Source organism: Salmo salar, chromosome 06 (assembly GCF_965601325.2).
Source record: "Salmo salar chromosome 06, fSalSal1, whole genome shotgun sequence".
Classification (NCBI taxonomy): domain Eukaryota; kingdom Metazoa; phylum Chordata; class Actinopteri; order Salmoniformes; family Salmonidae; genus Salmo; species Salmo salar.
The window spans coordinates 88,213,676-88,357,854 of record NC_138296.1 but is presented as its reverse complement, the minus strand read 5'-3'; the positions used below and the strand labels follow the sequence as shown (position 1 = coordinate 88,357,854).

The window sequence follows — 144,179 nt, the reverse complement described above, 5'->3', positions numbered from 1 at the left end:
ATCTAGCCTGGGCTAAAGCAAGGAAATCATGTTCTGATGCTGATTGGCTTATTTTTAGGCAGTTACGAAACAAGTGTTCTTTTCTTCTCAGGGAGACCAAATCTGAATATTTTATGTCTGTTACCACTGATAACCTGAGTGACCCTAGAAAGTTTTGGAAGGCTATTAAGTCTATGTCTAGTAACAGTAATGTTAATGTTAATGAATTACCATCATGTGTATTGAAGGACTTTGTTGCTGTATATGACAAAACTGAAATGCTGAATTGTTTCAATGACCACTTTGTATCATCTGGTAGGCTGTTTGATTCAATCTCCTCTGTTATTTATTGTTGTGCCTCGTCTCTCACAAAGCTTTCCAGAACTTGCAAACTGCTTTTTATACTGTTCAACACACCTTGTGTCAATTGAAGCTTATCCTCAATACTGACTAAACTAAACTAATGGTGTTTTCTAAAGCAAGAAATAGATCTCTGAACCTTTCACCAATTACTACCTGTCAGGGAAATGAGATTGAGACTGTAACCTCACATAAATATATTGGGATTTTAATTGATGACGGCCTCTCTTTTAAATTGCATATTCAACAACTTACAAAAAATTGAAGCTGAAGTTGGGATTTTATTTTAAGAATAAGGCCTGTTTTTCTTGTGAAGCCAGGAGGGTAGTATCAGCTACATTTATGCCGTTACTAGACTATGGGGATATTTTATATATGAATGCTTCCGCTCAGTGTTTGAGATCAAATGACACCCTTTACCATGGCGCTTTGAGATTTATTTTAAACTGCAAGACCCTTACGCACCACTGCACTTTGTATACCAGGGTTGGCTGGCCTTCTCTAGTCACTCGTAGGCTCAGTAACTGGTATACTTTTATTTACAAAGCCATTTTGGGTTTACTACCGTTTTATTTGGGCATTTTTATTGTTCAGAAATGTGGTGGGTACTCTCTTCGTTTGCAGGACTTTATCCTGATAACTGTTCCAAATGTCCGAACTGAATTTGGTAAAAGGGCTTTTATATGTACTCTGCGCCATTACCTTGGAATGCCTTACAAAATACTTTTAAACTGGAAGAACTTGTCCCGATTGGTGTTTTTAAATCACTGATGAAGGATTTTGAGACTGATTCCCTGACCTGTCAAAGTTTTTAATTTGCTGTTTTATGATTTTGTATACTCTTGTGAATTCTATGGTTTTTACTAGATTACTTGTAGTTTTTCATGTTGTCCGTCTGTAATTGTGTAATGACTTGGTGCTGCCTATCTCGGCCAGGACGCTCTTGAAAAAGAGATTTCAAATCTCAATGAGCCCTTCCTGGTTAAATAAAGGTTAAATGAAATTAAATAATAAGACCTACTTGGCCAATATCTCTGGCAGCCTTCCCAGTTCCATGACGGCAAAAGCTAGTTGATTGGCTGTTGTCTCTTGCCCTTTCAAGAGGAAGACAAAACAGTAAAGGCTGTTAAGGTAACTCCAGCTGCTGAATCTTGAATTGTGTAGGAAATTGTTTTTATGGAGACCCACCCGCAACGAATAACGTTACAAAGTTGTCCAGCATAAGCTCCTCATCTTCATTTTCTGTGTTTTCCTCTGAAATTATGAATTTAAACAAGTTTACAGCATTGAGACAATACTGCTACTGAACCTCATCAATAACATGACTGTTTTAGCTAACAACGTCACATGCAGAGCCACAAAGTAAAAAGTCTCCAATGTTTGCCTGGTCCCAGATCTGTTTGTGCTGTCTTGTCTTGCCATCTCTTGCCAACATTGGTAGGAGTTGGTAAGACAGCACAAACAGATCTGGGACCAGGCTACTACAACGTGCCTTTGCCAGCCGTCTTGAGGATCTGTGTCAGGATATCTTTAGGAACATCCTCGCCATTTTGGATGGCCATTTTCCTCTCGTTGATCCACCGTCTGCCTGTCGAACGCAGGAGCTGAACAGACTCCTTCACCTCGTTGATGAACTTCTTGTTCTTTGGGTAGAGCTAATATGACATTCAACAAAATGTAATTATTAGATTAGGGAAATAGGAAATTCAACCATATTTATAGGCCATCTAGGGACTGATGCTATACATTTTATGAAGCATTGTGGTGAAGTACATCTGTCTGTTGTTGATTCAGTGTGCCAATGTTTTGACTGTATGTGTGCTTATAAAATAAAGGTGCCATCCAGGGCCGGCTCTACGGTGTGGCAAAGCCGGACATTGACCCCACTGATAGAATTTGTGCCCCCCCCCCCCCACCCCACAGTTTCCCCATAAACATATGGGCCTGCCAGTAGCTCAGACCAGGGAAAAGAGGCTATATGCCGTGTGTGCGATCATGATCTGAGGAGGGGGAGGGAAGGAGGATGCAATGAAGTCATATTTAGTAGTTAAAATCCTTGAATGCATTCTGATTGGGCACCTAGCCATTGAATGTCATAATGTACCGCCTTCATGACCTTGTTTATGAACCTTATGGTCCCAGGGCGGGTTATTTATGACCAGCATGTCAAGAGGGATGCCAAGCTCACCGAGCAGCCTACAGCAGGCCTGACTATGAGGTTTTGGACCAGGAGGTTGAGGACCCTAGCATCAAATCTAATACCCACCAAGTCTACAAAACTTAGAGCACTCTGTTCGTAACAGATTGTAGTTTTGAGAACAGAAAACGGTATTGAGATCAAATGTTTCATCAATGACAAAATATGTAGACCGTGGAAACGCCAAGCGGATGAAATATCTGTCTCATTGTTCTATCTGTGGTGAAGGTCTTTGGCTTTTTCGGCTCTGGTTATCAGGACGTATCAGGACGTATCAGGACGTATCAGGATTGGGAAAAGGCGGTGCTTCACTTCACACGGATCAGAAGGGGGAGGCTTTTGCTGAGAATTTCCTTTTGTCAGGGTGGAGAATTCACACACCGGAACTCTCAATTTATAACGCATTTAATAACGCAGCTGACCAAATTACACAAGATTTTTGTTCTGGGTTAACCAAGATTATGTCACTATTTACCTGGAAGGTGGAGTCTCTGACATAGTGGACCATTCCCTTCAGACACATCTCTATGGCTTTGGGGAACAGAGTGTCACTCTCCTTCAACAGATCGAGATCCACTCCAAACGCCACCTACAGGTAGAAACACAGATTAACAACATTGATGTTGATGATACATTTATTATGAGTGCCTTTCATGTTTCAGATAATAATACCTGACCAGCAGCAACTCTGAGTCATAGTTATGCATTATAATGGCTAGCTCACTGGCTTGGCTGCCTAATAGCTAGATTACACTGTAGCTGGCATAATAACTGTGTAAGTCAGTTGTCATAACCTGAAAATGTGTCACTATGACTGGTTCTGCTGTTTGTCATGAAGACAGCTTTATGTGAAATATTAAACTGGTAGGGGTAGTGTGTGAATCTGGGGGTAACAGGAATGACCATTCGTTACCTTGGTGATGATATCCAGGGTCACAAGGTTGAACATTTGGTGCATGTTGGCGGCTGTGTTGGTGTCAGCCATGTCTGCCAGTTTATCCATCAGACGCTCTGCCCGCTCGTTGAACGCCCCCATCTGACCACGCAGGTACCTGGCAATACACAGCACGATGGAAGGATGGATGGATAGGTGGGTGGATTGGTTGACTGACTGACAGACAGACAGACTGATCCATTGAGCAATTGATTATTACATCATGTGAAATAGATAAGTGTCTTACAGACTGCTGAAGGCAGGGTCCATGATCCTTCGCTGTTTGTACCACGCATCATGATTATGAGCCGTAATCAGACCACTTCCCAGAAACCTGCGGAAAAGCAGGACAACAAAGTATTTACTGTACCTTGACAATGAATCCACTTGCCACTGACCAAGGGGTCCAGTTGTAATGTCTAGGTGGCTTAATGTAAGTCAGACAGCATTAAGATTGAATGTATTGGAAAATATTGTACCGACCGAAACGTCAACACAATAAAAAAACGCAAATGTAGCGGTAGGAAGTCAGTGGCTGTAATCGTTATATGTTGATATAGCATAAATGACACAACATATTCAGGAATCACCTCTGTCCAAATAGGTTGAAAAGACCCTTGTAGACCAGTGAGTCTTTGGGGTACTTTGGTGACATCAGCACTTCCTGTGGCGAGAAAGAAAAATGTCTGTTTAGTTTGTGGAGGAAATGGAATGGGCACTTTATTTTAGGGTAGAGTACAGACAGAAAATGACTGGGTATTTTCTTTGTAAAATAGTACAAAGAAATGGACTGATGCTTAACTCCATCCATTAAACGTGTGAAATATTGTGTGAAATATTCAGGCGCAGGTTTACCTTGGTGGTATCAGGGCAGGTGACAAACAGCATCACAATGTGCATACCGTTAATACGGTACACCGGTCCATATGTCTCCGACCTGTCAAAGATACAATAGAATACACTAAATAGAATGTAAAATGTACCAAGACAACTTGGTGTGTGTGTGTGTGTGTGTGTGTGTGTGTGTGTGTGTGTGTGTGTGTGTGTGTGTGCTTGGCCACTGCTCCATGGCATTCAGCTCACCATTCCAGGAATTTGTCGTGGATAACTCGACCATTGCTAATTTCCCTCAGGATTGCGGAATGTCCGAATATAAAACTGTGGGATAACAAGAGACGTTTATTCCATAACTGACAAATAAGGACGTTATGTTGAGAGATCCCTTTAACCAAGTTCACTCAGTGAAAACGCAAAAGACAGGTGAAAAAGCGACCCCTGGCGGTTATTAAGGCTAACTGTTCTCTAGTTTGTCTGATTCTTATGGAACTCAATATACATAGTTGAAAATAACTTCCAGCTACAGTATTTAAAATAAATGTTCAGGTTACATAATAATGACTTACCTGTCCCTTGGTGGTCCCGGTATGTGATCATATTTCAAATGAATATATTTTATGTACAGACAAAAACAGAGAAATACGATCAAAATCAAACCAAGTAGGCACATAAGAACATAACCAATCCAACCTGTAATCAAATGAAAAAGTGCCATATTGCAGTAGACTAGCTAGCTGGCGGTGACCCTACAAGCAGGGTATGAGGTCTGCTTTTTGGACTGAATTTGGTCAGGGTCAGAATATGCCGCGTTCACGTTATAGTCGAAACTCGGAAATGTATAACTAGGTAAATGGTTGTTGTTATACATGTGCCGCGTTCACGAATCAGCAACATTGACATTTCCGAGTGTCCTAGTTCCGAGTTGTGAACGCGCACTAGTAGTCTACTTGTCTGTTGTTATGGTTTACTGTGTTCGTGACCAACTTCCGGGGTTCATTGTATAACGACAAAAGCTAGATTCTTCATTAGTAAAGATTACCTATGTGCTTGAAAAATGACGCATTTGGCTCTATAGCTCAGTGGCAGAGCACTGGTCTTGTAAACCAGGGGTCGCGAGTTCGATCCTCGCTGGAGCCTAGATATAATATATATTTTCTGCCACACGGGTACACTGAGAACGTGTAGAAGAGAGCCTAGAATATGATATCGTGTTGATAATTATCTGATATATTTTGCACACATTTGAACCCTATGGGTGAAATTTTAGGCACGTGTTGACTGCAAGTGTAAGAATGCTGCTTAGATTTACCGTATATAACGACTCCCACATCACTGTAGTCGGCTGCTACAGACCGCACTCTCTTTCTGATGTCCTGCACAAGCTAAATGACTCTGAATTCATTATTGTAGGAGATTTTAACTGGGACGTGCTTACATCTGTATCGGACTCTTTTAAAGAACTGTGTGATTCTCTGAATTTCGCGCAATGAATTAATCCACCAACAAGACCAAATCCCAGAGCACCTAATAAATCAACGCTATTGGACATTCTTCTAAGGAATAATTTATCCCATCGACTTGGATATTCTGAAATGATGTCAGTGTTCACTGTGCGATTACTTGTGTTAGAAATGTAAAAATGATCAAAGCCCGTTATATTTTTTTTAATACAGTTTAGACAGTTTGATGAGCAAACGTTCTTACATGATCTGTACCATAATATTGACAGAGTAAGTCTGATTCCCTACGTTGACACTGCCTGGGACTATTTTTATGTGAAATTTTTGTCCATTTGTGATAAGCATGCCCCTGTGAAGAAATGTAGAATCAGTGGAAGGGACAATCCCTGGTTTTCAGATAACTTGGCAGAATTAATTACAAAGAGAAATATCTCTGGGCTCAAGCTATAGATACAAATGCTCCTGTTGACTGGGCCTCCTTCAGAGTGCTAAGAAACAAATGTACAAGATTGATCAGGAAGTCCAAATCAGATTACTATTTAAATGCAGTCACAGAGAAACTAAACAACCCTACCAAGTTCTGGAAGCTAATCACATCAGTGTCAGGTTCTAGTGTATCCTCTGGCCTTCCTGACCATTTAATGAATGATTCTAATGAAGTGAAGGATAAAGCCCATATTGTAGGGTTTTTAACAAACTGCTGGTTCAGTTTTTAATAATGGTGGGGCCCAGGCCTCTAATGTAAGCTCTGTTACAGTCAACTAGGATATAGGCCCGCATGTGAACCATTTTAACTTTAGCCTACTTCTTATGCTTATATCTATAAAGCACTAAAGGCTATAGATACTAAAAAGTCTGCAGGTCCAGACAACCTGGGCCCCTACCTCTTAAAGATAGCAGCTGGCTCACATTTTCAACTTGAGTCTCTTGACCAATTCCATACCCAGCTATTGGAAATCAGCTTATGTCCCCCACTGCTAAAGGGTGGAGATCCCTCAGACGCTAATAACTATCGTCCTACATCCAAACTCTCTATCCTGGCCAGTCTATGAATCCCTAGTGAGGTCACAGTTAAAAAAAACTTCTTAATTGAAAAGAACATACTGAGTGGGGTTCAGTCTGGCTTTAGATCGGGGCACAACACCACAACTGCAGCTATGGCAGTGGCAAATTACATCATAAATGCACTTGATAAAAAGCAACATTGTGCTGCTCTGTTTGTTGATTTATCAAAGGCCTTTCATTCAGTTGACCATGAATTGTTGCTAGCTAGACTCAGTAACATTGGTATCAGTGAAAGTTCCTAAACCAATTTAGTGCCCCATCTTTCTGACAGAACACAATGTGTATATACTGACAATCACAAGTCTAGCTTTCTAGAAATTAATAGAGGTGTGCCCCAGGGTTCCATTTTAACTCCTGTGTTGTTCTCAATTTGTTTGCATGATTTGGGAAATAGGATGCAGCCAAGTTACATATATATGCAGATGATACAGTCATGTATTAATGTACTTCTTCTCTGGTTCAGGCTGTTGAAGAGCTCCAGACTGCTTTTCAGTCACTGCAGGCCCCACTTTATGGTCTCAACCTGGTCTTGAATCTACAGAAAACTAAATGTATGACCTTTACCAGGTCTCACACTCAGCCAGAGAAGGTTAGCATTGTCACATCTTGTGGCTTATCTATTGAAAAAGTGTCATCCTACAAATACCTAGGTATACGGTTGGATGACAAGTTGTCCTTTAAAGTTCATATGGATAATCTTGTGAGGAAGCTTAAATGTAAATCCGTTTTTATTTCTGTAATAAGGCTTGCTTCCCGCTTATGGATAGAAAGAAGCTTGTTCAGGCCACTTTTCTCTCTGTAATTGATTATGGTGACTTGTTGTATTCTATACTATCTATTGTATCTTAGCCTATGCCGCTCTGTCATTGTTCATCCATATATTTATATGTATATATTCTTATTCCATTCCTCTTGTTAGATTTGTGTGTATTAGGTATTTGTTGTGGAATTGTTAGCTATTACTTGTTAGATATTGCTGCAATGTTGGAACTAGAAGCACAAGCATTTAGCTACACTTGCAATAACATCTGCTAACCATGTGTATGTGACCAATACAATTTGATGTGATGCATGCAGCCTCCTCTGCCTTACAGAGACTGGACTCTGCTTATAATGCATCCTTGTGCTTTATTACAAATGCCAAGTCACTCACGCACCATTGCACATTGTACCAAATGGTTGTTTGGACGTAACTTTATATGCGCAAAAAGCTACATTTGTATGGTGTTCATCTACAAAGCCCTTTTGGGTAAACTCCCTCTTTACCTCTGTAGTCTGCTCTCCTTCACCACCAGCAGATCCCAATCCTGGTCTGCTAGGTGGCTGCTACTTAAAGTCCCCAGGACATTCACAGTATTAGACAAGACTGTCTTCTCTTCTTGTGCACCAGAGGCATGGAATAGTCTACAATCCATGCTTCATCTAGATATGTTAGTGCCACTGAATGAATTGAAAACATTGATGGGAGACTCTGTTACAGAGGAGTGTAAATGCTTTTTTTTTAGGCTGGATGATGTTGTATTGTATGTTTTAATTCTGTAATGTATTGATTGTTGCTGCCTTCTTGGCCAGGTCTCTCTTGAAAAAGAGACTGGGTCTCAATGGGATTTTCCTGGTTAAATAAAGGTTCAATAAAAATAAATCAAATTATGCTTCCATTGTTTAAACCAAGTGTGAAATGTCTTCTCTGTTCAGCTTTGATGTTACTGCACTGCATCTCAGTGTTAGAGGCGTCACTACAGACCCTGGTTCGATCCCGGGCTGTATTACAACCGGCCTTGATCGGGTGTCCCATAGTGCGGCTCACAATTGGCACGGCGTCGCCCGGGTTAGGGGAGGGTTTGGCCGGGGTAGGCCGTCATTGTAAAATAAGAATTTGTTCTTAACTGACTTGCCTAGTTAAATAAAGGTTAAATAAGTTCAGAAACAATGTATTCATTGTTTGAATTGGGTCAAACATGCAAGTGCACAGGTGTGTATAGCTATCCTCATTGTCATATGTATTCATTCAACTGTTCAGTTGAATAAAAGCTTTATCATGGTGCTACAATAACAAATGAATAGGCCTAATCATGTTTATAACATGTATATAACACAATAATAACAGGTCTGAGAGATGGAAGTGATAGATGTGATCATGTTGGAGTTTTGAGTCTCTTGTAGGCTGAGTTGCAAGGAGCTTTTTTAAAAGCTTTGTTCCAACTTCCAACTTAAACGAGACAGAGTATGGCTCATGTGAATTTACTGGATGCCATATAGCCTAGGCCTAACTGATGTGTCACATACACGGTAAAAACTGCTCATGCATTTCCCTCTAATAGAGGGTTAAGGAGAAGTGAATTATAATGTCCCATGTCTCTGAACTTCTAATCGAGTTACATCTCCATATCCTATCATCCACAGTTAGGCCTGTGTTTGTTTGTGTGTGTGTGTGTGTGTTTGTGTATGTGTGTCTTCTCTTTGCCCATAGATTGAGTTGAGATCTTGTCTGCTCCAATGAAGAGGCAGGAAGTTCCTTCTCTGGCTCAAAATAGGATCATTGTTATGCCAGCCAGGCGTAGAATGGTAGAGCAAACCAAACCCTCTCTTCACTGCCTAAAAAACCCTATCTATCCCTCTCGATTGGAGAGCAGAGCGGGCATACCTCAGAAATACAATTATACTCCTTATATCCAGTGGCTTATGGGTAATTCAAGGGTAATTGTGTGAATCAATGGATATCAAATTAGTTCAGAATAGCAATTCACAGTAGAGAAGGAGGAAGCAGCGACACAGATCAGCATTGTAAATCAATGAACATTTTTGCTGTTTGTGATTCTTCAAGGGAATAAAATGCATCAGATAATGTCTGTCATTGTTCCCAGAAGAAAGGATATCTGCTTCAAAATCAAACCTGTAGCCTACCTACGTCAGGTCATGATTGGACATGTAAATACAATTGTAATCCCTGCTGAGGATAAAATCTATTTTAATATAGTTAATAGATCTGTCAGCAGACAGAACAGCCAGTCCAGGTGAAATAGAAGTACATTGTTTTCAGATCAGTATGAATAAAGGACAGGAGAGGAGGACGCCTCTCTAGACTATTGAGATGCGGCCCGCGGCTCAGAGATGTATTGATGTTTGTCTAACAGAGGACGCCTCTCTAGACTATTGAGATGCAAGTATGTCCAACAGCAGGGGGCAGTCTCTGTTCCGTTTGGAAGTTCCTTCCTTCCTGATGTCATGCTGAGGGCCTTTGCACTGCCTCACTTCCATGGGCTAGTTAGGGCAGTGATTCTCAACTAGGGGTACTAGTACCTAGGACAGGGGTGGGCAGACCTTTTGGCTCAAGAGGCACATTGAGTTTTTGAAACCAATTGAAGGGCCACATACTATATGTGTGACAAAACATGTGAAGCCTTTATTCATTTTCACATTGACATGCAACTACTTGTGTACTTGTAGGTGTACATATGCTTGAAAACAATTCTACCCTTGTACCATCTCTATCCTTGTTTTTTGTGAACAAATTTTTTACAAAATTGATGTAATTTATAACATCAGACACAGTCAAAAGCACACACAGATCCTGCATCTCTACCCTTGTAAAGTTCAATCAAACTTAGAGTCAAAATATGCAAACTTAAAAATATATACACTACCGTTCAAAAGTTTGGGGTCACTTAGAAATGTCCTTGTTTTTTAAATACAAGCAAATTGTTTGTCCATTAAAATAACATCAAATTGATGAGAAATACAGTGTAGACATTGTTAATGTTGTAAATGACTATTGTAGCTGGAAACGGCAGATTTTTTATGGAATATCTACATAGGCGTACAGAGACCCATTATCAGCAACACTCACTCGTGTTCCAATGGCACGTTGTGTTAGCTAATCCAAGTTAATTATTTTAAAAGGCTAATTGATCATTAGAAAACCCTTTTGCAATTATGTAATCACACAGCTGAAAACTGTCGTTCTGATTAAAGAAGCAATAAAACTGGCCTTCTTTAGACTAGATGAGTATCTGGAGAATCAGCATTTGTGGGTTCGATTACAGGCTCAAAATGGCCAGAAACAAATAACTTTCTTCTGAAACTCGTCAGCCTATTCCTGTTCTGAAAAATGAAGGTTATTCCATGTGAGAAATTGCCAAGAAACTGAAGATCTCGTACAACGCTGTGTACTACTCCCTTCACAGAACAGTGCAAACTGGCTCTAACCAGAATAAAAAGAGGAGTGGGAGGCCCTGGTGCACAACTGAGCAAAAAGACAAGCACATTTGTAAGGGGTGCGTACTGGCGGCAGAGAAGTCAGACACAGGAGAGCAAAAACTGTGTTTCCAACTTCACAGTTTAATAATAAAAACCCACCGGAAAACAGAACAATAAATAAATAAACTCTCTAGGAAAAACTCCCTAGAAAGGCCAAAAACCTAGGAAGAAACCTAGAGAGGAACCAGGCTATGAGGGGTGGCCAGTCCTCTTCTGGCTGTGCAGGGTGGATATTATAACAGAACATGGTCAAGATGTTAAAATGTTCATAAATGACCAGCATGGTCAAATAATAATAATCATAGTAGTTGTCGAGGGTGCAACAAGCACGTCCGGTGAACAGGTCAGGGTTCCATAGCCGCAGGCAGAACAGTTGAAACTGGAGCAGCAGCACGGCCAGGTGGACTGGGGACAGCAAGGAGTCATCATACCAGGTAGTCCTGAGGCATGGTCCTAGGGCTCAGGTCCTCCGAGAGAAAGACAGAAAGAGAGAAAGAGAGAATTAGAGAGAGCATATTTAAATTCACACAGGACACCGGATAAGACAAGAGAAATACTCCAGATGTAACAGACTGACCCTAGCCCCCCGACACATAAACTACTGCAGCATAAATACTGGAGGCTGAGACAGGAGGGATCAGAAGACACTGTGGCCCCATCCAATGATACCCCCGGACAGGGCCAAACAGGCAGGATATAACCCCACCTACTTTGCCAAAGCACAGCCCCCACACCACTAGAGGGATGTCTCCAACCACCAACTTACCGTCCTAAGACAAGGCCGAGTATAGCCCACAACGATCTCCGCCATGGCACAACCCAAGGGGGGTCGCCAACCCAGACAGGAAGACCACGTCAGTGACTCAACCCACTCAAGTGACGCACCCCTCCCATGGACGGCATGGAAGAACACCAGTAAGCCTGTGACTCAGCCCCTGTAAAAGGGTTAGAGGCAGAGAATCCCAGTGGAAAGAGGGGAACCGGCAAGGCAGAGACAGCAAGGGCGGTTCGTTGCTCCAGCCTTTCCGTTCACCTTCACACTCCTGGGCCAGACTATACTTAATCATAGGACCTACTGAAGAGATAAGTCTTCAGTAAAGACTTAAAGGTTGAGACTGAGTCTGCGTCTCTCACATTTGTAGGCAGACCATTCCATAAAAATGGAGCTCTATAGGAGAAAGCCCTACCTCCAGCCGTTTGCTTAGAAATTCTAGGGACAATTAGGAGGCCTGCGTCTTGTGACCGTAGCGTACGTGTAGGTATGTACGGCAGGATCAAATCGGAAAGATAGGTAGGAGCAAGCCCATGTAATGCTTTGTAGGTTAGCAGTAAAACCTTGAAATCAGCTCTTGCCTTAACAGGAAGCCAGTGTAGGGAGGCTAGCACTGGAGTAATATGATCAATTTTTTTGGTTCTAGTCAGGATTCTAGCAGCCGTATTTAGCACTAACTGAAGTTTGTTTAGTGCTTTATCCGGGTAGCCGGAAAGTAGAGCATTGCAGTAGTCCAGCCTAGAAGTAACAAAAGCATGGATTAATTTTTCTGCGTCATTTTTGGACAGAAAGTTTCAGATTTTTGCAATGTTACGTAGATGGAAAAAAAGCTGTCCTTGAAACAGTCTTGATATGTTCTTCAAAAGAGAGATCAGGGTCCAGAGTAACGCCGAGGTCCTTCACAGTTTTATTTGAGACGACTGTACAACCATCCAGATTAATTGTCAGATTCAACAGAAGATCTCTTTGTTTCTTGGGACCTAGAACAAGCATCTCTGTTTTGTCCGAGTTTAAAAGTAGAAAGTTTGCAGCCATCCACTTCTTTATGTCTGAAACACAGGCTTCTAGCGAGGGCAATTTTGGGGCTTCACCATGTTTCATTGAAATGTACAGCTGTGTGTCGTCCGCATAGCAGTGAAATTTAACATTATGTTTTCGAATGACATCCCCAAGAGGTAAAATATATAGTGAAAACAATAGTGGTCCTAAAACGGAACCTTGAGGAACACCGAAATTTACAATTGATTTGTCAGAGGACAAACCATTCACAGAGACAAACTGATATCTTTCCGACAGATAAGATCTAAACCAGGCCAGAACTTGTCCATGTAGACCAATTTGGGTTTCCAATCTCTCCAAAAGATTGTGGTGATCGATGGTATCAAAAGCGGCACTATGATCTAGGAGCACGAGGACAGATGCAGAGCCTCGGTCTGACGTCATTAAAAGGTCATTTACCACCTTCACAAGTGCAGTCTCAGTGCTATGATGGGGTCTAAAACCAGACTGAAGCGTTTCGTATACATTGTTAGTCTTCAGGAAGGCAGTGAGTTGCTGTGCAACAGCTTTTTCAAAAAATTTTGAGAGGAATGGAAGATTCGATATAGGCCGATAGTTTTTTATAATTTCTGGATCAAGATTCGGCTTTTTCAAGAGAGGCTTTATTACTGCCACTTTTAGTGAGCTTGGTACACATCCGGTGGATAGAGAGCCGTTTATTATGTTCAACATAGGAGGGCCAAGCACAGGAAGCAGCTCTTTCAGTAGTTTAGTTTGAATAGGGTCCAGTATGCAGCTTGAGGGTTTGGAGGCCATGATTATTTTCATCATTGTGTCAAGAGATATAGTACTAAAACACTTTAGTATCTCCCTTGATCCTAGGTCCTGGCAGAGTAGTGTAGACTCAGGACAATGGAGCTTTGGAGGAATACCCAGATTTAAAGAGGAGTCTGTAATTTGCTTTCTAATGATCATGATCTTTTCCTCAAAGAAGTTCATAAATGTATTACTGCTGAAGTGAAAGCCATCCTCCATTTGCGAAGGCTGCTTTTTAGTTAGCTTTGCGACAGTATCAAAAAGAAATTTCGGATTGTTCTTATTTTCCTCAATTAAGTTGACTGTGCTAGTGGCAGACTCCACTAAGCTGGCAGGCTGGCTAACAGCCTGCTGCCTGGCCTGCACCCTATTTCATTGTGGAGCTAGAGGAGTTAGAGCCCTGTCTATGTTCGTAGATAAGATGAGAGCACCCCTCCAGCTAGGATGGAGTCCGTCACTCCTCAACAGGCCAGACTTGGTCCTGTTTGTGGGTGAGTCCCAGAAAGAGGGCCAATTATCTACAAATTCTATCTTTTGGGAGGGGCAGAAAACAGTTTTCAACCAGCGATTGAGTTGTGAGACTCTGCTGTAGAGCTCATCACTCCCCCTAACTGGGAGGGGGCCAGAGACAATTAATCGATGCCGACACATCTTTCTAGCTGATTTACACGCTGAAGCTATGTTGCGCTTGGTGACCTCTGACTGTTTCATCCTAACATCGTTGGTGCCGACGTGGATAACAATATCTCTATACTCTCTACACTCGCCAGTTTTAGCTTTAGCCAGCAGCGTCTTTAGATTAGCCTTAACGTCGGTAGCCCTGCCCCCTGGTAAACAGTGGATGATCGCTGGATGATTAGTTTTAAGTCTAATACTGCGGGTAATGGAGTCGCCAATGACTAGGGTTTTCAATTTGTCAGAGCTAATGGTGGGAGCCGTCGGCGTCTCAGACCCCACAACGGGAGGAGTAGAGACCAGAGAAGTCTCGGCCTCCGACTCCGACTTGCTTAATGGGGAGAACCGGTTGAAAGTTTTTGTCGGCTGAATAAGCGACACCGGTTGAGCATTCCTACAGCGTTTCCCTCCAGAAGCCATGAGAAAGTTGTTCGGCTGCGGGGACCGTGCGAGGGGGTTTATACTAACGTTACTATCTGTACTTACTGGTGGCACAGACGCTGTTTCATCCTTTCCTACACTGAAATTGCCCTTGCCTAACGATTGCGTCTGAAGCTGGGCTTGCAGCACAGCTATCCTTGCCGTAAGGCGATCGTTCTCCTGTATATTATAAGTACAACGACTGCAATTAGAAGTCATCATGTTAATGTTACTTAGCTTCGGCTGTTTGAAGTCCTGACGAACCATGTCCAGATAAAACCTCCGGGGTGAAAAAGTTGAATGAAAAAAGTTGAGTGAGGGAAAAAGTAAAAATATACGGTAATGAAAAAGTAAAAAAAACGTCAGGTAGCAAAGTAAGACCGGCAACAAAACGCACAGCAGCGTAAACAAGTCTGCAAGTTGTGCACAAGAACTTACAATAATTCCGGACAAGGACATGGGGGGAACAGAGGGTTAAATACACAACATGTAATGAATGGAATTGGAACCAGGTGTGTGGAAGACAAGACAAAACAAATGGAAAATGAAAGGTGGATCGGCGATGGCTAGAAGACCGGTGACGTCAACCGCCGAACGTCGCCCGAACAAGGAGAGGAACGTGACAGTACCCCCCCCCCCCCCCCTTGACACGCGGCTCCAGCAGCGCGTCGACCCGGCCTCGAGGACGACCCGGAGGGCGAGGTGCAGGGCGATCCAGACGAAGATGGTGGAACTGCTGCAGCATTAAAGGGTCCAACACGTCCTCGACCGGAACCCAGCACCTCTCCTCCGGACCGTACCCTTCCCACTCCACGAGATACTGAAGGCCCCTCACCCGACGCCTCGAATACAGGATTGAGCGAACGGAGTACGCCAGGGCCCCCTCGATGTCCAGAGGGGGCAGAGGAACCTCCCGCACCTCAGAGTCCTGGAGCGGGCCAGCCACCACCGGCCTGAGGAGAGACACATGGAACGAGGGTTTAATACAGTAATCGGGGGGAGCTGTAACCTATAACAAACCTCGTTCACTCTCCTCAGGACTTTAAATGGCCCCACAAACCGCGGACCCAGGGCAGGCGGAGGGGCAGGTTTCGGGTCGAGAGCCAGACCCAGTACCCCGGTGTGAACACCGGGGCCTCACTGCGGTGGAGGTCTGCGTTCTCCTTTTGGCGCAGCACGGCCCGCTGAAGGTGAACACGGACAGCTTCCCATGTCTCCTCCGCGCGCCGAAACCAGTTGTCCACCGCAGGAGCCTCGGTCTGACCCTGATGCCAAGGCGCCAGAACTGGCTGGTACCCCAGTACACACTGGAAGGGAGAGAGGTTAGTGGAGGAGTGGCGAAGCGAGTTCTGTGCCTGCTCGGCCCAGGGCACGAACGTCGCCCACTCCCCCGGCCGGTCCTGGCAATAGGTCCGCAGAAACCTGCCCACATCCTGGTTTACTCTCTCCACCTGCCCATTACTCTCGGGGTGAAACCCTGAAGTAAGGCTGATCGAGACCCCCAGAAGTTCCATGAACGCCTTCCAGACCCTAGACATGAATTGGGGACCTCGATCAGACACTACATCCTCAGGCACCCCGTAGTGCCGAAAGACGTGCGTAAACAAGGCCTCCGCAGTCTGTAGGGCCGTAGGGAGACCGGGCAAAGGGAGGAGACGGCAGGACTTAGAAAACCGATCCACAACGACCAGGATCGCGGTGTTACCCTGTGAGGGGGGAGATCAGTTAGAAAATCCACCGACAGGTGTGACCAAGGCCGTTGTGGAACGGGTAAGGAGTGTAGCTTCCCTCTGGGCAGGTGCCTAGGAGCCTTACACTGGGCGCACACCGAGCAGGAGGAAACATAAACCCTCACGTCCTTAGACAAGGTAGGCCACCAGTACCTCCCGCTCAAACAGCGCACCGTCCAACCTATGCCAGGATGACCAGAGGAGGGTGACGTGTGGGCCCAATAGATCAACCGGTCACGAACAGCAGACAGAACGTACAGGCGCCCAGCTGGACACTGGGGGGATTGGGCTCTGTGTGTAACGCCTGCTCGATGTCCGCGTCCAGCTCCCACGCCACCGGTACCACCAGGCAAGAGGCTGGAAGTATGGGAGTGTGATCCATGGACCGCTCCTCTGTGTCATACATCCATGACAGTGCGTCTGCCTTAGCGCTCTGGGAACCTGGTGTTATGATGTTGCCCTCTTTGAGTACAGCAAGCACCATCCCCCTCTCCCTCTCTATACCCCTTTCACCCAGGCTGCTGTGGTCAAAGAGGTCGTAAATTCCTGGAGGAGACTATCTCCTCATGGCCACAGTATAGAGAGATAGTGAGTTTTCATAGAGAGGACAAGGGAATTTCTTACACCTCACAGAACTGGAGAACCGAACAACATTTATGTTCTGGAGAAGGTATAAAAGATCGGTGAAGAATCCAGCTACGAACTGGTCCATTTGGTACAATTTTGTGAAACTCATGAGAGACAATACGGCCACATTACCATAACGCTGTTTATATAATAGCTTCAGTTATGAGGCTTACATCTAATTGTTGTATAAAATGAATGAATAATGATGAAGCTATTTGTGAAATTGTGTAATGTGATTTTGGACTGTTTAATGAAGGAAACTCCAATTCCCTTTGGAGTTTAACTAAATCAGAGGACCGCCCATGAGCACAGTTATGGTCTTCCGTCATGGGACAGGCCCTTTTCTGCTCTTCCGAATAAAACCCCCACCTAGGTTTTCTATCACCAGTCCAGCTTACCTCGATAACGAGAGGGCCAAGGTTTGAGGGAAGACCAGCTTACCTCGATAACGAGAGGGCCAAGGTTTGACCATGCATTTCTCTTGCTCAACTTTTAACCATACCACGTGGTTAAACTCTTAGAAAATCGATACCGACAGAATAAGAACAAGTCTTTGATATTAATTACTAGTCTACAGCTAGGAATTCGGTATCATTGAACGCGAAGACCGACATCCGCCGAAAAAGCTATTCTATAACGACATGAATGAATGTTACTCTGAACTATCCATTCTAACCACGACAGAGAGAGAGAGAGAGAGAGAGACAGACTCTCCAACAGAAACAAACTTTTCAACAGAGATCCCAACGACACACTGAGCGTAAATATATATATTGATTGCAATTGTTCCCGAATGAGTGAGCATTCATGTGCAAAGGCTTAGCATTTCAATTGTTGTAATATTCAACTCTGTAGTGTCTCCTCAGTTTCCCACCCCACTCCCCTTTCGTCTAACAAGCCGCCATGCCGGTTTAGCCCACTAGGGCACATTCTCCTATCATTTCCTTGTAAACATATCTAGTGTTGGTTATGCATTTCTGTGAATTACCTAGTTAGTAAATAAACGATTTTAAGACAATTGATGTATGGATGACTCATAGTGAAGACTGGGTTCGTGCAGATAACCAACAATTTACGACGTTTGGAATGAGACTAACGTGAGGTAAATAATTAATTAATTCGAAGACTAATTGATCAGATATTAAAATATCTGAAAGTTATATTAGGAAAATTATAACTTAGTAATCTGAATATTTTCCTTGGTGCCCCGACTTCCTAGTTAATTACAGTTACATGATTAATCAGTTTGGTGGTGTGCCCGAGTGCTGAGAGAGCACGGCTCCTATCCCAGCCTCGGACGCGTCCACCTCCACTATGAACGCCAAAGAGGGATCCGGATGAGCCAGCACGGGAGCCGAGGTAAACAGAGCCTTCCGGTGACCAAAAGCCCTGTCCGCCTCAGCCGACCACTGCAGCCGCACCGGTCCCCCCTTCAGCAGTGAGGTAATGGGAGCTGCTACCTGACCAAAACCCCGGTTAAACCTCTGGTAGTAGTTAGCAAACCCTAGAAACCTCTGCACTTCCTTTACCGTGGTGGGAGTCGGCCAATTAGACATGGCTGAAATGCGGTCACTCTCCATCTCCACCCCTGAAGTGGAAATGCGGTACCCTAGGAAGGAGACGGACTGTTGGAAGAACAGACATTTCTCAGCCTTGACGTACAGGTCATGCTCCAACAGTAGACCAAGCACCCTGCGCACCAGGGACACATGCTTGGCGCGTGTAGTGGAGTATATCAGAATGTCGTCGATATACACCACTACACCCTGCCCGTGCAGGTCCTGGAAAATCTTGTCAACAAAGGCCTGGAAGACTGAAGGAGCATTCATCAACCCGTACGGCATGACGAGGTACTCATAGCGCCCTGAGGTGGTACTAAATGCCGTCACCCACTCGTCCCCCTCCCGGATACGCACCAGGTTGTAAGCACTCCTGAGATCCAATTTTGTGAAGAAGCGCGCCCCGTGCATTGACTCGATCGCACTGGCGATGAGAGGCAGCGGGTAGCTATACCTCACTGTGATCTGATTGATCCCTCGATAGTCAATACACGGGCACAGACCCCCATCCTTCTTCTTCACAAAAAAGAAACTCGAGGGGGCAGGTGAAGTGGAGGGCCGAATGCATCCCTGCCCCAGGGATTCGGAGACATATGTTTCCATAGCCGCCGTCTCCTGCTGTAACAGAGGATACACGTGACTCCTGGGAAGTGCTGCGTCTACCAGGAGATTTATTGCACAATCCCCCCGTCGATGAGGTGGTAATTTAGTCGCCCTCTTCTTACAGAAGGCGAGAGCCAAATCGGCATATTCTGAGGGGATGCGCATGGTGGAGACCTGGCCCGGACTTTCCACCGTAGTGGCACCGATGGAAACCCCCACACACCTCCCTGAGCACTCTTGTGACCACCCCTTGAGAGCCCTCTGTTGCCACGAAATAGTGTAGTTATGACAGGCCAACCAGGGTAGGCCCAGCACCACGGGAAACGCATGAGAATCAATAAGGAAGAGACTGATTCTCTTCTTGTGACCCTCCTGCGTAACCATGTCAAGTGGAGCGGTGACCTCCCTAATCAGCCCTGACCCTAATGGTCGACTATCTAGGGCATGCACAGGGACGGGCATATCCACAGGAACAAGGGGAATCCCTAAAATATGAGCAAATGAACGGTCAATAAAATTCCCAGCTGTGCCTGTATCTAATAGCGCCTTATGCTGGGAATGCGGGGAAAACTCAGGAAATGAAATAAACACATACATGTGAGCAACAGGGGGCTCTGGGTGAGCCTGGTGCCGACTCACCTGGGTCGGTACCTGCTGCCTCGACTCCCTGAGGAACCCTCCCAGCACCGACCAGCAGTGTGCCCTCTGCGGCCACAGATGGTGCAGGGAATGGCCCCTCCTCCGGTCGCCCTAAGTGCAGCACCTCCCAGCTCCATGGGCGTCGGAGCGGAGGTGATGGGGGATGGAACTGACAGGTTCCAATCCGGACATCCGCGGACAGTCAGCAGGTTGTCCAGCCGGATGGACATGTCCACCAGCTGGTCCAATGTGAGGGTGGTGTCTCCCGACGGGCGTCCTCGCGCAGACTGCACCTGTAGTGATCAATCAGGGCCCTGTCGTTCCATCCCACGCTGGCAGCCAGGGTCCGGAAGTCCAAGGCGAAATCCTGCGCGCTCCTCGTCCCCTGCCTCAGGTGGAACAGACGTTCACCCTCAGGCGGGTGGTCGAACACTGCCCGAAAGCGGCGGGTGAACTCTGCGTAATGGTCCAATGCCGCGTCTCCCTCACTCCATACTGCGTTGGCCCACTCCAGGGCTTTGCCTGAGAGGCAGGAGACGAGGGAGGACACACTCTCACGCCCCGAAGGAGCCAGGTGGACGGTCGCCAGGTAGAGCTCCAGCTGTAGTAGAAACCCTTGGCATCCGGCAGCCGTCCCATCATACTCCCTCGGGAGCGCGAGTCGAATCCCGCTGGGACCAGGTGGAAGAGGGGTGGACAGTGGGACCTGTTGTAGTGGGGCTGGTGGAGGCGCTGGAAAACCTCCTCCTCTCTCCCAACGATCCATCGTCTGCAGCACGCGATCCATGGCTGTGCTCAGACGTTGTAACATGGTCGCGTGCTGCTGAACGTGCTCCTCCACTGCAACTGGGAGTGCGTCTGCTCCTCCTGACTCCATATGGGGTGAGTGATTCTGTAAGGATCTATGTGTAGCTGGTGCAGAGGAGTCAGGCGCAGGACAGCAGAGATGAGTAAATAAAAGTAACTTTACTCAAAGTCATCAAAATATAAGAGAATTACCAAGCCCACAATACAACAAACAATCACTCACAACCAAACATGGGGAACAGAGGGTTAAATAATAAATAGGTAATTAGGTGAGTGAGGACGAAATACAGGACGAAATACCCCCAGGCTTAGCCAGTGCACATTTGAATGGTACAACAAGTCCTGGTGCTCTGCCTCTGTGTCGTTGAGCAGCTGAATGAACTGACGATGGTTGAGCCCCCTTGCCCGTATAAAGTTGACAAGTTTTACAACCACTTTAACAACATTTTCCAGACTTTTACACAGGGCTTCCTGATGTGAAGAAATATCAAATCCTCCGAGTTACAGTTTTCTTCTTTTACTTTATCTTGTAATCTTTTTAGTAGGCCAATGTTTTTACCGGGTAGATTTGGTGATACATCTGTTGTGATGTTTATTAGTATGCGCCAAGGTAGATTCATTTTTTTCCAAGCAGGCAGACACCCTGTCATATAAATCAGAGGCCCTGGTTGTTTCCATCATTGATTCCATCGCTTGAAGTTCCTCTGTTATTTCAAAGTTCTCATTTAATCCTCTGACAAAAATGCTGAGTTGAGCGGTGTCTCTGATGTCAGTACTCTCATCCAGTGCTATAGAAAAACAGATCAAATCCATCTGCTTTTTTCTTCAACTTGGAGATTAGCTCCTCACCTATCACTTCCACACGCCTGGTGATGGTTCTGCGTGATGAGCTAATGTTCTAGAATTGTTTTTTTACTATCAGGACAAAAATATACCAGCACTCTCCACCATACACTCTTTCACAAAGTCCCCTTCAGTAAAAGGCTTGCTATGCTTTGTGATTTTATGTGCCACTGACGTAGCTTGCCTTAGTTACAGAGTCTGGAGTAGGGCACTGTATAATAACCATATTTTGTTGGGCTTTTAAGTTTGTGGTAAGTCGTAACTCAAATATAATAATATTTAATTCACAAATGTCTTGCGGGCTGGATTGAAGTGCCCGGCGGGCCTTACTTTGCCCCCCCCCCTTAAAGATCTAAGGTCAGTTTTGTAATCACACAATTTCAAGCAATGAGTAACCTCATCCCCAGGCTTGATTGAGAGAGAACTGGCTGGTAGATGAGATTAACCAATGAGTTATAACCATTTATCAATGTGTTATAAAGCCTTTATGACCTCCCATAAAGGGGACATTCGTGTCAAATGTAGCAAATTAGAGACAACAGATTTCACCTTTCTGAGAAACTGTTTGTGTTTGTGAAACATCGATGTTTGCCCATACGGGCTACTGGGTAGATAAAATGAAATCCAAAAGAGCTTCACCTTCAACTACTAAACCTCATCCTCCTCTATGACAACTTCATACCTGTACATACTGTTCACAATAACTTCAGTAGTACTCTGCTTTCTTTATTTACAGAGGAAAAAAGGACTGGTTTTGTGGGCTATACTCGGCCTTGTCTCAGGATGGTAAGTTGGTGGTTGAAAATATCCCTCTAGTGGCGTGGGGGCTGTGCTTTGGCAAAGTGAGTGGGGTTATATCCTGCCTGTTTGGCCCTGTCCGGGGGTATCATCGGATGGGGCCATAGTGTCTCCTGACCCCTCCTGTCTCAGCCTCCAGTATTTATGCTGCAGTAGTTTATGTGTCGGGGGGCTAGGGTCAGTCTGTTATATCTAGAGTATTTCTCCTGTCTTATCCGGTCTCCTGTGTGAATTTAAGTATGCTCTCTCTAATTCTCTCTTTCTTTCTTTCACTCTCCCGGAGGAACTGAGCCCTAGGACCATGCCTCAGGACTACCTGGCATGATGACTCCTTGCTGTCCCCAGTCCACCTGGCCGTGCTGCTGCTCCAGTTGAAACTGTTCTGCCTGCAGCTATGGAACTGTGACCTGTTCACCGGACGTGCTACCTGTCCCAGATCTGCTGTTTTCAACTCTCTAGAGACAGCAGGAGCGGTAGAGATACTCTCAATGATCGGCTATGAAAAGCCAACTGACATTTACTCCTGAGGTGCTGACTTGTTTACTCCTGGGATTATTATTATTTGACCATGCTGGTCATTTATGAACATTTGAACATCTTGGCCATGTTCTGTTATAATCTCCACCTGGCACAGCCAGAAGAGGACTGGCCACCCCTCATAGCCTGGTTCCTCTCTAGGTTTCTTCCTAGGTTCTGGCCTTTCTAGGGAGTTTTTCCTAGTCACCGTGCTTCTACACCTGCATTGCTTGCTGTTTGTGGTTTTAGGCTGGGTTTATGTACAGCACTTTGATATATCAGCTGATGTAAGAAGGGCTATATAAATACATTTGATTTGGTTCTGGTCCTTGGCTCAGGGTAAGGTTGTAAGCGCCAGGGGCTAGCAGGCTGTTTGATGTTTTTATTGTTATGGCTGGCTCACTGCCGTCCCAGTAGCATCACTAGGCTAGCTTCTCTTCTTCAGGCAAGGCTGGGGCTGAGACTCATGTTGAAGGATATTCTGTTGTCTTGTCTTGTGGGTTACATTATCCTACCAACAGACAGAGAGAGAGAGAGGGGGGGAGAGATAGGCAGGGGAGAGAGAAGAAGAGAGAGTGATGAGGGAAGAGAGAGAGACAGAGAGAGAGAGACAGAGAGAGAGACACACACAGAGAGAGAGACAGAGACAGACTGACAGAGAGACTGAAACTAAGTCTCCCCCTGGAAAACAGCAATTAAACAAACCAGTCTGAATCCTGTGAAGAATTTGTTTTCTTTTTTTGGGTGGAGTAGGGACTATATTTCTGTCCTGTATTGAGATCACTGTAGCTAAAATAATGTTTTGGAATCACTCCATTGTAGTGAGTTATGCTATATAGGTATTATTTGATTTGATGTCAGTGCTAACCACAACAAGATTCACAACTGATCTAGAACTTACACAATTAAGACATAAGTGCATGTCGAAAGAACCTGTGACACAAAATAAAACGGTAAGGGATGTAAACACAATAAAACTTCCTGTCTTCTTCATGTCTATCTGTTAATCTGTGTGTGACACTATGTTTGTTTGTTAATTGCAAGTAAATCATAGAAAAGTGTTGACACATAAAGAGCACATGGACCACCTCAGAGGCACACAGATGTTTACAGGTCTCCTGGGGTTACGGATCACTCTGAAACAAGGCCTTCTGAGTCACTGTCTCTTCTGTCATACTCAAGATAATCTATGAGATCTAATGGCATCAATGTGATTAATTGATCTTGTGTGTGAATGCATGCCTCTGTGCATGTCTGTGTGTGGCCGGTGTATCGCTCTCATATGTGGACCACAGTGTGAGTTGGGGGTTGGGGACTCTGTGGGCGATATAACAATATCTGGAGTGTAGTGGTGGAGGGCTATGAACGAAGAGTGTGTGTCCGTGTGTGTGCCTGCATATGTGCGCATGTTTGTGTGCTTCCATGCATGCGCGTATTTGTATGTGTGTGTTTGTGTGTGTCCATGCCACAGTGCTGTTTGCCGGTCCTGGTCCACTGCGGTGCACTACATCCTGAGGAAGTCTCCTGTTCCTGTCAGCCTAGCAGAGTAAACTGGACTGTAACCACCTAGAGCTGGGTGGGCCGGGCCGTGGGCCGGGCCAGCTATGAATAAGGCATAGTGTAGCGTACCACTCAGATAGTATTATGTTGTGACTAAAACCTGGGCTCTGGGTAAAAGTAGTGCCATTAATGGAAAGACTCTCAAAAGTCAACCTCTAAAATACACTGAATGGATGAAACATTAGGAACACCTGCTCTTTCCATGACATAGACTGACCAGGTGAATCCAGGTGAAAGCTATGATCCCTTATTGATCTTATTTGTTATATCCACTTCAAATCAGTGTAGATGAAGGTGAGGAGCCAGGATAAAGAAGGATTTTTAAGTCTTGAGACAATTTGGGGTGGCAGGTAGCCTAGTGGTTAGAGCGTTGGACCTGTAACCGAAAGATTGTAGATCGAATCCCCGAGCTGACAAGGTAAAAATCTGTTGTTCTGCCCCTGAACAAGGCAGTTAACCCACTGTTCCTAGGCCGTCACTGTAAATAAGAATTTGTTCTTAACTGACATGCCTAGTTAAAGGTTAAATAAAATAAAAAATGAAGACATGGATTGTGTAATTGTGCCATTCAGAGTGTGAATGGGCAAGACAACATATTTAAGTGGCTTTGAACGGAGTATGGTAGTAGGTGCCAGGCGCACCGGTTTGTGTCAAGAACTGTAACGCTACTGGGTTTTTCACGCTCAACAGTTTCCCATGTGTATCAAGATGTGTCTAGCATCTAAAGGACATCCAACTGTGTGTGTGTGTGTGTGTGTGTGTAACGCAATACTAGGAAGGGTTTCTTAATGTTTGGTATACTCAGTGTATATTCAAATAGCAAACATTATTTTTTTTAAATAGGCCTTTGTGTGTACACTATAGCCTACCCTACACTGTCATGAAGTTTGCATTCACACACCATCTCTTTACATGGTGTGAAAATAGGCATCAGCTGTTCTGTCAACACCTTGACACATCTCTTATTGACATGTGACACCTTTTAGGCTAATGTGTTGGCTGGCTTTTAATCCATGTAATAGTCTACCAGTCTCCTCTCCCTTTATGTCCATGCCAATTATCAGTCATTTCTGTGTCGAGATCACAACATCTCTAAAATGGCTCTTCAATTGGGAAAGTGGATCCCTGAGAGCATTCCTTTTCTACCAAACAGCAATGTAGAAGCTGTGAACAGATAAATTCAGAGAGTGGTAACAGATTTCCTTCTGAACCAGAGCTGCAGCACACTCATTCCGGGACAACATGTGGCTAAGGGACCTCCATTGGACAATGGATCCAAGATCAAACGCATACAGGCTATTCTCAACTCGAGATGTGATTGTATTGGTATAAAACATCCACCCAACCATAACGAAATGTACCCAACTATTTTAACCTAGTTCAATAAACCGTTCACCAGTGCGGACAGAGAGTGCGTGGTCTGCACGTGGCACTCAATGCATCCTTGGCACTATAGCCCAAGTTGGTCTGGTTTTATCGCGAAGATTGAAGCGCGCACATTGACCTAGACGCGCAATACAGGGAGGTAGACAGCGAAAGGAGAAATCAGTTGCGTCCTAGTGCGGCAGCGAGATATGGATTTTTCAATCGGACATTAGAGAGCATCTCTGTTAAGAGGACGACTCTGAAGCTGTACTGTTGGTTGAATGGGTCACTTTCTTCTGGCTGGTTCAATACGTGACTTGCTCGGAACGAAACACGGAAAAGAACAACCGCCGATGATGAGATATCAACTTTTTATTTTATCGCAAAATAAATAATTGTAGTGAAATAATACGTATGATAGATTGAGTACCGCAAATACTGCCACTTGGTCTTAGTTGTCACTTCAATTGAGAAAATGTTTCTAGTCGGAGGGAGATGTCCAACGATAATGATCATCGTTTTAGTACTTTTCGTTGTGTTGGTGAAGAGCTTTCCCAACAAACACCACAACAAACTCCACAACGGTGTTTTTTTGTTGGTAAGCAACTTTTTTCTTAATTATTTTCTTCTAGATTTTAGGCAAATAATACGTTCCAAATGTCACAGGATTTGGATATGAATTGAGCTGATGTAAATTATCCTCTATGAAATTAATTACATGTTTTACGCTATAGCCTAATATAATAGCTTATTTGTTGTCAGTTATCTCTTCAAATTGAAATTAACTTTCATTTATCCACAGAGAGGATCTGTTCTTGTGCCAGCGAAACTTACTGGAGTGTATGACATATTCTGAATTGTAATTAACTTCAGTTACAAAAGTTAACCTTCTAATAAACCAAATCAAAGAATCACAGACGAACAATGTTGTGCCTAACATTATGCTACACTGAAATCTGTAGGGCCTTGGGGTAAAGGGTTATTCGCCGTTTCTCCATGTATAGTAAGATATCTAGGCATCGAGAGAAAGTCGTTCTGAGCTGCACTGAGCAGCGTAGTATTACACAGACAGCCTCCTCGTCTACAGCAGCTATAACAGATGGGCTTTCTGAATTCCTTTTGAAGCACACATCTATCCGTAAGAGTAACTAATGTGGGTGTTTGTGCGGCTCATGGACATATATGGGTGTGTGTGTGTCTGTGTGTGTAGCGGCCTTGAAGGTCACCATGAACAGAATAAGATGTAAGAATGAAGGAAAGGTGTAAACAGACAGATTCCTGAGCTCTATGAAGTCGTTCATCTGTACATTCTCTCCCCTGGTCTCCTTCAGTGGATGCCGTATTGATGTCCTGATGCCCATAGCCTATAACTGATTGATGATGTATGTCAGTTGGGTGTCAAACAGAAGAAAAACAGTGAGGGAGAGAGACAGAGAGGGAGAGTTAGAGAGAAAGCAAAATAGAGAAAGAGGGGAAAGAGAGAGAGAGCATGTTGTGATTCTGGTGGTGGTAATGAGTGTGCGTTTTGGGCACCAGTGACCCTGTGCACCATGGTGACTGTGCACCTTTCCTGGTGACCTGGTAGATGCCAGTTTAACCAGGTAGAGGAGGGGCTGGTTTGTACACTAGAGGAGCAAGAGGCACAATAGCAATGGCTTACATAACCCTAACCCAAACTTTACCCTAACTCAGCAGGGTTACCCTCAGCAGATCTCTCTCACACTGGAATAAGGTCACAGGTCAGACTGGTTGATTGTTTACATTGGCCATCTGTGTTATTTTTTCCCCCTTTTCATGGGGGGGGCTGAGGAGGGGTGTAGAATGTGGAGTGTGCATGGCCTGGTTCACAAATATGGAAACCTGTTCACTCTACCTATCTGTTTCTTCTCCCTCCCTCTCCTTGCCTCCTCACTCTTTCAAGGCTTGCGATCAAAGGGCCCCATAGTTTATTGTTCTTCTGTAATGGTTTGGAAAGGGCCAAGTGTAGAGGCCTTTGATATCTGTGGACACATAAATCAGGCCTGCCTGCCTGCCTGTCACACCACTCGCTTGCCTGCCCTCTCTGCCCTCCCCTCTCTGCCCTGCCCTCTGCCCTGTCCTGCCCTGCCCTGTCCTGCCCTCTCTGCCCTGCCCTGCCTGTGTTCCTCTCCTCTTACGCACGTCGGATGTGGCAGAGCTTGCAAACCATTACAGACTACAAAGGGAAGCACTTCTTAGAGCTGCCCAGTGACACGCGCCTACCAGACGAACTTCTATACTCGCTTCGAGGCAAATAACACTGAAACATGCATGAGATCACCAGCTGTTCTGGATGACTGTGTGATCACGCTCTCCGCAGCTGATGTGAGTAAGACCTTTAAACAGGTCAACATTGACAAGGCCGCAGGGCCAGACGGATTACCAGGACGTGTACTGTGAGCATGCGCTGACCAACTGGCAAGTGTCTTCACTGACATTTTCAACCTCTCCCTTTCCGAGTCTGTAATACCAACATGTTTCAAGCAGACCACCATAGTCCCTGTGCCCAAGTACACTAAGGTAACCTGCCTAAATGACTACCGACCCGTAGCACTCACGTCTGTAGCTATGAAGTGCTTTGAAAGGCTGATCATGGCTCACATCGACACCATTATCCCAGAAACCCTAGACCCACCTACATTTGCAGACTGCCCTAACAGAACCACAGATGATGCAATCTCTATTGCACTCCACACTGGCCTTTCCCGCCTGGACAAAAGGAACACCTATGTGAGAATGCTATTCACTGAGCTACAGCTCAGCGTTCAACAGCATAGTTCCCTCAAAGCTCATCACTAAGCTAAGGACCCTGGGACTAAACACCTCCCTGCAACTGGATCCTGAACTCCCTATAGGCTGTCTCGCCGTTGTTGGTGATCAGGCCTACCACTGTTGTGTCATCGGAAATCTTAATGATGGTGTTGGAGTCATGCCTGGCCGTGTAGTCATGAGTGAACAGGGAATACAGGAGGGGACTGAGCTACCCCCAGGTGGTAAGGGTAGGTAACAACACATCCGCCACGCTGATCCTCAACACGGGGGCCCCTCAGGGGTGCGTGCTCAGTCCCCTCCTGTACTCCCTGTGGTAGGCCTGATCACCGACAATGACGAGACAGCCTATATGAAGGAGGTCAGAGACCTGGCAATGTGGTGCCAGGACAACAACCTCTCCCTCAACGTGATCAAGACAAAGGAGATGATTGTGGACTACAGGAAAAGGAGGACCGAGCACGCCCCCATTCTCATCGACGGGGCTGTAGTGGAGCTGGTTGAGCGCTTCAAGTTCCTTGGTGTCCACATCACCAAAAAACTAGCATGGTCCAAGCACACCAAGACAATCGTGAAGAGGGCACGACAAAACCTATTCCCCCTCAGGAGACTGAAAAGATTTGGCATGGGTCCTCAGATCCTCAAAAGGTTCTACAGCTGCACCATCGAGAGCATCCTGACTGGTTGCATCACTGCCTGATTTGGCAACTGCTCGTCCTCTGACTGCAAGGCACTACAGAGGGTAATGTGTACAGCCCAGTACATCACTGGGGCCAAGCTTCCTGCCATCCAGGACCTCAATACCAGGCGGTGTCAGAGGAAGGCACTAAAAATTGTGAAAGACTCCAGCCACCCTAGTCATAGAGTGTTCTCTCTGCTACCGCACAGTAAGCGGAACTGGGGCGCCAAGTTTAGGTCCAAGAGGGTTCTAAACAGTTTCTACCCCCAAGCCATAAGACTCCTGAACATCTAATCAAATGGCCACCCAGACTATTTGCATTGCCCCTCCCCCCACACCCCCTCTTTTATTATCTACGTTATTATCTATGCATAGTCACTTGTGTCGTGCTTAAGAACAGCCCTTAGCAGTGGTATACTGTCCATATACCACACCTCCACGGGCCTTATTGCTTAAATATAGAACACCAAGTCCAATTAAATCAAAATATACAACACCAGGTCAAATTTAATCAAAATATAGATCACCAGGTACAATTAAATCAAAATACAGATCAGCAGGTCCAATTAAATCAAAACATAGAACACCAGGTCCAATTTAATCAAAATACAGATAACCAGGTTCAATTAAATCAAGATACAGATCACCAGGTCCAATTAAATCAAAATACACATCACCAGGTCTAATTAAATCAAAATACAGATCACCAGTTCCAATTAAATCAAAATACAGATCACCAGGTCCAATTAAATAAAAAAATAAAACACCAGGTCCAATTAAATAAAAATACAGATCACCAGGTCCAATTAAATCAAAATATAGAACACCAGGTCCAATTAAATCAAAATATAGAACACCAGGTCCAATTAAATCAAAATATAGAACACCAGGTCCAATTAAATCAAAATATAGAACACCAGGTCCAATTATATCAAAATATAGAACACCAGGTCCAAATAAATCAAAACACAGAACAAAGAAGGAAGACAAGTCCTAATGTGCTTGGAGCTGTGTAATGACCTTCCCCTAATTCTCAGAGGGACCTGACAATACCCAGAGGTCTTCAGGATCCTCCTCTTTCTCTCTTCCGTAAAGAGACAATAATGTTTGACAGGGGTTACCTCTAAATGGTGACCATGCGTTCTCATGGTTGGATCAGATCTGACCGACCAACAGGCTGACTTTTTTTATGGGAGAATTGCAGCCACTGAAAAAGTACAGTCTGTTCTCAGGCCCATAACCAACTGTTTTGTCACCGCTCCAGATTTTGGTTTAAACTGCACTACATTTCAGATCGCAAACTGACACTGCTTCAGTTACTGAAGTCCTGTCAGATGTTTGGGCTCTTTATTAGCACTGTAGATACTGGCCGAATTCAAAGCTTTGAGTAATAGAAGACCCTTACCTGACCTTAGATACATTTATAGTGGCAACTTGATTTAAAGGATGGTTGACATTTACATTTGAGTCATTTAGCAGACGCTCTTATTCAGAGCGACTGACAATCTAGTGTATTCATCTTAAGATAGCTAGTTGAGATAACCACATACAGTATCACAGTCATAGTGAGTAAATTTTTCCTCAATAAAGTAGCTATCAGCAAAGTCAGAGCTAAACGATGTTCACTTTGTCACAGACAGGCAGACAGAGCGAGGACAGAGGGAGGCCAGAGGGAGAGACAGAGGGAGGAGGACCTTAGGGAGACCTATGGCTTCTGTCTGTTGAATGTAGCTGCACATTGTTTACATCTTAGTTATTAGCAGACATTCTTATCCAGAGTGAGTTCCTGGAGCAATTAGGATTAAGTGCCTTTCACAAGGCTTGGGGATTTGACCCAGCGACCTTTCGGTTACTGGCCCAACGCTCTTAACCGCTAGGCTACCTGCCGCCCTAAGGCATGGCAGGACACAGCAGGTTGAAACACAGGGCCAGCCTGCCCACCATCCCAGGGGTCCCACGACTCCGAAGCTCTCTCATTAAAACTAGAGAATCTGGCACAGGCTCTTCTTTGTCAAAGGCCTGGATGCCAGGGCTCTGGCTGCTGTGGGAAATAAATGAGAAGCAGACAGATGGACAGGGCTTGGTTGGTTGGTCTGCTGGTTTGTTGCCCCAACGGTTTCTAGGAGCTCTGTCACTAAGTCATATCATGGTGCAAATGTTTTTCCTGGGCAAATAGCTAAAGCAAGTAACCTTTGTATCTTAAACTAGCCAGTAACCACTGTATTGTTTATGATTAATGTCATCAAGGTCTTCAGAGCAGTCCAGTCCACTGTGTTTCATCATGATGCTTAATCGAGGTGTCCTATCTTTTTCCTCAGGCTCGTGCTCAGCCGCCCATCAGTGGGGTCCATCATGGACCGGAGGCCCTGGAGCAGCAGAACCAGGTCCAGAGCCTCCTTCCCCCTGTCACTGAGCACCGCCACAAGAGGAGGTGGTCCCACTCCCAGCACCGCTCCGTAGGGGTTCTGCCTCACCCTGAGCCTGAGGAGGAGATCAAGCCCTTCATTCTGGACCTGAAGAACTTTCCTGAGCTGGCCAACGCAGACATCAGCTCGCAGAACCCCAACATCCAGGTGTGGTGATGATAATTGATAGTATTTTTATAATGCTTTTCTAGCCCCTCAAGAGCGATTTACATTTGTACTGGGGAAACTCGCCTAATATAAATAATAAATATACATAATATATGCCATTTAGCAGACACTTTTATCCAAAGCGCCTTACAGTCATGTGTGCATACATTTTACATATGGTTGGTCCCGGGAATCAAACCCAGAATCCTGGTGTTGGAAGTGCTAGAGGTGTCATTACAGACACCCTGGTTCAAATCCAGGTTGTATCACAACCGGCTGTGATTGGGGGTCCCATAGGGCGGCGCACAATTGGCCCAGCGTCGTCCGGGTTTGGCCGGTGTAGGCTGTCATTGTAAACAAGAATTTGTTCTTAAAACCTCTTGGGGCTATGTGGGACGCTAGCGTGCCACCCGTGGTGCACCCTATCAACAGCAGGTGCATTTCAAGAGCGGCAAATTTGAAACCAAATAAATGTCAAAATTCAAATTTTTCAAACATACAACTATCTTACACCCTTTGAAAGATAAACATCTCCTTAATCTAACCACGTTGTCCGATTTCAAAAAGGTTTTACGGCGAAAGCATAAAGTTAGATTATGTTAGGAGAGTACATTGACAATAGCTGTGTGTAATGTTTTGTCAATTCAAAGACAGGCGTCACCAAAACCATAAAACCAGCTAAAATGATGCACTAACCTTTTACAATCTCCATCAGATGACACTCCTAGGACATTATGTTAGACAATGCATGCATTTTTAGTTCTATCAAGTTCATATTTATATCCAAAAACAGCGTTTTACTATGGCGTTGATGTTCAGGAAATCGTTTCCCTTCAATAACCGGCAGTCAAGTCAGCACCACAAATTAAATAATTAAAATTAGAAAACATTGGTAAAATATTATATTGTCATTTAAAGAATTATAGATTTACATCTCTTGAACGCAATCGACTTGCCAGATTTAAAAATAACCTTACTGGGAAATCACACTTTGCAATAATCTGAGCACTGCGCCCAGAAAAATACGCTTTTGCGATACAGACAAACGGCCATGTTGGAGAGATCTAAAATCGAAAATACTATGTAAATAATCCATTACCTTTGATTCTCTTCATCAGATGTCACTACCAGGAATCCCAGGTCCATAACGAATGTAGTTTTGTTCAAAAAAGCTCATCGTTTATGTCCAAAAAGCTCCGTGTTGTTAGCACATGATCTAAGCCAGCCGGACTTCACTTCATGAACGAGGGGAAAAAATATATTTACGTTCGTTCAAACATGTCAAACGTTGTATAGCATAAATCATTAGTGCCTTTTTTAACCAGAACATGAATAATATTCAAGGTGGACGAATGCATTCTCTTTTAAAACGTTTTGGAACGAGGGTACCCAACATGACCTCGCGCGCCAGAGTCTAATCGGCCATCACCGTTCCAAGGCTCTTGTTCGGTCAGATCTCATAGTAGAAGATTCAAAACACTTTGTAAAGGCTGGTGACATCTAGTGGAAGCAATAGGAAGTGCCAAAACATTAATCAGCCCCTGTGTGTTTCAATGGCATTGGCTTAAAGGTAATTCAACACATCAGGTATCCACTTCCTGTCAGAAAATGTCTCAGGGTTTTGCCTGCCAAATGAGTTCTGTTATACTCACAGACACCATTCAAACAGTTTTAGAAACTTTAGGGTGTTTTCTATCCATATATAATAAGTATATGCATATTCTAGTTACTGGGTAGGATTAGTAACCAGATTAAATCGGGTACGTTTTTTTATCCAGCCGTGAAAATACTGCCCCCTAGCCCCAAAAGGTTAACTGACTTGCCTAGTTAAATAAAAATTAACCTCAATGTCTTCAGCATGTCCTTTCCTGTGATTCCTCCAGCGATTAACCTCAATGTCTTCAGCATGTCCTTTCCTGTGATTCCTCCAGCGATTAACCTCAATGTCTTCAGCATGTCCTTTCCTGTGATTCCTCCAGCGATTAACCTCAATGTCTTCAGCATGTCCTTTCCTGTGATTCCTCCAGCGATTAACCTCAATGTCTTCAGCATGTCCTTTCCTGTGATTCCTCCAGCGAATAGCCCTTAATGTTTTCAGCATGTTCTTCCGTTGAACTCATCTCAATCTCACAGTAGTTAGTTCCATCTACTGGTCGACTCAGAGCAGTTCACTTCAGGATGTGGTTAGCTGGATGTAATGACCCCATGCAGGCTGGCTCTACCCTCTTATGGTCTCTCTGTGTTGCCTGGTGCTGACAACTACTATGGGAGTGAGCTAACGTACAGGTTGAGTCATACAGTAGTGGCCTACCAGTGTAATGAGATGTAGTTAAGCGTGGGATCTTTTGACTGAGTGCTCACTGCTCATCTCATGTCTGACTGGTTAAGTCGGAGCTAGAAATTAGGCAAGTAATTCCCTTGATACTTCTGGAAGGTATGTTTTATGTGCCGTCAGTGAATTTGGTAAACATCTCTTGCTTCCATTGTGGCTTTCCAGTAACATTTAGATGTTAATTTTTGTGTGCGTCCTCCTATTGAATGTATGTCTTTTTGTGAAGTAAGTGTTCAATTTTGTCGTTTTGGCAGACTTTGTGACCATATAAGGACTAGTTGTAGCTATCTTAGCATGTCCACGGAATCAATATCAATATCATGCTTCCACAATGGTCCCCTAAATGATTCCCTCTCCCTTCCTCCCTCCCAGGTGACCATTGAGGTGGTGGACGACCCTAACATGGACTTAGAGATGGATCTGATAAAGGACTGGATCCCCCCATCCCCATCCCCCTCGTCCTCTGTAGGCTGGCTGGGGGGTAAGAAGCTGTTCTGGCCTCTGTTCTGGGGATACACAGACGCTGACTCCAGCGAGGATGGGACGGGCCGCTCAGGGCCGGAGGAGACTGGAGAGGAAGAGGAGGAAGATGACCTGTTGGAGTATGGTAGCGAAGAGCCCCTCCCTAGCGGAGTGGGAGATGACTGGGACAGTCGCTGGAACGAGGGTTGGGACGCCACACAGAGCTACTAGCCTTCTTTTGTTCGCTAAGTGGCAGTGTCTGTATAGCTGTCACTCAAATAGCTTCCCGTCAAATGTTGGCTTCCAGGACAAAGTCGTAAAAAAAAAATGGAAAAGAACAGTGATCTCTGATCCACTTTTGCATGCCTCAGAGTAGTGGATCATTATAAAATGGCCTACAAAAGTTGAGAATGTAATTGTTTTGAAATAGTGAGAAACAAAGAGAAACAAAGATTCACAGGATTAAGAGAAATGTCAATAAGTGATTCGTTAGCAAAGAGGTCAATAGACAGAAAGAAAGAGAGAGAGAGAGAGAGACAGAGGGAGAGAGAGGATGGAGAGAGAGAGCGAGAAGGGGCTGAGGACTGCAGCAAGGTGGCGGGGGCTGTACTGACTGAGGACTGTGGCAGGGTGGCAGGGCTGTACGGACTGAGGACTGTGGCAGGGCTGTACTGACTGAGGACTGTGGCAGGGTGGCAGGGCTGTACGGACTGAGGACTGTGGCAGGACGGCAGGGCTGTACTGACTGAGGACTGTGGCAGTGCGGCAGGGCTGTACTGACTGAGGACTGTGGCAGGGCGGCAGGGCTGTACTGACTGAGGACTGTGGCAGGGCGGCAGGGCTGTACTGACTGAGGACTGTGGCAGGGCGGCAGGGCTGTACTGACTGAGGACTGTGGCAGGGCGGCAGGGCTGTACTGACTGAGGACTGTGGCAGGGCTGTACTGACTGAGGACTGTGGCAGGGCGGCAGGGCTGTACTGACTGAGGACTGTGGCAGGGCGGCAGGGCTGTACTGACTGAGGACTGTGGCAGGGCGGCAGGGCTGTACTGACTGAGGACTGTGGCAGGGCGGCAGGGCTGTACGGACTGAGGACTGTGGCAGGGCGGCAGGGCTGTACTGACTGAGGACTGTGGCAGGGCTGTACTGACTGAGGACTGTGGCAGGGCTGTACTGACTGAGGACTGTGGCAGGGCGGCAGGGCTGTACTGACTGAGGACTGTGGCAGGGCTGTACTGACTGAGGACTGTGGCAGGGCGGCAGGGCTGTACTGACTGAGGACTGTGGCAGGGCTGTACTGACTGAGGACTGTGGCAGGGCGGCAGGGCTGTACTGACTGAGGACTGTGGCAGGGCTGTACTGACTGAGGACTGTCGCAGGGCTGTACTGACTGAGGACTGTCGCAGGGCTGTACTGACTGAGGACTGTGGCAGGGCGGCAGGGCTGTACTGACTGAGGACTGTGGCAGGGCAGCAGGGCGGCAGGGCTGTACTGACTGAGGACTGTGGCAGGGCGGCAGGGCTGTACTGACTGAGGACTGTGGCAGGGCTGTACTGACTGAGGACTGTGGCAGGGCTGTACTGACTGAGGACTGTGGCAGGGCTGTACTGACTGAGGACTGTGGCAGGGCGGCAGGGCTCTACTGACTGAGGACTGTGGCAGGGCGGCAGGGCTCTACTGACTGAGGACTGTGGCAGGGTGGCAGGGCTGTACTGACTGAGGACTGTGGCAGGGCGGCAGGGCTGTACTGACTGAGGACTGTGGCAGGGCGGCAGGGCTGTACTGACTGAGGACTGTGGCAGGGCGGCAGGGCTGTACTGACTGAGGACTGTGGCAGGGCGGCAGGGCTGTACTGACTGAGGACTGTGGCAGGGTGGCAGGGCTGTACGGACTGAGGACTGTGGCAGGGCGGCAGGGCTGTACGGACTGAGGACTGTGGCAGGGCTGTACTGACTGAGGACTGTGGCAGGGTGGCAGGGCTGTACTGACTGAGGACTGTGGCAGGGTGGCAGGGCTGTACGGACTGAGGACTGTGGCAGGACGGCAGGGCTGTACTGACTGAGGACTGTGGCAGTGCAGCAGGGCTGTACTGACTGAGGACTGTGGCAGGGCGGCAGGGCTGTACTGACTGAGGACTGTGGCAGGGCGGCAGGGCTGTACTGACTGAGGACTGTGGCAGGGCGGCAGGGCTGTACTGACTGAGGACTGTGGCAGGGCGGCAGGGCTGTACTGACTGAGGACTGTGGCAGGGCGGCAGGGCTGTACTGACTGAGGACTGTGGCAGGGCGGCAGGGCTGTACTGACTGAGCGAGTGAGAGAACTATGCTCTGCGAGCACTCGACCGTCAGGCCATTGTGGAGCTCCAGCCTTTGAAGTGGACACTGGGTCCCAACTTGCAGCTCGCTGTGGAGGCCTGCTGTCTTTTGAAGATGGGCCTGATGCGCTCGCTAATGGCAGCATGAGCCTGTTCCCCCGGATGGACAAAACAGCCCACTGCTTGTGTATAATTAGAGGGCAGATTGGGAACAGGGGATGACAGGGGCCATTCGGCTGGGTCTTTCATCCCCCCTCCGGGCCCCCCAGACCCCGACTCGGCCCTCTGCCCTGGGCGGCAAGGCCTTTTGAGCCTGTTCAAGAATTCGGGGGCTTTCAGGGACGTGGATAACATTTACGCCTCTATTGTTTTTTGTTTCTCTTAGTTCTCAGTCCGTTTTCTGCCTGTGCATGATGGGAAAAGAGCATAGTACCTTCTGGCTGCACAGGCAGGCAGCTTTATTCAGCCCTGTAGACCACAGCAGAGCCAGGCAGCTTTATTCAGCCCTGTGGACCACAGCGGAGCCAGGCAGCTTTATTCAGCCCTGTAGACCACAGCAGAGCCAGGCAGCTTTATTCAGCCCTGTAGACCACAGCGGAGCCAGGCAGCTTTATTCAGCCCTGTAGACCACAGCAGAGCCAGGCAGCTTTATTCAGCCCTGTAGACCACAGCAGAGCCATGCAGCTTTATTCAGCCCTGTAGACCACAGCATAGCCATGCAGCTTTATTCAGCCCTGTAGACCACAGCAGAGCCAGGCAGCTTTATTCAGCCCTGTAGACCACAGCAGAGCCAGGCAGCTTTATTCAGCCCTGTAGACCACAGCAGAGCCAGGCAGCTTTATTCAGCCCTGTAGACCACAGCTGAGCCAGGCAGCTTTATTCAGCCCTGTAGACCACAGCAGAGCCAGGCAGCTTTATTCAGCACTGTAGACCACAGCAGAGCCAGGCAGCTTTATTCAGCCCTGTAGACCACAGCAGAGCCAGGCAGCCTTATTCAGCCCTGTAGACCACAGCAGAGCCAGGCAGCTTTATTCAGCCCTGTAGACCACAGCAGAGCCAGGCAGCTTTATTCAGCCCTGTAGACCACAGCATAGCCAGGCAGCTTTATTCAGCCCTGTAGACCACAGCAGAGCCAGGCAGCTTTATTCAGCCCTGTAGACCACAGCATAGCCAGGCAGCTTTATTCAGCCCTGTAGACCACAGCAGAGCCAGGCAGCTTTATTCAGCCCTGTAGACCACAGCTGAGCCAGGCAGCTTTATTCAGCCCTGTAGACCACAGCAGAGCCAGGCAGCTTTATTCAGCCCTGTAGACCACAGCAGAACCAGGCAGCTTTATTCAGCCCTGTAGACCACAGCAGAGCCAGGCAGCTTTATTCAGCCCTGTAGACCACAGCAGAGCCAGGCAGCTTTATTCAGCCCTGTAGACCACAGCAGAACCAGACAGCTTTATTCAGCCCTGTAGACCACAGCAGAGCCAGGCAGCTTTATTCAGCCCTGTAGACTACAGCAGAGCCAGGCAGCTTTATTCAGCCCTGTAGACCACAGCAGAGCCAGGCAGCTTTATTCAGCCCTGTAGACCACAGCAGAACCAGGCAGCTTTATTCAGCCCTGTAGACCACAGCAGAGCCAGGCAGCTTTATTCAGCCCTGTAGACCACAGCAGAGCCAGGCAGCTTTATTCAGCCCTGTAGACCACAGCAGAGCCAGGCAGCCTTATTCAGCCCTGTAGACCACAGCAGAGCCAGGCAGCTTTATTCAGCCCTGTAGACCACAGCTGAGCCAGGCAGCATTATTCAGCCATGTAGACCACAGCTGAGCCAGGTAGCTTTATTCAGCCCTGTAGACCACAGCAGAGCCAGGCAGCTTTATTCAGCCCTGTAGACCACAGCAGAGCCAGGCAGCTTTATTCAGCCCTGTAGACCACAGCTGAGCCAGGCAGCTTTATTCAGCCCTGTAGACCACAGCATAGCCAGGCAGCTTTATTCAGCCCTGTAGACCACAGCGGAGCCAGGCAGCTTTATTCAGCCCTGTAGACCACAGCGGAGCCAGGCAGCTTTATTCAGCCCTGTAGACCACAGCGGAGCCAGGCAGCTTTATTCAGCCCTGTAGACCACAGCGGAGCCAGGCAGCTTTATTCAGCCCTGTAGACCACAGCGGAGCCAGGCAGCTTTATTCAGCCCTGTAGACCACAGCGGAGCCAGGCAGCTTTATTCAGCCCTGTAGACCACAGCAGAGCCAGGCAGCTTTATTCAGCCCTGTAGACCACAGCAGAGCCAGGCAGCTTTATTCAGCCCTGTAGACCACAGCAGAGCCAGGCAGCTTTATTCAGCACTGTAGACCACAGCAGAGCCAGGCAGCTTTATTCAGCCCTGTAGACCACAGCAGAGCCAGGCAGATTTATTCAGCCCTGTAGACCACAGCTGAGCCAGGCAGCTTTATTCAGCCATGTAGACCACAGCTGAGCCAGGTAGCTTTATTCATCCCTGTAGACCACAGCAGAGCCAGGCAGCTTTATTCAGCCCTGTAGACCACAGCAGAGCCAGGCAGCTTTATTCAGCCCTGTAGACCACAGCTGAGCCAGGCAGCTTTATTCAGCCCTGTAGACCACAGCAGAGCCAGGCAGCTTTATTCAGCCCTGTAGACCACAGCAGAGCCAGGCAGCTTTATTCAGCCCTGTAGACCACAGCATAGCCAGGCAGCTTTATTCAGCCCTGTAGACCACAGCAGAGCCAGGCAGCTTTATTCAGCCCTGTAGACCACAGCATAGCCAGGCAGCTTTATTCAGCCCTGTAGACCACAGCAGAACCAGGCAGCTTTATTCAGCCCTGTAGACCACAGCAGAGCCAGGCAGCTTTATTCAGCCCTGTAGACCACAGCAGAGCCAGGCAGCTTTATTCAGCCCTGTAGACCACAGCTGAGCCAGGCAGCTTTATTCAGCCCTGTAGACCACAGCAGAGCCAGGCAGCTTTATTCAGCCCTGTAGACCACAGCAGAGCCAGGCAGCTTTATTCAGCCCTGTAGACCACAGCAGAGCCAGGCAGCTTTATTCAGCCCTGTAGACCACAGCAGAACCAGGCAGCTTTATTCAGCCCTGTAGACCACAGCAGAGCCAGGCAGCTTTATTCAGCCCTGTAGACCACAGCAGAGCCAGGCAGCTTTATTCAGCCCTGTAGACCACAGCAGAGCCAGGCAGCTTTATTCAGCCCTGTAGACCACAGCAGAACCAGGCAGCTTTATTCAGCCCTGTAGACCACAGCAGAGCCAGGCAGCTTTATTCAGCCCTGTAGACCACAGCAGAGCCAGGCAGCTTTATTCAGCCCTGTAGACCACAGCAGAGCCAGGCAGCTTTATTCAGCCCTGTAGACCACAGCAGAACCAGGCAGCTTTATTCAGCCCTGTAGACCACAGCAGAGCCAGGCAGCTTTATTCAGCCCTGTAGACCACAGCAGAGCCAGGCAGCTTTATTCAGCCCTGTAGACCACAGCAGAGCCAGGCAGCCTTATTCAGCCCTGTAGACCACAGCAGAGCCAGGCAGCTTTATTCAGCCCTGTAGACCACAGCTGAGCCAGGCAGCATTATTCAGCCATGTAGACCACAGCTGAGCCAGGTAGCTTTATTCAGCCCTGTAGACCACAGCAGAGCCAGGCAGCTTTATTCAGCCCTGTAGACCACAGCAGAGCCAGGCAGCTTTATTCAGCCCTGTAGACCACAGCTGAGCCAGGCAGCTTTATTCAGCCCTGTAGACCACAGCATAGCCAGGCAGCTTTATTCAGCCCTGTAGACCACAGCGGAGCCAGGCAGCTTTATTCAGCCCTGTAGACCACAGCGGAGCCAGGCAGCTTTATTCAGCCCTGTAGACCACAGCGGAGCCAGGCAGCTTTATTCAGCCCTGTAGACCACAGCGGAGCCAGGCAGCTTTATTCAGCCCTGTAGACCACAGCGGAGCCAGGCAGCTTTATTCAGCCCTGTAGACCACAGCGGAGCCAGGCAGCTTTATTCAGCCCTGTAGACCACAGCAGAGCCAGGCAGCTTTATTCAGCCCTGTAGACCACAGCAGAGCCAGGCAGCTTTATTCAGCCCTGTAGACCACAGCAGAGCCAGGCAGCTTTATTCAGCACTGTAGACCACAGCAGAGCCAGGCAGCTTTATTCAGCCCTGTAGACCACAGCAGAGCCAGGCAGATTTATTCAGCCCTGTAGACCACAGCTGAGCCAGGCAGCTTTATTCAGCCATGTAGACCACAGCTGAGCCAGGTAGCTTTATTCATCCCTGTAGACCACAGCAGAGCCAGGCAGCTTTATTCAGCCCTGTAGACCACAGCAGAGCCAGGCAGCTTTATTCAGCCCTGTAGACCACAGCTGAGCCAGGCAGCTTTATTCAGCCCTGTAGACCACAGCAGAGCCAGGCAGCTTTATTCAGCCCTGTAGACCACAGCAGAGCCAGGCAGCTTTATTCAGCCCTGTAGACCACAGCATAGCCAGGCAGCTTTATTCAGCCCTGTAGACCACAGCAGAGCCAGGCAGCTTTATTCAGCCCTGTAGACCACAGCATAGCCAGGCAGCTTTATTCAGCCCTGTAGACCACAGCAGAACCAGGCAGCTTTATTCAGCCCTGTAGACCACAGCAGAGCCAGGCAGCTTTATTCAGCCCTGTAGACCACAGCAGAGCCAGGCAGCTTTATTCAGCCCTGTAGACCACAGCTGAGCCAGGCAGCTTTATTCAGCCCTGTAGACCACAGCAGAGCCAGGCAGCTTTATTCAGCCCTGTAGACCACAGCAGAGCCAGGCAGCTTTATTCAGCCCTGTAGACCACAGCAGAGCCAGGCAGCTTTATTCAGCCCTGTAGACCACAGCAGAGCCAGGCAGCTTTATTCAGCCCTGTAGACCACAGCAGAACCAGGCAGCTTTATTCAGCCCTGTAGACCACAGCAGAGCCAGGCAGCTTTATTCAGCCCTGTAGACCACAGCAGAGCCAGGCAGCTTTATTCAGCCCTGTAGACCACAGCAGAGCCAGGCAGCTTTATTCAGCCCTGTAGACCACAGCAGAACCAGGCAGCTTTATTCAGCCCTGTAGACCACAGCAGAGCCAGGCAGCTTTATTCAGCCCTGTAGACCACAGCAGAGCCAGGCAGCTTTATTCAGCCCTGTAGACCACAGCAGAGCCAGGCAGCTTTATTCAGCCCTGTAGACCACAGCAGAACCAGGCAGCTTTATTCAGCCCTGTAGACCACAGCAGAGCCAGGCAGCTTTATTCAGCCCTGTAGACCACAGCATAGCCAGGCAGCTTTATTCAAGAGAGAGAAGGGCTGCAGCTTCATACATTGTGATGTAAATGAGCATGTGGCTGTGTGCATACAGTATGTATACATTCATCAACATTGAACTTCTCTAAATGAGGTGCATGTGATCTAGGAACAGGGCAACAATGTTTATGAAGTGATCAGATCTGAAGGCTTTTAGTGAACATAAAGTATGACAGTCAGACTAGCGTAACGTTGGGGCTTCCCTTCTGTAATTTAAATGCTCCTGAGAAGAGTCTATTCCTGTGTTCTGGCCGTATGGTGAGCTGGCTGTGCCACAAAGGACATTAGACCATTTTCCTGTCCTGTTAAGTATTCAAAATGTAATGTATACTTTTGGGTGTCAGGGAAAAAGTAAGGAGTAAAACGTACATCATTTTCTTTCGGAATGTAGTGAAGTAAAAGTAATGAAAAATATAAATAGTAAAGTAAAGATTCCTCCAAAAACGGCATAAGTTGTACTACTAATAAACCCTTTCAAGTTGTTTTCCTTTTCCTTGATAGCTCGTTAAGCACAGGTGGTGAACCAGCCAAATGCTTTTAATTGGAGTTCTACACAGTTAGGATGTAGTCTAGTTAGGAAATCCCACAGCTGGGAGAGAAATTCAACTCTTACTGATTAGAGAGTAATCATGTGATGGGGGAGAAGTGTGTGTGTGTCTGTCTGTGTTACCTCCATAAAATGTAAAACAGCTTAAATAGGAGAAACACAATTAATCTAAATGCATTATCATTTAATATCATGAGTTTTGTTTTGTCCCCCCCCCCCTCCCCACAGATGAGGAGACGGAGGAGTGGAGTGCCTGGTCTCCGTGCTCTGTCACCTGTGGTCATGGAGAGAGGAAAAGGACACGGTCCTGTGGTTACTCCTGCACCCTGACAGAGGCCTCCAAATGTGACATGGAGCGTTGTCCAAACGATGTCAACACTGTGGCTGAACCTTTCCCCTTCGAGATGGAGAACGGCACTGAACCTTTTGGCACAGGTACTTTGAATACCCTTTTTCCATTTACACCTGGAAAAAATACAATATAACAGAACAGAACAGAACACGGCAGAACAGAACAGGGCAGAGCAGGGCAGAACAGAACACGGCAGAACAGAGCAGGGCAGAACAGAACACGGCAGAACAGAACAGGGCAGAGCAGGGCAGAACAGAGCAGGGCAGAGCAGGGCAGAACAGAACACGGCAGAACAGAACAGGGCAGAGCAGGGCAGAACAGAGCAGGGCAGAACAGAGCAGGGCAGAACAGAACACGGCAGAACAGAGCAGGGCAGAACAGAACAGAACAGGGCAGAGCAGGGCAGAACAGAACACGGCAGAACAGAACAGGGCAGAGCAGGGCAGAACAGAGCAGGGCAGAACAGAACACGGCAGAACAGGGCAGAAGAGAGCAGGGCAGAACAGAACACGGCAGAACAGGGCAGAACAGAACAGAGCAGGGCAGAGCAGGGCAGAACAGGGCAGAACAGAACAGGGCAGAGTAGGGCAGAACAGAGCAGGGCAGAACAGAACAGGGCAGAACAGAACAGGGCAGAACAGGGCAGAACAGAACAGAACAGAACAGGGCAGAACAGAACAGGGCAGGGCAGAACAGAGCAGGGAAGAACAGGGCAGAGCAGGGCAGAACAGAACATGGCAGAACACGGCAGAACAGAGCAGGGCAGAACAGAACAGGGCAGAACAGAGCAGAACAGAACAGACAAGAGCAGGACAGGACAGAACAGAATAGAGCAGGACAGAACAGAATAGAACAGGGCAGAGCAGGGCAAAACAGAACAGAGCAGAACAGAATAGAACAGGGCAGAGCAGGGCAAAACAGATCAGAGCAGAACAGAGTAGAGTAGGACTGGGCAAAACAGGGCAGACAGAACAGGGCAAAACACAATAGAACATAGCAGATCAGAGCAGAAATAACTATGTAATTAGATGGTAATTGACACAATGGCCTCCCTCTGCTCTCCCTTTAGACGTGGACACCTGTGAGAAGTGGCTGAACTGTAAGAGCAACTTCCTCCAGAGATACCTCAACCAGGTCCTGTCAGAACTACCCAGCTGCCCCTGCACTTACCCCTCGGCCACCGCCTACACCGTGGTCAGCGTCTTCGACGAGGGACACAACCAGACGTTCCGTTGGCGCGACGCCAGCAGCCCTAAAGAACGCCTGGACATCTACAAACCCTCAGCGAGGACTTGCATCCGCTCGGCCCTCTCCGGCGACGTCGCCACGCTCGCCGCCCAGCACTGTTGCTACGACAACCGCGGCCGTCTGATCACGCGGGGGAAGGGTGCGGGTACGCCCAACCTGATCAGCACAGAGTTCTCACCGGAGCTCCACTTCAAGGTGGACGTGCTGCCCTGGATTCTGTGTAAAGGGGACTGGAGCCACTTCCACGCGCTGCGACCACCCAACAACGGCCTGGTCTGCCTGGAGAACCCCCACCATGACGTGTTCATGAACGACCTGGAGGAGGCCCGGGAGTACTGAGAACGCATGCAGTAGCCAAAACTACATTTCCCAGAATGTGCCAGAACAGTGGGGTACAATCCTAACTTGAGAAAAGAAAGCAGGACTGTTTTGCTTTGCATTAAAGTCAATAGGAAGTTTGTGGATTGTGAAGTTTAAGGTGCAAGTTAATCTCAAGTTACCAGGCCCAACAGAACAGAATTGAACTTCATTGAACTGAAAAAAAAGAGATGCAGTGCTGTTGATGTGTTTCGCATCCAGCATGATTCTCAGCTCTCTCGATGTCTGCCCACACTCCTGTGTGCATGTAAGCATGACGTTGTCATCTAGCCTGTTGGTGTTGTAGGAGCTCTGTCTGTGTGACTGACCATCAGTGTTGGGGGTAACGCGTTACAAAAGTAATGATATATAATCAGATTACTTTTATGAGTAATGGAGTTTGGGTAATTGGGTAATACATTACATGACCAAAAGTATGTGGACACCTGCTCGTCGAACATCTCATTCCAAAATCATGGGCATTAATATGGAATTGGTCCCCCCTTTGCTGCTATAACAGCCTCCACTCTTCTGGGAAGGCTTTCCACTAGATGTTGGAACATTGCTGCGGGGAATTGCTTCCATTCAGCCACAAGAGCGTTAGTGAGGTCGGGCACTGATGTTGGGCGATTAGGCCTGGCTCACAGCTGGCGTTCCAATAAATACTGCCGGCTGAGACAGGAGGGGTCGGGAGACACTGTGGCCCCATCCGACGATACCCCCGCACAGGGCCAAACAGGCAGGATATAACCCCACCCACGTTGCCAAAGCACAGCCCCCACACCACTAGAGGGATATCTTCAACCACCAACTTACCATCCTCAGACAAGGCCGATTATAGCCCACAAAGATCTCCGCCACGGCACAACCCAAGACAGGAAGATCACGTCAGTGACTCAACCCATTCAAGTGACGCACCCCTCCTAGGGACAGCATGGAAGAGCACCAGTAAGCCAGTGACTCAGCCCCTGTAATAGGGTTAGAGGCAGAGAATCCCAGTGGAGAGAGGGGAACCGGCCAGGTAGAGACAGCAAGGGCGGTTCGTTGCTCCAGTGCCTTTCCGTTCACCTTCACACTCCTGGGCCAGACTATACTTAATCATAGGACCTACTGAAGAGATAAGTCTTCAGTAAAGACTTAAAGGTTGAGACTGAGTCTGCGTCTCTCACATGGGTAGGCAGACCATTCCATAAAAATTGAGCTCTATAGGAGAAAGCCCTGATTCCAGCTGTTTGCTTAGAAATTCTAGGGACAGTTAAGAGGCCTGCGTCTTGTGACCGTAGCGTACGTGAGGTATGTACGGCAGGACCAAATCGGAAAGATAGGAAGGAGCAAGCCCATGTAAGCCCATGTAATTCTTTGTAGGTTAGCAGTAAAACCTTGAAATCAGCCCTTGCCTCAACAGGAAGCCAGTGTAGAGAGGCTAGCACTGGAGTAATATGATCAAATTCTTTGGTTCTAGTCAAGATTCTAGCAGCCGTGTTTAGCACTAACTGAAGTTTATTTAGTACTTTATCCGGGTAGCCGGAAAGTAGAGCATTGCAGTAGTCTAACCTAGAAGTGACAAAAGAATGGATTAATATTTCTGCATCATTTTTGGACAGAAAGTTTCAGATTTTTGCAATGTTACGTAGATGGAAAAAAGCTGTCCTTGAAACAGTCTTGATATGTTTGTCAAAAGAGAGATCAGGGTCCAGAGTAACACCGAGGTCCCTTTACTGGAACTAAGGGGCCTAGCCTGAACCATGAAAAACAGCCACAGACCATTATTCCTCCTCCACCAAACTTTACAGTTGGCACTATGCATTGGCTGCCAGATGGTGAACCGTGATTCAATACTCCAGAGAACGTGTTTCCAATGCTCCAGAGTTCAATGGCAGCAAGCTTTACACCACTCCAGCCCACGCTTGGCCTTGTGCATGGTGATTTTAGGTTTGTGTGCGGCTGCTCGACCATTTCATGTAGCTTCCGACAAACAGTTCTTGTGCTGATGTTGCTTCCAGAGGCAGTTTGGAACTCGGTAGTGAATGTTGCAACCGAGGACAGACAATTTATACGCGTTATGCGCTTCAGCACTTGGTGGTCCCGTCTGTGAGCTTCCACTTCGCGGCTGAGCCGTTGTTGCTCCTAGACGTTTCCACTTCACAATAACAGCACTTACAGTTGACCGGGGCAGCTCTAGCAGGAAAGAAATTTGATGAACTGACTTGTTGGAAAGATGGCATCCTTTGATGGTCCCACGTTGAAAGTCACTGAGCTCTTCAGTAAGGCCATTCTACTGCCAATGTTTGTCTATGGAGATTTTATACACCTGTCAGTAACAGGTGGTGCTGCAATAGCCAAATCCACTCATTTGAAGGGGTGTCCACATACTGCTGTATATATAGTGTATTACTACATTTACTTTGTCAAACAACGCATGCGTTACTTTCAGAATCATATCTCTACCGGCCATGTGTTTCCATGAGCCGATCTCGAGTTGCTTCCTCATTTAGTTCTCGAGCAGCGGAGAAAGCCTGTTTGTAGAAATGTCATGACAGCTGCTGTCCATAGAAACGCCCTTAGAGGGACCCTGAGACATTCAATACCGCCTTGCACTGCATCTAGCTGATCTATACATCGTTATGGGTCCTTGTAGCCTACTCGCGCTCTATAACCATAACTGGCGGCTCGAGAGAGAGATTTTCAATGAAAAGATAGGACCTCTGTAGAGATGTTTGGCTGACAGTCTACATGGCTAATTAAGCAGCCCATATGATAGCACAGCACCTTTAGACTAGCTCAGGAAAGCAGCTCCAACCTGAGTTAGGCTACTTACTATCTTTAGTAGAGCGTGAACGGCTCACCTTTCTCCCTCCGAAAGTCAAAAAAATTATGAGATTGAGATTTTTTTAATGAAGGTAACGCAAAGTAATATAACTAATAATATAACGCGTTACTTTCCACACAAAGTAATATTGTAACGGAACGTGTTACTTTTGTTAAATGTAACTAGTAATATAACTTTTGAGTAACAAATCCCAACACTGCTGAACAGACTAACATAACTATCCATAACGTACTTCCTTATATGATTTTGCTATGTGAGATGTTTATTTTGAAGAGGGGAATGGTGAGACGGAACATGTCTTGGCCAATTGAAAAGTCTACATGATGCTGTTAAGAGAAGATACTTCAGATGTGATAGGGCCTGGTGAGGAATCTACATATGGTTGCACTAACGTGCATGAATTTGAGCGATTCTTCTTTAAAATATATATTTATGGCTGAGGAGAGAATTGGGTCTAAAGATCTTGACAAACAAGAACAACAACCTCCAGCAATTCATGATAACATGCCAACAGATGTTCTTAGAACCTACAAGGTGGAGTGATCTGGTCTGGACTGAGCTTATTTAAAAAAAGAAAATTCACCTTTATTTAACCAGGTAGGCAAGTTGAGAACAAGTTCTCATTTACAATTGCGACCTGGCCAAGATAAAGGATTATGGTCCACAGTCTCAACAATGACAGCTTGATAACCTTCAATCATGGATGTTTCTACAGTTTTCTCAGGGGAACTCAAGTTGTTAGAGAATATAGTACATTTTTACATGTACCTCAACAATGGAGCAGTATCGGGACCCAGTGGTTCAGAATGCTCATTCAGATAATGGCACCTGTTTGGGAAATGGAAACTGCAGTGGATAAATACACTTCAAATTATGAAATTATCCTCTTTGTGCGTTATTTGGCAAGAAACGTAGTCTTTCAATTAATGTAATTACATTTAAATAGCTGTTTGCATTGCTGTGTTGTATTGGCTGTATTTTTATTGTATTTCAGTGAAAATATGTCGTGACAAATACAACGAGGAATATAAAGACATTTGCATTGATTGTCTGGCTCGTTTGAAGGTGTCCTTATTCAGTCCAGTTTACACACATTCAAATGTCAAATCAAAGTGTATTTGTCACATGAACAGAATACAGCGGGTGTAAAGGTACTGTGAAATTCTGACTTGTAGCTCTTAACAGTTCAGAACAAAATGTAAAGTAGCAAAACTATTAATGTACAATGTTCTGTTTCTCTGTGTGGTTGACTTCCCACAACTCCCACTAGGCCTCTACTCATCCACTACATTTCAAAAACACAACAGAGAACCCATCAGTGAACTTTGACAGGCCTGTGTTTTTACTCAGAGTAGCATCATTACCAAATGTAATGTTTTCACAAGAACCTGATCAGTGAAGGATGCCCTCGGTATCTCTCTCAGGGTTCCAGCCAAGGAGAGAAGCCGACTGGGTTTTGATGCCTTTGTTTTTCCATTTGCTGTGCCTTAACCAGGACCATCCAGGCCCGCAGACTGATCTTACAAGGCTGAAGCCATAGAGATGATGCTGAACCCATAGAGATGATGCTGAACCCATAGAGATTGAATGATCCCCAGCCTTAGCACGTGTAGAGCAGCAATCTGCTTTCAATTGGAGACAAAACAGACAAACTTCCTCCATATTAGAACAGGCAGAATGTTTTATTTGACGTGTTGTTTATTTCCCAGAGCGAGCTCCTCGATCTCCAGTGTTGGATGCAAACAAAGGGATTGGATCAAAGAGGAACTTGTCTGTCGATGTTGATTTTGTTAGGAAGAGGGGGATTGGAAAATTATGGAGTAGAACATTGAGATGAGATCTATACCGGAGACACGGTTTCTTTGAAAATAAAAGTTAATTCTGGGACACATTAGAAGCTTCATAAGTGTATTAGTCAAGCTTATGAACTTCATTGACAGTTTCAATTTGACAGTGTGTTTCTCAAGTATAGAATCACTGTGATGTGTATCCCTCAAAAGGTAGTCGTAATTTGTGACTGCATCACTATGTGGATTAATAGGAATCAGGATTTAACTTTGCACCCTGATTCAATCACACATGGATAAAATGTGTGTTCAAACTGCTCACATTATTAGATTAGCTTAAACCCCATGGATCAACAGGGTTGGATGTTGACTCAATTTTCTTCATCCACGGTGTTCTACAGATGACATCAATTTGTTCTTACAGTTCAACACAGATTTGGAGAACCCGGCAGAACTAACACTTCTTAGACTGATACAATCTTACCTATTAGTTACTATAGAAATCACAGGGACTCAGCTCTCGGTCTTAATTCAGGACATTATCAACTGGCAGGGATGCACACGGCGAACCTATAAAACATGATAGCGTTGTGGAAGCAAGTTGGTTTCTCTTGCTATAGGTTGGGAAGGAAACGTCACATCTCCATGGATTCATGATTCTATGGTTCACATACGACATCAAGGCCATCAATCTATTTTCAGGGTTGTTCTACTGCATAATCATGTCTGTCCATATACTCTCACAGGCAGTGGTGTAAAGTACTTAAGCAAAAATACTTAAAGTACTACTTAGTAGTTTTTGGGGGTATCTGTACTTTATTTTACTATTTATATTTATTATTTATAACTTTTACTTCACTACATTCCTAAAGGAAATAATGTACTTTTTACTCCATACATTTTACCTGACAACCAAAAGTACTCGTTACATTTTGAATGATTATCAGGACAGGAAATTGGTCCAATTCACGCATTTATCAAGAGAACACATGGTCATCCCTACTACCTCTGATCTGGCAGACTCACTAAACACACATACATTTTTATAAATAATGTCTGACTGTTGGAGCGTGGCCCTGGCTATCCTTAAATTTTAAAAACGATTCCGGATGCTTTCCTTAATATAAAAAGGAATCTGACTTTTGATACTTAAGTATATTCAGCAAATACATTTACTTTATAACCAAATACTTTTAGACTTTTACTCAAGTAGTATATTACTGGATGACTTGCACTTTCTATTAAAAGGCATCTATAATTTTACCCAAGTATGAGAATTGGGTACCAGCACTGCCCACAGGGTTGCTTTAGTCTTTAATGTGTAGCTACAGTACATAAACATGTCTCTCTATATTCTCTTATAGGGGCTAAATAATGGGGATTCAGAGGTCAGGTCAACGGAGATCCACAGGCTAAGGTAATCCAAATACTGGTTTTAAACACTCTAAATGTCTTTAGGTTCACCAAGTCGCATGGCCTTTCTTTTTGACTCTGTTCTCTCTTCTTACAGGTCACAGAGGACTTATACTTCTGGAATGGAACACATTACGTCGCTCGTGGGTCAGGGTCTGTAATGTGATTAATGTATAATTAAAACAGCAAGAAAACTTAAAGAAACATCAGTGCTGTGTACCCATGCACGCACGCACGCACACACGCACACACACACGACTGGTAAATAAAGGGTGGCAGGTAGCCTGGCAGGTAGGGGCGTTGGGCCAGTAACCGACAAGGTAAAAATCTGTTTTTCTGCCCAAGCAAGGCAGTTAACCCACTGTTCCCCGGGCACCGAAGACGTGGATGTCGATTAAGACAGCCCTCCGCACCTCTCTGATTGAGGGGTTGGGTTAAATGCGGAAGACACATTTCAGTTGAATGCATTCAGTTGTACAACTGACTAGGTATCCCCCTTTCCCTAAAGCCTTTATGTTTGTCTTCTACAGTTCTTTAGACAGGTTGGTTGTTTAGCAACAAAACAGATCGGATTGGCTTAGATTGTTGATATGGGAACTAGATATAGTCTCCAAATGTTTGTGGAGCTAGGTAGCGAATTTTAGCCATATTGGCATTGACATGAAATCAGTCAAAACAGCTCAAAAGAAGACATTGAGTTGAATGTACGGGATACGCATGGGATATATATCATCCAACGACATGATTACTTGCAGGTTCTCTACAATGCAACAAGAAATTATAAAAGATAAGAATATGAACATAAAGTAAATAACTCAGTAAAATAGAATAATACATTTTATACATCAGTATAATACAGGAAGGGACCATATAAAGTCCAATATTTACATGTGTATTTACACGAAGGGGAGATGGGGGGTAGTGTATAAACTGAGCAGTATAATAAGAGGCTGGTAGCAGCAGGTGTGATGTGTGTGCGCGCACTAAGGTGTGGAGAATCAGACCAGGTGGTCCAGTCCAGTTCCAGTGTTCAGCAGTCTGATGCCTTGTAGATAGAAACTGTCTCTGAGCCTATTGGTATCAGACCTCATGCTCCGATACCGTCTGCTCGATGGTTAAGGGAGAGAACAGCTCGTGTCCCGGATGGGAACACGGTTCCAGTGATGTCCCGGATGGGAACACGGTTCCAGTGATGTCCCGGATGGGAACACGGTTCCAGTGATGTCCCGGATGAGAACACGGTTCCAGTGATGTCCCGGATGAGAACACGGTTCCAGTGATGTCCCGGATGGGAACACGGTTCCAGTGATGTCCCGGATGGGAGGGAGCACGGTTCCAGTGATGTCCCGGATGGGAGGGAGCACGGTTCCAGTGATGTCCCGTATGGGAGGGAGCACGGTTCCAGTGATGTCCCGGATGAGAGGGAGCACGGTTCCAGTGATGTCCTGGATGGGAGGGAGCACGGTTCCAGTGATGTCCTGTATGGGAGGGAGCACGGTTCCAGTGATGTCCTGTATGGGAGGGAGCACGGTTCCAGTGATGTCCTGGATGGGAGGGAGCACGGTTCCAGTGATGTCCTGGATGGGAGGGAGCACGGTTCCAGTGATGTCCTGTATGGGAGGGAGCACGGTTCCAGTGATGTCCTGTATGGGAGGGAGCACGGTTCCAGTGATGTCCTGTATGGGAGGGAGCACGGTTCCAGTGATGTCCTGTATGGGAGGGAACACGGTTCCAGTGATGTCCTGGATGGGAGGGAGCACGGTTCCAGTGATGTCCTGGATGGAACACGGTTCCAGTGATGTCCTGGATGGGAGAGAACACGGTTCCAGTGATGTCCTGGATGGGATGGTGCAGCGGTAGTATTTGGAGAGGACCCGGGGTGGCATGCTGAATTTCTTCAGCCGCCTTAGGAAGTAGAGATGCTGTTGTACCCTCTCGACAAGAGTGGTGATGTCGGTGCGCAACAAGGGTCAGAACTTAAAACTTGTGACACTCTATTGATGTAGATCGGGGCATGCCCCCCCCCCCCCGCTTCCTTTGTTTTGCGGACATTGAGGGAGAGGCTGTTGTCATGACACCACTATGACAGTTCACTTACCTCCTCCCTATAGGCTGACTCATCATCGCTGGTTATCAGGCCTACAACCATGGTGTCGTCACCAACCCTGTATTAAGAGTCCGTGTGGAGGTGTTGTTGCCAACCCTCACAGCCTGTGGTCTGCCCTTCAGGAAGTCCAGGACCAGTTGCAGTGTGGTATCCAGACCCAGGGCTCTGAGCTTGGTGTCGAGGTTGGAGGGAACAATAGTGTCGAATGCTGAACTGTAGTCAATGAACAGCATTCTCAAATAGGTGTTCCACTTGTCTAGATGTGTTACGAACGTGTGAATAGTGATGGAAATGGCATCTACCATGGATCTGTTGGAGCGGTAGATAAATTAGATTGGGTCTGAGAAGATGGCGGAGAATATGCCTGCAAGCTGGTCAGCACACACTCTGGATGCCAGCACACACTGTGTGTGATAGTCTGTAGTCCTTGCCACATGCCGGAGTTGTCGAACAAGATAAAACTGGCTGAAAAGAGCCACCTACAATTCCCCACATGACAGCTTCTTACATTGTTGCCATTCAGAATTGTAACAAAACATGGCTTCTGGCCCATCAAAGCGGGCACATCTACAGTGAGTTCTACAGTGAGTTCTACAGTTCGTAATTGACTACAAATTAGTTCTGTGTGGAATGCATCTAGACAGATCGTGACCACATTTGTTCTCAGAATAATAGATAAATATCCACAGATGTTAAGATAGAACAGAGAAGGAGGGAAAAAAATTATAAAAAAACAGCTCAAGGAAAGAACATAAAAAAGACGAGACATTTTTGGAATGGAGTAAAAATGTTAATTGGGAAATGTTGAATCATACAGGTGTTTTTTCAATGAGAGATGCATATATATTTGCTCAATTCAACAATGAGAAGGATACACACAATCATACGTTCTATCATTTTCATTAGAAATACAGATGTTGGTGTTAGTGATAGATGCATCTCTATAGGTCAGTGTGTGTAACAAATAAACAGAATAAATCTGAGATGTCGTCTTTAAGATACAAACAGGTTGTAAGTCATTTAATGGTATTCATTCTGTAAAGACTTTCCGATAGATGACATTACACATCGTGCGTATGTATATAGACCTTTGCCAAAAGACAAATCTAACCAAGAGCTTGATACAAACAAAGACGGATTTAATCTTAGCACCATTTCCAACAGCACGGTTTAACACACACCATTGCTTCAAAAACCTCAAATGGTTTATCTTTCAACCCTAACTATCTCCAAACATTGAACTTGCCGAGGGTAAAAGCCTCCTGATAACATACAGGTGTTATACATAGTAGGTCAGTTCACAAATCTCTCTCTCCCATTGCTGGTTAAACAATGTCATTTTACATCAAAGGACTTTTTTTATCTTTTCATTTTAAAAACACATTTACTTTAAAAATGGGGCAGTGATTAATTACATCTGCTGCTAAATGTTATTTGTTTTGTAGAAATGTAAACAGCCTTCCTGAGATCTTGTTGCTGGATATGAGCAATCACATCCTGTCTGAAAAGAGATGGGAACAGGATACGGAGCAGGCATCCCAAATTGTGCCCCATTGCCTAAATAGTGCGCTACTTTTGACTAAGGCTCTGGTTAAAAGTAGTACACTATAGGAAAAAGAGTGCCATTCGGAACCAAGAGAGACTACATGGGCCCACCCAGCTTGAACTAAATACAATGCAGAACCAACAAGGTTTCAGATTTACTGCTGAACCAATTCTAGACACTTTAAAATGTCAGAGATAGTTTAAAAGGAGGTTGTAGTGGTGGAATGATCACAGTGCTAGTCTCTGCTCGATACATTTCTACACTCACACACCTCAACTACAAACCGGATATTTGACTACTCACAATATTACACTTGAAATTACCCATAGGTTGACCCATAGAAAATCAAATATATAATTTACACAAAAGAAACTAAAATCAAAACAAATATACAAGCCAGCCAAAACAAAATCAGCTAATTCTGGAATGCCATATCAGATAAGAAGAATCATTGTGCGACAGACAGTGGTCGGTAAAAAGACGCTTCCTTCAAACCAAGCAGTCGTTAGCCAGCCGTAAAGCCTGTCGTTTCAGTGAGGCTACGTCATCTGTGCATTTCCAACGCCCGTCAGTAGTATTAGCACTGAAGACATGTGGTCGGTTATTAAAACACACCTACATAGTTACTCTGGAACAGGGCTGGGGGTCAATTCCATTACAAATCAAGTCAATTCAGGAGGTAAACTGCAATTCTAAAAGATTTCTGAATTTACATAAAAAGTACAAACTGAAATTCCATGAAATTTGATTTCCTGAAATGGCTGACTTTAAATGGAATTTAGAAGAACCGCTGTAGAACATAATTAGAGCTGCCACCCACAGAGATACTATATTAGAAACATCTTCCCCAAAACAAGGCAGATTTAAATACTATAGGGAATTTGCAATAAATCAAAAAAGGGGTAACACTTCCTGTATTATACGTATTTTGTGCATTATACATAGCTCATAAGGCATTATGGATGCACTTAATACCTTATAAAGAGGGTATCCATAGGAAGTGTTTTCCGAATAAGGACATATCTGTACATCAGAGAAGCATGGTTAGGATGCAGCATCGTCATACATACAGATAGACAGTGTGGTTACATTACACCCAGCGTGTCATTACTCAGGAAGAAGACATCAGCGCTGGATTTATTAATAATAGAATAAGCACTTAGGTTAAGACATACAGTTAGATATTCACTTCACATGTCTCTTCAGTAAGGGTCAGTTTCCCAGACACAGATGAAGGCAAGAATCTCCATTGAAATATATTGTTTTATTCCAGGAAACCGATCCTAAGAAAAACACATAACACGACCTGGCTCTTATTCACCCTACAGCAGGTTTAGAGAATCTTCAGCTACGTTAAAGACTAGAGCTGTTCCAAATGTTTAAGACATATGAGTTCAAGTTATTCCAGTACAGGTGTAAAGAACACTAAATATTAAAGACTGAAAAAAATGATAGAAAATAAAACCTTCACAACATGTCAGCACTACAAAGTGATTTCCCCTACTACTCTAAATATCTCAACAGATCTTTTTAGAACAAGGTTGTGTTCATTAGGCACAAAATGGAACAAAACTAACTGAAACTGGGAGGGACTACCAGGGCCTGTCCAATAAGAAATGCTTGTTTTGGCTGAGACGTGCTCTAATGAACATGAGCCAGGTGTGATATGTAGATTACAGAGAGAGCTAGGACTACTCATGGAAAGCAGCTCTGTGATTGGTGACTAGCTACGATGTTAGGTCAAAGACGATTTCACATGTTAATTTACAGTATAAACAGTAGATAATGTACAATACATAGATTTGGTTAGAGAAAGGACCCAGTGACAATATTCAAGTATAAAACACTAATTAGAGTGGAAAGGTTTAAGTTAAATAAAATAAAAAAATAAGGTTGACACTTGATGTACCCCATGTGATATGAAGGCCTATATTTAGGTGGGGGGGGGGGGGGGGGGTATTTTACCCATACCAACAGGGCTCTACTAATATAAGGAATGATGGATATTATTTATTTACTTTGTCTGTTACATAACTCCTGCCAGTAACCAACCATTGGTATAACCAAACAAGTGGTACTGTATATTTGAATATTAAAACGTTCCAGGTTTCAGACCCCTTGATTACTCCCTCCTATCTTAAAAGCTGAAAATACCTTTAAGAACCGCAGCAGGTAGCCTACTGGTTTAAAGTGTTGGGCCCGTAAGCTAAAGGTCGCTGGTTCGAATCCCCGAGCCGAATCAGTGAAAAAGCTGTCAGTGTGCCGTTGAGCAAGGTGCTCCAGTAAGTTGCTCTGGATAAGAGAGTCTGCTAAATTACTAAAATGTTAAATGTAATCTTGTTATTATTCCATTGGAAGACCCCATAATGCACACAGACATATTTAAGACTCATCGTTTAGGTACAAACTCAAAAAAATGAGGTCACAATAAGTTAAGATACAGTAAGAAAACCCTACGGGCACATGAGACCATGGTGACTTTTCAGACCTGGTGAAGTTTCACTTAGGTACAAGATCTAGGATCAGCTTTCCATCCCCCAATTCTAACACTAACTATTAGTGGGGAAAAATACTAAACTGACACAAGATCAGCATCTAGAGGCAACTTGACCCTACATCAGTGTAGGCGTTTCAGTTAGTTACATGACAGAAGGCTTGACGTGGCTGGGCTCCTGGAGCAGACTGTCCTCAGAGGACCATGAATCCAGGGAGGAGGGGAGATGAGGACGTCTCTGGTGTCTAGAATACTTCAGCAGTAATACATCTCCTACCTCACTGATGGCCTCCAACGCCTGGGGAAGACAGGAGAGAAGATTAAACAACACGTAGAATGATGAGAAGCTACTCAACATCAACAACAGTATGAGAGAGCTGGATCGATTCCATTTGGTCTCAGAAGCAGGATCCTCCACTGTGGAGAAATGAGAAGCTACTCAACAGCAGTATGTTGTGAACATTAGAAGCAGGAGTATTTCCTGCGGATCCAGGAGATTGAGATGGGGGAAGTGTTTCTCTCACAGCAATGTGAGGGTTGCTGAACCCTGAAATTCACCTGATGAAATTGTTAGTGAAGAGAAATGGGGGCCATTTGCGTAAGGGTGAACAAAGAATACACAACCTGAGCTAAAACTACACCACTTACCTCAGGAGACTTTATCTGTCCTGCAATACCATCAGTCCGCAACCCACCTGGAAACAATCTATCTTTCTCCACTTTCTTTTTTTCATACCTTCTCTGAACTTAGTAAAGAGAGTAAAGAGAGGAAAAAGTGTCTTCATACATTTCAACAAGTGAAGCGGACCATTAAAAACAGTGTTGACCCACTCATCAAAAAGATGGACTGTCCTTGGACAGACAACACTCCTAAATAAAAGTGTCTGAGCTCGCTGCTCCACCATAGTAAGGCCTGTGCTGTCATCCTTCCAAGTCACTCCCACCCACACCTGGGTTCTAATAATAGGTGTTCTTCCAAAACATGTTGTACATATGATGGAACCTGCCTGGGTGTACCAGATGGGTGGGGTTGGTAATTATGGGACGATTGTTGGTTCCATTGCACCAGGCAAGCTCTATTGAGCCCAGCTGAAGTATTTGAAAGAAAAATATTTTCTGAACCCTTCTCACCCTCTGTAATAAAGCACATATTGAAATGCCTTTCCTGTCCTCCACACCTGCAGCACATCAGCCATGAAAGTCAGAAGCCAGGCTTGACTGATTCAATACTGGGAAAGTGTCAGTCACTCGCACTGCTTTGAAGAGATGTGGAGGGATTCGTTCAGCTATTAAAAGGATGATGCTGCTGTCTCAAGGGAGAAATAAAGTCTTCACCATACATTCTAACCATTGACATACAACTTACCAACCATAACCATTCCCATCAATTGAACTGGACCCAATTCTAGGACCACAGAGACTTGAGGTGCATCTCAATACTCAAATGCAGTTTCTTCTCCTTCCATCCTATACTAACATCACAGAGAGTTGAATAGAATATAACTAGTGAGACAGACAGACAAAATAACCTATTGAGTGAGACAGACAGACAAAATAACCTATTGAGTGAGACAGACAGACAAAATAACCTATTGAGTGAGACAGACACAAAATAACCTATTGAGTGAGACAGAGACAAAATAACCTATTGAGTGAGACAGAGACAAAATAACCTATTGAGTGAGACAGAGACAAAATAACCTATTGAGTGAGACAGAGACAAAATAACCTATTGAGTGAGACAGAGACAAAATAACCTATTGAGTGAGACAGAGACAAAATAACCTATTGAGTGAGACAGAGACAAAATAACCTATTGAGTGAGACAGAGACAAAATATCCTATTGAGTGAGACAGAGACAAAATATCCTATTGAGTGAGACAGACAGACAGACAGACAGACAGACAGACAGACAGACAGACAGACAGACAGACAGACAGACAGACAGACAGACAGACAGACAGACAGACAGACAGACAGACAGACAGACAGACAGACAGACAGACAGACAGACAGACAGACAGACAGACAGACAGACAGACAGACAGACAGACAGACAGACAGACAGACAGACAGACAGACAGACAGACAGACAGACAGACAGACAGACAGACAGACAGACAGACAGACAGACAGACAGACAGACAGACAGACAGACAGACAGACAGACAGACAGACAGACAGACAGACAGACAGACAGACAGACAGACAGACAGACAGACAGACAGACAGACAGACAGACAGACAGACAGACAGACAGACAGACAGACAGACAGACAGACAGACAGACAGACAGACAGACAGACAGACAGACAGACAGACAGACAGACAGACAGACAGACAGACAGACAGACAGACAGACAGACAGACAGACAGACAGACAGACAGACAGACAGACAGACAGACAGACAGACAGACAGGACAAAAGAACCAGAAAGATGCAGATAGAGATGACGCCATGGGGAGGGGGAGGAGTCGTTTGACTCTAGTCCGTGATTGGTTGACTCACCGTGTCCAAAATATCTCTGGTGTGGGCAGCAGACACACAGAACCTGGCCCTGGACTCTATGATGGGCGTGGCCGGGAAGCCAACCACCACCGTCCCAATGTTCCTCTTCAACATCTCCCTACCAAACGCCCTGAGAGAAAACCAATCAGAGAGCGGGGTTAGAGACCATGTGACCACTGTGTGAACAATCTGCTTATTCTGTGACTGACTGAGGAATGCCATGTTGATCGTGTCAGAGAAAAGTGAACAGAAACAATCTGATCATGCCACCGTGGTGATTAACTCTAAAACTGGGTGAGTTGACAAAGAGGTTACGCGGTGGACTGATAAAACCTACACTCTCTTGGTGTTTAGTTTGTGTTCTGGTAAACATCTCTAACTAGCTGTTACCAGACCTACCCTATCTTGGTGTTTAGTTTGTGTTCTGGTAAACATCTCTAACTAGCTGTTACCAGACCTACCCTATCTTGGTGTTTAGTTTGTGTTCTGGTAAACATCTCTAACTAGCTGTTACCAGACCTACCCTATCTTGGCGGGCATGTAGAGCATCATGGGTACGACAGGAGAGTCATCATTGCCATAGATGATGAAGCCCATCTCTCTTAGTTTCCTCCTGAAGTACGTAGTGTTCTCTGACAGCTGCCTCAGACGAACCCCACCTGGAAACACAATGAAAGCATTCTCTATTTAATCCATTAACCTGTAAACCCATTAGTAAACCTGTTAAACCACACCCTCTAAAGGACTGTTGCTCACACCCTGTATTCCAGCCCCTCCCTTCTCGCCTGATGGGTTTTAGTTTGCTCCTACTCCATTGTCAATCCCATGAGGAGCTGGCAAGAGAGCAGAAACAGGCTGGCACGCGGGCGACCTCTCCGTGGCGGAGATCTTTGTGGGCTATACTCGGCCTTGTCTCGGGATGGTAGGTTGGTGGTTGGAGATATCCCTCCAGTGGTGTGGGGGCTGTGCTTTGGCAAAGTGTGTGGGGTTATATCCTGCCTGTTTGGCCTTGTCAGGAGGTATTGTCGGACGGGGCTACAGTGTCTCAGCCTCCAGTGTTTATGCTGCAGTAGTTTATGTGTCAGGGGGCTAGGGACAGTCTGTCACATCTGGAGTATTTCTCTTGTCTTTTCCGGTGTCCTGTGTGAATTTAAATATGCTCTCTCTAATTCTCTCTTTCGGAGGACCTGAGCCCTAGGACCATGCCTCAGGACTACCTGGCCTGATGACTCCTTGCTGTCCCCAGTTCACCTGGTCGTGCTGCTGCTCCAGTTCCAATGGTTCTGCCTGCGGCTATGGAACCCTGACCTGTTCACCGGACGTTCTACCTGTCCCAGACCTGCTGGAACCCTGACCTGTTCACCAGACGTGCTACCTGTCCCAGATCTGCTGTTTTCAACTCTCTAGAGACAGCAGGAGCGGTAGAGATACTCTCAAAGATCGGCTATGAAAAAGCCAACTGACACTTGCTCTTGTGTTACTGACTTGTTACACCCTCGACAACTACTATGATTATTATTATTTGACCATGCTGGTCATTTATGAACATTTGAACATCTTGGCCATGTGCTGTTATAATCTCCACCCGGCACAGCCAGAAGAGGACTGGCCACTCCTCATAGCCTGGTTCCTCTCTAGGTTTCTTCCTAGGTTCTGGCCTTTCTAGGGAGTTTTTCCTAGCCACCGTGCTTCTACACCTGCATTACTTGCTGTTTGGGGTTTTAGGCTGGGTTTCTGTACAGCACTTTGATAGATCAGCTGACGTAAGAAGGGCTATATAAATACATTTGATTTGATTTAGGCCTTAGACCCTAGTACCTGCCTGTTCACTAGGCCTGGGTAGTGGGTACAGGTGTTGCTGTGACTTCAGCAACATGAGAAAAAAGCTCCAGACCAGCATCTGCCATTTCATTTTGAGAGACAGAAACATACAGCTTCAAAGATACCCAATACACAACAAGTCTGATATTCAATTCACACAGACATTTTTTTCTTCTTCTTTAGCCCAGGAATTCAAAACCATTCTGTGAGAACTGAAGAGTGACATAAGCTGAAAAAAAGAGGGGGATATTCTCAGGAGGGAATCCTTTCCACTTGTTTCACATTCCTTTTAAATTGATGTCCTGACTGTTCCCCTTCCCATCCAGATATGAAATAAACTGTTCCCCGTCCCATCCAGATATGAAATAAACTGTTCCCCGTCCCATCCAGATATGAAATAAACTGTTCCCCTTCCCATCCAGATATGAAATAAACTGTTCCCCGTCCCATCCAGATATGAAATAAACTGTTCCCCGTCCCATCCAGATATGAAATAAACTGTTCCTCGTCCCGTCCAGATATGAAATATGCATTTTAGTTGTCTGTCCTATGCAGACAATTGATTTGAGCTACAAACCAGAGAAAGTAATTCTGGTTGTGTAATGGAGAGTATGATGGGGAAACTTGAGATCTGAAGACTCGTGTTAGTTCCCCGAGATGTGAAACCCAGTCAGTCATTCTGGCAGTCAACACTACCTCCCCTAGCAACCTAGCCTCACTACCTCCCCTAGCAACCTAGCCTCACTACCTCCCCTAGCAACCTAGCCTCACTACCTCCCCTAGCAACCTAGCCTCACTACCTCCCCTAGCAACCTAGCCTCACTACCTCGCCTAGCAACCTAGCCATGGCAGTAACTTCAAAGGCTTGAATTTCAAACACATATGAGGCTTTGAACGTTCCTCTTTCCTGAGAAAACTATTAAGTGATTAGGTCAAGACTGTGGGATCAGCCATTTCCAGGCTTCAATCACTCAGAGCCCTGAGGGAAGCAGGGGACTGACTGGAGGTTAACCCAGCCTGGTGCTACTGAGAGGGGGATAGATACACTCTGGATGGGCTGAGCTGGTTCCAGATGTTTGCTGTACAGTGTGTGTAGGAGTGACCGTCAACTCCACTGCACCTTACGACAGCACTCAGGTTGAAGAGAGGAGATTGTGTTCTACAGTAGGACCAGACAGGAGACCCAACTTTCACTAGTTTAAAAGAACAGTTCAACCAGAGGACTCAACACCTATTGAATTTTATATTAGTGTTAAGTCTTAGTTTGGAAGAATCCACACACAGCTAATTGTATTTTAAGTGCATATTTTTTTATCAATGTAAACTGTTTTTCCTTCAGTTTTTCTGTGAGCAAGAATCAATAAAGTTAGTCACAAGTCAGTAATGCTTTCCAGGTCTGTACTGCCACCTTGTGGTTACTGGTGGTAGTGACACTGTGCAGTACCAGGCACTGCCTAACGCAAGTGAAAACCTTGTGTATAGCCGTCATCATCAACCTTTTGGACCAGATTCAACTCCTGATGATTAAGTATTGATGATAGAATCAGGTTTTTCAGGTTGTACTGGGTCAGTGCCAATACCGTAGTTAATGTTCAGGAGTAGTTGAGGTAGATACAGTGCATTCGTTAAAGTATTCAGACCCCTTGACTTTTTCCACATTTTGTTGTTACAGCCTTGTTCTAAAATTGGTTAAATTGCCCCCCCCTCGTTCTTTTTTTTTTACATCCGTTATTAGAAAGTGGCAACTCGGAACACTAATTTAACCCACACATTTTCTAGAGGGACGGCTTTAGGCGGAACACAACAGTATCGTACCACATGCATCTGCATTATGAACATGGTCTTTTGCCTGCAATGCAGTGAAGAAAACGATATGACAACAATAATGTCTAATGTAACTGGCCCCTCTAACAGTACAACTGGCCCCAGCTTGGCCCCCCCCCCCAGTTGAAATGGTCTAGAACCGCCACTACCCCCCCAATTAATCTACACGTAATACCCCATAATGACAAAGCAAAAACAGGTTGACATTTTTGCTAATTTATTATAAATATAAAATATAAATATCACATTTACATAAGTATTCAGACTATTTACTCAGTACTTTGTTGAAGCACTATTGGCAGCGATTACAGCCTCGAGTCTTCTGGGGCACACCTGTATTTGGGGAGTTTCTCCTATTCTTCTCTGCAGATCCTCTCAAGCTCTGTCCGGATGGATGGGGAGCGTTGCTGCACAGCTATTTTCAGGTCTCTCCAGAGATCTTCGATCGGGTTCAAGTCCAGACTCTGGCTGGGCCACTCAAGGACATTCAGAGACTAGTCCCGAAGCCACTCCTGCATTGCCTTGCTGTGTGCTTAGGGTTGTTGTCCTGTTGGAAGGTGAACCTTCGCCCCCAGTCTGAGGTCTGGAGCAGGTTTTCATCAAGGATCTCTCTGTACTTTACTCTGTTCATATTTCCCTCGATCCTGACTGGTCTCCCAGCCCCTGCCACTGAAAAACATCCCCACAGCATGATGCTGCCACCACCATGCTTCACCATAGGGATGGTGCCAGGTTTCCTCCAGACGTGACGCTTGGCATTCAGTCCAAAGAGTTCAATCTTGGTTTCATCAGACCAGAGAATCTTGTTTCTCATGGTCTGAGAGTCTTTAGGTCACAATTGGCAAACGGCAAGGGGCTGCCATGTGCCTTTTAGTGAGGAGTGGCTTCCGTCTGGCCACTCTACCATAAAGGCCTTATTGGTACAGTGCTGCAGAGATGGTTGTCCTTCTGGAAGGTTCTCCCATATCCACAGAGGAACTCTGGAGCTCTGTTAGAGTGACCACTGGGTTCTTGGTCACCTCCAGGACCAAGGACCTTCTCCCCTGATTGCTCAATTTGGCCGGGCAGCCAGCTCTAGGAAGAGTCTTGGTGGTTCCAAACTTCTTCCATTTAAGAATGATGGAGGCCACTGTGTTCTTGAGGACCTTCAATGCTGCAGAAATGTTTTGGTACCCTTCCCCAGAACTATGCCTCAACACAATCATGGCTTGGTTTTTAATCTGACATGCACTGTCAACTGTGGGACCTTATATAGACAGGTGTGTGCCTTTTCAAATCATGGCCAATCAATTGAATTTACCACAGGTGGACTCCAATCAAGATGTAGAAACGTCTCATGGATGATCAATGGAAACAGGATGCACCTGAGCTCAATTGAGTCTCATAGCGAAGGGTCTGAATACTTACGTAAATAAGGTATTTCTGTTGATTTTTAATAAACTGTTTACGCTTTGTCATTTCGGGGTATTGTGTGTTGATTGATGAGGATTTTTAAAAGAAATCCATTTTAGAATAAGTTTGTAATGTAACAAAATATGGAAAAAGTCAAGGGGTCTGAATACTTTCCGAATGCACTGCATGTACAGTATACTGAACCAAAATATAAATGCAACAATTTCAAATATTTTGCTGAATTAGAGATCATTTAAAGAAATCAGTGAATTGAAATACATTAATTTGGCCCTAATCTATGGATTTCACATGACTGGGCAGGGGCGCAGCCATGGGTGAGCCTGGGAGGGCATAGGCCCACCCACTGTGGAGCCAGGCCCAGCCAATCAGAATGAGTTTTTCCCCACAAAAGGGTTTTCTTTCAGACAGAAATAATCCTCAGCACCCCTCCCTGACGATCCCTCAGGTGAAGAAGCCGGATGTTGAGGTCCTGGGCTGGCGTGATTACACGTGGTCTGCGGCTGTGAGGTCAGTTGTACGTACTGACAAATTCTCAGAAAATGAAGTTTGAGGCAGCTTATGGTGTAGAAATGAACATTAAATTATCTGGAAACAGCTCTGGAGGACATTCCTGCAGTCAGCATGCCAATTTCAAACTCCCTCAAAACTTGAGACATCTGTGACATTGTGTTGTGTGACAGAACAGCACATTTTAGAGTGGCCTTTTATTGTCCTCAGCACAAGGTGCACCTGTGTAATGATCATGCTGTTAAATTAGCTAGTTGATATGCCACACCTGTCAGGTGGATAGATTATCTTGGCAAAGGAGAAATGCTCACTAACAGGGATGTAAACAAATTTGTGCACAAAATTTGAGAGAAATAAGCTTTTTGTCTGTATGGAACATTTCTGGGATATTTTATTTCAGCTCATGAAACAACACTTTACATGTTGCATTAATATTTTTGTTCAGTGTACATATAAAACAGGGGTAAAGTGTTACTGATTGCAGGATTTGGGATACTAACTAGTTGTATTTCAGCTATACAGTGTGTTTCCTCCCAGCTGAGGGAGGCTGGCTGTGTAAACTCACCCAGACTGGTACCGTCCTCCCCCATGATAATCTTCATAGAAGTGATGATCTGTTGGGACACAGGAGGGGACATGGAGGTGGCGTAGATAGCACTGTGGGAGTGGGACCGCAGGTAGTCTATCAACTCCTATGGGGGAAGAGAAGAGACCATTGTCATTCTAATGTACAGTATGGGATCTATTCAGAAATCAAACATGCTCCAACTGAGCCATGGAAATCTGGTTTCACTAAGTACTGTGGGAAATGTCTCATATCATTGGGCAATGATGAAACCGGGTTGTCCTGTTGATGACGAAACCACCACACCGAAACTTTTTCATTAAACTATCAGTAACCATCCCTGAAAAGATGAAAGGCTTGGACTCATAATATACATGTCATGACTCATGTCAGTGGCGATGAGCTGTGTATGAACACCCAGGGCAGTTTCAGTGTTACAAGGGAGGGACCCCTGCACCTAGCTCTGTTGTAACTGAATGTTTTGGTGTTTCCAGCACTGAGTGTTGCTTCAGAGGTCTTGGCACCCCGCCAAGAACATTTCTCCTAATCGCAGATCTTTTGGAGTTGCTTAGCCATACTTCCTAGTTTAGTATGCATTCACTTAATGGAATGGGAACATGAGGAAAAAAGCTGGAAGTCAGGTTTCTGCCTTTGGAGACAGCCGGCTCACTTTCTTTCCTCCGATCTATCCTCCAGCAGCACTAAAGCTCTTGGTAAATACTCCCATAATGACCTCCCCTGACCTTTAACCTCTGTCAGACAGCCGACTCACCCTTCTTCCTCCGATATACCCTCCAGCAGCACCAAAGCTCTTAGTAAACGTTCCCATCATGATGTCAACATCTTTGGGGTCCAGACCAAAGTAGTCGACCACCCCTCCACCGCGAGGTCCTAGTGCCCCGATGCTGTGGGCCTCGTCCAGGTAGAGAAAGGCCTTGTAGCGCTTCTTCAGGGCTATCACCTCAGGCAGACGCACGATGGATCCCTCCATACTGAAGATGGAGAGGAGAATGGTGAGATGTGGAGGGAGGACACACACACACACACACACACACACACACACACACACACACACACACACACACACACACACACACACACACACACACACACACACACACACACACACACACACACACATGACGTGTACGCACAGCACACACACACTATAAATATTCTGTGGATCAACTGGTGTGTCTGGAAAATGACCACACAGCCGTACTTAGACATGTGAACGTCTCCCTTGGTGGAATCTAAAACAAGGTGAGCAGTGTGTTTCTTTTTGATCTTCATTGGCAGTGAGAAGTCAGTGACTGTGTTTCTCTAGATCACTCAGGGTGCGTCAGACCGTTTTAACGACACATTTAGTGAACTGATCAGGGACAGGCAGCTTTACCAAGAAGCATACTGATCAGAACGGATTGGTGGACCTTTACAGTAAGTACATGACAAAGAATTCAAGTCGCACTATATTTATGCTCACTTCGATGTAAAGACTAGTAAATTATTCAGTCAACATCCTGCCACACCCAGTAAAAAGAAACTTCCTAACTGTATGACTAGGCCGTGCTGAGTCTGCAGGGAGGCTTTCTGTACGACTAGGCCGTGCTGAGTCTGCAGGGAGGCTTTCTGTACGACTAGGCCGTGCTGAGTCTGCAGGGAGGCTTTCTGTACGACTAGGCCGTGCTGAGTCTGCAGGGAGGCTTTCTGTACGACTAGGCCGTGCTGAGTCTGCAGGGAGGCTTTCTGTACGACTAGGCCGTGCTGAGTCTGCAGGGAGGCTTTCTGTACGACTAGGCCGTGCTGAGTCTGCAGGGAGGCTTTCTGTACGACTAGGCCGTGCTGAGTCTGCAGGGAGGCTTTCTGTACGACTAGGCCGTGCTGAGTCTGCAGGGAGGCTTTCTGTACGACTAGGCCGTGCTGAGTCTGCAGGGAGGCTTTCTGTACGACTAGGCCGTGCTGAGTCTGCAGGGAGGCTTTCTGTACGACTAGGCCGTGCTGAGTCTGCAGGGAGGCTTTCTGTACGACTAGGCCGTGCTGAGTCTGCAGGGAGGCTTTCTGTACGACTAGGCCGTGCTGAGTCTGCAGGGAGGCTTTCTGTACGACTAGGCCGTGCTGAGTCTGCAGGGAGGCTTTCTGTACGACTAGGCCGTGCTGAGTCTGCAGGGAGGCTTTCTGTACGACTAGGCCGTGCTGAGTCTGCAGGGAGGCTTTCTGTACGACTAGGCCGTGCTGAGTCTGCAGGGAGGCTTTCTGTACGACTAGGCCGTGCTGAGTCTGCAGGGAGGCTTTCTGTACGACTAGGCCGTGCTGAGTCTGCAGGGAGGCTTTCTGTACGACTAGGCCGTGCTGAGTCTGCAGGGAGGCTTTCTGTACGACTAGGCCGTGCTGAGTCTGCAGGGAGGCTTTCTGTACGACTAGGCCGTGCTGAGTCTGCAGGGAGGCTTTCTGTACGACTAGGCCGTGCTGAGTCTGCAGGGAGGCTTTCTGTACGACTAGGCCGTGCTGAGTCTGCAGGGAGGCTTTCTGTACGACTAGGCCGTGCTGAGTCTGCAGGGAGGCTTTCTGTACGACTAGGCCGTGCTGAGTCTGCAGGGAGGCTTTCTGTACGACTAGGCCGTGCTGAGTCTGCAGGGAGGCTTTCTGTACGACTAGGCCGTGCTGAGTCTGCAGGGAGGCTTTCTGTACGACTAGGCCGTGCTGAGTCTGCAGGGAGGCTTTCTGTACGACTAGGCCGTGCTGAGTCTGCAGGGAGGCTTTCTGTACGACTAGGCCGTGCTGAGTCTGCAGGGAGGCTTTCTGTACGACTAGGCCGTGCTGAGTCTGCAGGGAGGCTTTCTGTACGACTAGGCCGTGCTGAGTCTGCAGGGAGGCTTTCTGTACGACTAGGCCGTGCTGAGTCTGCAGGGAGGCTTTCTGTACGACTAGGCCGTGCTGAGTCTGCAGGGAGGCTTTCTGTACGACTAGGCCGTGCTGAGTCTGCAGGGAGGCTTTCTGTACGACTAGGCCGTGCTGAGTCTGCAGGGAGGCTTTCTGTACGACTAGGCCGTGCTGAGTCTGCAGGGAGGCTTTCTGTACGACTAGGCCGTGCTGAGTCTGCAGGGAGGCTTTCTGTACGACTAGGCCGTGCTGAGTCTGCAGGGAGGCTTTCTGTACGACTAGGCCGTGCTGAGTCTGCAGGGAGGCTTTCTGTACGACTAGGCCGTGCTGAGTCTGCAGGGAGGCTTTCTGTACGACTAGGCCGTGCTGAGTCTGCAGGGAGGCTTTTTAAAATGTATTGTGAGCGTCTGATTCAGCTGGGGTTATTTCCATTATTTATTGGAATTCATTAATGAACGTTTAATAAGAAAACTCAGATGATAGCTGTACATGTGATATCATATGATACCTCTTACAAAGGTACAGTACCTGTATATTCCTTCGACCAGAATGAGGATCTTCTTCCAGGGCCTGCGTGTTCTGGGCTGGCCGTGGACTATGGCGTCTCTCAACAGCTTCTCTAGACTCGCCATATCTAGAGAGACAGACACAGAACATAGAATAGGGTCTGAATAATGCAGCCTAAGTACCTGAATGTTTAGACATTGTATCCCAAGCAAGACAACAACAAGATGGCTGGCTAACACTGAGTAGCAGCCAGTCTTCGAGTGAAGAAATGTGTTTATCCGTCACACCTCCCCTGTCTTGTCAGTCTAAAATAGAATGCCAGGAGGAGCAATGAGAGAAAACAAAACAAACACTGCCACGAAATATCCATATTTGTATTACTACCTGACAGCTAACTAGAGTCATGTCTAACTGGAAAGAGAGGAAACAGTAGATTGTATAGAGGTGGCTGGGGATGGACGGTAGCATGGCTTACATGTGCTCAGACTCTAATATAGGATAAACAAACAACTAGACAGAGACTAGAGCTTCTAATGAGAGACAGTTGGTCTTTACTGTTGTGTTGACTGAACGGAGCAGGTTACATCCCATTGTGATCTGGAAGTTTACTGTAGAGAGCTGGCTGAGGTAATAGATGATGTGATCAAACAGGGTCGTCTTGACAACACTAAATGACTCACTGTTGTGCTTGAAGACCCTGATGATGGATCCAGACAGCCGAGCGCCCAGCACTAGAGAGGCATGGTTTAACTCATCACTCAGGATCAAACAGCCCTGGAATTACACCAAAATAATAGCATTTATTTACATCGGAATACAAAAACACTAAAGTGGTATACAGGACAGTTTCCCTGAAGGAGGGGGTCACAGATGCAGTCTCACAGTCAGTGACACATCACACCACGACACCCCACAGCCATTGAATAGTTACCGCAAGACAAGTTCCACAATTCCATCATCTAGTCATTTAATGGCTGAGCAGAGTGAGTGCATTACGCAATGTCATTTACAAGAAGAAGAGGCGAGGAGGAGGAAGTCTGTCAGGAACATGTGAATGGTCCTTCGCCTCTCCTCAATGTGTACGTCTGTCAAGAGAGGAAGTGTGTTGACTACTTTCACGAGGACGACCATGCGCCTGCCAGTCAGAGACTTTTACTTCACTTTTTGTCAAAACAAAACTTAGAGGAGGAGAAGTAAAGGGTTATATGAGTCAGAGAGAGTAGGGGAGGGGCGGAGAGAGAGAGGGGCGGAGAGAGAGAGGGCTTCCTATCCTAATAACTCAAGGCCTTTCAGGCATCATGATGATTAACGACACGTTTCTCAATGTTTTGAAAACACACTGAGGAAACTAGAGGGTTTTGGAACGGCGTGAACCCCCATATGGGGGACTTTGAGCAGTTCTGGACTGACATCGAATGACATGTTGGTGTCGAAAGCGCTCTGTGAAAGCCATAGTGTCCCTTGCCTTATAATGCCAAAGAGCCCCAGCAGTCTGCTCTCTGTTTCCAAGTGTCAGGTTTCAGACCCTACATTTGCATAAGGAGTGACGTGTCACATTTTCTGGCCTATCCAGACAAAGAATCGATTATCTCTTCCTCTGAGCGAGTGAGCTGAGCTTGGGAGAAGGAAAATGAACGGTGACAGTCAAACGAATCCAGCCATTGTGGTTTCATCTCGGTGTGATACGCTCAGCCGGATTTACCTCTTAACTAAATAATAGCAGAGAATTGAAACAGCACTTTGTCTGGGTCAGAGATGGACAAAATCACTTAGTGCTTAAAGCTGAAGTTGTAACGAGTCTACGAACATTGAATGGCGTTTCTGCGCCGCTCAGAGGACGTTTAGGAGAAAATTCTCTGTCAACAGTTATATGAAATGTTGCCAATATTGTACTGTCACTAAGTATGTTAATATTTATTTTACAGTTCTAAGAAAGGTGAAATTGTTTAGAATTTAATTGTTATAATATTTAAAGCATTTCAGTTATTTCAAACCACACTTTTGTTGAATAGGAAAGAAATATGATTTTTCATAATATTTACACTATGTACTTGAAGTAAGTAGACCTCAGCAATTTATATAAATGTTTTAACCAGAAAGGTGAGTTCCAGATCTTTCTAAAACTATGCAACATTACCAGTTATTGTTTATGGCCATCTCATGAAAATGATTACGTTTGGGTATGTCTATTAAGGTGGTAATCAAAATGTTGTCCTATCATTCAACTAGCTAACATCAATGAGAGGTTACTTCAGTTCATTGACTTACAGAACGTGAGAGAGCAAGAGAGAGATAAGAGAGAGAGAACAGAGATGAGAAACAGAGAAAGAGAGAGTGTGTGAGAGAGTGTGTGAGAGAGTATGTGTGAGAGAGAGTTTGTGAGAGAGAGTGAGGCATTCCTACCTTGCAAGCAAGAGAAGGAACGTTCATGGAGTGAGAAATACATGTAGTGAGAACAGGACCAGAGACAGGACCGTCATCCCAGAAACCCTGGACCCACTCCAAGTCACATACCGCCCAAACAAATCCACAGATGACACAATCTATTTTGCACTCCACACTGGCCTTTCCCACCTGGACAAAAGGAACACCTATGTGAGAATGCTATTCATTGACTACAGCTCAGCGTTCAACACCATAGTGCCCTCAAAGCTCATCACTAAGCTAAGGACCCTGGGACTGAACACTTCCTTCTGCAACTGGATTCCCGACTTCCTGATCGGCTGCCCCTAGGTGGTGGGGGTAGGCAACAAAACATCCGCCATGCGGAACCTCAACATGGGGACCCTTAGGGGTGCGTGCTTAGTCCCCTCCTGTACTCCCTGTTCACCCACAGCCGCGCCCACGACTCCAACACCATCATTAAGTTTGCAGAAGATGGTGGTGGGCCTGATCACCAATGACGATGAGACAGCCTATAGGGAGGTCAGAGACAGAGAGCAGTGTGGTGCCAGGACAACAACCTCTCCCTCAACGTCAGTAATACAAATTCGCTGATCATGGACTACAGGAAACGGAGGGCCGAGCACGCCCTCATTTAAATCAAAAAGGCTGTAGTGGAGCAGGTCAAGTTCCTCAATGTCCACATCAATAAGGAAATATTGTGGTCCCCACACAGCAACCCAGTCGTGAAGAGGAAACAACAATGCCTTTTTTCCCTCATGAGGCTGAAAAGATTCAGCCTGGGCCCTCAGATCCTCACAAAGTTCTACAGCTGTAGCACTGAGAGGGTCTTGACCGGCTGCATCACTGCTTAGTATGTCCTGTATACTGCCTGGCCTCCAACAAGCCACTACAGAGGATAGTGTGTACTACAGGTTGACACAGGAGTTCAAATCCATTCCTGTCCAGTCTTTCCTGATCAAACAACAGTTCTATAACCCCGGAACTTTCCTGTCCCTTCCCGATAAAAAAAAAAAATAAATCACTCAGGTCCCGTGCTCATTTTTGCACGCAGAAATATCTAGACTATTGTGTTTGATTAGGAAGTATTGAAAATAATTTCAGTAATGCAAAATGTGACATGTGGTTGTCATACATACATACATACATACATACATACATACATACATACATACATACATACATACATACATACGACTGTAGGCCTCTGTAAGTCTCTGGATAAGAAAATATTCTAAATGACCTAAATGTAGATTGGTTAAGGCTGAAAGATGAGGACTGACACCCCAACAGGACTGTCTGCTCAGCACCGCAGAAATCTGCAGCCTACAGCTGAGCACACATTAACATTTACAGATAATAAAACCTGAGTGGCAGGACTGCATAGGTCAATCAATGTTTATTTCCCTCCTCACCTCAGACAGCAGGGGTTTAGTTAAATACACAAACTACTGGGCCTGATGGTAAAGTTGTTAGGAGCAGAATGCTATGCTGCTTCAGGCTGCTTGTCTCTATCTGGTTGGCATCCTATTTGATGAAACCACAGCTTTTTTAACAAGCCGTGAACTGGTTCCTTTACTGTTACAGACAACTCCATCAAATGTAGCTAAAACATCGCTCTTTCTTTGGCTCTAATGTTAAATGTTAGTGATGGGTCCTTTCTTTGTCTCTAATGTTAGTGATGGGTCCTTTCTTTGGCTCTAATGTTAGTGATGGGTCCTTTCTTTGGCTCTAATGTTAGTGATGGGTCCTTTCTTTGGCTCTAATGTTAGTGATGGGTCCTTTCTTTGGCTCTAATGTTAGTGATGGGTCCTTTCTTTGGCTCTAATGTTAGTGATGGGTCCTTTCTTTGGCTCTAATGTTAGTGATGGGTCCTTGGCTAGAACATTTCAACTCCTCTATTGAAGGCTTCCTCATTTAGCCTAGTGATATAGGTTGGTATCTGAGGTAGCCTAGTGATGGCTACAACTGGAGAGAGGCGCGAGTGTGAGCTGACGGAAGGGGGCAGGAATCCCGTGGGACCCCTTGTATATACTCCCTGTATACAGCCATGTCCTATTCTACTCCCTGTATCCAGCCATGTCCTATTCTACTCCCTGTATCCAGCCATGTCCTATTCTACTCCCTGTATACAGCCATGTCCTATTCTACTCCCTGTATACAGCCATGTCCTATTCTACTCCCTGTATACAGCCATGTCCTATTCTACTCCCTGTATCCAGCCATGTCCTATTCTACTCCCTGTATCCAGCCATGTCCTATTCTACTCCCTGTATCCAGCCATGTCCTATTCTACTCCCTGTATCCAGCCATGTCCTATTCTACTCCCTGTATACAGCCATGTCGTATTCTACTCCCTGTATACAGCCATGTCCTATTCTACTCCCTGTATACAGCCATGTCCTATTCTACTCCCTGTATACAGCCATGTCCTATTCTACTCCCTGTATACAGCCATGTCCTATTCTACTCCCTGTATACAGCCATGTCCTATTCTACTCCCTGTATACAGCCATGTCCTATTCTACTCCCTGTATACAGCCATGTCCTATTCTACTCCCTGTATACAGCCATGTCCTATTCTACTCCCTGTATACAGCCATGTCCTATTCTACTCCCTGTATACAGCCATGTCCTATTCTACTCCCTGTATACAGCCATGTCCTATTCTACTCCCTGTATACAGCCATGTCCTATTCTACTCCCTGTATACAGCCATGTCCTATTCTACTCCCTGTATACAGCCATGTCCTATTCTACTCCCTGTATACAGCCATGTCCTATTCTACTCCCTGTATACAGCCATGTCCTATTCTACTCCCTGTATACAGCCATGTCCTATTCTACTCCCTGTATACAGCCATGTCCTATTCTACTCCCTGTATACAGCCATGTTATATTATACTCCCTATACAGCCATGTCCTATTCTACTCCCTGTATACAGCCATGTCCTATTCTACTCCCTGTATACAGCCATGTTATACACTGCTCAAAAAAATAAAGGGAACACTTAAATAACACATCCTAGATCTGAATTAAAGAAAATAATCTTATTAAATACTTTTTTCTTTACATAGTTGAATGTGCTGACAACAAAATCACACAAAAATAATCAATGGAAATCCAATTTATCAACCCATGGAGGTCTGGATTTTGAGTCACACTCAAAATTAAAGTGGAAAACCACACTACAGGCTGATCCAACTTTGATGTAATGTCCTTAAAACAAGTCAAAATGAGGCTCAGTAGTGTGTGTGTGGCCTCCACGTGCCTGTATGACCTCCCTACAACGCCTGGGCATGCTCCTGATAAGGTGACGGATGGTCTCCTGAGGGATCTTCTCCCAGACCTGGACTAAAGCATCCGCCAACTCCTGGACAGTCTGTGGTGCAACGTGGCGTTGGTGGATGGAGCGAGACATGATGTCCCAGATGTGCTCAATTGGATTCAGGTCTGGGGAACGGGCGGGCCAGACAATAGCATCAATGCCTTCCTCTTGCAGGAACTGCTGACACACTCCAGCCACATGAGGTCTAGCATTGTCTTGCATTAGGAGGAACCCAGGGCCAACCGCACCAGCATATGGTCTCACAAGGGGTCTGAGGATCTCATCTCGGTACCTAATGGCAGTCAGGCTACCTCTGGCGAGCACATGGAGGGCTGTGCGGCCCTCCCAAAGAAATGCCACCCCACACCATGACTGACCCACCGCCAAACCCGTCATGCTGGAGGATGTTGCAGGCAGCAGAACGTTCTCCACGGCGTCTCCAGACTCTGTCACGTCTGTCACGTGCTCAGTGTGAACCTGCTTTCATCTGTGAAGAGCACAGGGCGCCAGTGGCGAATTTGCCAATCTTGGTGTTCTCTGGCAAATGCCAAACGTCCTGCACGGTGTTGGGCTGAAAGCACAACCCCCACCTGTGGACGTCGGGCCCTCATACCACCCTCATGGAGTCTGTTTCTGACCGTTTGAGCAGACACATGCACATTTGTGGCCTGCTGGAGGTCATTTTGCAGGGCTCTGGCAGTGCTCCTCCTGCTCCTCCTTGCACAAAGGCGGAGGTAGCGGTCCTGCTGCTGGGTTGTTGCCCTCCTACGGCCTCCTCCACGTCTCCTGATGTACTGGCCTGTCTCCTGGTAGCGCCTCCATGCTCTGGACACTACGCTGATAGACACAGCAAACCTTCTTGCCACAGCTCGCATTGATGTGCCATCCTGGATGAGCTGCACTACCTGAGCCACTTGTGTGGGTTGTTGACTCCGTCTCATGCTACCACTAGAGTGAAAGCACCGCCAGCATTCAAAAGTGACCAAAACAGCCAGGAAGCATAGAAACTGAGAAATGGTCTGTGGTCTCCACCTTTATTGGGGGTGTCTTGCTTATTGCCTATAATTTTCACCTGTTGTCTATTCCATTTGCACAACAGCAAGTGAAATGTATTGTCAATCAGTGTTGCTTCCTAAGTGGACAGTTTGATTTCACAGAAGTGTGATTGACTTGGAGTTACATTGTGTTGTTTAAGTGTTCCCTTTATTTTTTTGAGCAGTACATTATACTCCCTGTATCCAGCCATGTCCTATTCTACTCCCTGTATCCAGCCATGTCCTATTCTACTCCCTGTATACAGCCATGTCCTATTCTACTCCCTGTATACAGCCATGTCCTATTCTACTCCCTGTATACAGCCATGTCCTATTCTACTCCCTGTATACAGCCATGTCCTATTCTACTCCCTGTATACAGCCATGTCCTATTCTACTCCCTGTATACAGCCATGTCCTATTCTACTCCCTGTATACAGCCATGTCCTATTCTACTCCCGGTATAGAGCCATGTCCTATTCTACTCCCGGTATAGAGCCATGTCCTATTCTACTCCCTGTATACAGCCATGTCCTATTCTACTCCCTGTATACAGCCATGTCCTATTCTACTCCCTGTATACAGCCATGTCCTATTCTACTCCCTGTATACAGCCATGTCCTATTATACTCCCTGTATACAGCCATGTCCTATTCTACTCCCTGTATACAGCCATGTCCTATTCTACTCCCTGTATACAGCCATGTCCTATTCTACTCCCTGTATACAGCCATGTTATATTCTACTCCCTATACAGCCATGCTTTTTGAACCTAATATTTGTATTCGTTATTCACTGTGTATTTATTCCTTGTGTCACTTTTTCTATGTTTTTATTTATCTTTAAATCATTGTTAGATAAGGACTCGTAAGTAACCATTTACCTGTTGTTTACGAAGCATGTGAGAAATATATTTTTATCCCTACCTTTCCAGCCAGAGCCGGAATGTTCATGGAGTTGGTAGCAAAGCCCATCCCAAACGCCATAGATGACTCCACCCCCAGGAACCTAGCAACCAGCTGTTCCAACTCCTCATGGAGGTCCAGGTTACCTGGATACAGCAGGAACAGGAACATGTAAATAAAAATGACGTCTTACTTTAACAAGTGTTCATGTCAACATAAAGCGCACGACATCAATACAGATGTACTAACTAAAATTCACTAGTATCCATATCAGTTACAGTGATGCTCTAAATCAACATCACTATCCATGGAGAAACAAACACTCCTTTTAACTCAATACAACTGTTCAGGTCATACTACAATACAACAACACAAAGATGCACTACCTCAGAACAACAGCTTCCTGCACATAACAAGGGCCTGACATAAACAATGCATGGAGGAGAACTTGACTAGAATGTTAATGTCCAACATGTCTTTCTATTCTGTGCTCTGTCATTGTGGGGTACATGACAAAAGAGGACTTTTGTTTCCTTGTTTCCTTTAAAAATTGCAAAACTACAAAAGTAGACGGCACAACCAAGCCCAACAACAGAATGAGTGGGCCCCAGAAGGTTGTCTGCAGTGGATATTTTACCAACGTTTTGTATCAGCGCTTTGTTTTAAATAACATATGCCATTTAGAAGATACGTTTATCCAAGCAACGTAACAGTCACACGTGCATACATTTAGGTACGGTAGTACCGGGAACCGAACCCACTATCCTGGCGTTGTAAGCGCCATGCTCTACCTGCGGTCCACAGATATGAGTGTTTAAAAACAAAAACGGCCCTTGTCCCCAACAAGAAGGTGATTATAACCATGTCTTACCCATCTCATAGCGGGTGCTACCCACTCCAACGCCATAGTGGTGGGTCGACTCTGTGGCAGCGTCGGCACACCTCCCAGTGTTCTCAGCAAAGCCCAGGTAGTTATATGAACCCATGTTGATCACGTCTTTCACCACCTTACCTGTGTGTCTGGGTAGAAAGACAACTTACTGCAACTCTGACGAGACTGAACTACAGTTGTGTTGGAGGAGGTCTGATTTTACACTGTGAAGTTACAGTTGTGTTGGAGGAGGTCTGATTTTACACTGTGAAGTTACAGTTGTGTTGGAGGAGGTCTGATTTTACACTGTGAAGTTACAGTTGTGTTGGAGGAGGTCTGATTTTACACTGTGAAGTTACAGTTGTGTTGGAGGAGGTCTGATTTTACACTGTGAAGTTACAGTTGTGTTGGAGGAGGTCTGATTTTACACTGTGAAGTTACAGTTGTGTTGGAGGAGGTCTGATTTTACACTGTGAAGTTACAGTTGTGTTGGAGGAGGTCTGATTTTACACTGTGAAGTTACAGTTGTGTTGGAGGAGGTCTGATTTTACACTGTGAAGTTACAGGTTGTGTTGGAGGAGGTCTGATTTTACACTGTGAAGTTACAGTTGTGTTGGAGGAGGTCTGATTTTACACTGTGAAGTTACAGTTGTGTTGGAGGAGGTCTGATTTTACACTGTGAAGTCCTGTATTTTAAAACCTTCTGATAATGCGAAACACACCAAATGAGGGCTTCTGTTTCTTTATTTTGTTTTAAACTGTACTTGTGAGTTTTGACAAGCAGCAAGAGTAGCTATCGTGTTGACAATAATATCAGGTATTGTTTTTAACAGGTTCCCTAACACTTACATGCAGTTGTGACAGCAGCATAACATGCCTAGCAAAGAGTGAACGAGGTTAACCATTACCACACAACGAGACGGGACAGATATCGTCTGTTGGTTTCTACACATCACGTTCGTCCCCAGATAGACTTCCCTCTCTTATCATTGTAAGTAGGACAATGACCTGTAGGTGATAGAGGGGGCATGATAGACCCTTCCATGACATGGGTAGTTCTCACACAGACCCATCTACTCCCTGTAAAAGCCATGATAGTCCATGGGTAGGTCCAGAGTGTACAGTACCAAATACAATAGTCTAGTAGTTACACATGTACACAAGCCCTGTTAGAGTTATGGTTAGAATGGGCCACTCACTGGAAGGTCCAGTTGTAGTCTTTAGAGGCCCTCTCCAACAGGTCCATCTTGGCTCCTGGAACACTGCAGATCGGCCTGTTCCAGTTGTCACGGATACGCATGTATAGATTCCGGGTGTAGAAGTTCTCAAAGTCCTGGTACAGTGGAACAAAGTCCTAGAAAACACAGACAGAGAGACACAGAGAGAGAGAGAGAGAGAGAGACACAGAGACCGAGAGATGGAATCAATAACACGGTCTGAATTTATGCAAACACACAGGTATGTCTTTCTCCCAAGCTTTCAAAGAAGTTGTTTGACTTTACTGTTCAATAGTAAAGCATTTGGTGTGCACTAGCTGGGTGCCAGAAAGAGTGTGTTTATAGACAACGCAAATTCCTCACAGGCATAGGTGTGTCTCTTTTACAGCTTCAAGACAACTGGTTTGGCATAACGGTTGCACTGAGCATTGCGGTTTACAAAAAACAGGTTTCGAAAACGCTAAAGCTGTAGTGGAATGTGTCTGGAGAAATCCCTTTCACACCTTCCCATGTTACACGTCTGTATTGTTCAGGCATATTTCACACCCTATTCACATAGCACCAGAGGAAATATTAGCACTGTAATAGCCTACATCATAGAACCGTTTTAGAGTGGAAGCAATGAATGAATGGCAATGAAGGACTAGGTAGACAGAAGTTGCCCCTAACCAGTAACCACTGACACAGGGTCAGCTATTTCTCCAAACCCTTAACCTGTTATGGCTAGGGGGCAGTATTTTCACGGCCGGATAAAAAAACGTACCCGATTTAATCTGATTATTACTCCTGCCCAGAAACAAGAATATGCATATAATTATTAGCTTTGGATAGAAAACACCCTAAAGTTTCTAAAACTGTTTGAATGGTGTCTGTGAGTATAACAGAACTCATTTGGCAGGCCAAAACCTGAGAAGATTCCATGCAGGAAGTGCCCTGTCTGACAATTTCTTGCCCTTCTTGATTATCTCTATCCAATACAGGGGATCTCTGCTGTTACGTGACACTTCCTACGGCTCCCATGGGCTCTCAGAAGGCGGCAAAAAGCTGAATCGTGGCTTTGCAGGCTCTGGCTGAAAAACATTAGCGCGTTTGGATAGTGGCTGGTCACAGTACTGTGAGACTCAGGCTCGTGCACGAGTTGACTCCATGTTTTATCTTTGAACGAAAACCACCACTCCTGGTCGGAATATTATCGCTTTTTTACGAGAAAAATGGCATAAAAATTGATTTTAAACAGCGGTTGACATGCTTCGAAGTACGGTAATAGAATATTTAGAATTTTTTTGTCACGAAATGCGTCGTGCGCGTGACCCTTCGTCACCCTTCTTTACCATTCGGATAGTGTCTTGAACGCACGAACAAAACGCCACTATTTGGATATAACAATGGATTATTTTGAACCAAACCAACATTTGTTATTGAAGTAGCAGTCCTGGGAGTGCATTCTGACGAAGAACACCAAAGGTAATCAAACTTTTCTAATAGTAAATCGGAGTTTGGTGAAGGCTAAACTTGCTGGGTGTCTAAATAGCTAGCCCTGTGATGCCGGGCTATGTACTCAGAATATTGCAAAATGTGCTTTCACCGAAAAGCTATTTTAAAATCGGACACCTCGATTGCACAAAGGAGTTCTGTATCTATAATTCTTAAAATAATTGTTGTTTTTTGTGAACGTTTATCGTGAGTAATTTAGTAAATTCACCGGAAGTGTTCGGTGGGAATGCTAGTTCTGAACGTCACATGCTAATGTAAAAAGCTGGTTTTTGATATAAATATGAACTTGATTGAACAAAACATGCATGTATTGTATAACATAATGTCCTAGGGTTGTCATCTGATGAAGATCATCAAAGGTTAGTGCTGCATTTAGCTGTGGTTTTGTTTTTTGTGACATTATATGCTAGCTTGAAAAATCGGTGTCTGATTATTTCTGGCTGGGTACTCTGCTGACATAATCTAATGTTTTGCTTTCGCTGTAAAGCCTTTTTGAAATCGGACAGTGTGGTTAGATAAAGGAGAGTCTTGTCTTTAAAATGCTGTAAAAAAAATTGTCATATGTTTGAAAAATTGAAGTTTTTGTATTTTTGAGGAATTTGTAATTCGCGCCACGCCTATCATTGGATATTGGAGCAGGTGTTCCGCTAGCGGAACGTCTAGATGTAAGAGGTTAATGGTTAAAAAAAAGGATTCAGGGGCGGGGTAATCCGATTCAGGGGCAGGGTAATCCGATTCAGGGGCGGGGTAATCTGATTCTAGATCTGTCAGTGAGAACAAACACACATCGAAGACGGCAGCTAAACAGAAAAAAAGTGAATAGCCTACAAGGAAAAACTAATGTGCATCTCTTACCTTCTGCTCCTCCCTCTCTCTGGCCACATGGCACTTCTCCATGCCCCAGTGCCGGAGGAAGTCCCGCAGGTACCCGAAGATGGTGAGGATCCCGTAGCCCACGTATGTGAGGACCGCCACAAGCAGAGGAGTCTCCTCAAACTGCTCCACAAACGCTTTGTTGTACAGGCTGGCATTACAAACAACATGGTTGTTCTGGAGGAGAAGAAAATACACAGACAAACAGAACATGGTTGTGTTGCTGACTGGAAGGGTTTTGGTGTTGATCTTTACATGCAATTTTAGTCAAGCAAAACAGGGAGCATAGGAACCACCATTTATTGGGTAGCCTAGTCTGTTCTAATGTTAGCCTGTGGTGACTGCAGAAGTCTAATGGTGGTTGCACCACTGCAGTCTGTCCCATGGGACACACCCAAGCTGAGAAAAGATCAACAAATGGCATTTGAGTGAATAAAATGAGCCTTTGATCACAGAAGTGTTAAACTAATCTACATATAACACAGATACAGAAGTGTTAAACCCGCTCAGCAGACATACTGTATCTCTCTGACTCTCCTTACAAAGTCATGAATTACTTTTAGTCGGGCCTAATCTGTTTGCTCTATAGAAACACACACACACACACACACACACACACACACACACACACACACACACACACACACACACACACACACATACATATATATATATATACACACACACACACACTTTTATTTATTTCATCACATTCCCAGTGGGTCAGAAGTTTACATGCACTCAATTAGTATTTAGTAGCATTGCTTTAAATTGTTTAACTTGGGCCAAACATCTCGGGTGGCCTTCCGCAAGCTTCCCACAATAAGTTGGGTGAATTTTGGCCCAATCCTCCTGGCAGAGCTGGTGTAACAGTCAGGTTTGTAGGCCTCCTTGCTCGCACACGCGTTTTCAGTTCTGCCCACAAATTCTCTATGGGATTGAGGTCAGGGCTTTGTGATGGCCACTCCAAAACCTTGACTTTGTTGTCCTTAAGTCATTTTGCCACAACTTTGGAAGTATGCTTGGGGTCATTGGTCATTTGGAAGACCGATTTGTGACCAAGCTTTAACTTCCTGACTGATGTCTTGAAATGTTGCTTCAATATATCCACATCATTTTCCTCCCTCATGATGCAATCTATTTTGTGAAGTGCACCAGTCCCTCCTGCAGCAAAGCACCCCCACAACATGATGCTGCCACCCCCATGCTTCACGGTTGGGATGGTGTCTTTGGCTTGCAAGCCTCCCCCCTTTCCCTCCAAACATAACGATGGTCATTATGGCTAAACAGTTCTATTTTTGTATCAGACCAGAGGACATTTCTCCAAAAAGTGCGATCTTTGTCCCCATGTGCAGTTGCAAACCGTAGACAGAACACGTCTCCTACCTGAGCGGTATGACGGCTGCGTGTTCCCATGGTGTTTATACTTGTGTACTATTGCTTGTACAGATGAACGTGGTATCTTCAGGCGTTTGGAAATTGCTCCCAACGATGAACCAGACTTGTGGAGGTCTACAATTTTTTTTCTGAGGTCTTGGCTGATTTCTTTTGATTTTCCCATGATGTCAAGCAAAGAGGCACGGAGTTTGAAGGTAGGCCTTCAAATACATCCACAGGTACACCTCCAATTGACTCAAATGATGTCAATTAGCCTATCAGAAGCTTCTAAAGCCATGATATCATTTTCTGGAATTTTCCAAGCTGTTTAAAGGCACAGTCAACTTAGTGTATGTAAACTTCTGACCCACTGGAATTGTGATACAGTGAATTATAAGTGAAATAATCTGTCTGTAAACAATTGTTGGAAAAATTACTTGTGTCATGCACAAAGTTGATGTCCTAACCGACTTGCCAAAACTATAGTTTGTTAACAAGAAATTTGTGGAGTGGTTGAAATACACATTTTAAATGACTCCATCCTAAGTGTATGTAAACATCCAACTTCAACTGTATGTATGTATGTATGTATGTATGTAGTATAGCTTAGATCCTTTGAATAAAGATGGTTTGTTAAAAACAGTGGGACAAAACAGACCCCTGAATACAGTGACAGTGTTTTTGATCCCTCCTGCAAAACCAGATCACCTGGACCCTGGGCTCAGAGGGCTATCCAGAGGGTTTTCATTGAGGCTGAACTGTGGCTTATTGTGTTGAAAACTAAACTCTCAAATCAAACGACCTAAAGTCAGTCAGCCTGGTCACCCAATAAACCCTGGCTGCTTAGCAACCACATGTGACCCAGTCATGCCTCTCTCTACCTTTATGGTGTGTGCGCGTGTGGACTACGTGCTCAGTGCAGCTCAGAACTGATCAAACTGGTCCCAGAGTCATTCTCCCATAAGGAATTATCCCTCTAAACTACACCACTAACCCACATACAGGTCTGACTGCTAACAAGTCGACCTTCAAGCTAACTGAAAACACAAAGAGAAATGTTTAAAGTCAAATATACCCTTCAGAGAGAGCAGTTAGTGGCCTAGGCCCTCCAGCCACTAAAAACCAGATCATATCTCAATACATTTTATAGCTGTGCATTAGCAACCGTCCGAAGAGCAACTGTCGTGTGAGCCCAGGCTCTGGACGAAACAGGAACAGTAGTCTAATAGGGTGTTTTCTATTCCATGAAAAGTTCCACACATCCAGGACCTGTCTCTGTCACATGAGCTGGATAAAGAAGTCTTATAGAGGGCAATGCCAACGAAGTGAATGCCTAGGCTCTCAATTTTTGCCGCTCCTAAACCTAATCTTTATTAAACTCTCGACAGTGATACAACACCAGGATTATCAACCAAGGGTGGGTAGGATAAGGAGGGTACTGTTGGATTATCTGCATCACTAGTTCAACAAAGATCACGTTTGGGTTGAGAGCTGTTAAAGGGGCCAACCAGTCAGTTACGTTCAATTCAAAATGCTCCAAATTCCAATGCTTCTGAAGGACGAATTCCTGTCCCCAAGACACTTGTTAAGATCAGACGGTAGTCCATAGGTCAAGTGTATAGAGAATATTCATTCTGTCCATCAGTGGACTAGATGGAGCTCCAGGTATACGTTATTACCATGTTGTTTGGTTTCTATACAACCCTTTCATATCTACATTGCCCGAGGGGTATAGGAAAAAGGGTTCAATTTAGAATTCCGCGGTAGCCTCAAGTGTGTGTCCAACCACCCCAAGCTCAACACATCAACGCCTAGCTGTCAGTGTCCCTTTTCCTCATCCTCTCTCCTTCTGTGCTCAGAGACATTCAGCCCTCCCAAGGACCACTTCCTATAGCCAGCAGCCATTATCCCCAGGGGGAGGCTTGTGTTGCGTCATGCGTGTGCTGCCTGGGAGACAAAGTACTCCTCTGCAGTTATGTTGCCTCCTGGTTCTGACTGGTATTCTCCATGGTAGTGTCAGTGTCAGCAGAACTTTTACATTTTACATTACATTTAAGTCATTTAGCAGACGCTCTTATCCAGAGCGACTTACAAAATGGTGCATTCACCTTATGATATCCAGTGGAACAACCACTTTACAATAGTGCATCTAAATCTTTTAAGGGGGGGGGGGTTAGAAGGATTACTTTATCCTATCCTAGGTATTCCTTAAAGAGGTGGGGTTTCAGGTGTCTCCGGAAGGTGGTGATTGACTCCGCTGTCCTGGCGTCGTGAGGGAACTTCTACACCACGCAAACTACATGTTCATGTCTTTAAATGTTTAGTCTTTTAGGTTATGGTGTTGGACTCCAGTAAGAATAGCTGTCACCATTGGCTTTGGCTAATGGGGATCCTAATAAAATCGAATCGTCATGTTATGCAAACTGGAAACCACATATCCTGAGGCAGCATGTATTGTGGCTGAGGATTTTAACAAAGCAAATTTGAGAAAAAGGCTGCCGAAGTTCTAACACAGAGTGTAGTACTCACACTGCTAAAACACTCGATCACTGCTACTCCAACTTCCGGGATGTTTACAAGGCACTCCCCCGCCTTCCTTTCGGCAAATCTGACCACGACTCCCATTTTGCTCCTCCCTTCCTATAGGCAGAAACTCAAACAGGAAGTACCCGTGCTAAAGACTACTCAACACTGGTCTGACCAATCGGAATCCACGCTTCAAGATTGTTTTGATCACGTGGACTGGGATATTTTCCGGGTAGCCCCTAAGAATAACATAGACGAATACACGGATACGGTGAGTGAGTTCATCAGGAAGTGTATAGGAGATGTTGTACCCACTGTGACTATTAAAAACTACCCAAACCAGAAACTGTGGATAGGTGGCAGCATTTGCGCAAAACTGAAAGCACGAAGCACCGTATTTAACCATGGCAAGGTGACTGGGAATATGGCAGAATACAAACAGTGTAGTTATTCCCTCCATAAGGCAATCAAACGGGCAAAACGTCAGTACAGAGACAAAGTGGAGGTGCAATTCAACGGCTCAGACACGAGATGTATGTTCCACCTTTACTCCTCTGATCCTCAACACTGTGGTTCCACAAAGGCTTGATCACCAACAATGACAACAGCCTACAGCGAGGAGGTGAGGGATTTGGGAGTGTTGTGCCAGGAAAATAACCTCTCACTCAACAAAGGAGATGATCGTGGACTTCAGGAAACAGCAGAGGGAGCACCCCCCTATCCACATCGACGGGACCACAGTGGAGAAGGTGGAAAGCTTCAAGTTCCTTGGCGTACACATCAGTGACAAACTGAAATGGTCCACCCACACAGACAGTGTGGTGAAGAAGACACAACAAGCGCCTCTCAAACCTCAGGAGGCTGAAGAAAATGTGGCTTGTCACCTAAGACCCTCACAAACTCTTACAGACGCACAACTGAGAGCATCCTGTCGGGCTTATCACTGCCTGGTACGGCAACTGCACCACCCGCAACCGCAGAGCTCTCCAGAGGGTGGTACGGTCTGCCCAACACATCACCGGGGGAAAACTACCTGCCCTCTCGGACACCTACAGCACCCGATATCACAGGAAGGCCAAAAAGATCATCAAGGACAACAACCACCCGAGCCACTGCCTGTTCACCCCGCTATCATCCAGAAGGCGAAGTCAGTACAGGTGCATCAAATCTGGGACCGAGAGACTGAAAAACAGCTTCTATCTCAAGGCCATCAGACTGTTAAACAGCCATCACTAGCACATTAGAGGCTGCTGCCTAGATACATAGACTTGGAATCACTGGCCACTTTAATAAATTGAACAATAGCCACTTTAATAATGTTCACATATCTTGCATTACTCATCTCATATGTATATACTGTATTCTATTCTACTGTATCTTAGGCTATGCCGCTCTGACATTGCTCGTCCATATATTTATATATTGTAAATTCATCATTCCTTTACTTAGATTTGTGTGTTGAGTATATGTGCAATTGTTAGATATTACTCATTAGATGTTACTGCACTGTCGGAGCTAGAAACACAAGCATTTCGCTACTCCCGCAATAACGTCAGCTAAACACATGCACGTGACCAATAAAATGTTATTTGATCATTTAAAAACCGGATAGGAGTTTAAAAGGGTGACTTTATGTCGTAAAAGATTAGTTTAAAAGTGAGTTTTGGGAAAACAATGGTGAAAATGAGTCTAGCATGTGGCTGATTGTTAATTGGTTAGTAAACTAAATAACCTACACAATGAAAGCATAGCAGCCTATGATTATGCTGTCTAACAACACCCATAGCCTATTCTTCAGTCTAATCGAGGGGTCCAGGATGACCACAGGACAGAAATAACACACTTCACAGAATGTTTTCTTTGCGCCAGACTCATTCTTAATGTAAAAAAAAAAGGAAATTACAAACTTCAGAACCATAGAAGATGACACCGGGCCAATCCCACATTGACTCAGAACAAATAAAATCAATTGAGCAATACAAATATCTTGGAACTATAAAATCGACTCAAAACTCTCTCGGACTGCAAATACACAACAGATATACAAAAAGGGACAACGACTATTTCATGAGGAGATTCAATAAATACCCGGTCAATAAAATAATATCAGCCATATTCTAAACATACATTGTTCAGTGTTGTCACTTTCTGTTTCCAAGCCTGGTACAATCAGCTATCCATCTAAAACAAAAAACAACTACACAAAATAGTAACGCTGTCAAGCAAAATCAGTGGAGTTAAACTCAAGACCTTGGAAGCGCTGTTCTTGGAGAGAGCTGTGAGGGCAGGAGCGAGAATTGCCACCGACCTGACACACCCACTCAACCAGGAGTACCAGCTACCATCAACCCACCGATTCAGAGTCCATCTTTACCAAACCACCTGAGCCCAGAAATCATTCATCCCCACCAGTACATTGAATAAATAACTGCTCCCCCCATACCAACTGTTAACTGTAACCACATGTGTTGCTGATGTAGTTGTTTGTAACACACACACACACACACACACACACACACACACACACACATACATACATACATACATACATACATACATACATACATACATACATACATACTTATACTTATGTGGTGATGCTTTGCTGTGTTGAGACACACTTTCACCAAACGGACACGATAAATAATTATTTTAATTCAGTCAACACATTCTGAGGCTTAATCATTTCGTCACAAAACATCCACCCTATCAAACTTGTTACAATGACTCAACTTCAATACTAGTTTAAAAAAGCGACAGATAAAATAGTTGGAATAAGTCGCTACATTTGATTGGGCTGTGTTTATTCAATCTATATTGTTGCCAGATACTCTAAAGGTCATTCCCTATTCTCATCGAGCGGCAGTGGCAGTAGTGTTGACGGGTGGGCCTCACCTCATTCGGGCGCCGATTCTTCTGTTGCGGTTGTTGGAACAAGCAATGATTCTTAACGAAACCGTTCCTTCTCGATGAAGTCTTACCGTTGGACGCCCGGTGGAAAACATCTCCATTTGTCAGTTTATTCGCCGAGCTCTTGGTCATACTTGGTGGCATTTATTCGCCTGAATATCCAGGTTTGTATACTTATGTGCCCGGGACCTCTTCTCTCTGTGTGACTGGGGAAAGTGCAAATACACAATATGAGATTACCGGAAATGCACGCCCCTGTTAACTTTCAGCGACCAATGAGGAGTTTATGACGCCATGTACATTGCCATGGAAAGAGCCTGTAGTAACCTTTTGCATGGGTTTTTACAGTGAAGTATCACCTCACTTCTGTGTAAAGGACTTTGGTCGTGTGCCATAGCCTACAGGAAAACAGTCTAAGGAGAAGATTTTCCTTACACCCACCCACTGAGCCAGATGTCCCTGAATAGGATGTTTGTGAAAATAGTATTTTTGGGAAACTGAATAGAATTACATTATTTCCAGCTTTTATGACTGTTTTAATGAATGATTCACATTATCTCCAGCTTTCATGACTAACGCCACTTGTTTAATGTTTACAGTTAATCGATTTACAATCCTCCGAGGTTACAGAATATGTTTCCGCACCCACTCAGTCTACAAGATACCTAGCCTAAACCAATTAGTTGTATCCCAAATAGCACCCTATCCCCTATGTAGGGCACTACTTTTGACCAGGACCCATAGGGCTGTGATGAAAACTAGGCACTATATAGGGACTAGGGTGCCATTTGGGACGTAGTGTCAATTGCACATGAAGGCTGTACTTTTTTTGATGAGTTACCCTAGTCATAGCCTACTGTTGAACACAAACATAGCAAAATACTGCCACATAGCAAAATACTGCCGCAATGACTGGCCAGGGGCCTGAAACAGTAACCTGTAACTTGATCCTTATCTGCTCCTCTTCCAGTGGGCTTTTCTTTACCTACACAATATCCCACTCGGTAAAGCTTTAAATACTCTTTAAACAGCTATAATTTGTTGTTTAAAATTGTGTGATAGTCATTCATAAACACTTCATAATATAGGTAACCTTATCGCATAATGCTATTTCATTTATCTACCGGTTATTTACTCTTGTACCTACCGGTACAAGAAGTGGAAGATAACAAACACAGTAGTCATAGCCTGTGCTTTGCTTGGAATTGCCAGCTAAAACATTCCTGGAATAGAAGGAAATAACACTCCTGATCTTCGGAGTCAATGCCATGGAGAGAACATAAAACAATAGTCCTTCATATCCTGAGGTCAAGTGAAGCACCCCCGCCCCCCAAAGAAATAAGTGTGTATATATATATATATATATATATATATATATATATATATATATATGTATATATATATATATTTAAATAGAGCGTTAAAGGCGCTGCATGGTCAATCTGACATCTGCGTTGGCCGTGCAGCATTTATGGTGATATGGCCTCTGCAGAAGAAAGGGCATGAATACTTCTTCCACTTCACCGAGCAGTGCAGAGCTGTTGTTAGCAGTGTCATACCTGACTAAAAATAAAGATACCTTACAGAAAATTGACCATTTTCCTGTCCTGCTAAGAATTCAAAATGTAACAAGTAAATTTGGGTGTCAGGGCAAATGGATGGAATAAAAAGTACATCATTTTATTTAGGAATGTAGTGAAGTAAAATAAAAAGTTAAAAAAAAATATAAATAGTGAAGTACAGATACCCCCCAAAAAAACACCTTAAGTAGTACTTTAAAGTATTTTTACTTACTGCAAGTACGATACACCACTGGCTGTTGTGAAGGAAGTTGTCAAGAAAGTGAGTTTGTGTGTATACAGGGCCTCCCGCCCTTACCTACCTGTCAACCAATCAAGTCGATGCGGAGGTACACAGAGCCATCTACATTGTTACGGAGAGGCGCACGGCGGAAGCCGTACAGAGCTCAGTTTGGCCTCCGCTAGCCTCCGGAGGCTTCGTAATTGCGTCACACCATCCATATAGGGCCTCCGATCGACCACATTTTCAGATCAATCATAATATGGCTCTTAATAAAAGCCTTCCAGGTCATGTTAACGCATCTCTTCCTGTTTGGTCAACATGTTCGTGCACGCTACACATGTGCATTCACCGACACACACACACCACTGTCAATACCCAAAATAGACTCCAACCACTCCAAACAGTATGCTTCAACAGCCTTTAGTTATACACTGAGTGTGCAAAACATTAAGAACACCTACCTAATATTGAGTTGCATCCCATCACCCCCCTTTTCTTCAGAACAGTAAGAACACCATAAGAACATCCCAGCGTCCCACAGTTACATCAAGTTTATAATTTTATATTTTTTATTAACACATCCACCTCTTCAGAGGACAAATATATATTTTTGTTTTTTACAGCTTTTCTGCTACATATACGTACATTTTACATACATGGTACTTTTATATAAAGCAGTCACATAATAATACATTACCAAACATAAACTCTTTAATCCCAACCCTCAGCCACTCTCAGCCCATCCCACCTATCACCATAGACCACCCTCGTTTGGTTTCCATGTGCCATATACTTTTCAATTGTGCTGTGATGTTTTACATAATTTTTTAACCTTTCTAATCGTATTGTATCCACAGATTGTGAGCTAAAGATGAAAACCTTTCCTACGAGTATTGTTATATTATTTATTGACTGACTATGGCTTTCCAAATCACCCAACACTGCTATTTGTAAGGTTAATTTTAAATGCATGTTGTGATTTTTAAATTATTTCTGCACCTGTGACCAGAACAAGCTACATAAAGGAAATACCAGAATAAATTATCTATTGATTCTGTATCTTCACAGCAAAATCTACAGCGCTGAGATTATTATGCCCCATATATATATATATATATATATATATATATATATTATATATATATATATATATATATATATATATATATATATATATATATATATATATATATATATATATATAGCATTCTGTTGGTGGCAAGAATTTTATATAATAATTTAAATTGAAAAACTCTTAAGTTTTGAAACAAGTGTTGTTTTTTGTACCAGTTCATAAACCATGTGCCATTGAATCAGTACATCGAAAATCTCTTCCCATTTATTTTGCAACTTGTATGGCAGCTGTGTCAAGTTGGCTGGATATCCTTTGGGTGGTGGACCATTCTTGATGCACACGGGAAACTGTTGAGCGCGAAAAACCCAGCAGCATTGCAGTTCTTAACACACTCAAACCGGTGTGCCTGGCACCTACTACCATACCCCGTTCAAAGGCACTTAAATCTTTTGTCTTGCCCAATCACCCATTGAATGGCACACACATACACAACCCATGTATCAATTGTCTCAAGGCTTAAAACTCCTTCTTTAACTTGTTTCCTCCCATAGCCGAGGGAAGAGGGGTTCTGAGGGTGCTGCAGCACCCCCTGAAAAATCTGAAGAAACAAACAAAACTTTTTTTCTTTTTATTATTATTTGCTACAAAACTAGTGCACTGGGCCTTTACTAGTCCTGTTTTAGTGGGCCGACATAGCCATCTGTAGGGTGGGTAAAACAACTTTTCAGCACTGCCGCCTACCCAACCCCCAAACTACTTCCCGCAGCTATGCTGTCTCCTGCCCTTCATCTACATTGATTGAAGCGGATTTAACAGGTGACATCAATAAGGGATCAGAACTTTCACCTGGTCAGTCTATGTCATGGAAAGAGAAAGTGTTCCTAATGTTTTGTACACTCAGTGTAGAGCGATATTATTATTATTAAACGTTATAAACACACACTTGCTTTCTTGGCACAGGATACTCTCTGAAGTGGACTATGAGGTTAGCCAGAGGCTAAATAGAACACTCCAACACAACACTAACCTGTGGGACTAATAGAACTAGTAACTGGGTTTGGAGAATATCAATACACATGGGTTTGATTGAACAGGGTTGTGTGTAAGTTTTTCACTACTCCTCTCACCCTCCTAGATGGCGCTGTGGGACCATAGAAACAGTGGAGAAGATCATATCGCCAAATATTAACCTCTTTGGTTTAATACCACTGTTGGTTATACAGTATACCTCAATGTACAACGGCAATGTTCTAACCTAACTCAATGTGAACTCTGAGATCAAGACATTTATATCCTGACAACATCAAACCAATTGATTCTCTGTCCAATCGATTTTCCACGGGAGACTTGTATGCTTTTTTACCCTATTCAAGGTTATATACCTTCACTGTGTTACAATGAATTATCTCGACTAGCTCTGCCAAAGTGCATAGAGGTTGTTAAGACGAATAGTAGGCGTCTCAAAATGGTACTACTTTTGACTAGAGCCCTATGAGCTGGCCCTGTTAAAAAAGAAGTGCATTATAAAGGGAATAGGGTGCCATTTTGGGCAACAGCCTTAGATCTCTTCTTAATAGCAGATATGAGACTGTCAAGCTTTAATAGGATCTAGGACAGGGTTAAGTGGGAGACGGCAAGGGATCTAATGGATGACACACTGTTTGTCACAATGTTGTTTCACCAAATACATTTAGACCTGACCTGATTGGTTATTGAATCAAATCTGATTGAATGGATATTTTGTTTCTGAACAATATTATCTTCTTCGGGGAGATTATTTATTGGGGAAAAGAAAATGACATGAAATCACAACACATATCGTTCAATTACTTGTTACTTTTTTTTCACAGAGGTATGCATTTGCTGTAAGAGTTTTTATGATCAGATGTGCTGCAGATACAGCCAAAACAACCAATACTGTAACAGCATAGATTAATTTTGCCTGTGGTAAAACACTTTCATGTATCTGTTATCTCTATCCAGTGAATACAGAGATGCATAGATACAGATAGCCAATGTTGTTGTAGATGAGCCACTTAGGTAAGAACACCTTCCTAATATTGAGTTGCACCGGCACCTTTTTCCCCCAGAACAGCCTCAGTTCATCGGGGCATCGACTCTACAAGGTGTCGAAAGCATTGAACAAGGATGCTGGCCCATGTTGACTCCAATGCTGTCAAGTTGGCTGGATATCCTTTGGGTGGAGGACCATTCTTGATACACACAGGACACTTTTGAGCGTGAAATACCCAGCAGCGTTACAGTTCTTGACACAAACCGGTGCAACTGACATCTACTACCATACCCTGTTCTGAGGCACTTCAACCTCTTGCCGATTCACCCTCTGAATGGCACACACACACACAATACATGTCTCAATTGCCTCAAGGATTAAAAAGCCTTCTTTAACCTGTCTCCCCCCCTTCATCTACACTGATTGAAGTGGATTTAACAAGTGAGATCAATAAGGGATCATAGCTTTCACCTGAATTCACCTGGTCAGTCTGAATTCAGAGCACATGTTCTTAATGTTTTGTCCACTCAGTGTACATCACAATCAATTCCTGCAAAGTTAAATCCATGCAAACCAATCTCCACAATATGACATGGACAGATGTGTCTGTAATTGTGAAAATGCATCAACTCATATTAAATACCCATATAGGAACAACAACTGAATTATTGTGTGTCTCCTCTGACAGGTAAACACATCATTGGAAATGTATTGAATGGTGTTGCCTGTGAGTTACATTCAAGTGATGGGTCCCCTTTCCTCCCCAGATGATGTATTCACAGCCTGTGTAGTTGTTTCCCTACTGTAGATGTGATCTAATGAAATCCTCCAGGGGCATCAATCTCTCCCTATACACCCCAGACAGCCTGTTGGGAACCAGTGTTTTTAAACACACACACACACACACACACACACACACACACACACACACACACACACACACACACACACACACAGTGGTAGAAAAAGTACCAAATTGTCAAACTTGAGTAAAAGTATAGATACCTTAATAGAAAGTTACTCAAGTAAAAGACACAGTAAAATATTATTTAAGTAAAAGTCTCAAAGTACTTGGTTTTAAATAAATGGAATTGGAATTGGAATTGCTAAAAAATATACTTCAGTATCAAAAGTAAAAGTATAAATCATTTCAAATTCCTTTATTTTAAGCAAAGCAGACAGCACCATTTTCTTGTTTTAAAATGTACGAATAGTCAGGGGAGCACTCTGACCCAAAGATATTATTCACCAAAGATGTATTTGTGTTTATTCCGCCAGACCAGAGGCAGTAGGGATGACCACGTGTTCTTTTGATAAGTGTGTGAATTTCACAATTTTCCAGTCCTGCTAAGCATTTAAAATGTAACGAGTACTTTGGGTTGTCAGGGAAAATGTATGGAGTAAAACGTTCAATATTTTATATAGGAATGTAGTGAAGTAAAAGTAATCAAAAATGTAAATAGTAAAGCACAGATACCCCAAAAAACTACTTAAGTAGTAATTTAAAGTATTTTTACTTACAGTTGAAGTCAGAAGTTTACATACACCTAGGATGGAGTCATTAAAACTTGTTTTTCAACCACTCCACAAATTTCTTGTTAACAAACTATAGTTTGGGCAAGTCAGTTAAGACATCTACTTTGTGCAAGACACAAGTAATTTTTCCAATAATTGTTTACAGACAGATTATTTCAATTATAATTCACTGTATCACAATTCCATTGGGTCAGAAGTTTACATACACTAAGTTGACTGTGCCTTTAAACAGCTTGGAAAATTCCAGAAAAAGATGACATGGCTTTAGAAGCTTCTGATAGGCTATTTGACATAATTAGAGTCAATTGGAGGTGTACCTGTGGATGTATTTCAAAGCCTACCTTTAAACTCAGTGCCTCTTTGCTTGATATCATGGGAAAATCTAAAGAAATCAGCCAAGACCTCATGAAAACAATTGCAGAGCTCCACAAGTCTGGTTCATTCCTGGGAGAAATTTCCAAACACCTGAAGGCACCACGTTCATCTGTACAAACAATAGTACGCAAGTATAAACACCATGGGACCACGCACCCGTCATACCGCTCAGGAAGGAGACACGTTCTGTCTCCTAGAGATGAATGTACTTTTTAGTGAAAAGTGCAAATCAATCCCAGAACAACAGCAAAGGACCTTGTGAAGATGCTGAAGGAAACAGGTACAAAAGTATCAATATCCCCAGTAAAACGAGTCCTATATCGACATAACATGAAAGGCCGCTCAGCAAGGAAGAAGCCACTGCTCCAAAACCGCCATAGAAAAGCCAGAGTACGGTTTGCAACTGCACATGGGGACAAAGATTGTCCTTTTTGGTGAAATGTCCTCTGGTCTGATGAAACAAAAATAGAACTGTTTGGCCATAATGACCATCATTATTTTTGGAGGAAAAGGGGGAGGCTTGCAAGCCGAAGAACACCATCCCAACCGTGAAGCAAGGGGGTGGCAGCATCATCCTGCTTTGCTGCAGGAGGGACTGGTGCACTTCACAAAATAGATGGCATCATGAGGCAGGAAAATTATGTGGATATATTGAAGCAACATCTCAAGACATCAGTCAGGAAGTTAAAGCTTGGTTGCAAATGGGTATTCCAATTGGACAATGACACATACTTCCAAAGTTGTGGCAAAATGGCTTAAGGACAACAAAGTCAAGGTATTGGAGTGGCCATCACAAAGCCCTGACCTCAATCCTATAGAACATTTGTGGGCAGAACTGAAAAAGTGTGTGCGAGCAAAGAGGCCTACAAACCTGACTCAGTTACACCAGCTCTGTCAGGAGGAATGGGCCAAAATTCACCCAACTTACTGTGGGAAGCTTGTAGAAGGCTACCCGAAACGTTTCACCCAGGTTAAACAATTTAAAGGCAATGCTACCAAATACCAATTGAGTGTATGTAAACTTCTGACCCACTGGGAATGTGATGAAAGAAATAAAAGCTCAATTAAATCATTCTCTCTACTATTATTCTGACATTTCAAATTCTAAAAATAATGTGGTGATCCTAACTGACCTAAAACAGGGAATTTTTACTAGGATTAAATGTCAGGAATTGTGAAAAACGGAGTTTAAATGTATTTGGCTAAGGTGTATGTAAACATCCGACTTCAACTGTAAGTACTTTACACCACTGCTAATAAGTATTGTGTGTTATCCTCCATGATTTAACAATGGAAATAAGTCCCACACTGTATTGTGTGTTATCCTCCATGATTTAACAATGGAAATAAGTCCCACACTGTATTGTGTGTTATCCTCCATGATTTAACAATGGAAATAAGTCCCACACTGTATTGTGTGTTATCCTCCATGATTTAACAATGGAAATAAGTCCCACACTGTACTGTGTGTTATCCTCCATGATTTAACAATGGAAATAAGTCCCACACTGTATTAGGTGTTATCCTCCATGATTTAACAATGGAAATAAGTCCCACACTGTACTGTGTGTTATCCTCCATGATTCTATTCATGTGCATGTATGGCTTTTTCAAGTTTTATGTGTGCTTGTTTTTTTTTTTTTTTTTTAAATGGTCGAATTAATAAACTAAACATTTGCCATACAACAGACCAAGCCATGTCCTTAACAAAATGATGAACTGAGATCTATAATACAGTCTGATTAGTAGTAAATGACTAGGTTTACAGTTTATTTATAATCCTAAACAGGGGTGCAAATTTAATTTTAGAAGTGGGGGGGACATAACTTTTATTTTATTTTTCCAGTCGGATCAAACACTCCAAACAGCCTACCCGACCCGCTCGGAGGCGTCCGCATGGTCCTAAAGCCCACCATTGCCTCATTTTGTATCACATCCAATGATAAAACTGGGGGGGGGGACAAAAATGCAATTTCACGTCCCCCATCCGCATCCCCAGTAAAAGTTGCGCCCCTGATCCTAAGTAACACCAATCACCCTGATGGCCAAGGTGGCTCCCAATAATGAGATAGATGCAAAATATCTCAATGTTATAGTTTTAGAAGGTTGAGGTAAAAATTCCAGAGAAAGTTCAGATCTTGGACAGAAACTACACAATATGTGCGTGGTAAATGGTACAATGAAGACAGGACACTGACGAGTCATAACCTATTATGATTGACCTCTGTGTGTGTGTGTGTGTGTGTGTGTGTGTGTGTGTGTGTGTGTGTGTGTGTGAGAAAGTGAAAGAAAACAGAGGGAGGGAAAGCAAAGGGGAGAAAGAGCAGCGAGTGAAACATGGAAGAAATGATCAACATAGACATCACCACCATCAGAAAAGAACAGCAACACACACAGGAAACTACTATGAGCCATTTGGCCCCACAGTAAGACACTTGGTCTTTTATTAAATTAAGACTTTGTCCCAGCTGTCACTCAATCACACATCACAACACATTCCAGAGCTGTCAGTGTGCTAAACATTGAATTCCAGGAAGCCATGCCTCTCTCAGCAACTGTGTGTGTGTGTGTGTGTGTGTGTGTGTGTGTGTGTGTGTGTGTGTGCGCGCGCGGGTGCGCGCGGGTGTGTGTGTGTGTGTGTGTGCGTGCGTGCGCGGGTGTGTGTGTGTGACTGCGAGGCGGGGGCCGGTCTCTGACTGACACAACCATTAGAGAGTTTTTACGCCTGTCTAAACCTTCTCCTTATAATGGATTATACTCTGAGCTCTCTGTCATACTTGGGAAGGGAAGCCACGGCTGAGGGGAGAGGAGAGGAGAGGGAAAGAACAGGAGAACAGCTCTCCAGGATTCAGAGGCTAGCCTCAGTGCAACAGACATGGTTCGGGAACCATACTTGTGTGATGAGTAAACTTGTCTTGCATAATGTTTAGGCTTTTCCTCAGTGGGTTTTCCGCTGCTGAGGAGAGGAGATCACTGTGTGTCTACAGCTCTCCAGGATTCAGAGTCTAGCCTCAGCCACACACCCACTGACTGACTGCTCAGTCATCCAATGAGTATTCTCGCGAGCCATAGACAAATCTCAAGCTATATGAATGTTGGTCTGGAATGACTACCAAATGAGTGTCAAGCCAAGACCCCCAGACTCCACTAGTCTGTTGTGATGAGGAAACGATGCAAGCCAGGTAACATGGAATAGTGAATGGGTGAGGAATAGGCATGATGGGGAGAATCTCAATTGCATACTCCTCGCGTCCTCTATCCTTGCCTCCTCAAACCCCATTGGAGAAGGTCAGAGGGCCCGGAATATCTGGCTTTCTCATACATTGGGGTTTGAGAAGGAGGAAAGGAGAGAGGACGCGAGGAGTATGCAATTGAGATTCTCACAGAGTTGCCTGCGTCACTCACATCAGAATCAAATACACAGGCTGACTCATAAGAGTAGGCAGTTCTATAAAAAGAAAGAGTGGCAGAGTTTATAAGTTCAGCACGACCTTATAAGCAGTGGAACAACAAGCCATCAGTCTGCTGGGATCTTTGTCCAGAACTTTCAACAGGTAAAAATGGGCACAGAGCACACCCATTCATCATTGAGACTCATTGCTTTCTCTTTCCTGACAGGGAAGGAAAATATCACAAAAACACATAGATAATAACAAATAACTAGAAAACCGCCCCATGAATTGAAAAGTGTGAAAGATAGATTTTCTGTACAACGCAATATTGTTTCTGTCTGGGTTTGTTCCATTCTGGAACAGAGATAAACACCTATCAATTGTGTTCCGTCTGCACGCTGAAGATTCCATTATGGAAGGACACAATAGTGTTTAGCTGTTTGTGTTCAAAGCCACACAAAAGCTGGCCAAAGAACCAATTTCCTTTTCTTAAGAAACTCATTCATCTTCCACTGTTCCACATTCACAGGCCGAACAACAGACTAGTGAAGAGCCATTATCAAGCTGTCTGAGAAAATGAAATACACCTCACAGTCTCAACAATAATAGTCAAAGCTCAACTGAGAACTGAAAGAATACATCGAGGGTGCCTGTGGTAGGGCTATGCTTCTAAAAGCTCAATTGAATTTGTAGACTACATCATCATACAGAATGTGGTGCTCCTGAAGTTGAAAAACATGTGTCTACTTAGGGCCAGGAGTCTTTCCCTGACCATATGGCCTGACCAACAATAAAAAAAACTCTGGGCCCTCGCCCACGAAAGTCAGGTACTTGGTCAATAAAGCTCTCGGTTCTATCAGTTCAAACAACAAAAACCTCCAAAGAGACCATACCAGCAATATCACACACTACACACTGCAGACTAGACACTACACACTACACACTGCAGACTAGACACTACACACTGCAGACTAGACACTACACACTGCAGACTAGACACTACACACTGCAGACTAGACACTGCAGACTGCAGACTAGACACTACACACTGCAGACTAGACACTACACACTGCAGACTAGACACTACACACTGCAGACTAGACACTACACACTGCAGACTAGACACTACACACTGCAGACTAGACACTACACACTGCAGACTAGACACTACACACTGCAGACTAGACACTACACACTGCAGACTAGACACTACACACTGCAGACTAGACACTACACACTGCAGACTAGACACTACACACTGCAGACTAGACACTACACACTGCAGACTAGACACTACACACTGCAGACTAGACACTACACACTGCAGACTAGACACTACACACTACAGACTAGACACTACACACTGCAGACTAGACACTACACACTGCACACTGCAGACTAGACACTACACACTGCAGACTAGACACTACACACTACAGACTAGACACTACACACTGCAGACTAGACACTACACACTGCACACTGCAGACTAGACACTACACACTGCAGACTAGACACTACACACTGCAGACTAGACACTACACACTGCAGACTAGACACTACACACTACAGACTAGACACTACACACTGCAGACTAGACACTACACACTACACACTGCAGACTAGACACTACACACTGCAGACTAGACACTACACACTACAGACTAGACACTACACACTGCAGACTAGACACTACACACTGCAGACTAGACACTACACACTGCAGACTAGACACTACACACTACACACTGCAGACTAGACACTACACACTGCAGACTAGACACTACACACTGCAGACTAGACACTACACACTGCAGACTAGACACTACACACTAGACACTACACACTGCAGGCTAGACACTACACACTGCAGACTAGACACTGCAGACTAGACACTACACACTGCAGACTAGACACTGCAGACTAGACACTACACACTGCAGACTAGACACTGCAGACTAGACACTACACACTGCAGACTAGACACTGCAGACTGCAGACTAGACACTACACACTGCAGACTAGACACTGCAGACTGCAGACTAGACACTGCAGACTAGACACTACACACTGCAGACTAGACACTGCAGACTAGACACTACACACTGCAGACTAGACACTACACACTGCAGACTAGACACTACACACTGCAGACTAGACACTACACACTGCAGACTAGACACTACACACTGCAGACTAGACACTACACACTGCAGACTAGACACTACACACTAGACACTACACACTGCAGACTAGACACTGCAGACTGCAGACTAGACACTGCAGACTGCAGACTAGACACTACACACTGCAGACTAGACACTGCAGACTGCAGACTAGACACTACACACTGCAGACTAGACACTACACACTGCAGACTAGACACTACAGACTGCAGACTAGACACTACACACTGCAGACTAGACACTGCAGACTGCAGACTAGACACTACACACTGCAGACTAGACACTACACACTGCAGACTAGACACTACACACTGCAGACTAGACACTGCAGACTGCAGACTAGACACTACACACTGCAGACTAGACACTGCAGACTGCAGACTAGACACTACACACTGCAGACTAGACACTGCAGACTGCAGACTAGACACTACACACTGCAGACTAGACACTACACACTGCAGACTAGACACTGCAGACTGCAGACTAGACACTGCAGACTGCAGACTACACACTGCAGACTAGACACTACACACTGCAGACTAGACACTGCAGACTGCAGACTAGACACTGCAGACTAGACACTACACACTGCAGACTAGACACTGCAGACTAGACACTACACACTGCAGACTAGACACTACACACTGCAGACTAGACACTGCAGACTAGACACTACACACTGCAGACTAGACACTACACACTACAGACTAGACACTACACACTGCAGACTAGACACTGCAGACTAGACACTACACACTGCAGACTAGACACTACACACTACAGACTAGACACTACACACTACAGACTAGACACTACACACTGCAGACTACACACTGCAGACTAGACACTACACACTGCAGACTAGACACTGCAGACTAGACACTACACACTGCAGACTAGACACTACACACTACAGACTAGACACTACACACTGCAGACTAGACACTGCAGACTAGACACTACACACTGCAGACTAGACACTACACACTGCAGACTAGACACTGCAGACTAGACACTACACACTGCAGACTAGACACTACACACTACAGACTAGACACTACACACTACAGACTAGACACTACACACTGCAGACTAGACACTACACACTGCAGACTAGACACTACACACTGCAGACTAGACACTACACACTGCAGACTAGACACTACACACTGCAGACTAGACACTGCAGACTGCAGACTAGACACTGCAGACTGCAGACTAGACACTGCAGACTAGACACTACAGACTAGACACTACACACTGCAGACTAGACACTACACACTGCAGACTAGACACTACACACTGCAGACTAGACACTGCAGACTGCAGACTAGACACTACACACTGCAGACTAGACACTACACACTGCAGACTAGACACTACACACTGCAGACTAGACACTGCAGACTGCAGACTAGACACTGCAGACTGCAGACTAGACACTACACACTGCAGACTAGACACTACACACTGCAGACTAGACACTACAGACTGCAGACTAGACACTGCAGACTGCAGACTAGACACTACAGACTAGACACTGCAGACTGCAGACTAGACACTGCAGACTGCAGACTAGACACTACACACTACAGACTAGACACTACACACTACAGACTAGACACTGCACACTACACACTACAGACTAGACACTGCACACTGCAGACTAGACACTGCAGACTGCAGACTAGACACTGCAGACTGCAGACTAGACACTACACACTACAGACTAGACACTACACACTACAGACTAGACACTACACACTACACACTACAGACTAGACACTACACACTGCAGACTAGACCCTGCAGACTGCAGACTAGACACTGCAGACTGCAGACTAGACACTACACACTACAGACTAGACACTGCAGACTAGACACTGCAGACTAGACACTGCAGACTGCAGACTAGACACTACACACTGCAGACTAGACACTGCACACTGCAGACTAGACACTGCACACTGCAGACTAGACACTGCACACTGCAGACTAGACACTACAGACTGCAGACTAGACACTACACACTGCAGACTAGACACTACACACTGCAGACTAGACACTGCAGACTAGACACTGCAGACTAGACACTGCAGACTAGACACTACACACTGCAGACTAGACACTACACACTGCAGACTAGACACTGCACACTGCAGACTAGACACTGCACACTGCAGACTAGACACTACACACTGCAGACTAGACACTACACACTGCAGACTAGACACTGCAGACTAGACACTGCACACTGCAGACTAGACACTACACACTGCAGACTAGACACTACACACCGCAGACTAGACACTACACACTGCAGACTAGACACTACACACTGCAGACTAGACACTACACACTGCAGACTAGACACTACACACTGCAGACTAGACACTACACACTGCAGACTAGACACTGCAGACTAGACACTGCAGACTAGACACTGCAGACTAGACACTGCAGAATGCAGACTAGACACTGCAGACTGCAGACTAGACACTGCAGAATGCAGACTAGACACTGCAGACTGCAGACTAGACACTGCAGACTGCAGACTAGACACTACACACTACAGACTAGACACTACACACTGCAGAATGCAGACTAGACACTACACACTACAGACTAGACACTACACACTACAGACTAGACACTACACACTACAGACTAGACACGACACACTACAGACTAGACACTGCAGACTGCAGACTAGACACTACACACTACAGACTAGACACTACACACTACAGACTAGACACTACACACTGCAGACTAGACACTGCAGACTAGACACTACACACTACAGACTAGACACTGCAGACTGCAGACTAGACAAGGCAGACTAGACACTACAGACTAGACACTACACACTACAGGCTAGACACTGCAGACTACAGACTAGACACTGCAGAATAGACACTACACACAAGACACTACAAACTACAGACTAGACACTGCAGACTAGACACTACACACTACAGACTAGACACTACACACTACAGACTAGACACTGCAGACTACAGACTAGACACTACAAACTACAGACTAGACACCTCAGACTAGACACTACACACTACAGACTAGACACTACACACTACAGACTAGACACTGCAGACTAGACACTACACACTAGACACTACACACTACAGACTAGACACTGCAGACTACAGACTAGACACTACACACTACAGACTAGACACTGCAGACTGCAGACTAGACACTGCAGACTGCAGACTAGACACTGCAGACTGCAGACTAGACACTACACACTACAGACTAGACACTGCAGACTGCAGACTAGATACTACACACTACAGACTAGACACTGCAGACTGCAGACTAGACACTACACACTACAGACTACAGACTACAGACTACAGACTAGACACTGCAGACTAGACACTACACACTACAGACTAGACACTACAGACTAGACACTACAGACTACAGACTAGACACTACAGACTACATACTACACACTACAGACTAGACACTACATACTATAAACTGCAAACTAGACACTGCAGACTACAGACTATACACAACAGACTACATACTACACACTGCAGACTAGACACTACACACTACAGACTAGACACTACAGACTACAGACTATAAACTGCAGACTAGACACTACAGACTACATACTACACAATACAGACTACAGACTAGACACTACAGACTACAGACTATACACAACAGACTACATACTACACACTGCAGGCTAGACACTGCAGACTGCAGACTAGACACTGCAGACTGCAGACTAGACACTACACACTACAGACTAGACACTACACACTACAGACTAGACACTGCAGACTGCAGACTAGACACTACACACTACAGACTAGACACTACACACTACACACTACAGACTAGACACTACACACTGCAGACTAGACACTGCAGACTAGACACTACACACTACAGACTAGACACTGCAGACTGCAGACTAGACACTGCAGACTAGACACTACACACTACAGACTAGACACTGCAGACTGCAGACTAGACAAGGCAGACTAGACACTACAGACTAGACACTACACACTACAGACTAGACACTGCAGACTACAGACTAGACACTGCAGACTAGACACTACACACTACAGACTAGACACTACACACTACAGACTAGACACTGCAGACTAGACACTACACACTACAGACTAGACACTACACACTACAGACTAGACACTGCACACTACAGACTAGACACTGCAGACTACAGACTAGACACTACAAACTAGACACCTCAGACTAGACACTACACACTACAGACTAGACACTGCACACTACAGACTAGACACTGCAGACTAGACACTACACACTACAGACTAGACACTACACACTACAGACTAGACACTGCAGACTACAGACTAGACACTGCAGACTAGACACTACAAACCAGAGACTAGACACTGCAGACTGCAGACTAGACACTGCAGACTGCAGACTAGACACTACACACTACAGACTAGACACTGCAGACTGCAGACTAGATACTACACACTACAGACTAGACACTGCAGACTGCAGACTAGACACTACACACTACAGACTACAGACTACAGACTAGACACTACACACTACAGACTAGACACTACACACTACAGACTAGACACTACAGACTAGACACTACAGACTACAGACTAGACACTACAGACTACATACTACACACTACAGACTACAGACTAGACACTACATACTATAAACTGCAAACTAGACACTGCAGACTACACACTGCAGACTAGACACTACACACTACAGACTAGACACTACAGACTACAGACTATAAACTGCAGACTAGACACTACAGACTACAGACTATACACAACAGACTACATACTACACACTGCAGACTAGACACTACACACTACAGACTAGACACTACACACTACAGACTAGACACTACACACTACAGACTAGACACTGCAGACTACAGACTATAAACTGCAGACTAGACACTACAGACTACATACTACAGACTAGACACTACAGACTACAGACTATACACAACACACTACAGACTATAAACTGCAGACTACAGTCTATAAACTGCAGACTAGACACTACAGACTACAGACTACAGACTATAAACTGCAGACTAGACACTACAGACTAGACACTGCAGACTACAAACAATAGACTAGACACTACAGACTACACACTACAGACTACAAACAATAGACTACACACTGCAGACTACAAACTGCAGACTACAGACTACACGCTACAGACTACAGACTAGACACTACACACTACAGACTAGACACTACACCCTACAGACTAGACACTACAGACTAGACACTACAGACTACAGACTAGACACTACAGACTACATACTACACACTACAGACTACAGACTAGACACTACATACTATAAACTGCAAACTAGACACTGCAGACTACACACTGCAGACTAGACACTACACACTACAGACTAGACACTACAGACTACAGACTATAAACTGCAGACTAGACACTACAGACTACAGACTATACACAACAGACTACATACTACACACTGCAGACTAGACACTACACACTACAGACTAGACACTACACACTACAGACTAGACACTACACACTACAGACTAGACACTGCAGACTACAGACTATAAACTGCAGACTAGACACTACAGACTACATACTACAGACTAGACACTACAGACTACAGACTATACACAACACACTACAGACTATAAACTGCAGACTACAGTCTATAAACTGCAGACTAGACACTACAGACTACAGACTACAGACTATAAACTGCAGACTAGACACTACAGACTAGACACTGCAGACTACAAACAATAGACTAGACACTACAGACTACACACTACAGACTACAAACAATAGACTACACACTGCAGACTACAAACTGCAGACTACAGACTACACGCTGCAGACTAGACAGTACACACTACAGACTCCTCACTTCATACTACACACTACAGACTTCATACTACACACTACAGATTACACACTGCAGACTTCATACTACACACTACAGATTACACACTGCAGACTACATACTACACACCACAGACTAGACACTACACACTACTCACCTCAGACTAGACACGACAGACTACACACCTCAGACGAGACACTACAGATTACACACTACATACTACAGACTACACAGTACATACTACACACTAGACTACATACTACACACTAGACTACAGACTACACACTAAACTACACACTAGACTACACAGTACATACTACACACGGGACTACAGACTACACACTAGACTACAACCTAGACTACAGACTACACAGTACATACTACACACGGGACTACAGACTATACACTAGACTACACACTAGACTACAGACAACACACTACACACTAGACTACAGACTTCACACTAGACTACAGACTACACACTAGACTAGACTACACACTACAGACTGCACACTAGACTACAGACCAGACTACACACTAGACTACAGACTAGACTACAGACTACACAATAGACCACATACTAGACTACAGATGACACAATAGACTACAGACTACACACTAGACTACATACTACAGACTACAGACTAGACTACACACTACAAAATAGACTACACACTAGACTACAGACTACACACTAGACTACAGACTACACAATAGACTACACACCAGACTACAGACTACACACTACACAATAGACTACAGACTAGACTACAGACTAGACTACAGACTACACACTAAACTACAGACTACACACTACACAATAGACTACAGACTAGACTACAGACTACACACTCGACTACAGACTACACACTAGACTACAGACTACACAATATACTACAGACTACGCACTCGACTACAGACTACGCACTAGACTACAGACTACACACTAGACTACAGACTACACACTAGACTACAGACTACACAATAGACTACAGACTACACTGAAGACTACGTACTAGACTACAGACTACACAATAAACTACAGACTACACACTAGACTACAGACTAGACTACAGACTACACAATAGACTACAGACTACACACTAGACTGCAGACTACGCACTAGACTACAGACTACACACTAAACTACAGACTATACACGAGACTACATACTACACACTAGACTACAGACCACACACTACAGACTACACAGTACATACTACACTACAGACTAGACTACAGACTAGACTTGTAAATCGCTCTGGATAAGAGCGTCTGCTAAATGACGTAAATGTAAATGCACACACTAGTCTACAGACTACACAATAGACTACAGAGACAACACTCTGAATGACTAAAAGATGCAGCCTTGCAACACACCAGTAACAACAGATATTGATTCGTCATACTGTGGATTGATTCTCTCACGCCACTGCTCGTCCTACACCATTACAGCGGGTCTCCACCGCGGTCTGAAAAGCATCTCCTGTTGAGGTGCTATTGGATTACAATCACCGGCTTCACTCCTCTCCACATGATAAAGGTCAATGCAAAATAAAACACCATTTTCCTATGGAGCGAGTCAAGCTTTATTGTTCTCCAGTGCCCGAGGGGCTGTGTGGACAAGCTAACATATACACACACACACACACACACACACACACACACACACACACACACACACACACACTGTTTGCTTGCAAGGCTTCATGGGTTGACAGGGAGTGTGTGTGTATGTGCTTCACATTTAGCCTGTCCTCTCACTGTGGGAGGGATATTAATTCTGATGGCAACATAACAGCTATGACTAGAGATAGGCAGTGAAGCCTTGAAGAGGCACAGTGTGGAGTGGAGTGTGAAAACTGTCTATCAGAGAATCGGCATGGGGCCCATAATAAAGTGACTCCAGAAAAGAAGAGTCTACCACTGAGGCAAGGCTAGTATACCTGGCATCCTGTCATTATTACCTCTATCAGGTGTTTCACTCTGTCGGAGCAGGAACTCTAGGGGCCAGATTGAAGTGTTTGTTTCTCGCTCTGTCGGAGCAGGAACTCTAGGGGCCAGATTGAAGTGTTTGTTTCTCGCTCTGTCGGAGTACCCAAACGGTCTTGGGCTACATGACCCTACAAATAACAACTGTCTTGGGGTACATGGCCCTACAACCAACAACTGTCTTGGGGTAGATGGCCCTACAACCCACAACTGTCTTGGGGTACATGGCCCTACAACCCACAACTGTCTTGGGGTACATGGCCCTACAAGTAACAACTGTCTTGGGGTACATGACCCTACAACCAACAACATTCTTGGGGTACATGGCCCTACAACCCACAACTGTCTTGGGGTACATGGCCCTACAAGTAACAACTGTCTTGGGGTACATGACCCCACGAACAACAACTGTCTTGGGGTACACGGCCCTACAAACAACAACTGTCTTGGGGTACACGACCCTACAAACAACAACTGTCTTGGGGTACACGACCCTACAAACAACAACTGTCTTGGGGTACACTCCTCTACAACCCACAACTGTCTTGGGGTACACGGCCCTACAACCCACAACTGTCTTGGGGTACACGACCCTACAACCCACAACTGTCTTGGGGTACATGGCCCTACAACCCACAACTGTCTTGGGGTACATGGCCCTACAACCCACAACTGTCTTGGGGTACATGGCCCTACAACCCACAACTGTCTTGGGGTACACGGCCCTACAACCCACAACTGTCTTGGGGTACATGGCCCTACAAGTAACAACTGTCTTGGGGTACATGGTCCTACAACCAACAACTGTCTTGGGGTACATGGCCCTACAAACAACAACTGTCTTGGGGTACACGGCCCTACAAACAACAACTGTCTTGGGGTACACGGCCCTACAAACAACAACTGTCTTGGGGTACATGGCCCTACAAACAACAACTGTCTTGGGGTACATGGCCCTACAACCAACAACTGTCTTGGGGTACATGGCCCTACAACCCACAACTGTCTTGGGGTACATGGCCCTACAAGTAACAACTGTCTTGGGGTACATGACCCTACAACCAACAACATTCTTGGGGTACATGGCCCTACAACCCACAACTGTCTTGGGGTACATGGTCCTACAAGTAACAACTGTCTTGGGGTACATGACCCCACGAACAACAACTGTCTTGGGGTACACGGCCCTACAAACAACAACTGTCTTGGGGTACACTCCCCTACAAACAACAACTGTCTTGGGGTACATGGCCCTACAACCAACAACTGTCTTGGGGTACACGGCCCTACAACCAACAACTGTCTTGGGGTACACTCCTCTACAACCCACAACTGTCTTGGGGTACACGGCCCTACAACCCACAACTGTCTTGGGGTACACGGCCCTACAACCCACAACTGTCTTGGGGTACACGACCCTACAACCCACAACTGTCTTGGGGTACATGGCCCTACAACCCACAACTGTCTTGGGGTACATGGCCCTACAACCCACAACTGTCTTGGGGTACATGGCCCTACAACCCACAACTGTCTTGGGGTACATGGCCCTACAACCCACAACTGTCTTGGGGTACATGGCCCTACAAACAACAACTGTCTTGGGGTACACGGCCCTACAAACAACAACTGTCTTGGGGTACACGCCCCTACAAACAACAACTGTCTTGGGGTACATGGCCCTACAACCAACAACTGTCTTGGGGTACATGGCCCTACAATCCACAACTGTCTTGGGGTACATGGCCCTACAAGTAACAACTGTCTTGGGGTACATGACCCTACAACCAACAACATTCTTGGGGTACATGGCCCTACAACCCACAACTGTCTTGGGGTACATGGCCCTACAAGTAACAACTGTCTTGGGGTACATGACCCCACGAACAACAACTGTCTTGGGGTACACGGCCCTACAAACAACAACTGTCTTGGGGTACACTCCCCTACAAACAACAACTGTCTTGGGGTACATGGCCCTACAACCAACAACTGTCTTGGGGTACACGGCCCTACAACCAACAACTGTCTTGGGGTACACTCCTCTACAACCCACAACTGTCTTGGGGTACACGGCCCTACAACCCACAACTGTCTTGGGGTACACGACCCTACAACCCACAACTGTCTTGGGGTACACGGCCATACAACCCACAACTGTCTTGGGGTACATGGCGCTACAACCCACAACTGTCTTGGGGTACACGGCCCTACAACCCACAACTGTCTTGGGGTACATGGCCCTACAAGTAACAACTGTCTTGGGGTACATGGTCCTACAACCAACAACTGTCTTGGGGTACATGGCCCTACAAACAACAACTGTCTTGGGGTACATGGCCCTACAACCAACAACTATAAATTATTGACACAGTAGCCTAAATAAATATTGAAATATAGCCCTAGGTAAGTTACGGTATTAAGACTAAACAGGATGCGCTCTTAGGCCTACAGCTCGATGGTGGTTATACAAGGATACTATACTAAGCCTGGTAATGATAATGACATTAAAATGATGATAACAATAATAATAAGATGATCAACAAAAAGAAGGGTCATTTATAAATATAATTTCTCTGACAATTTGGAACAGTGTAAACACTAACTGATAAATAATACTAGAGGGGGTGGTCTATCGAGAGTGTAGAACCTTAATTACACTCAAACAGGCAGCATAAGCAGAATGTCTTATTTCTGTAGAGATATATATGGATGTTTTATAAAGCCAGGCACATTTAACAGTTAGGCTATTGATTATAGATCTCCTCACTTTTCTTAGACTGTTTCCTCGTCTCCTAACTCCGCTGCTGCCTCCGCCGCATTGTTCTCAAAACCAATATGCTGGTTAACTTTGCTATTATGCACATAGCAACATGGTCTAGGAAAAGCCACAATTCAACAGCGCACTGATGTGTTTCAGAACTGCGGACAGCAACCGCTACCCAACGCGGGAGAAAGCAAATCTGTTATAAAATATAATTTTTATTAGTGTTGCACCATTGTTCATATGTAATAGAACCATAAATAATTTCAGTAGCACGTCTTAGAGTGATGGACTGTGCCATCCCCACGGCTTCCACAATGGATCAGTCCACTCAGACAGCAGCCAATCAGACAGGTGTCTTTTACACCATATTCTTTTTGCTACTGCTCAACTAAAGAAATTTCGGTCGACCAACAGCCTATCAACCACACAATCAACGAAATGGGGTCAGCCCTAAACTATTTTGAATCATCACATACACTGCTGCTGGTTTATTATTTGAACTGTAGCCTAGTCACTTTAACCCTACCTATATGTACATACAGTGGCTTGCAAAAGTATTCACCCCCTTACCATTTTTCCTATTTTGTTGCCTTACAACCTGGAATTAGAATAGATTTTTTGGGGTATTGTATTATTTGATTTACACAACATGCCTACCACTTTGACGATGCAAAATATTTTTTACCTTGAAACAAACAAGAAATAAGACAAAAAATACAGAAAACTTGAGCATGTATAACTATTCACCCCCCCAAAGTTAATACTTTGTAGAGCCACCTTTTGCAGCAATTACAGCTGCAAGTCTCTTGGGGTATGTCTCTAAAAGCGTGGCACATCTAGCCACTGGGATTTTTGCCCATTCTTCAAGGCAAAACTGCTCCAGCTCCTTCAAGTTGGATGGGTTCCACTGGTGTACAGCAATCTTTAAGTCATACTACAGATTCTCAATTGGATTGAGGTCTGGGCTTTGACTAGGCCATTCCAAGACATTTAAATGTTTCCCCTTAAACCACTCGAGTGTTGCTTTAGCAGTATGCTTAGGGTCATTGTTCTGCTGGAAGGTGAACCTCCGTCCCAGTCTCAAATCTCTGGAAGACTGAAACAGGTTTCCCTCATGAATTTCCCTGTATTTAGCGCCATCCATCATTCCTTCAAATACGACCAGTTTCCCAGTCCCTGCCAATGAAAAACATCCCCACAGCAAGATGCTGCCACCACCACGCTTCCCTGTGGGGATGATGTTCTCGGGGGGATGAGAGGTGTTGGGTTTGCACCAGATATAGCGTTTACCTTGATGGCCAAAAAGCTACATTTTTATTCTCATCTGACCAGATTACCTTCTTCCATATGTTTGGGGTGTTTCCCACATGTCTTTTGGTGAACACCAAACGTGTTTGCAGATTTTTTTCTGCAAGCAATGGCTTTTTTCTGGACACTCTTCTGTAAAGCCCAGGTCTGTGGAGTGAACGGCTTAAAGTGGTCCTCTGGACAGATGCTCCAATCTCCGCCGTGGAGCTTTGCAGCTCCTTCAGGGTTATCTTTGATCTCTTTGTTGCCTCTGATTAATATCCTCCTTGCCTGGTCCATGAGTTTTAATAAAGGATTTAATGGTGCTCCATGGGATGTTCAACGTTTCTGCTATTTTTTTATAACCCAACCCTGACACAGTTGAAGTCGGAAGTTTACATACTTAGTTTGGAGTCATTAAAACACATTTTTCAACCACTCCACAAATTTCTTGTTAACATAGTTTTGGCAAGTCAGCTAGGACATCTACTTTGTGCAAAACACAAGTCATTTTTACAATAATTGTTTACAAACAGATGTCACAATTCCAGTGGGTCAGAAGTTTACATACACTAAGTTGACTGTGCCTTTAAACATCTTGGGAAATTCCAGAAAATGATGTCATGGCTTTAGAAGCTTCTGATAGGCTAATTCCAATCATTTGAGTCAATTGGAGGTATACCTGTGAATGCATTTCAAGGCCTACCTTCAAACTCAGTGCCTATTTGCTTGACATGATGGGAAAATAAAAAGAAATCAGCCAAGACCTCAGAAAAAAAGTCTGGTTCATTCCAAACACCTGAAGGTACCACGTTCACCTGTACAAACAATAGTACGCAAGTATAAACACCATGGGACCGCGCACCCGTCATACCGCTCAGGACGGAGACACGTTCTGTCTCCTAGAGATGAACGTACTTTGGTGCAAAAAGCACAAATCAATCCCAGAACAACAGCAAAGGACCTTGTGAAGATGCTGGAGGACACAGGTACAAAAGTATCTATACCCACAGTAAAACCAGTCCTATATCGACATAACCTGAAAGGCTGCTCAGCAAGGAAGAAGCCACAGCTCCAAAGCCGCCATAAAAAAGCCAGACTACGGTTTGCAACTGCACATGGGGACAAAGATCATAGTTTTTGGAGAAATGTCCTCTGGTCTGATGAAACAAAAATAGAACTGTTAGGCCATAATGACCATCGACATGTTGGAGGAGAAAGGGGGAGGCTTGCAATGGCATCATGAGGAAGAACAATATATTTACATAATTTAAGCAACATCTCAAGACATCAGTCAGGAAGTTAAAGCTTGGTCGCAAATGGGTCTTCCAAATGGACAATGACCCAAAGCATATTTCCAAACTTGTGGTATAAATGGCTTAAGGACAACAAAGTCAAGGTATTGTAGTGGCCATCACAAAGCCTTGACCTCAATCCTATAGAACATTTGTGGGTAGAACTGAAAAAGTGTGTGCGAGCAAGGAGGCCTATAAACCTGACTCACACCAGCTCTGTCAGGAGGAATGGGACAAAATTCACCCAACTTATTGTGGGAAGCTTGTGGAAGGCTACCCGAAACATTTGCCAGAAGTTAACCAATTTAAAGGCAATGTTACAAAATACTAATTGAGTGCATGTAAACTTCTGACCCAATGGAAATGTGATGAAAGAAATAAAAGCTGAAATAATTCTCTACTACTATTCTGACATTTCACATACTTAAAACAAAGTGGTGATTGTAACTGACCTAAGACAGGGAATTTTTACTAGGATTAAATGTCAGGAATTGTGAAAAACTGAGTTTAAATGTATTTGGCTAAGGTGTATGTAAACTTCCGACTTCAACTGTATGTATTTCAGAACTTCGTCCCTGACCTTTTTGGAGAGCTCCTTGGTCTTTGTGGTGCCCCTTGCTTTGTGGTGTTGTGGACTCTGGGGCCTTTCAAAACAGGTGTATACTGAGATCATGTGACAGATCATGTGACACTTAAAGTCCACCTGTGTGCAATCTAACTAATTATGTGACTTCTGAAGGTAGTTGGTTGCACCAGATCTTATTTAGGGGCTTCATAGTAAAGAGGGTGAACACATATGCACACACCACTTCTCCATTTCTTTTAAACAAGTAATTTTTTCCATTTCACTTCATAAATTTGGACTATTTTGTTAATGTCCATTACATTAAAGCCAAATAAAAATCCATTTAAATTACAGGTTGTAATGACAAAATAGTAAAAACGCCAAGGGGGATGAATACTTTTGCAAGGCACTGTATCTACCTCCATTACCTCGTACCCCTGCACATTGACTCAGTACTGGTACCCTGTGTATTTATTCATTGTGTTATTAATATTGAGATATTTTTCTCTACATTGTTGAGAAGGGTCTGTAAGTAAGCATTTCACTGTTAGCTTAAACATGTGGTTTACAAAGCATGTGACAAATAACATTGGATATCACTGTAGAATCACACTGGTTTTATGTTTATTAGCACAAACCTAAAAATACGAGACACGTTCAATCCACTATTTGAAGTGTATTCAGTGGTAACAGAGTAGGGTTACACTATCCCAGCCATAACAGAGTTTGTGTAGTTATCACCAAGATACAATAGATCACCTAAGATCGGAATTCAAACTCAAATCACAGGAATGCTGCTAGATCAAAGATCATTTATCAAAACGAGTCAACATTGCTTAATACAACTAGGGGGCTTTACTTTAAAACACTTCACAGGCGAGACTCTGTTCCATGTAAAGATTAAGGGATGGTGTAAAGAAAATAGAAAAAAGGTAATCATCAACATAGATGTGAAGAACAATCCCTGCTAGTTCCTTGGGGTTTCAGCCATACAACAGACGAGACAAACTGACATCTGTACTGTCCCAGCCAAGGCTCTGACCCAACTCTCCCTCCCCCCCCAAAATAAAACTCTGGGTCGCATTCAGTGGGCACAAAAGCAGAACACTATATCAAAGTAAAAAAAAAAAAAAAAAAAAGGAAAATTAGCGTGTTTTAGTTAAAATGGCAACTCCTACTTTTCAAAATGTTTTAGGAGATTTTGTGCCAAATGAACGCTACCCTTCCATCCCCCACTATCAGACTTGTCGTCTCAGGTGGAAACTTGTTTCAAAACATTCGCAGCCATTTTTGTGCCTACTGAACGCTACCCTCCCATCCCACCAGACTGGGTCTCTTGCTCCGTCCTCACTCCTTCCTGCGTTTCTTGTCGTGGTCGTAGTCCTTGGAGCCTCTACTGGTGGAGGGTCTCTTGGAGCCGCCATGTTGCTTCGCCTCCTCCAAGAACTTGTCCAGACCGAACGGATCCTCCTCAAACTGGACTGGGCCGTCACGACGAGGACCGTGGTCCGTACCAGAGAACTCACGGTCCGGAACAAACCTGGAAGGGGAGGAGGAATCAGTTGCATTAGTGCTGGGCAAATAATGTGCACCCGTCAAGAAGGATTTTAAATTCATTTAGTTCCCTACAACCCTGGGGTGTAGAGGGGAGGGGACAGAGATAAGGGAAGTTGAATCATTTGGAAATAGATTGTTTTTGAGTGAACACTTTCTTCAAACATGGTTGGGTGTTGAATTCTGGTAGGTACAGAGGACAGACTTGGTATGACCCATATGAAGTGCAGTGCTGAGTAAATAAATGCATTAAACAATTCATCCTTTGAAGTGTTTTCCATTTAACTTTCAAGGTCTAATGTCTCCATACTTCAAACATAATAAGGGCAGGTTGAATTTACCACTGATAGACTGTTCCATACGGCTTATCAACCTATAGCTAGTTTCACATTCCACCACCAGTCCCTGTTACAGTGACCTGTTACCTGTAGCCCAGTAAAGAAACCAATCACATAAAGCAGCCAGTGAAACTAAGGAAGACTGTCTGAGGAGACGCTGTGGACATCAGGGGAGGGATGCTGCAGATGAAGTACAGACATTCTGCTCTGGTATACACACTATACGGTCAACCCCTGGTAAGAAGTGCACAGTCCACTGAGTGAAAGATCCCTATAGTACCTACAGACTGGAGTGTTCCGGCAGTGTGTTTATTTATCAGCAGTGGACTGTGTATCTCTCCATACGTCTCTCCCAGAGAGGAAGCAGCAGCCTGTTACTCTGTATGAGCGTGTCCAGTTTGTCTCCATACAGTATATCAAACATTAGGAACACCTCTCCTCCCCCAGCATGCTTTGTTCTTCATTGTAACCAGAGGGCTGATAGAAATACTATGCAGCCAGTCTCTCTTGGCTAAGAGTTGAGGAGAGACTGACTGCATCACTTCTTTTTATAAGAAACAATGTGTTGAAAATGCCAAATGGTTTGCATTAGTCAACAGCACTGACACACACCCCACCAGACATGCCACCTGGGGTCTTTTCACAGTCCCCAGGTCCAGAACAAATTCAAGGAAACAGTAATACACAGAGCAAACCTGGTTTCAAAAAAACAAATAAAGCAACACCTCACGGCACAATTCCTCTCCCCCACGTGACCTACTGGTTGTGCGTACGTACCGACACGTGACCTACTGGTTGTGCGTACGTACCGACACGTGACCTACTGGTTGTGCGTACGTACCGACACGTGACCTACTGGTTGTGCGTACGTACCGACACGTGACCTACTGGTTGTGCGTACGTACCGACACGTGACCTACTGGTTGTGCGTACGTACCGACACGTGACCTACTGGTTGTGCGTACGTACCGACACGTGACCTACTGGTTGTGCGTACGTACCGACACGTGACCTACTGGTTGTGCGTACGTACCGACACGTGACCTACTGGTTGTGCGTACGTACCGACACGTGACCTACTGGTTGTGCGTACGTACCGACACGTGACCTACTGGTTGTGCGTACGTACCGACACGTGACCTACTGGTTGTGCGTGCGTACCGTCACGTGACCTACTGGTTGTGCGCGCGTACCGACACGTGACCTACTGGTTGTGCGCGCGTACCGACACGTGACCTACTGGTTGTGCGCGCATACCGACACGTGACCTACTGGTTGTGCGTACGTACCGACACGTGACCTACTGGTTGTGCGCACGTACCGACACGTGACCTACTGGTTGTGCGCACGTACCGACACGTGACCTACTGGTTGTGCGTACGTACCGACACGTGACCTACTGGTTGTGCGTATGTACTGACATGTATGTGGAGCTGATAGATGCACAAACACACTACGTGTTCATGTTTTTAAATGTATGGAAATTGTATTTAGTCTATATTATCTTTTACGGTGTTGGACTCCAGTAAGACTAGCTGTCACCACTGGTATCGGCTAATGTGGATCCTAATAAAATCTAAATGTTAAACTTATCGTTCTATTTAATCGTTACCGCATCAATTCAGGTAATTTACCACGATATGGATTTTTGTCCATATCGCCCAGCTAGATGTCCCAGTCATTTCCAGACATGTCCTTGTACATATACACATATATATGTGTGTATATATATCTAACAGTATATCATAAACACAGAAGGGTAACATAACAGATGTCCTTGTACATGTGTGTATATCTAACAGTATATCATAAACACAGAAGGGTAACATAACAGATGTCCTTGCGTACTTGCTGCTCTGCATGAGTGTGTCCAGGTCGTCCCCATACATGTCCTTGTCAGAGCTCTTGGTGGGCCGGTAGATGTTCTGGGCCATGTCGCTGCCTCTCCTGAACGGCTGGTCGTACACGTTGTACATCTCATCCTCCCCGCCTGCAAAACCACTGTCCATACCCTGGGGGGACCCAAAACAATGTGTAAGATTTTCTGTGCAAAATGTCCAAATTAAATCAGTTTGACTGGTTGTAAGGAAATAAAAACCAGTGAAAACAACCCATCTTGTTTCTGATAATTTCAGTTCGGCTTGGATGCATATTTTATTTGCTTTAAATACTATCAGCTTTTATGATGCTGATGAAGATCAACTTTTACAGACGGTCCCTAACTGCACATTCACATTCTCTCAAGATGCTGAAAGAAGTCAATCATATTTCTCCATCCTGTTCCCCAGTCAAAATGTAGCCTACATTTGATGTATCATTTTACTGCAAGAAATGCTTAATTCAGCAGGAGTTCATACTGAGGCTATGTGAGAGGTTACAGAGCTACAGTCAGTGTCCAGATTTCAGTTTCCATTCAACCCATCTGAACAGTAGGCTACAGTTCTCTTTATGTGCTGTAGGCCTATTTGAAGTCCCCATCTGGTGACTGTCGAATTTGTATAGCGCCTCACAAATCACATAACCTAGCCAGCACTGCCATCACCCGTTTGACCACATTACTTTTCTGGCCCTCCCTTCTCTTTATTTTTCAACTCTCCATTTCACAGCCTTCCTCTTATTGAATAAAACTCTAATCATGTTCTTCCCCCCGTGGTTCGACGAAAGCTTTTTCTGCCCGTTCCCAAAAGCATTTGGCAATTGGTGTGTATTTGGCACACGTACAGTTAGGCCCTAAAGCCTAGGATTACACACTAACGCCATACAGACTAAAATAATGAAAGAAAAAAACTCAATGTAGCCTATAGATATAAATTGCACAAGAATTATGCATAAATGAATGTGTTACGGTATTGTTTTGTCTTTATTCTACCCTCCTTCAGCCACACAATATTTCATGACCCTAACCCCACCCGCCTGTGGATATAACCGTGGGGACGGCAGGTTATTGGTCAAGCTGCGCATCACTAGTGTGTGTGTGTGTGTGTGTGTGTGTGTGTGTGTGTGTGTGCGCGCTCCATCTCACCTTGCTCTGGTTAAACAGTCTCTGGTCGTACTGAGCCTCACTGGAGGCTCTAGGGTTGGGCTGGCCCAGAGCGATGAGCTCACTGACATCTCTGTCCTGGTCTCTCTGCAGCTTCGACCTGACGATGGAAATACACCAGACAGACAGTTGAGGAAGGAGAGACGACAGGAGACATTCATTTAGGAGTACTACTAAACCTAGTGCACCTAACCTCTGTAGCTTTGTGTGGAATTAGTTTCTGCTCCAAACCACACTAGAGCACCAGGGCACATACCAGTCCCATAATGTTATCATCCCAATCTCTACAAATCTGCAGATAATTACGTCCAGCAGAAGCGATGGCAAGGTTAAGTAGTCACTGTTGGTCTCTCTCTTCTCTCACTCCCTGCCTTCCTCTTGCTCCCTGCCCCCCCCTCTCCCCCTCCCTCGCAGTCTCCCTGCAGTCGTAGCAGACAGACAGACAAGGGGTCAGGGCTGGGTGCTGCTGTGGTAAGCTGCATTCATTTAACGTTTCTTACGCACCATGAATGATTCCACAGGGTGTGTGTGTAAAGTGAGCGTGTCGAGTGTGTATGTGTGTGTGACTGGAGTACTTGTGTGTGTATGTATTGGTGTGTGCATGTATGTGTGTTGCGTTGTTAAAAATGATTGTACCTCTTATCAGGGGCAGCTCTGGAGATGTTCCTGTCGTGCTGTCTCTCTTTCCTCCTGTCATGACGGATCTCGTCACGCTCTCTGGCCTCACCGTCCTCTCCACCTGCCACGGGAGAGACGGAGGGAGGAGAGAGAAATACAGGGGAGGTATAGGAGAGGGAGTGATAGCAGATGGAGGTATGAAAGGAGAGAGATGGAGAAGAAACAGGGGATGAGAGTGGGACAGTGCAGGGGGAGAGAGGGAGAAGAAACAGGGGATGAGAGTGGGACAGTGCAGGGGGAGAGAGGGAGAAGAAACAGGGGATGAGAGTGGGACAGTGCAGGGGGAGAGTGGGAGAAGAAACAGGGGATGAGAGTGGGACAGTGCAGGGGGAGAGTGGGAGAAGAAACAGGGGATGAGAGTGGGACAGTGCAGGGGGAGAGAGGGAGAAGAAACAGGGGATGAGAGTGGGACAGTGCAGGGGGAGAGAGGGAGAAGAAACAGGGGATGAGAGTGGGACAGTGCAGGGGGAGAGTGGGAGAAGAAACAGGGGATGAGAGTGGGACAGTGCAGGGGGAGAGAGGGAGAAGAAACAGGGGATGAGAGTGGGACAGTGCAGGGGGAGAGAGGGAGAAGAAACAGGGGATGAGAGTGGGACAGTGCAGGGGGAGAGTGGGAGAAGAAACAGGGGATGAGAGTGGGACAGTGCAGGGGGAGAGTGGGAGAAGAAACAGGGGATGAGAGTGGGACAGTGCAGGGGGAGAGAGGGAGAAGAAACAGGGGATGAGAGTGGGACAGTGCAGGGGGAGAGAGGGAGAAGAAACAGGGGATGAGAGTGGGACAGTGCAGGGGGAGAGTGGGAGAAGAAACAGGGGATGAGAGTGGGACAGTGCAGGGGGAGAGAGGGAGAAGAAACAGGGGATGAGAGTGGGACAGTGCAGGGGGAGAGAGGGAGAAGAAACAGGGGATGAGAGTGGGACAGTGCAGGGGGAGAGAGGGAGAAGAAACAGGGGATGAGAGTGGGACAGTGCAGGGGGAGAGTGGGAGAAGAAACAGGGGATGAGAGAAGAAACAGGGGATGAGAGTGGGACAGTGCAGGGGGAGAGTGGGAGAAGAAACAGGGGATGAGAGAGTGGGACAGTGCAGGGGGAGAGTGGGAGAAGAAACAGGGGATGAGAGAAGAAACAGGGGATGAGAGTGGGACAGTGCAGGGGGAGAGTGGGAGAAGAAACAGGGGATGAGAGAAGAAACAGGGGATGAGAGTGGGACAGTGCAGGGGGAGAGTGGGAGAAGAAACAGGGGATGAGAGAGTGGGACAGTGCAGGGGGAGAGAGGGAGCAAGGGGGTTCCCAGGAGACTCACTCACAAACGACAGCTAGAGTCTAGTCCTCCCTCTGCATGCACAGAGCTACTTGGACAAGACTCAGAAAGTCTTTCTAAATGCTGCGTTTGGTTAAACACTGTCAGTATATCTTATTTCAAATGTACTTATTAGGGATTTGTGACCATGCACACAGCTTTGATACTTTGCAACTCTTTACATTGGCAGTCCTTGTACAGAAAAACATGAAATCATAAACAGACGATCTGATCCTAGATCTGTGGTTAGGGTAAAATTAAAGCAGGAAGACGGTGGTGAACTGACCTTTGTCCCCTCCGTGACCTTTGATCCCTGCCCTGCGGTCTCGGGCCATCTGGGCCAGCTCTCTGAGCTTCTCCTCCTTCTTCTCCTTCTCTTTCTGGGCCATCTTCTTCTCCACCTGGGCTCTCATCTCCACAGCCTCTCTGGCCTAGACTCAACAACAAAGAGAGAACACAGATTAGAATTTTCCAGGCCGTATCTCCTTCCAATTCTCTGCTGCCAATGACTGGAACGAACTACAAAAATCTCTAAAACTGGAAACACTTATCTCCCTCACTAGCTTTAAGCACCAGCTCTCAGATCACTGCACATAGCCCATCTATAATTTAGCCCAAACAACTACCTCCTCCCCTACTGTATTTATTTATTTTGCTCCTTTGCACCCCATTATTTCTACTTTGCACTTTTTTCCACTGCAAATCTAACATTCCAGTGTTTTACTTGCTAGATTGTATTTACTTCGCCAACATGGCCTTTTTTGCCTTTACCTCCCTTATCTCATCTCATTTGCTCACTTTGTATTTAGACTTATTTTTCTACTATATTATTGACTCTATGTTTGTTTTACTCCATGTGTAACTCTGTGTTGTTGAATGTGTCAAACTGCTTGCTTTATCTTGGCCAGGTCGCAATTGTAAATGAGAACTTGTTCTCAACTTGCCTACCTGGTTAAATAAAGGTGAAATAAAGAAAAATAAATGGGGACAGAATCACTCGGAAATCTATATCATACAGAACTGTAGTTGGCTTTGAAATGGACAAAAAGAGAAGACCATTCACCACCAAAACATTATTTCAGAGAGGCTCTGAGAAGTTGCTAAGGCACAGGACGAACACCAAGGTCCAAACACACAGACAGTTTACCTTTCTGTCAGCAATGTAGAGCGCCTCGGCCAGTTTGGCAAAGTTCTCGTTGATGTGAACGGTCTGCAGTCCTCTACCGTCCGCAGCCAGACGCTTGTCCAGTGGGATGGTGTAACCCTAGGGAGACAAAACACAGAACGCAGGAGATGGGCTACTTGCAATGTTGTCGCTCTTGGCCTCAAACAAAGATAAATGTCTCATTGATTCACCAGCGTCTCCAGAGGGAGGAAGCAGAATTCGAGTCAGTACCTTTGCGTTCTTCCAGTTTGAAATACAGGGGGGAATCTTCCACTCCTGTTGCTCCTTCACAGTCATCTGAAAGGACAGAGAGAAAACACGTCACGTCTTTGTCCAACATTTCCACAGCTAGAGGGAGAAGGTTCCAGATTCTCCCTCTGGCTGTGTAAATGGGTTAATGTTACAGATTGATGTATTTTCAATTGGCCCGATGCTTTTAAAACAGAATTAAAGTGCTCAAAACAGAACTGTAGTAACTTAGCCTAAACCTTGAGATGTGTGCATCTGTCTGAACCCATACGGTCTGAACCCCTACGGTCTGAACTAGGGATGTGAATCTTTTTTTTAAGTAAAAAAAAAACAAACATTTAAACTGCCATTTTTCTCTTTCATTCAATTTATTTTCTTCATAAAATCACAATTCAGATATGGTCCGCCGTGTAACAGCTAGGTGGTACTGCAGTTCAACATACCGAAGTCATGGTTACCAACCAGCTAGACATCACCCACCTTACAGCTGTCCCCCCACCCACTCAGCAACGATGGTATTAATGCTGTCCCCCACCCACTCAGCAACGATGGTATTAATGCTGTCCCCCACCCACTCATCAACGATGGTATTAATGCTGTCCCCCCACCCACTCATCAACGATGGTATTAATGCTGTCCCCCCACCCACTCATCAACGATGGTATTAATGCTGTCCACCACCCACTCAGTAACGATGGTATTAATGCTGTCCACCACCCACTCATCAACGATGGTATTAATGCTGTCCCCCCACCCACTCATCAACGATGGTATTAATGCTGTCCCCCCACCCACTCAGTAACAATGGTATTAATGCTGTCCACCACCCACTCATCAACGATGGTATTAATGCTGTCCACCACCCAATCAGCAACGATGGTATTACTGCTGTCCCCCACCCATTCAGCAACGATGGTATTAATGCTGTCCCCCCACCCACTCATCAACGATGGTATTAATGCTGTCCACCACCCACTCATCAACGATGGTATTAATGCTGTCCAACACCCACTCAGTAACGATGGTATTAATGCTGTCCACCACCCACTCATCAACGATGGTATTAATGCTGTCCACCACCCACTCAGCAACGATGGTATTACTGCTGTCCCCCACCCATTCAGCAACGATGGTATTAATGCTGTCCCCCCACCCACTCATCAACGATGGTATTAATGCTGTCCACCACCCACTCATCAACGATGGTATTAATGCTGTCCACCACCCACTCAGTAACGATGGTATTAATGCTGTCCACCACCCACTCATCAACGATGGTATTAATGCTGTCCACCACCCACTCATCAACGATGGTATTAATGCTGTCCCCCCACCCACTCATCAACGATGGTATTAATGCTGTCCCCCCACCCACTCATCAACGATGGTATTAATGCTGTCCCCCCACCCACTCATCAACGATGGTATTAATGCTGTCCACCACCCACTCAGTAACGATGGTATTAATGCTGTCCACCACCCACTCATCAACGATGGTATTAATGCTGTCCCCCACCCACTCAGTAACGATGGTATTAATGCTGTCCCCCACCCACTCAGTAACGATGGTATTAATGCTGTCCACCACCCACTCAGTAACGATGGTATTAATGCTGTCCACCACCCACTCAGTAACGATGGTATTAATGCTGTCCACCACCCACTCATCAACGATGGTATTAATGCTGTCCCCCACCCACTCAGCAACGATGGTATTAATGCTGTCCCCCACCCACTCATCAACGATGGTATTAATGCTGCCCCCCACCCACTCATCAACGATGGTATTAATGCTGTCCCCCCACCCACTCAGTAACGATGGTATTACTGCTGTCCCCCACCCACTCATCAACGATGGTATTAATGCTGTCCCCCACCCACTCAGTAACGATGGTATTAATGCTCACTCATCAACGATGGTATTAATGCTGCCCCCCACCCACTCATCAACGATGGTATTAATGCTGTCCCCCCACCCCACTCAGTAACGATGGTATTACTGCTGTCCCACCACCCACTCATCAACGATGGTATTAATGCTGGTCCCCCACCCACTCAGTAACGATGGTATTAATGCTGTTCAACACCCACTCAGTAACAATGGTATTAATGCTGTCCCCCACCCACTCAGTAACGATGGTATTACTGCTGTCCACCACCCACTCATCAACGATGTTATTACTGCTGTCCACCACCCACTCAGTAACGATGGTATTACTGCTGTCCACCACCCACTCATCAACGATGGTATTACTGCTGTCCACCACCCACTCAGTAACGATGGTATTAATGCTGTCCACCACCCACTCAGTAACGATGGTATTAATGCTGTCCCCCACCCACTCATCAACGATGGTATTAATGCTGTCCACCACCCACTCATCAACGATGGTATTAATGCTGTCCACCACCCACTCAGTAACGATGGTATTACTGCTGTCCCCCACCCACTCAGTAACGATGGTATTATGCTGTCCACCACCCACTCAGTAACGATGGTATTAATGCTGTCCACCACCCACTCATCAACGATGGTATTAATGCTGTCCACCACCCACTCAGCAACGATGGTATTAATGCTGTCCCACACCCACTCAGTAACGATGGTATTAATGCTGCCCCCACCCACTCATCAACGATGGTATTAATGCTGTCCCCCCAACCACTCAGTAACGATGGTATTACTGCTGTCCCCCACCCACTCATCAACGATGGTATTAATGCTGTCCCCCACCCACTCAGTAACGATGGTATTAATGCTGTCCCCCACCCACTCAGTAACGATGGTATTAATGCTTTCCACCACCCACTCATCAACGATGGTATTAATGCTGTCCCCCACCCACTCATCAACGATGGTATTACTGCTGTCCACCACCCACTCATCAACGATGGTATTACTGCTGTCCACCACCCACTCAGTATCGATGGTATTAATGCTGTCCACCACCCACTCAGTATCGATGGTATTAATGCTGTCCCCCACCCACTCATCAACGATGGTATTAATGCTGTCCACCACCCACTCAGTAACGATGGTATTACTGCTGTCCCCCACCCACTGAGTAACGATGGTATTAATGCTGTCCCCCACCCACTCATCAACGATGGTATTAATGCTGTTCAACACCCACTCAGTAACAATGGTATTAATGCTGTCCCCCACCCACTCAGTAACAATGGTATTAATGCTGTCCCCCACCCACTCATCAACGATGGTATTAATGCTGCCCACCACCCACTCATCAACGATGGTATTAATGCTGTCCACCACCCACTCAGTAACGATGGTATTAATGCTGTTCACCACCCACTCATCAACGATGGTATTAATGCTGTCCACCACCCACTCATCAATGATGGTATTAATGCTGTCCCCCACCCACTCAGTAACGATGGTATTAATGCTGTCCACCACCCACTCAGTAACGACGGTATTAATGCTGTCCAACACCCACTCATCAACGACGGTATTAATGCTGTCCCCCACCCACTCAGCAACGATGTTATTAATGCTGCCCACCACCCACTCATCAACGATGGTATTAATGCTGTCCACCACCCACTCAGTAACGATGGTATTAATGCTGTTCACCACCCACTCATCAACGATGGTATTAATGCTGTCCACCACCCACTCATCAATGATGGTATTAATGCTGTCCCCCACCCACTCAGTAACGATGGTATTAATGCTGTCCACCACCCACTCAGTAACGACGGTATTAATGCTGTCCAACACCCACTCATCAACGACGGTATTAATGCTGTCCCCCACCCACTCAGCAACGATGGTATTAATGCTGTCCCCCACCCACTCAGCAACGATGGTATTAATGCTGCCCCCCACCCACTCATCAACGATGGTATTAATGCTGTCCCCCCACCCACTCAGTAACGACGGTATCACTGCTGTCCCCCACCCACTCATCAACGACGGTATTAATGCTGTCCCCCACCCACTCAGTAACAACGGTATTAATGCTGTCCCCCACCCACTCAGTAACAACGGTATTAATGCTGTCCCCCACCCACTCAGTAACGATGGTATTACTGCTGTCCACCACCCACTCATCAACGATGTTATTACTGCTGTCCACCACCCACTCAGTAACGATGGTATTACTGCTGTCCACCACCCACTCATCAACGATGGTATTACTGCTGTCCACCACCCACTCAGTAACGATGGTATTAATGCTGTCCACCACCCACTCAGTAACGATGGTATTAATGCTGTCCCCCACCCACTCATCAACGATGGTATTAATGCTGTCCACCACCCACTCATCAACGATGGTATTAATGCTGTCCACCACCCACTCAGTAACGATGGTATTACTGCTGTCCCCCACCCACTCAGTAACGATGGTATTATGCTGTCCACCACCCACTCAGTAACGATGGTATTAATGCTGTCCACCACCCACTCATCAACGATGGTATTAATGCTGTCCACCACCCACTCAGCAACGATGGTATTAATGCTGTCCCCCACCCACTCAGCAACGATGGTATTAATGCTGCCCCCCACCCACTCATCAACGATGGTATTAATGCTGTCCCCCCACCCACTCAGTAACGACGGTATCACTGCTGTCCCCCACCCACTCATCAACGACGGTATTAATGCTGTCCCCCACCCACTCAGTAACAACGGTATTAATGCTGTCCCCCACCCACTCAGTAACAACGGTATTAATGCTGTCCCCCACCCACTCAGTAACGATGGTATTACTGCTGTCCACCACCCACTCATCAACGATGTTATTACTGCTGTCCACCACCCACTCAGTAACGATGGTATTACTGCTGTCCACCACCCACTCATCAACGATGGTATTACTGCTGTCCACCACCCACTCAGTAACGATGGTATTAATGCTGTCCACCACCCACTCAGTAACGATGGTATTAATGCTGTCCCCCACCCACTCATCAACGATGGTATTAATGCTGTCCACCACCCACTCATCAACGATGGTATTAATGCTGTCCACCACCCACTCAGTAACGATGGTATTACTGCTGTCCCCCACCCACTCAGTAACGATGGTATTATGCTGTCCACCACCCACTCAGTAACGATGGTATTAATGCTGTCCACCACCCACTCATCAACGATGGTATTAATGCTGTCCACCACCCACTCAGCAACGATGGTATTAATGCTGTCCCACACCCACTCAGTAACGATGGTATTAATGCTGCCCCCACCCACTCATCAACGATGGTATTAATGCTGTCCCCCCAACCACTCAGTAACGATGGTATTACTGCTGTCCCCCACCCACTCATCAACGATGGTATTAATGCTGTCCCCCACCCACTCAGTAACGATGGTATTAATGCTGTCCCCCACCCACTCAGTAACGATGGTATTAATGCTTTCCACCACCCACTCATCAACGATGGTATTAATGCTGTCCCCCACCCACTCATCAACGATGGTATTACTGCTGTCCACCACCCACTCATCAACGATGGTATTACTGCTGTCCACCACCCACTCAGTATCGATGGTATTAATGCTGTCCACCACCCACTCAGTATCGATGGTATTAATGCTGTCCACCACCCACTCATCAACGATGGTATTAATGCTGTCCCCCCACCCACTCATCAACGATGGTATTAATGCTGTCCCCCCACCCACTCATCAACGATGGTATTAATGCTGTCCCCCCACCCACTCATCAACGATGGTATTAATGCTGTCCACCACCCACTCAGTAACGATGGTATTAATGCTGTCCACCACCCACTCATCAACGATGGTATTAATGCTGTCCCCCACCCACTCAGTAACGATGGTATTAATGCTGTCCCCCACCCACTCAGTAACGATGGTATTAATGCTGTCCACCACCCACTCAGTAACGATGGTATTAATGCTGTCCACCACCCACTCATCAACGATGGTATTAATGCTGTCCCCCACCCACTCAGCAACGATGGTATTAATGCTGTCCCCCACCCACTCATCAACGATGGTATTAATGCTGTCCCCCACCCACTCATCAACGATGGTATTAATGCTGTCCCCCACCCACTCAGTAACGATGGTATTACTGCTGTCCCCCACCCACTCAGTCAACGATGGTATTAATGCTGTCCCCCACCCACTCAGTAACGATGGTATTAAAGCTGTTCAACACCCACTCAGTAACAATGGTATTAATGCTGTCCCCCACCCACTCAGTAACAATGGTATTAATGCTGTCCCCCACCCACTCATCAACGATGGTATTAATGCTGCCCACCACCCACTCATCAACGATGGTATTAATGCTGTCCACCACCCACTCAGTAACGATGGTATTAATGCTGTTCACCACCCACTCATCAACGATGGTATTAATGCTGTCCACCACCCACTCATCAATGATGGTATTAATGCTGTCCCCCACCCACTCAGTAACGATGGTATTAATGCTGTCCACCACCCACTCAGTAACGACGGTATTAATGCTGTCCAACACCCACTCATCAACGACGGTATTAATGCTGTCCCCCACCCACTCAGCAACGATGTTATTAATGCTGCCCACCACCCACTCATCAACGATGGTATTAATGCTGTCCACCACCCACTCAGTAACGATGGTATTAATGCTGTTCACCACCCACTCATCAACGATGGTATTAATGCTGTCCACCACCCACTCATCAATGATGGTATTAATGCTGTCCCCCACCCACTCAGTAACGATGGTATTAATGCTGTCCACCACCCACTCAGTAACGACGGTATTAATGCTGTCCAACACCCACTCATCAACGACGGTATTAATGCTGTCCCCCACCCACTCAGCAACGATGGTATTAATGCTGTCCCCCACCCACTCAGCAACGATGGTATTAATGCTGCCCCCCACCCACTCATCAACGATGGTATTAATGCTGTCCCCCCACCCACTCAGTAACGACGGTATCACTGCTGTCCCCCACCCACTCATCAACGACGGTATTAATGCTGTCCCCCACCCACTCAGTAACAACGGTATTAATGCTGTCCCCCACCCACTCAGTAACAACGGTATTAATGCTGTCCCCCACCCACTCAGTAACGATGGTATTACTGCTGTCCACCACCCACTCATCAACGATGTTATTACTGCTGTCCACCACCCACTCAGTAACGATGGTATTACTGCTGTCCACCACCCACTCATCAACGATGGTATTACTGCTGTCCACCACCCACTCAGTAACGATGGTATTAATGCTGTCCACCACCCACTCAGTAACGATGGTATTAATGCTGTCCCCCACCCACTCATCAACGATGGTATTAATGCTGTCCACCACCCACTCATCAACGATGGTATTAATGCTGTCCACCACCCACTCAGTAACGATGGTATTACTGCTGTCCCCCACCCACTCAGTAACGATGGTATTATGCTGTCCACCACCCACTCAGTAACGATGGTATTAATGCTGTCCACCACCCACTCATCAACGATGGTATTAATGCTGTCCACCACCCACTCAGCAACGATGGTATTAATGCTGTCCCACACCCACTCAGTAACGATGGTATTAATGCTGCCCCCACCCACTCATCAACGATGGTATTAATGCTGTCCCCCCAACCACTCAGTAACGATGGTATTACTGCTGTCCCCCACCCACTCATCAACGATGGTATTAATGCTGTCCCCCACCCACTCAGTAACGATGGTATTAATGCTGTCCCCCACCCACTCAGTAACGATGGTATTAATGCTTTCCACCACCCACTCATCAACGATGGTATTAATGCTGTCCCCCACCCACTCATCAACGATGGTATTACTGCTGTCCACCACCCACTCATCAACGATGGTATTACTGCTGTCCACCACCCACTCAGTATCGATGGTATTAATGCTGTCCACCACCCACTCAGTATCGATGGTATTAATGCTGTCCCCCACCCACTCATCAACGATGGTATTAATGCTGTCCACCACCCACTCAGTAACGATGGTATTACTGCTGTCCCCCACCCACTGAGTAACGATGGTATTAATGCTGTCCCCCACCCACTCATCAACGATGGTATTAATGCTGTTCAACACCCACTCAGTAACAATGGTATTAATGCTGTCCCCCACCCACTCAGTAACAATGGTATTAATGCTGTCCCCCACCCACTCATCAACGATGGTATTAATGCTGCCCACCACCCACTCATCAACGATGGTATTAATGCTGTCCACCACCCACTCAGTAACGATGGTATTAATGCTGTTCACCACCCACTCATCAACGATGGTATTAATGCTGTCCACCACCCACTCATCAATGATGGTATTAATGCTGTCCCCCACCCACTCAGTAACGATGGTATTAATGCTGTCCACCACCCACTCAGTAACGACGGTATTAATGCTGTCCAACACCCACTCATCAACGACGGTATTAATGCTGTCCCCCACCCACTCAGCAACGATGTTATTAATGCTGCCCACCACCCACTCATCAACGATGGTATTAATGCTGTCCACCACCCACTCAGTAACGATGGTATTAATGCTGTTCACCACCCACTCATCAACGATGGTATTAATGCTGTCCACCACCCACTCATCAATGATGGTATTAATGCTGTCCCCCACCCACTCAGTAACGATGGTATTAATGCTGTCCACCACCCACTCAGTAACGACGGTATTAATGCTGTCCAACACCCACTCATCAACGACGGTATTAATGCTGTCCCCCACCCACTCAGCAACGATGGTATTAATGCTGTCCCCCACCCACTCAGCAACGATGGTATTAATGCTGCCCCCCACCCACTCATCAACGATGGTATTAATGCTGTCCCCCCACCCACTCAGTAACGACGGTATCACTGCTGTCCCCCACCCACTCATCAACGACGGCATTAATGCTGTCCCCCACCCACTCAGTAACAACGGTATTAATGCTGTCCCCCACCCACTCAGTAACAACGGTATTAATGCTGTCCCCCACCCACTCAGTAACAATGGTATTACTGCTGTCCACCACCCACTCATCAACGATGTTATTACTGCTGTCCACCACCCACTCAGTAACGATGGTATTACTGCTGTCCCCCACCCACTCAGTAACAACGGTATTAATGCTGTCCCCCACCCACTCAGTAACGATGGTATTACTGCTGTCCACCACCCACTCATCAACGATGGTATTACTGCTGTCCACCACCCACTCATCAACGATGTTATTACTGCTGTCCACCACCCACTCAGTAACGATGGTATTACTGCTGTCCACCACCCACTCATCAACGATGGTATTACTGCTGTCCACCACCCACTCAGTAACGATGGTATTAATGCTGTCCACCACCCACTCAGTAACGATGGTATTAATGCTGTCCCCCACCCACTCATCAACGATGGTATTAATGCTGTCCACCACCCACTCATCAACGATGGTATTAATGCTGTCCACCACCCACTCAGTAACGATGGTATTACTGCTGTCCCCCACCCACTCAGTAACGATGGTATTATGCTGTCCACCACCCACTCAGTAACGATGGTATTAATGCTGTCCACCACCCACTCATCAACGATGGTATTAATGCTGTCCACCACCCACTCAGCAACGATGGTATTAATGCTGTCCCACACCCACTCAGTAACGATGGTATTAATGCTGCCCCCACCCACTCATCAACGATGGTATTAATGCTGTCCCCCCAACCACTCAGTAACGATGGTATTACTGCTGTCCCCCACCCACTCATCAACGATGGTATTAATGCTGTCCACCACCCACTCAGTAACGATGGTATTACTGCTGTCCCCCACCCACTCAGTAACGATGGTATTAATGCTGTCCCCCACCCACTCAGTAACGATGGTATTAATGCTGTCCACCACCCACTCAGCAACGATGGTATTAATGCTGTCCACCACCCACTCATCAACGATGGTATTACTGCTGTCCACCACCCACTCAGCAACGATGGTATTAATGCTGTCCACCACCCACTCATCAACGATGGTATTACTGCTGTCCACCACCCACTCAGTAACGATGGTATTAATGCTGTCCCCCACCCACTCATCAACGATGGTATTACTGCTGTCCCCCACCCACTCAGTAACGATGGTATTAATGCTTTCCACCACCCACTCATCAACGATGGTATTAATGCTGTCCCCCACCCACTCATCAACGATGGTATTACTGCTGTCCACCACCCACTCATCAACGATGGTATTACTGCTGTCCACCACCCACTCAGTATCGATGGTATTAATGCTGTCCACCACCCACTCAGTATCGATGGTATTAATGCTGTCCCCCACCCACTCATCAACGATGGTATTAATGCTGTCCCCCACCCACTCAGTAACGATGGTATTACTGCTGTCCCCCACCCACTGAGTAACGATGGTATTAATGCTGTCCCCCACCCACTCATCAACGATGGTATTAATGCTGTCCACCACCCACTCATCAACGATGGTATTACTGCTGTCCACCACCCACTCAGTAACGATGGTATTAATGCTGCCCCCACCCACTCATCAACGATGGTATTAATGCTGTCCCCCCACCCACTCAGTAACGATGGTATTACTGCTGTCCCCCACCCACTCATCAACGATGGTATTAATGCTGTCCCCCACCCACTCAGTAACGATGGTATTAATGCTGTCCCCCACCCACTCAGTAACGATGGTATTAATGCTTTCCACCACCCACTCATCAACGATGGTATTAATGCTGTCCCCCACCCACTCATCAACGATGGTATTACTGCTGTCCACCACCCACTCATCAACGATGGTATTACTGCTGTCCACCACCCACTCATCAACGATGGTATTAATGCTGTCCACCACCCACTCAGTATCGATGGTATTAATGCTGTCCACCACCCACTCAGTATCGATGGTATTAATGCTGTCCCCCACCCACTCATCAACGATGGTATTAATGCTGTCCACCACCCACTCAGTAACGATGGTATTACTGCTGTCCCCCACCCACTGAGTAACGATGGTATTAATGCTGTCCCCCACCCACTCATCAACGATGGTATTAATGCTGTCCACCACCCACTCATCAACGATGGTATTACTGCTGTCCACCACCCACTCAGTAACGATGGTATTACTGCTGTCCCCCACCCACTCAGTAACGATGGTATTACTGCTGTCCCCCACCCACTCAGTAACGATGGTATTAATGCTGTCCCCCACCCACTCAGTAACGATGGTATTAATGCTGCCCCCACCCACTCATCAACGATGGTATTAATGCTGTCCCCCCACCCACTCAGTAACGATGGTATTACTGCTGTCCCCCACCCACTCATCAACGATGGTATTAATGCTGTCCCCCACCCACTCAGTAACGATGGTATTAATGCTGTCCCCCACCCACTCAGTAACGATGGTATTAATGCTGTCCACCACCCACTCATCAACGATGGTATTAATGCTGTCCCCCACCCACTCATCAACGATGGTATTACTGCTGTCCACCACCCACTCAGTATCGATGGTATTACTGCTGTCCACCACCCACTCAGTATCGATGGTATTAATGCTGTCCCCCACCCACTCATCAACGATGGTATTAATGCTGTCCCCCACCCACTCAGTAACGATGGTATTACTGCTGTCCCCCACCCACTCATCAACGATGGTATTAATGCTGTCCCCCACCCACTCAGTAACGATGGTATTAATGCTTTCCACCACCCACTCATCAACGATGGTATTAATGCTGTCCCCCACCCACTCATCAACGATGGTATTACTGCTGTCCACCACCCACTCAGTATCGATGGTATTAATGCTGTCCCCCACCCACTCATCAACGATGGTATTAATGCTGTCCACCACCCACTCAGTAACGATGGTATTACTGCTGTCCCCCACCCACTGAGTAACGATGGTATTAATGCTGTCCCCCACCCACTCATCAACGATGGTATTACTGCTGTCCACCACCCACTCAGTAACGATGGTATTACTGCTGTCCCCCACCCACTCAGTAACGATGGTATTATGCTGTCCACCACCCACTCATCAACGATGGTATTAATGCTGTCCACCACCCACTCATCAACGATGGTATTAATGCTGTCCACCACCCACTCAGCAACGATGGTATTAATGCTGTCCACCACCCACTCAGCAACGATGGTATTAATGCTGTCCCCCACCCACTCAGTAACGATGGTATTAATGCTGCCCCCACCCACTCATCAACGATGGTATTAATGCTGTCCCCCCACCCACTCAGTAACGATGGTATTACTGCTGTCCCCCACCCACTCATCAACGATGGTATTAATGCTGTCCCCCACCCACTCAGTAACGATGGTATTAATGCTGTCCCCCACCCACTCAGTAACGATGGTATTAATGCTGTCCACCACCCACTCATCAACGATGGTATTAATGCTGTCCCCCACCCACTCATCAACGATGGTATTACTGCTGTCCACCACCCACTCAGTATCGATGGTATTACTGCTGTCCACCACCCACTCATGGTATTAATGCTGCCCCCCACCCACTCAGTCAACGATGGTATTAATGCTGTCCCCCCACCCACTCAGTAACGATGGTATTACTGCTGACCCCCACCCACTCATCAACGATGGTATTAATGCTGTCCCCCACCCACTCAGTAACGATGGTATTAATGCTGTCCCCCACCCACTGAGTAACGATGGTATTAATGCTGTCCCCCCACCCACTCAGTAACGATGGTATTACTGCTGCCCCCCACCCACTCAGTCAACGATGGTATTACTGCTGCCCCCCACCCACTCAGTAACGATGGTATTACTGCTGTCCCCCACCCACTCATCAACGATGGTATTACTGCTGTCCACCACCCACTCAGTAACGATGGTATTAATGCTGTCCACCACCCACTCAGTAACGATGGTATTAATGCTGTCCCCCACCCACTCATCAACGATGGTATTAATGCTGTCCACCACCCAATCATCAACGATGGTATTACTGCTGTCCACCACCCACTCAGTCAACGATGGTATTACTGCTGTCCACCACCCACTCAGTATCGATGGTATTAATGCTGTCCCCCACCCACTCATCAACGATGGTATTAATGCTGTCCACCACCCACTCAGTAACGATGGTATTACTGCTGTCCCCCACCCACTGAGTAACGATGGTATTAATGCTGTCCCCCACCCACTCAGTAACGATGGTATTAATGCTGTCCCCCACCCACTCAGTAACGATGGTATTACTGCTGTCCCCCACCCACTCATCAACGATGGTATTAATGCTGTCCCCCACCCACTCAGTAACGATGGTATTAATGCTGTCCACCACCCACTGAGTAACGATGGTATTAATGCTGTCCCCCCACCCACTCAGTAACGATGGTATTAATGCTGCCCCCCACCCACTCAGTAACGATGGTATTAATGCTGCCCCCCACCCACTCAGTAACGATGGTATTAATGCTGTCCCCCACCCACTCAGTAACGATGGTATTAATGCTGTCCACCACCCACTCAGTAACGATGGTATTACTGCTGTCCCCCACCCACTCAGTAACGATGGTATTATGCTGTCCACCACCCACTCAGTAACGATGGTATTAATGCTGTCCACCACCCACTCATCAACGATGGTATTAATGCTGTCCACCACCCACTCAGCAACGATGGTATTAATGCTGTCCACCACCCACTCAGTAACGATGGTATTAATGCTGTCCACCACCCACTCAGTAACGATGGTATTAATGCTGTCCCCCACCCACTCAGTAACGATGGTATTAATGCTGTCCACCACCCACTCAGCAACGATGGTATTAATGCTGTCCACCACCCACTCATCAACAATGGTATTACTGCTGTCCACCACCCACTCAGCAACGATGGTATTAATGCTGTCCACCACCCACTCATCAACGATGGTATTACTGCTGTCCACCACCCACTCAGTAACGATGGTATTAATGCTGTCCCCCCACCCACTCATCAACGATGGTATTACTGCTGTCCACCACCCACTCAGTAACGATGGTATTAATGCTGTTCACCACCCACTCATCAACGATGGTATTAATGCTGTCCCCCACCCACTCAGTAACGATGGTATTAATGCTGTCCACCACCCACTCATCAACGATGGTATTAATGCTGTCCACCACCCACTCATCAACGATGGTATTAATGCTGTCCACCCACCCACTCATCAACGATGGTATTAATGCTGTCCCCCACCCACTCAGTAACGATGGTATTAATGCTGTCCACCACCCACTCATCAACGATGGTATTAATGCTGTCCCCCACCCACTCATCAACGATGGTATTAATGCTGTCCCCCACCCACTCATCAACGATGGTATTAATGCTGTCCCCCACCCACTCAGTAACGATGGTATTAATGCTGCCCCCCACCCACTCATCAACGATGGTATTAATGCTGTCCCCCCACCCACTCAGTAACGATGGTATTACTGCTGTCCCCCACCCACTCATCAACGATGGTATTAATGCTGTCCCCCACCCACTCAGTAACGATTGTATTAATGCTGTCCCCCACCCACTCAGTAACGATGGTATTACTGCTGTCCACCACCCACTCATCAACGATGGTATTAATGCTGTCCACCACCCACTCAGTAACGATGGTATTAATGCTGTCCACCACCCACTCAGTAACGATGGTATTAATGCTGTCCCCCACCCACTCATCAACGATGGTATTAATGCTGTCCACCACCCAATCATCAACGATGGTATTAATGCTGCCCCCCACCCAATCATCAACGATGGTATTAATGCTGCCCCCCACCCGATCAGTAACGATGGTATTAATGCTGCCCCCCACCCACTCAGTAACGATGGTATTAATGCTGTCCCCCACCCACTCAGTAACGATGGTATTACTGCTGTCCCCCACCCACTCAGTAACGATGGTATTATGCTGTCCACCACCCACTCAGTAACGATGGTATTAATGCTGTCCACCACCCACTCATCAACGATGGTATTAATGCTGTCCACCACCCACTCAGCAACGATGGTATTAATGCTGTCCACCACCCACTCAGTAACGATGGTATTAATGCTGTCCACCACCCACTCAGTAACGATGGTATTAATGCTGTCCCCCACCCACTCAGTAACGATGGTATTAATGCTGTCCACCACCCACTCAGCAACGATGGTATTAATGCTGTCCACCACCCACTCATCAACAATGGTATTACTGCTGTCCACCACCCACTCAGCAACGATGGTATTAATGCTGTCCACCACCCACTCATCAACGATGGTATTACTGCTGTCCACCACCCACTCAGTAACGATGGTATTAATGCTGTCCCCCCACCCACTCATCTACGATGGTATTACTGCTGTCCACCACCCACTCAGTAACGATGGTATTAATGCTGTCCCCCCACCCACTCAGTAACGATGGTATTAATGCTGTCCCCCCACCCACTCAGTAACGATGGTATTACTGCTGTCCACCACCCACTCAGTAACGATGGTATTAATGCTGTCCACCACCCACTCATCAACGATGGTATTAATGCTGTCCCCCACCCACTCATCAACGATGGTATTAATGCTGCCCACCACCCACTCATCAACGATGGTATTAATGCTGTCCACCACCCACTCAGTAACGATGGTATTAATGCTGTCCACCACCCACTCATCAACGATGGTATTAATGCTGTCCACCACCCACTCATCAACGATGGTATTAATGCTGTCCCCCACCCACTCAGTAACGATGGTATTAATGCTGTCCACCACCCACTCATCAACGATAGTATTAATGCTGTCCCCCACCCACTCATCAACGATGGTATTAATGCTGTCCCCCACCCACTCATCAACGATGGTATTAATGCTGTCCCCCACCCACTCATCAACGATGGTATTAATGCTGTCCCCCACCCACTCAGTAACGATGGTATTAATGCTGCCCCCCACCCACTCATCAACGATGGTATTAATGCTGTCCCCCCACCCACTCAGTAACGATGGTATTACTGCTGACCCCCACCCACTCATCAACGATGGTATTAATGCTGTCCCCCACCCACTCAGTAACGATGGTATTAATGCTGTCCCCCACCCACTCAGTAACGATGGTATTAATGCTGTCCCCCACCCACTCAGTAACGATGGTATTACTGCTGTCCACCACCCACTCATCAACGATGGTATTACTGCTGTCCACCACCTACTCAGTAACGATGGTATTACTGCTGTCCACCACCCACTCATCAACGATGGTATTACTGCTGTCCACCACCCACTCAGTAACGATGGTATTAATGCTGTCCACCACCCACTCAGTAACGATGGTATTAATGCTGTCCCCCACCCACTCATCAACGATGGTATTAATGCTGTCCACCACCCAATCATCAACGATGGTATTAATGCTGTCCACCACCCACTCATCAACGATGGTATTAATGCTGTCCCCCACCCACTCAGTAACGATGGTATTAATGCTGTCCCCCACCCACTCAGTAACGATGGTATTAATGCTGTCCACCACCCACTCAGTAACGATGGTATTAATGCTGTCCACCACCCACTCATCAACGATGGTATTACTGCTGTCCACCACCCACTCATTAACGATGGTATTAATGCTGTCCCCCCACCCACTCAGTAACGATGGTATTACTGCTGTCCACCACCCACTCAGTAACGATGGTATTAATGCTGTCCACCACCCACTCATCAACGATGGTATTAATGCTGTCCCCCACCCACTCATTAACGATGGTATTAATGCTGTCCACCACCCACTCAGTAACGATGGTATTAATGCTGTCCACCACCCACTCATCAACGATGGTATTACTGCTGTCCACCACCCACTCAGTAACAATGGTATTACTGCTGTCCACCACCCACTCATCAACGATGGTATTACTGCTGTCCACCACCCACTCAGTAACGATGGTATTAATGCTGTCCACCACCCACTCAGTAACGATGGTATTAATGCTGTCCACCACCCACTCAGTAACGATGGTATTAATGCTGTCCACCACCCACTCATCAACGATGGTATTAATGCTGTCCACCACCCACTCATCAACGATGGTATTAATGCTGTCCCCCACCCACTCAGTAACGATGGTATTAATGCTGTCCACCACCCACTCAGCAACGATGGTATTAATGCTGTCCCCCACCCACTCAGTAACGATGGTATTAATGCTGTCCACCACCCACTCAGCAACGATGGTATTAATGCTGTCCACCACCCAGTCAGTAACGATGGTATTAATGCTGTCCCCCACCCACTCAGTAACGATGGTATTAATGCTGTCCCCCACCCACTCATCAACGATGGTATTACTGCTGTTTCAGGTTCTCTGTTGTGTGCCTCTCCTCCATGTTCTCAGTACATGGGACTTCACTCTCAATGTGATGGATCCTTGTAGTGATGTAGAACAGTGTGTTCATAGACAGTCTGTTGTTAACGCCACATATGTTTGAGAGTTAGCGCTTTGTACTTGCAGAGCAGTCATGGTTTTTCAACATGGCATCTTGTAGTCTGGCTGTAGATATACCATTAGGGTATTGAAGCCTACATACTAAACCACTGACAATGCCTGCATATCAACCGCAATAATTTCTGTAATTAGCGGTGATTTTCTGAGTCCGTCCCTCATTCTATGCTGCCAGCAACGGGTTGGGTCTCAGGCTGCCTCCCTTTCAGCACCTGTACTGCCACTGTAGCTCAATTCCACTTCGCAAAGTTTACATTTTATCGCCATCTCAAAGTATTACATTTTATCGCCTTCTCAAAGTACTGCCATACAGGTCTTTGCTTCTTTGTCTCACTATCTGCCATTTTTACAACCGTTAACGACGATGACGTGTGGAGCGCTTTAGAGCCGTGGCAAATCATTTGAAAGATGCATATCGCCTACCTACAGTATTTTTGTGTTATGTATTTGTTACATTTAAATGTTGTGCCTTTATAATGATCAGGACCTGTTAGTGACAGTTTTGTGATAACTGCACTAGGATTTTAATCTAAATAAATAAAAGGTTTTCAGTTAGGGATTGTTTTTCTTAACGTTAACGATTCCAAATTCGTTCAAACGTCACACCCCTTGTCTGAACCCCAACATCACCTTTCTGCTGGGAGAGTGCATGACTGGTGCAGGAGGGGAGGGAGGACCACGAGGAATCTTCTTGTTGATCCTGAAACAATCAACAACCAAACATTTCATTTTAGTTAACACAATAAGGGCTTCTAGTCTGCATCTGTTTTGTTTAAGGATGTGCATGACTCGAGTTACCCCAGCAAGATAATAAAACTGACAAGCATGTCAGTTAACAAGTTTAGCAAGCATTTAGTCAGTGACCATGATGAAAATGTACTTACTTGAAGCGTGGGGGCTCCATGGGGTCCTTCTGCATCTCCACCATACGGATGACCCTCTGCTTGGCCCCGGAGTTGAAGGCCACACCCTGCTGGGAAGGAGTGTACCTGGTGGAATAACACAAGGAATCAGCATCTACAGGCCCCTTTCAATAAACCACACAAACACTTTGAATAAATTATAGGTTTCATGGGGACTGTCCTGTACACTTGTAGGCCTAGGCTATTTGTTACATGGAAGTACGCAATTGTTCAGACCACAATGATGAATTCTAAATTGCGTCTGAAAAACATTGTATTATATTCTTTTGTACTATTATATTCTTCTGTATGGCAGAAATACATACACATTTTACATCATTGTATCATATACACTTATGGCCAGTTTATTAGGTACACCCCCCAAAATCACAAAAATGGTTAGCTCTACATCCATTATCTCAGAAATGGCCGGCATCGTGGGCTTTTCATGCACGACAGTGTCCAGGGTTTACAGAGAATGGTGCAACAAACAAACAACATCCAGCCAGCAGCAGCCCTATGGCTCAAAAACAGCTTGTTGATGAGAGGTCCAAGGAGAATGGCCAGAATCATGCAAGCTAACAGCCTGGCCACAAACAGACAAACAACGGCGCAATACAAAAGTAGAGCGCAGAACGGCATTTCGGAAAGCACAACTCATCGGTCCTTGTAACAGATGGACTACTGCAGCAGACTCCCACACCGGGTTGCACTCCGATCAATTAAAAACAAGAGGTAGCGGCTCCAGTGGGCACGCGATCACAAACACTGGACAACTGAGGAGTGGGAAACATTGCCTGGTTCGACGAATCCTGGTTCCTGTTGCGTCATGCTGATGGCAGAGTCAGGATTTGACATAAGCAGCACGAGTCCATGGCCCCATCCTGCCTGGTGTCAACGGTACAGGCTGGTTGATTTTATTTACCTTTATTTAACTTCTTATTTTCAATGACAGCCTAGGAACAGTGGGTTAAATGCCTTGTTCAGGGGCAGAACGACAGATTTTTACCTTGTCAGCTCGGGGCTAAATCTTGCAACCTTTCAGTTATTAGTCCAACGCTCTAACCACTAGGCTACCTGCCGCCCCATGTTGTGGGGAATGTTTTCCTGGCACACGTTAGGTCCCTTGATCCCAATAGAGCAACATTTGAACGCCAATCCATGTAGAATCCAATGCCTGGAGAATTCAGGTTGTTCTGGAGGCAAAGGGGGGGTCCGTCCCAATACTAGATGTACATACTTAATAAACTGGCCACTAATAGTATATCACAGAGAACAACCATACCTGATGTACTGTGCAGGGGCCTGTTTGTCTGCTGCCCTCACAGGCATGGCTGCAGCGATCTTCTGAGAGACCTGCTTCATCAGAGCATCGCGGGTCTTTTCCGTCAGCTCTTTGACAGCCTCCTCGTCAGGCTTCTGCAGCTCAGGAGCATCATCGTTCAGCACTTCCTTAGGAAGCAGGTCTGTGTACTTACTGAAGATCACCTGCACAGGGAGAACAGAGGAGACAGCTGAACATACAGAAACTGAACTCTACACTGGTTCTCTATGGGCGCATTTATTCAAATGATGGTTCCTTGTTTTTTTCCACCTTTATTTAACCAGGTAGGCCAGTTGAGAACAAGTTCTCATTTTCAACTGCGACCTGGCCAAGATAAAGCATAGCAGCGCGACAAAAACAAACACATTTTAACACATGATCTGGGCAAGAAACAGCTTTATTTACTTGGTAACTATAGGACAACAACGATGGAGGATCACAACATAAATCCAAATAAAATGGACCTTACTTTATGTCGCAGGCTCATCTGAGATGATGAACTGCATTGTAGATCTAGCTAGACCAAGCAGACCAGCTGGATATTTAATAATATTCTTACCTTGTCCTTGCCCTGTCCCTGTCTAGCGATGGCATCGTATTTGATCTTGCCCTCAGCATCCACCTGAACTGCCAAGGCATTGGATGTCTTTTTCTTCCTGCCCATCTCCAGAGGGAACTGGGCCACGTGGATCTCAGGGAAGGCACCGCCATCTCCAAAGTCCTACAACACAAAGCAAGGCAGAGAGTCAAACAAACTGAGACTAAGAGGAAGAAGCTATGTGGAGATGTACCTCCATCTCCAAAGTCCTACAAAGCAGGGGAGCCAAACACAAACCAAGAAAAAGTCTCACATTACCTATTTTTTCCCTGGACAGAGTACTAACACAGCACCAGCAATAGCAAACTCATGTAGGGCTTTGAATGTCCCTTCCACTTTACATGGAGTCCCTTCGAAGACAACTCATAGCTAACACAGAATCACAGCCTCATTGAATCCATTAAACTAGTTATGGCGTAAATATCAGTACCTCCAGAGAGCGTGGCACCCAGCTCTTCCTGTAGCCGTAGGGAGGGGGTTCTCTGCGGGAGGAGACCAGGGCGGTGGAGTGGGACCTCTGCGCCCGGGCTCTCTCCTCTGACTCCAACTGGTCCTGGGACAGCTGGGTCGGCGCGGGTAGAAAGCTGCACGCAGACAAACAAAATACAAAGTTGTCAATCTTCTATCGCTATTAAATTGGATGTACGCAATTCAGATATCTCGACTGTAAACAAGGCTAACTATCTAACGTTCGCGTACGTGGACGATGCATGTGCTAGGTTGAAAGTTTTGAGACACAACACAACTAGTAACGTCAAGGTACATTTTCTAATAAACCTGACCCCGATAGACCAAATACCTAGCAAGCTAATCTCCAAGACAAGAAACCACCAAAGAGCAGTTAGCTAAAGTTAGCTTGCTAGCTAGCCAACTAGGCCAGGAGTTAGCCTAGCTAACTATATGCTAACGACCAAAACATCGACTTCATAAAAAGAATATGGGGGTAAGACGTAAGTAACTTTACATAATGTCTTAACATGCCATTTTATTATTTAAAGGTGTTGTACATTCTGTAAAATATAAATAAGGCCTTGCCACACGACTCACCTCGTAAGCGACATTTTTTTTCTCTCCCCTTGATGCACAGACTGACGTCATACGTAGGTAACGCCACAATCTTCAGGATCTCGCGATATTGGATTGCAGCTACATGTGACATCCTCTCTAGCATGTGAGGTGATCAGTCGAGAAGGCTCCTGCATATTTCACTTTATTACGATATATAAAAAAACAATTACTTAGAAAAAAGAAAGGCGAGTAAAAGACTATGAAAAAATATTGACATTCTTACATTTTAGTAATTTAGCAGACCCAGTTATCTAGAGTGACAAAAAAAGCCAATTTATGCTTGATCAGACCGTGTAGTAGGGGTGTAAATCCATTGCGGAGCCTCCGGAGTCTTGTGGAGGTTGA

General features: G+C 45.6%; 4 protein-coding genes and 1 non-coding gene across 5 annotated transcripts in view; 2 read left to right on the top strand and 3 right to left on the bottom strand.

Moving 5' to 3' along the window:
* The window catches only part of LOC106608238 (cholesterol 24-hydroxylase), a 10,976-nt gene extending 5,693 nt beyond the window's left edge, over positions 1 to 5,283 (bottom strand). The window contains exons 1-10 of the mRNA XM_014206078.3: positions 4,874 to 5,283; positions 4,554 to 4,628; positions 4,326 to 4,407; positions 4,061 to 4,134; positions 3,718 to 3,804; positions 3,450 to 3,588; positions 3,012 to 3,125; positions 1,832 to 1,994; positions 1,528 to 1,593; positions 1,361 to 1,433 (exon numbers count right to left, since the gene is read on the bottom strand). Coding sequence (XP_014061553.1) covers positions 1,361 to 1,433; positions 1,528 to 1,593; positions 1,832 to 1,994; positions 3,012 to 3,125; positions 3,450 to 3,588; positions 3,718 to 3,804; positions 4,061 to 4,134; positions 4,326 to 4,407; positions 4,554 to 4,628; positions 4,874 to 5,022 — 1,022 coding nt within the window. The 5' untranslated portion in view covers positions 5,023 to 5,283. The remainder of the gene's footprint in view (positions 1 to 1,360; positions 1,434 to 1,527; positions 1,594 to 1,831; positions 1,995 to 3,011; positions 3,126 to 3,449; positions 3,589 to 3,717; positions 3,805 to 4,060; positions 4,135 to 4,325; positions 4,408 to 4,553; positions 4,629 to 4,873) is intronic.
* An 89-nt stretch (positions 5,284 to 5,372) lies between these two features.
* On the top strand, positions 5,373 to 5,444 carry trnat-ugu (transfer RNA threonine (anticodon UGU)). Its single transcript has one exon. It is a non-coding gene; the product is annotated as a tRNA-Thr (tRNA).
* A 20,230-nt stretch (positions 5,445 to 25,674) lies between these two features.
* Positions 25,675 to 48,646, top strand: LOC106608237 (isthmin-2). Its single transcript, XM_014206074.3, has 5 exons — positions 25,675 to 26,416; positions 31,603 to 31,857; positions 34,562 to 34,856; positions 43,041 to 43,247; positions 44,234 to 48,646. Exons 1-5 carry the CDS (start codon positions 26,294 to 26,296, stop codon positions 44,749 to 44,751), a joined length of 1,398 nt encoding a protein of 465 aa, XP_014061549.1. The 5' UTR covers positions 25,675 to 26,293; the 3' UTR covers positions 44,752 to 48,646.
* A 5,247-nt stretch (positions 48,647 to 53,893) lies between these two features.
* LOC106608234 (serine palmitoyltransferase 2) lies at positions 53,894 to 88,151 on the bottom strand. The gene is made up of 12 exons (XM_045721095.2): positions 87,898 to 88,151; positions 81,082 to 81,276; positions 78,715 to 78,869; positions 77,516 to 77,664; positions 76,666 to 76,790; positions 69,654 to 69,747; positions 68,995 to 69,100; positions 66,359 to 66,578; positions 65,587 to 65,713; positions 59,980 to 60,115; positions 59,457 to 59,586; positions 53,894 to 57,244 (listed from the first exon to the last, which is right to left on the bottom strand). Exons 1-12 carry the CDS (start codon positions 88,054 to 88,056, stop codon positions 57,092 to 57,094), a joined length of 1,749 nt encoding a protein of 582 aa, XP_045577051.1. The 5' UTR covers positions 88,057 to 88,151; the 3' UTR covers positions 53,894 to 57,091.
* A 26,573-nt stretch (positions 88,152 to 114,724) lies between these two features.
* LOC106608236 (SNW domain-containing protein 1) lies at positions 114,725 to 143,965 on the bottom strand. Its single transcript, XM_014206073.3, has 13 exons — positions 143,814 to 143,965; positions 143,197 to 143,350; positions 142,728 to 142,889; positions 142,130 to 142,332; positions 140,827 to 140,931; positions 140,573 to 140,642; positions 122,426 to 122,491; positions 122,177 to 122,293; positions 121,316 to 121,460; positions 119,691 to 119,793; positions 119,037 to 119,154; positions 117,863 to 118,026; positions 114,725 to 115,662 (listed from the first exon to the last, which is right to left on the bottom strand). Exons 1-13 carry the CDS (start codon positions 143,825 to 143,827, stop codon positions 115,470 to 115,472), a joined length of 1,614 nt encoding a protein of 537 aa, XP_014061548.1. The 5' UTR covers positions 143,828 to 143,965; the 3' UTR covers positions 114,725 to 115,469.
* Positions 143,966 to 144,179: the final 214 nt, after the last annotated feature.

Coding starts and splice junctions, on each gene's coding strand:
- LOC106608234 (XM_045721095.2), bottom strand. CDS start 88,056: ATGCCACCAAGTATGACCAAGAGCTCGGCGAATAAACTGACAAATGGA. Junction 77,665..78,714: donor GACTACAACTGGACCTTCCA/GTGAGTGGCCCA, acceptor CTTTCTACCCAG/ACACACAGGTAAGGTGGTGA. Junction 69,748..76,665: donor TTCCGGCTCTGGCTGGAAAG/GTAGGGATAAAA, acceptor GTGTAATTCCAG/GGCTGTTTGATCCTGAGTGA.
- LOC106608236 (XM_014206073.3), bottom strand. Junction 119,155..119,690: donor AGAGCTGCCCCTGATAAGAG/GTACAATCATTT, acceptor TTCCATCGTCAG/GTCGAAGCTGCAGAGAGACC. Junction 115,663..117,862: donor ACACTCATGCAGAGCAGCAA/GTACGCAAGGAC, acceptor CTCCCCTTCCAG/GTTTGTTCCGGACCGTGAGT.
- LOC106608237 (XM_014206074.3), top strand. CDS start 26,294: ATGTTTCTAGTCGGAGGGAGATGTCCAACGATAATGATCATCGTTTTA. Junction 34,857..43,040: donor GGACAGTCGCTGGAACGAGG/GTTGGGACGCCA, acceptor CCCTCCCCACAG/ATGAGGAGACGGAGGAGTGG. Junction 43,248..44,233: donor CACTGAACCTTTTGGCACAG/GTACTTTGAATA, acceptor CTCTCCCTTTAG/ACGTGGACACCTGTGAGAAG.